The 144179-nt window shown below is 47.0% G+C and overlaps 1 protein-coding gene across 1 annotated transcript; it reads left to right on the forward strand.

The window, feature by feature from the left end:
• Positions 1 to 6928: 6928 nt before the first annotated feature.
• On the forward strand, positions 6929 to 108644 carry EHD1 (EH domain containing 1). Its single transcript, XM_063944842.1, has 5 exons — positions 6929 to 7751; positions 36715 to 36812; positions 77627 to 78039; positions 80100 to 80264; positions 106625 to 108644. Exons 1-5 carry the CDS (start codon positions 7348 to 7350, stop codon positions 107147 to 107149), a joined length of 1605 nt encoding a protein of 534 aa, XP_063800912.1. The 5' UTR covers positions 6929 to 7347; the 3' UTR covers positions 107150 to 108644.
• Positions 108645 to 144179: the final 35535 nt, after the last annotated feature.

The following is a 144179-nucleotide window of genomic DNA, read 5'->3' on the forward strand; positions in this document are numbered from 1 at the left end:
AAGACAGTAGGACAAATTTTCATTTTTATATATTAGATAAGTGAGAAGGGAAGCACTCGTGCAGGGAGACACAACTAGTGCTGAACTCATACACCCTGTACAGTGCAATATGGGCACTATAATATTGCCCCGCAGCTGCAACCCCCATAGAATCCTATGGGGGTTGTGGCTGCCAGAGCAGTAACTAGACTTTTTGGTGCCCTATGACAGAAAAAGAATTGGTGCCCCACCCCCCTCTATCTTTCCAATAGGGACATAAGGCGGATGCCCTTGTGGGGAAGGGGCAAGACAAAATTGATCCCAGAGAAAGCCCCTTCCCATGTTATATATAGTATACATGAATTTATAGAACACTGCAAGAAAATGTATTGAACACAAGTCCTCTTTATACTACATTCATGCACTTAACTTGAGAGCTCGTTGTTAATTAGTTACAATACCCTTTATTAAATAACACATTTCAATATACTTCCATACCCAGGATTCAAACCTATAACCTGTTGCATTCCAGTAAAACACCCTACTCATTGAGCTACTTGATCCTGCATAAAAACTATAAGATTTCTAACTACATGAAGCTACTTGTACTTTGCAAAAAATAATCAGAATTGCAATTGAGCAGATCAATGTACTGTGCCGCCAAACATCCAGTCCCTTACAGGCACACACTAAATACACTGCTCAAAAAAAATAAAGGGAACACGAAAATAGCACTTCCTAGATCTGAATGAATGAAATATTCTTATTAAAGACTTTGTTCTTTATATAGTTGAATGTGCTGACAACAAAATCACACAAAAATGATCAATGGAAATCAAATTTATTAACCCTTGGAGGTCTGGATTTGGAGTCACAGTCAAAATTAAAGTGGAAAAACACACTACAGGCTGATCCAACTTTGATGTAATGTCCTTAAAACAAGTCAAATGAGGCTCAGTAGTGTGTGTGTCCTCCATGTGCCTGTATGACCTCCCTACAACGCCTGGGCATGCTCCTGATGAGGTGGTGGATGGTCTCCTGAGGGATCTCCTCCCAGACCTGGACTAAAGCATCCGCCAACTCCTGGACAGTCTGTGGTGCAACGTGGCGTTGGTGGATGGAGCGAGACATGATGTCCCAGATGTGCTCAATTGGATTCAGGTCTGGGGAACGGGCGGGCCAGTCCATAGCATCAATGCCTTCGTCTTGCAGGAACTGCTGACACACTCCAGCCACATGAGGTCTAGCATTGTCTTGCATTGGGAGGAACCCAGGGCCAACCGCACCAGCATATGGTCTGAGGATCTCATCACAGTACCTAATGGCAGTCAGGCAACCTCTGGCAAGCACATGGAGGGTTGTGCGGCCCCCAAAGAAATGCCACCCCACACCATTACTGACCCACTGGCAAACCGGTCATGATGGAGGATGTTGCAGGAAGCAGAACGTTCTCCTTGGCGTCTCCAGACTCTGTCACGTCTGTCACATGTGCTCAGTGAGAACCTGCTTTCAGCTGTGAAGAGCACAGTGCGCCAGTGGCGAATTTGCCAATCTTGGTGTTCTCTGGGAAATGCCAAACGTCCTGCACGGTGTTGGGCTTTAAGCACAACCCCCACCTGTGGACGTCGGGCCCTCATACCACCCTCACGGAGTCTGTTTCTGATCGTTTGAGTAGACACATGCACATTTGTGGCTTGCTGGAGGTCATTTTGCAGGGCTTTGGCAGTGCTTCTCCTGTTTCTCCTTGCACAAAGGCGGAGCTAGCTGTCCTGCTGCTGGGTTGTTGCCCTCCTATGGCCTCCTCCAAGTCTCCTGATGTACTGGCCTGTCTCCTGGTAGCGCCTCCATGCTCTGGACACTACGCTGACAGACGCAGCAAACCTTCTTGCCACAACTCGCATTGATGTGCCATCCTGGATGAGCTGCACTACCTGAGCCACTTGTGTGGGTTTTAGAATCCGTCTCATGCTACCACTAGAGTGAAAGCACCGCCAGCTTTCAAAAGTGACCAAAACATCAGCCAGAAAGCATAGGAGCTGAGAAGTGGTCTGTGGTCACCACCTGCAGAACAACTCCTTTATTGGGGGTGTCTTGCTAATTGCCTTTAATTTCCACCTGTTGTCTATTCCATTTGCACAACAGCATGTGAAATTGATTGTCAATCAGTGTTGCTTCCTAAGTGGACAGTTTGATTTCACAGAAGTGTGATTGACTTGGAGTTACATTGTGTTGTTTAAGTGTTCCCTTTATTTTTTTGAGCAGTGTGTATGTATATATATATATATATATATATACACACCTTCCATACACACCGGCACTCAGCTGTGTCCCCACAAATGTGCCCAGGTGCCCTCCAAACAAGACCCAGCACGGGTCTAAACAGTCACAATGGGAAAAAAGGCGGCACTCTCAGGACTTGTAGTAATGATATACCAAAGAAGAGACAGACAACTACTCCATAGCTCTGTAGATTAACGTTTCGATTTATCCAAAAACCGTCATCAGAATCATATAACATGCAATACATACAAGACATACTTACATAACCTTCTCCCCCCGTCAGGAAGCCGCTGGCGCCGCGCCGTCTCCCCGGGTCAATGACGTCACACGAGCGACGCGCGCCCTCCGGCGCGCCCAGGTGACCGCCCGGCGTCATGGCAACCCGGCCCTAACAAACCACTGTGAATGATAAAAAAACATCAAATGCAAAATACACATGTGGCTGCAGATAAAACAAACAGACTTTTACTTTAATCACTCAACCGATGCTGAGCAATAGGTACATAAGCTATTACTAATCCAAAAATAGAACATACTAACTGTTAAACCTAAAAAAAGGGAATGGTTATGTTACAAAAAACAACTCAACGGTAGCGTCTCATTTAAACCGCGAGGAGAGACCGTATCCAAGCGGTGAATCCAACGCGATTCTTTTTGCAGCAATACCTTGTGTCTATCACCCCCCCCCCCCGTGTCCTCTTGGGTGCTTGATCTATAATTTTGTACCGTAAGGTACTAAGCCCATGATTGAATGCTTTGAAGTGCCGGGCAACCGGCTGGCTGTGTGTCCCAGTGTGTTCTAATGCCTGTCTGATCGTGGACCTATGTAAGGCCATCCGTTCCTTAAATTGCCTTGTGGTCTTCCCCACATAGAGGAGACCACAAGGACAACGTATGATGTAAACAACAAATGTGCTTGAGCACGTTAACACCTGTCGAATGGCACACCTCACTCCCGTCTGTGGGTGCGGAAAGGAGCTCCCCGTCTCCATATAGCTACATGTGGTGCATCCAGTGCACCTGTAGCAACCTGTTTTTTTGTCCAAAAGATTGTGGCCCATAGTGACTACAGATAAGGACTTGCCGTGTCTCCGGAATGCCACGATGATGCCCAGTTTTGCTAGGGACCGCAACCTTAAAGATTGGTTGGTGAAGAATGATATTTCTTCCTTCCAGAACATAGTCCCTACCAATTTTTTGTCCAAAAAACCAGGTTGCTACAGGTGCACTGGATGCACCACATGTAGCTATATGGAGACGGGGAGTTCCTTTCCGCACCCACAGACGGGAGTGAGGTGTGCCATTCGACAGGTGTTAACGTGCTCAAGCACATTTGTTGTTTACATCATACGTTGTCCTTGTGGTCTCCTCTATGTGGGGAAGACCACAAGGCAATTTAAGGAACGGATGGCCTTACATAGGTCCACGATCAGACAGGCATTAGAACACACTGGGACACACAGCCAGCCGGTTGCCCGGCACTTCAAAGCATTCAATCATGGGCTTAGTACCTTACGGTACAAAATTATAGATCAAGCACCCAAGAGGACACGGGGGGGGGGGGTGATAGACACAAGGTATTGCTGCAAAAAGAATCGCGTTGGATTCACCGCTTGGATACGGTCTCTCCTCGCGGTTTAAATGAGACGCTACCGTTGAGTTGTTTTTTGTAACATAACCATTCCCTTTTTTTAGGTTTAACAGTTAGTATGTTCTATTTTTGGATTAGTAATAGCTTATGTACCTATTGCTCAGCATCGGTTGAGTGATTAAAGTAAAAGTCTGTTTGTTTTATCTGCAGCCACATGTGTATTTTGCATTTGATGTTTTTTTATCATTCACAGTGGTTTGTTAGGGCCGGGTTGCCATGACGCCGGGCGGTCACCTGGGCGCGCCGGAGGGCGCGCGTCGCTCGTGTGACGTCATTGACCCGGGGAGACGGCGCGGCGCCAGCGGCTTCCTGACGGGGGGAGAAGGTTATGTAAGTATGTCTTGTATGTATTGCATGTTATATGATTCTGATGACGGTTTTTGGATAAATCGAAACGTTAATCTACAGAGCTATGGAGTAGTTGTCTGTCTCTTCTTTGGTATATCATTACTACAAGTCCTGAGAGTGCCGCCTTTTTTCCCATTGTGACTATATATATATATATATATATATATATATGGGTGTGGTTCATCAAATCGACAGTGTCTAGGTTGACAATGTTTAGGTCAACCACTATAGGTTGACAGTCACTAGGTCGACATGGATGGAAGGTCGACAGGGTTTCTAGGTCGACATGTGCTAGGTTGACAGGTCTAAAGGTCGACATGAGGATTTTTTTTTTTGGGTGTCGTTTTCTTCATAGAGTGACCGGGATCCCAAATTAGTGCACCGCTTCGCTCGCCATGCTTCGGGCATGGTGCCTTCGCTCCGCTACCGCTTCGCTCGGCACACTTTACCGTTCCAATCGTAGTCCATGTGGATCGTTAAGTATGAAAAAATTCAAAAGAAAAAAAATGTGAAAAACTCATGTCGACCTTTAGACCTGTCGACCTAGCACATGTCGACCTAGAAACCCTGTCGACCTTCCATCCATGTCGACCTAGTGACTGTCGACCTATAGTGGTCGACCTAGACACTGTCGATCTTCAGACCGGATCCCATATATATATATATATATATATATATATATATATATATATATATATATATATATATATACACACACACACACATTATATGCATGCATTTAGTTTTGTATTGTTTGTTTTTAACTTGTTTATGTAATATTTATGTGTTCTAGTAATGGTAGCTAAAACTGTAATTTTCCTGCTGAGTCCTCATGCATACTGGTCCTGTGTATTTTGTATTTTTCATGGAGTACAGGCAGGGCCGGTGCAAGAACTGTCTGCACCCTAGGCAAATCTTCAGCCTAGCGCCCCCTAACCTGCAACCCCACCACCTCCACCTCCCGGAGGGGTGATGCATGTGGCCACTAGGTGGGCTGAGGTGAATTGCATCATTATACATATACAGAGAAAGGGGACAACACTCAGCAACTTTTAAAGTGATAAAGTATATTGTAAACAAGGAATAAGATAAAATAACAGCGCTATGTGTATATAATTTTAAAACAATCTAATCCATATTTATTATACAATTATAGAATAAAAACCATTACTGATGTTAAACACACACAGGTATCAGACTCAATTATAAGGCTTATCCACCATTAATATGCAATTAATGGTGGATAAGCCTTATAATTGATTCTGATACCTGTGTGTGTTTAACATCAGTAATGGTTTTTATTCTATAATCGTATAAATATGGATTAGATTGTTTTAAAATTATATACACATAGCGCTGTTATTTTATCTTATTCTTTTTATTCGTTCAGGGAGATTGACTACCTCCCATTACAGCTGCTAGGAGAAACCACTCATACGTGCGCCTGTTCATATCTATCTTGATATATACTCCAACCTATATTGTAAACAAGTCACAACATTTAGTGATTTTGTTCACAATATACTTTCATTTTAAAAGTCCTTGAGTGCCGTCTATTCTTTATATACTGTATAATATTGTATATGGGGTCTGGTGTGGGTATTTAATTAGGGCTGGGTACGGGATGGCGCCGGTCAGAATACTGACAGCAGTATCTCGACCACCATAATATTGATATTTTCAATGAAATTAATTAACCTTACCCTGACCCTCCCTGTCATACTAACATTCAGGATGCCGGCTGTCCCTTTAATTGTATGTGCGTATACATAAATATATACGCACAGACATATATTTGTATGCTGCAAATTGTGTTCCAAACCCCCATCCGTAAGTTCATTACTAACTGACATACAGACACATCCTTCAGTTTTTTGGTAGATGAATTCAGTGGTGCCCTCCAGTGACTGGCGCCCCTAGGCAGCCGCCTAAAGCTGCCTAATGGTAGAGCCGGCCCTGCCTACTCCATTGTAGGCACACAGCTCTACATCACCAATACTTGCATGCATATACTTGTTTCTTGACCATGCATGCGCAGCGTGAAAACATACTAGAGACATACAGTATGTTCCACTCTATGTTACTGTTAACCCCCTATGTGTATATCTTACTTATAAACTTTTCATTTAGAAAGTAAATGTTACATAATACACACTGTATTGTTCTCTACATATACCAATTTGGGAATAAAATGAATCTGCTTTATAATTTGCTCACCTGGAGACAAATTTTCATTTTAGATGGACTCAGCCTGTAAATAGTGTCCTGGCTTTTAAACTACTAGTTTAGAATGTAGATTGTTGAGAGAGTAGCTCTAGTATTGAGTGACATATTATTGAACTAATTTGGAACAAAGCTCAAAAAATTAAAAGCTCTTACTTTAAACCCCCATGTATGATGATGCTGCATCTACTCATATGTGAAATGTATTACTGCAGCAATTATTTGATCTATGTCTGTTTTGTGCAGCCAGTGTCAGGGAAAGCCAGCAGCAGCAGTAATGTGTCTGTGTGAATATAGGTCTGTGTGAGGAATGTATTATGTGTAGTTCTCCATTCCTATTACCAGACGGTCAGTACTGTTCCTCTGGCACGGAGGCAGGGCTCATATTCTGTAACATTTCAGATGCAATAGTTCTACACTCCAGTGAGTGAGGCAGCTTGCAGGAATGCCCGGTGGGATGTCATCGCTGTGCATGACGTAACGGGGTGGTCCGGGATTCCGCTCCCTGTGGCTCCCAGTCACACAGACAGGCGGCACTCCGTCCTGACTCCTGAGCAATGAATGAATGAACCTGAGCTGGAGGGACCGCGCTGTCAAATCTCTCTGTGGTTATTACCGGGAGCTGCCCTCACTGAGGAGAACGTACCAAACCGATCTCCTCACTGAAAACACCGGCAGCAGCACCATCACCGCTGTGTGCGAGCCCCGCACCAGGACCACGTGACCGCGCGCTCCCCCCTCTCACCTTCCCTCTCTCTCTGTCTCTCTCTCCCCCCGCACGCCACGCCTAGACACACAGTCAGGCTCGGGAGCCCGCGTCGGTTCCGTTAGAAGCTGAGCGCCCCGTCACCCGGTTACCCGCCGCCATGTTCAGCTGGGTCAGTAAAGACGCCCGCAGGAAGAAGGAGCCCGAGCTCTTCCAGACGGTGGCTGACGGTCTCCGCCAACTGTACACCCAGAAGCTGCTGCCCCTGGAGGAGACCTACCGCTTCCATGAGTTCCACTCCCCGGCCCTGGAGGACGCCGACTTCCACAACAAGCCCATGGTGCTGCTGGTGGGCCAGTACAGCACGGGGAAGACCACCTTCATCCGGCACCTCATGGAGCAGGACTTCCCCGGCATGAGGATCGGTCCGGAGCCCACCACCGACTCGTTCATCGCCGTCATGCACGGCCCGGTGGAGGGAGTGCTGCCCGGGAACGCGCTGGTGGTGGACCCCAAGAAACCCTTCAGAAAGCTCAGCGCCTTCGGGAACGCCTTCCTGAACAGGTCAGTGCCGGTCACACAGCACCTACACACAGGCCGCCTGGTGTAGAACTACAAGTCCCAACAACAGCTGCCCGCTGCTATGGCTTGCTGGGGCTGCTAGTTCCACAGCCTGCTGACCCCTGCTTTATGCATCAGGACCTCGGGAGGTACCGGAGCATGTATGGGTAGTATACTGCAGAGTGTGTATGAGGGATGCTGGTCACATGTAACATTAGTCTTGCTATGCTGCACTATCCCTTTACACCTGGACACTAATGAATTACACAGGTTAGCAGAACTAAACTGCTTCCGAACATCATAAAACTTGTTTAGAACATTAACAGGTGTACAGGCTTGCCTCAGGTGCGGGGAGGCTTGCTCCACTGCAGCTGCCCTCGCCGCAGGTTACTATTTCCAATAGATGTCCATGTGAATAGTGTTCTGAGGCGGTTTAGCCCAGGGGTCCCATGTTATGAACTTGAGCCATAATTGTTACTGAACTACAGCTCCCATGTCATTAGTCAGTCATTGACTATAACAGTTAATGTATTGTATAATGGGTATACAATATAACTAACCTACAGGTGTGTCCTCATACATCTAGCCTCAATACGCCATGCACCGTAAGATGGTTGGCGTGAGACGGCAATTCCTGTGCCAGACGTCTTTTTGTGCATTTTCCCTGAATATGCGTCTTATTTGTATCACTATGCAAATAAGTCGCACAAGCGGACACTGCTAATCAAAATGATTCTGTATGTGACTGCAAAGCACAAATGTAGCATTTCATATGCAGATAGAGCTGCGGTTGCACGTAGGATATAGGCATGTCGCATATTTTAATCAGCAGAGTCTGTTTGTGCATAGCTATGCGAATAAAACTAATTTTTGAGGAAAAATGCGGGTGCCATTAAAAGGGCTGTGTAACGTGACTGTAGCGAGAGAGGACACATCTGTAGGTCGAGAACACATTGGCTGCAGGGAAGCGGTTGTAGGGGTGAAAATCCCCAAATCCGCTCCTGCATCTGTATGCTAATTCTGTGGCCGATGTGCTTCTTACTGAGACACCGTCCAGCTACAGCGCTAATCCATTACTGTGCGATCAGAGATAGCAACAAGCGCAGATTCTCAGTCTGAACATTGGCATCTGTGTCAGTGCAACTGCATCTTTAAACATAGCCGCTGACCTTAACACGCCCCTGTTACAGCCCAGACACACACATCGAAACCGCATCTCTTTGAGCGCAGTTTCGTTCTGTGTCTTTGAGAGGCAACTGCCGTGGTGTATAATACCCCTTTCAGACCACCAGCTTTTAACTCGGGTTATTGCGCATGAGCGCGCATAACCCGTGTTGCTGTGCGGTCTGAAAGGGTCTAGTTGAAATAATCCAGGTATTTCCCTGGTATTTCACTTCAGGAAGCGAGCAGGGTTGAAAGCGTGTTCAGCCTGGCTCGCTGTGCTGTGTGAACAGGAAAGCCGGGTCAGTGCGACTCGTTTCGCGTTCACACTATAGGAACAGGTGGCGCTTGGAGATCATGTGATCTCCAAGCCCCACCCACATCACCGCTGACTTCACCAACCCGGCAATATGCTGGGTTGGGGATAGTGGCAAATAGGAAGCACTTGTGTACGGCTCCCGGTTGCGACCCGCCCTATGCGGCCTGAAAGGGTATTAGACAGCTCAGATTGTGTAATGGTTAGTATTACTGCCTCACAGCACAGGTCTTAAGGGCTCTACACACTGGCCGGTCCGCCGCCGAGCTGCCCGACGGCGGATACGGCCGACGAGCGACCCGGCGGCGGGGGAGCAGTGACGGGGGGAGTGAAGTTTCTTCACTCCCCCCGTCACGCGGCTCCATTGAAGTGCAGGCCAATGTGGACGAGATTGTCCATATTGGCCTGCATGCACAGCCGACGGGGGACCAGCGAAGAACGAGCGTGGGGCCGCGCATCGTTCATCACTGGAGCCTCCACACTGAAAGATATGAACGAGTTCTCGTTCATTTATGAACGAGATCGTTCATATCTTTCAAACAAATCGGCCAGTGTGTAGGGCCTATTAGGTTTGCTTCCCACCACGGTCCTAACTGTGTGGAGTTTGTATATTCTTGAGCGGGTATCCTCCAGGTAGCCAGTTTTCCTCCCAAAATTCAAAAATATTATGGTAGGTTAATTGGCTCCCCTCAGGAAAAAAATCAACCTTAGTGTGTGTACATGTGGTAGGGAATATAGGGCCTGATTCGGGTATGTACACAAACTTAATGGTTTACATACATATCCGTGTCCCTGGTCTGAGCATGTGCAGAGTGGGTTCTGCAATATCGCTTGCAGCCCCCCTTAGATGCTAGCTGCAGCATGATTTGCAGATCCCTCCTGATGCATTTGTATGGTATTGCAGAGCCACTGCCTTAGGCTGTGTAAGAAAGTACAAATCTTAATCAGGCCCATAGATTGTAAGCTCCATTGGGGCAGGGACTGGCTGATTATTATCTGTACAGCGCTGTGGAATGTATGTGCACTATATAAATACCACCGCCACTCAGACACTTGCATCTGACATCACTTCTGAGTCTACCTCTGAATAGGCATGGCCATCAGTGGGCTGCCATCGATGGCACCATCGGTGATAACCATAGATGGCACTTGAACCATCTGTGGCGAACCATTGATGGTTTGCACCACTCAATGGCCATCACTGAAAAGTGCTGGCCCGGCCACGGGCCATTAAAAAAAATGGGCGTGGGGCTTAACTGGTGTCAGGGGCGGAGCTATGCTCTGTGTCCCAGCACCTTGCAAAAAATTTTTACAAACTATATTAATTTAGGCTGTGCCATCGATGGAGAGAAACCATCTGGGTCTCTCTCATCGATGGTAAAAACATTTGACATCGGCCATAAACCATTGATGATTTGGAATCATCGATGGTCGATGGCCATCCCTACCTCTGAACCATGCCATTTGGCCCTGTAGTTACAGAACTAATGCTGGGTACACACTTGCACGATATTGTACCGATTTGTCCGATCCAGGTAAATCGGAATGACAAAACTGCGGCATCGTGCAGTGTCTACGGCCAATTGCACGCTCCGGCAAGTCACATGTGAGATTGTATGATTTGCCGTGCTGCATGGCCAATCACACGACCTTGCATGAGATACAGTGAATATTAATGAGAGTTAGAACAGTGATTGTTCGGACGCTCATTAATTCTGCCTAATGTGTACTGGTAATATTCCAATGTGCAGGGCAAAGGGTAATCACCCTACACATCGGAACGATTGAAGCCAGCAAAGTCCTAATATAGTTCCACAATAGCATGAAAATCACACTTGCCTACCCTCAGTCTAAAATAGACCGATCTCTCTGCTTATGACAGTCCACAACATTACTGAATGCATTAGTACAACCAACAAATCCGTGCTCCTGATTACCTTAAATTAATCATAAGTCCATTTTGGAGTATAGTAAATAAATGGCATGCTGTGATTTTGGAGGGCATCTTTGTGACATTTTGAGCCTGAATCAGAGATGGAGGCAGCTGCGTTCACTAATGCGTCTGTTGCAGGATTGACTGCTGTGGGTATATGCAAATGCTGTATCAGCTCTTCCCCTGGTGTACATGCATGCGTCTAAATGTGCAGTGACTGAGATGCCCACTTTCAGCATCTCGGCCCACTGTAATACTGCCAGTGGATCTTTAGATGCCACCATCAACACTTACACTAGCCCTATGGCTGCTGCAGTTTCTTTGTCTTACTCTGGCCTTCTGGGGCCATGTTTCTGTTAACGCAGCTGCTTTCACTGACTTGCCCGCTTTACTTACTTTAAACGTCCGTGAGAGACCATTTTTGTGTGCACTTCTAGCCACCGCCCAGATACGCCCATCACTTTTCCAACCATTTTTGATACCACGTTTGCCAGATCGCAACAGCATCTTTGTGTGCACACGCTGTGTAATGCAGATGCTGTAGAAGTTTTTGCTTGTGCATAGTTGCAGAAAAAAACCCCACTACTACATGAACAGCAGAAGTGCATGCAACTCAGAATCAGGCCCATTGGGTGCTTGTATTAAACATAGAAGCATAGAATTTGCCGGCAGAAAAGAACCACTTGGCCCATCTAGTCTGCCCCCTTTTTACCATCTGAGGTCAACAAATTTGATGCAGCTTAAGGTTTTAAATTGTCTCTACATGAGACATGTTAGCAGAAATTAGTAATACTACTCCCAAGTGCTGAATCCCTTCAAGAAAGCCTAAAAGTCTGTTACACCTGTTTGTACGCACTGCCAGTATATACTGATAATATCTATAAAGTCATCATTTCAGGGCTTTTTCCAGGCCACAGGGAGGGGAATAGAAAAACAGTCACAGGACAATTGCTAAAAATGGTGCAAATGTAAAAGAAAGTTTACATAGGATCCACACTTAATCTTAATACACACTTAGAAATGTATCTAAGGCTGGGTACACACCAGACAGACATGTTCGTTGCACAGACAGAGCGGTTGATTCAGGTAAGTATTCGCACTTTCTGATCGCCCATCTCAATGTGTCGGTCCTCTCATCCACCTTGGCAGGCATTTGAATTTGTCCGACCAGCTGTAATCAGCCCTCGCAGTAAGTGTACAGGCGGTCACCAGACCACCCATACACACAGCCAGAAGTGCCAATATAAAATCGTTCACAGACATATTGGGGGTACACACCTGCCTACAAGCTTGTGATATATCAGCTGTTTGATTAAATGGCTGATATCGCCTAGTGCACAGGTTCTCAAACTCTGTCCTCAGGACCCCACACAGTGCATGTTTTGTAGGTAACCCAGCAGGTGCACAGGTGTATTAATTACTCACTGACACATTTTAAAAGGTTAACAGGTAGAGCTAATTATTTTGTTTGTGATTCTGTGAGGTGACCTGCAAAACATGCACTGTGTGGGGTCCCGAGGACCGAGTTTGAGAACCTGTGGCCTAGTGTGTACCCAGTGTATATAGCAATGACCTTTTTCTTTACATTATTGCTTAGCCAGCTGACGGATGTTATTGCCTTTCTGAATCCTGTTCACAGGATATCCTTTCAAGAGGAAACTAGGAACTTGACTGACATACTGACATTAATTTTTTTTTTTGGTGTTGGGGGGGTTGTGTTTTTTTGTTCAGTCATCTGCTTGTCTTATTAAAAGGTGAAGCAACGGTGACGTTGATGTCCTTACTTCTCGTAATACTGTGTACTGTATTTCCCCCTTGGAAGTGAAAGTGACATGCAATGTAAGATCACATGTTCTTGTGCTATGTGTAGGGGGCAGATATCCCGTACATACGGTAGGCTAACATTGTGCATTTTCTTGCACACTCCTTTGGGCGTGCAAGCAGTTTCTGGTGTTTACACTCCGTTCCAGTGGTACATCGCCCTTACATCGGATTTCAATAAATCTCCCCCAAAGGAAATGTCAGAAAGCAGTCTTAAGGTGCATACACACTGTGAGATTTTGACTATGCGATATGGACTATGCAATATTGGCTATGTGCGATTTTGACTAAGTGCCAATTTTGACTATACTTTGTACTAGGTAATCAAAATTTACTTGCCTGCACAGTCTATCTAACCTTGCGATACTGACCCCACAGGAGTGTTCATCGGGATCGTAAGGTGGCTAACACCTTGTGATTTCACTAACTTTCTTTGTGATTTTGACTATATAGTCAAAATCGAAAGGCAATATCTCACCATCTGGCAGATGTATTAACCTGGAGACAGCATAAGGAAGTGATAAACCAGTGATAAGTGCAAGGTGGTAAACGCACCAGCCAATCGGCTCCAATATGTAAATTGATAGTTAGGAGCTGATTGGCTGATGTGTTTATCACTTCCTTATGCCGTCTCCAGGCTTAATATATCTGCCCCCGTGTGTACACACCTGTAGAAGTGTGAGCACCTGCAGTGAGGGTAGAGGCTGCAGGTGAGCCCCAATCTTCAGTGCGATTACATCAATTGTTGAATAGGGTTCAGTATGGTATGCCGGCGGTCGGGCTCCCAGCGACCAGCATACCGGCGCCGGGAGCCCGACCGCTGGCTTACCGACAGTGTGGCGAGCGCAAATGAGCCCCTTGCGGGCTCGCTGCACTCGCAACGCTACGGGCAAGGTGGCGCTCTACGCGCGCCACACTATTTTATTCTCCCTCCAGGGGGGTCGTGGACCCCCACAAGGGAGAATAAGTGTCGGTATGCCGGCTGTCGGGATTCCGGCGCCGGTATACTGTGCGCCGGGATCCCGTCAGTCGGCATACTGAAGACCACCCATTGAATAAACTTTTCTCAATGCACTGCAGAGGCCTGGAAAGCACCTGTCTGTCATCAGTGGGCTTGCAGAGATTTTAAAGGGAGATTCCCAAATGCTGCATGACAAGGCTGTAACAGGGTTAACATGGTCATGGCACCCGTTAACCTCCTAGTTATCAGGAAATAAAAAAATAGTCCAGATAAGTACTGCTAGTACTTTGGGGCTAGTTGAATATCCCCAGGGGATCAATTAGCTTGTGGTAAATTACCGTGGCTAATTGAATTTCCACCTAAATATTGTAAGATGTTTCAGAAGTTTGAAATTGGAGAAAGTGTTGAAAGCAGAATGGAAGTGGAGTGCGCAGGAATCTGGTGATCCATCAAGGCTGGTTACAGGTACTTTTTTTCCCTTCTATGCTCTTCAGTTATCTGGAGCTGATGTGTAGCCTTGTTAGATGTGTTTTCAATTCACTTGCTATTTCTGAATGACAGCAATCCACGGATCTTTTACATACATTTGTAAGCCACGTGGCAGGCATCTTTTTCGCATTCAGAGGTATATTCAATTATTATTCAATTTGTGGGAGTTTTCGACTACTTATGTCCCATTTTCGACATTCCAATCCGACTTTTTTTTTAAAGTTGAATTGGTATGGCCAAAAACGGGACAAAAAACTGTCAAACACTCGCAAATTCGCCAAAACAGGTGGATCGGCAGCGAATTCGAAAAAGTCTAAAAACGGCACATACATTGAATAGGGCGAATTGAAATTTGCACTAAAAACGGTGGAAAGTGCTGTTTTTTTCGACCTGTTGGGTATATTCAATTCCTGTCGGAATTTCCATCAGTGTGGTATTGATTTTATGTAAACAGTTAATTTGATGGAGGTGTCACTCTAGTGACCAGTCGTATTCATGGAAAACTTTTTGCCAGGCTCCATCCGCAGACTTGATGCTGCTTGGAGAATGATGTTATTGGCCAAGCTTCTAGTAAGTGGCAGCTGAATATTTAAAGGTCCTTCAGTATCCTCCTTCCTCAACTAGTGTTATGTGCGGCTTATTTTCTGTACGGGCAGAACACATTTTTGTAAAGGAAGCATACAGAATATTTCAAGCAATTAAAGACAACCTTTGCCACTCAAGATTTTGCTAGGTAATTATTTGCAAGTTAGACCAACCATGGCAAAATAAGGGCTAAATGTATAAAGACTAATGGCTAAGTATATTTTCAGTGCATGCTTTATGATCTATGGCTTTGCTACTGTAATCTTTTGTAATCCTGGATTTGTTTTTTATTGGTTTCTGCACTACTGTTTGAAACAAGGTATTCAGGCATATATTCTAGCAATAATTAAAAGATACAAGTAACTTGCTAATTTTGATAGATTTGTCATATTCCCTTCCTTCCCATAGACTGTATGAACAGTTCAAAGTTTGAGATCAACAAAAAACTGGGATATTAGCGCCCAATAAATTCTTTTAGGATCTCTTTTATAAATGTGTCTTGAATATATGCGTAATGATAATCTAGAGCAGGCATGTCCAAACTGCGGCCCACCAGCTGTTGTGAAACTACACATACCAGCATGCCCTGACACCGTTTTAGCATTCTCTGACAGCAAAATTGTGTCGGGGCATGCTGGGATATGTAGTTTCACAACAGCTGGAGGGCCACAGTTTGGACATGCCTGAACTAGAGGAATCATAGGGGTCGATTCTATTCGGCAACTAATGAATAGCGCCGGGAATTAGCTCCCGACGCTATTCAATTCAGCAACTAATTACCTGCAATTGTCGGGAATTCTTCTCTCATCCCCGGGGGATGAGAGAAGAAAGCCGACAAAAGTGCTGCCTCGCGGCCGGCGCGAGGCTGATTCTGTCGGGAATCAGCCTCGCGCCGGGGAGTTAAGTCGGAGAATGCCCGTTCTCCCGACAATTCAACCTGTTTTGTCGGCGAGAACGGGCCACCGCCGACGTAACTAGTTGCTGAATTGAATAGCGTCGGGAGCTAATTCCCGGCGCTATTCATTAGTTGCCGAATAGAATCGACCCCATTGACTGGGGTTTGAGACATTGAGGTTGTTTTATCCTTTGCGCGTGGTTTTTCAGTGGTCAGTCTTCATGAATGCTACATATATTTTTTTCAGACAGAAAAATACAGCTTTCAGTAGAGATGAGCGGGTTCGGTTGTAAGAGAACCGACCCCCCCCCCGAACTTCACGGTCCAAGCCAGAGTCCGGCTCGGGACTTCACGCCAGACTCTGATCCCAGAAAGAGGCAAAACGTCATCATCCCGCCGTCGGATTCTCGCGGGTTTTGGATTCCATACAAACAGCCGCGCGCCACCGCCTTTTTCACTCCAGACTTGGAGAGTGAGGGAGACAGAGCTCTCTCTCTCTCTCTCTCTCTCTCTCTCTCTCTCTCTCTCTCTCTCTCTCTCTCTCTCTCTCTGTGTGGGTGATGGCGTCGGGTGGGGTCAGTGTGCTCTGTAGGGGTGCAGTTCCTGTCACTGGTGTTTCCTGTGCTGTTAGGGGTGCTGCAGCTGTACATAGGTGTTGCTGTCCTGGCTGTCACTGTGTTGTACAGGGGGCAGGGGCACTGTCTTGTATACTGTAAAACTTCAGGGGTGCTGTTGTCAAAAAAAAATAAATGTACACTGGCCCTGTCTTGTATGCTGTAAAAATTCAGGAGTGCAGTGAAAATAAATGTACATTGGCCCTGTATGCTGTTAAAATACAGGGGTGCTGGCACTGTCCGCGGTTGCGATGTCTAGGCCTGACCTTCACAGCACTGTATGGAAAGAGGAGGCTCCTACCACCATTTGCACGCCCTCTGCAAGTGCTGGGAGGAGCACCGCCAGCCCAGCTGCTGAGATTGAGATTGAGGATGTCACTGTAGAAGGATACCAGGATGAGGAGGATATTGGTGTAGGTGGCGCTGAGGAGGAAGTTGCCGATGAGGATTCTGATGGTGATGTGGCTTGTTTGCATAAGGCACTAGTGGAGACAGTTGTTGTCCATGGGATGAAAGAGACCATTGTCATGCCTGGGCAAAATGCCAAAAAAGCCACCTCTTCGTGTGGAATTATTCATCCACAAATCCAGACAACAGGTGTCAAGCCATGTGTTGCCTTTGTCAATCCATAATAAGTATGGGTAAGGACGTTAACTACCTAGGAACATCCTCCGTTATACGTCACCTGCAGCGCATTCATCATAAGTCATTGTCAATTTCTCTTACGTCCTAGAGGATGCTGGGGTACACATTAGTACCCTGGGGTATAGATGGGTCCACCAGGAGCCATTGGCACTTTAAGAGTTTGAGAGTGTGGGCTGGCTCCTCCCTCTATGCCCCTCCTACCAGACTCAGTTTAGAAAATGTGCCCGGAGGAGCCTGTCACAGCTAGGGGAGCTCTCCTGAGCTTTCCTGGAAAAGTTTTTTAATTTAGAGTTTATTTTTTTTACGGGAGGCTGTTGGCAACAGCCTGCCTGCAGCGTGGGACAAAGGGGGGGAGCAGTATCCGCCCTGCGGGTCTGAGCCGCTGACTGGACACTGAGCTCCAGAGGGGTCTGATCGGTCTCCACCACAGGGGAACCACTCGCCCCAGCAGCATGCCGCCGACCCCTTACAGAGCTGAAGTGAGTGGTGAGTTAGTCATCGACCCCCCCTAGCAAGCGGTGGGCCGGTGTGAAGATGGCGGCAATGGGGACGGAGCGAGTTATTAACTGCGCTCCGGGACCATACCAGAGGCACATAGTGTGGCGCTGTGAGGGGCGCCCTGGGCCAGCGCTTACCCCCCACACTGGTCAGCAAGCCTGTCGGGGTCCAGGGATCTCAGCCAGCAAAACTCCTCAGGCCAGTTTAAACTTCTGAAGAGCTGGAAGACCGCGCCATTAAGGGGGCAGAGCTTCTCAGAGCGGACCCTGCAGCGTTCCAGCACCATTTTCCTGCATGCAAAGCTGAAAGGAAGATACTGGTCCCTCCACAGCAACTCCTGCTTACTGTATACGGTACCAAGGGGTTGTAGAAGGGAGGGGAGGCTGTTATTTGATTGTGTGTCCTATTAAGGAGCACAAGTCAGCGCTGATAAGGGGTTTTCTCCTTACTAAAAGTGCTGGTGTGGGTTGGCTCCAATCTGTCTCTCTCTTGCTATTCTTCGGGGGGTAAACTCTGTCTACCCCCACGTGTGTGTGTGTGTGTGTGTGTGTGTGTGTGTGTGTGTGTGTGTGTGTGGAGTGTTTGGTGGTCACCTGTAGCAATGTCCAGAGACACAGTGTCATATGCTGCAGAGGATTTAGCCTCCCAGGATGATCCCATTCCATGTAATCAGGTTAGCACTGGTTTAGCACAGATTCCAGCAAGGGAACCAGATTGGTTTTCCTCTATCAAGACTTGGATTTCTCAGATTTCTGACAAGGTTGCCAGTACTGAATCTGCAACCCAGGCATTGCAGACCTGTATAGCTGTATGGCCCTTGTCTTGTACCTTGGGACACCCCGCTATATACCCCCACAAACGTGCGCTTGTGCAAGTAACACAAGACGACACGGATACCGACTCTTACACTACAGATGGTGATGGGGATGTGTTGCGGGGGTCCGCATCTCTTGCAAGGGGGGTGCAATTGTTGATAGAGGCTATCAGGGATGTGTTAAATGTTAATGATACCACACCTGAGCAGGTTGAGGAGGCCTTTTTTCACTGAAAATAAGAAAGCCTCGCTAACCTTCCCTGCGTCAAAAGAGCTGAATGCTATATTTGAAAAAGCATGGGTAAACCCTGAAAAGAAGTTTCAGATCCCTAAGAGGATTCTGGTGGCTTTTCCTTTCCCTGGGGAGGATAGGAAAAAATAGAAAAACCTGCTGATTGTTGACGCATCTGTGTCCAGAATCTCAAAGAAGGTGGTTTTACCTGTTCCAGGATCTACCGCCTTAAAGGAGCCGGCAGATAGGAAAATTGATAATACACTTAAATCAATGTACACTGCTTCGGGGGCCATATTACGTCCCACTATTGCTAGTGCATGGATAGGGAAGTACTGGAAAGGAAAGTCTCTTTGTTGGCGCACTTACAAGAAAAGAGTGTATATGTTTAAAATGTAACTGGTTCGGTCAGGCCCATTCTGAACCTAAAATCATTGAACCCCTTTCTAAAGGAGTTCAAGTTCAAGATGGAGTCTCTCAGGGCGGTGATATCAGGTCTGGAAAAGGGGGAATTCCTGGTATCACTGGATATCAAGGATGCGTACCTTCACATTCCGATTTGGCTGCCGCATCAGGCTTATCTCCGCTTCGCATTGCTGGACTTTCAGTTTCAGGCCCTGCCATTCGGCCTCTCCACAGCACCGAAGGTGTTTACCAAGGTGATGGCGGAAATGATGATGCTACTCCGCAAGCAGGGTGTGAACATCATTCCTTATCTGGACGATCTCCTGATAAAGGCAGCGTCCAGGGAGAAGCTGCTGCAGTCCATTGTTCTCACAACGCGACTGCTCCAGTGTCACGGGTGGATTCTGAATTTTCCAAAGTCACATTTGGAACCAACCCAGATATTGTCATTTCTGGGAATGATCCTGGATACAGAAGTATAGCGGGTGTTTCTTCCGTGGGACAAGGTGTTGGTGATCCAATCCATGGTCCGGGATGTCTTGAAACCACCCCGGGTGTCGGTTCATCAATGCATTTGCCTATTTGGAAAGATGGTGGCCTCCTTCGAGGCTCTCCAGTATTGGAGGTTCCATGCCCGGCCCTTCCAACTGGATCTCCTGGAGTAGTTGTCGGGATCTCACCTCCACATGCATCAGAGAATTTGTCTGTCACCAAGGGCAAGGATTTCTCTCCTCTGGTGGCTCCAGTTGCCTCACCTCCTAGAAGGCCACAGGTTCGGGATTCAGGACTGGGTCCTGGTAACAACGGATGTGAGCCTCCGGGGCTGGGGAGTAGTCACTCAAGGAGTAACCTTCCAAGGACGGTGGTCAAGCCTGGAAGCCGGCCTGTCCATCAACATCCTGGAACGAAGAGCCGTCTACAACGGTCTTCAGGCGGCCCCTCTTCTAAGAAATCGGGCCATTCAAGTGCAGTCTGACAACGTAACAACAGTGGCTTACATAAACCGACAGGGCGGAATGAAGAGCAGAGCGGCAATGTCAGAGGTGACAAGAATACTCCTCTGGACAGAAAAACACGCGTTGGCGCTGTCAGCCATCTTCATTCCGGGAGTAGACAACTGGGAAGCAGACTTCCTCAGCAGACACAATCTCTATCCAGGAGAGTGGGGACTCCATCCGGAGGTTTTCAAGGAAATAACAGATCTTTGGGGATTCCCCCAAGTAGACATGATGTCTTCTCGTCTCAACAAGAAGCTTTGGCGGTACGGTTCCAGGTTGAGGGACCCACAGGCAGTGGACTCCCTGGTGTCTCCATGGGTGTTCCAGTCAGTGTACGTGTTTCCTCCACTCCCACTCATCCCAAGAATCCTAAAGCTCTTAAGGAGAACAAGGGTTCAAGCGATCCTCATTGCCCCAGATTGGCCATGAAGGGCTTGATACACGGACCTTCTGAATCTACTGCAAGAAGAGCCGAGGCCTCTTCCTCTTCGGGAGGACCTACTGCAGCAGGGGCCGTTCGCCTATCAAGACTTACCGCGGCTACGTTTGATGGCATGGAAGTTGAGCGCCTGATTCTTGCTCGTAAAGGTATTCTGAAGAAAGTTATTCCTACCCTCACACAGGCTAGGAAAGGGGTAACGTCAAAACATTACCATCATATTTGGAAGAAATGTGTATCTTGGTGTGAGTCCAAGAAGTTTCCTGCGGTGGAATTTCAACTGGGACGTTTCCTCCTTCCTGCAAGCAGGAGTGGATATGGGTCTGAGGTTGGGATCTGTGAAGGTCCAGATTTCAGCCCTATCCATTTTCTTTCAGAAACAATTGGCTGCCCTCCCTGAGGTTCAGACCTTTTTGAAGGGAGTTCTGCATATCCAACCTCCCTTTGTACCGCCTACGGCGCCATGGGACCTTAACATGGTGTTGCAGTTCCTCCAGTCGGATTGGTTTGAGCTTCTACAGGAGGTAGAGCTCAAATTTCTTACATGGAAGGCGGTCACTTTGTTGGCCTTAGCTTCTGCTAGACGTGACTCCGAGCTAGGGGCTTTATCCTGTAAAAGCCCTTACTTGATCTTCCACGAAGATAGAGCTGAGCTCCGGACTCGTCAGCAGTTTCTTCCGAAGGTTGTGTCGGCATTTCATATTAACCAACCTGTTGTGGTGCCAGTGGCTACTGACTCCTCAATTACTTCAAAGTCTTTGGATGTCGTGAGGGCTCTGAAGATATATGTGACGAGAACTTCTCGTCACAGGAAGTCGGACTCTGTTTGTCCTGTATGATCCCAAGAAAATTGGGCGTACTGCTTCTAAGCAGACTATTTCTCGCTGGATTAGGTTCACTATCCAGCACGCTTATTCTACGGCAGGACTGCGTGTCCAAAATCTGTTAAGGCCCACTCTACTCGTAAGGTGGGGTCTTCCTGGGCGGCTGCCCGGGGTGTCTCGGCAGTGCAACTTTGCCGAGCTGCAACTTGGTCTAGGTCGAACACGTTTGCATAGTTTTCTTTGACTGAACTTCAGATCATAAGAGGCCAATCAGTTCTGCAGGAGCGTTCGTGCTCTCCCTCCCGTTCTGGGAGCTTTGGTACATCCCCCATGGTACTAATGTGGACCCCAGCATCCTCCAGGACTTGAGAGAAAATAGGATTTTGGTACATACCAGTAAATCCTTTTCTCGTAGTCCGTAGAGGATGCTGGGCGCCCGCCCAGCGCTTCGTTTTCTTGCAATTGTTATTTGGTTCAGTACAACTTTGTTTTAGTTGAATACTGCATTGTTACTTGGTAAGTAATGTTTCAGCTGTTGCTGAGTAGTTCAAGCTAGTTGTCTTGACGTGCCTTGTATGTGTGAGCTGATATGAATCTCGCCACTATCTGTGTTAAGTCCTTCTCTCGAAGTATGTCGTCTCCTCGGGCACAGTTTCTAGACTGAGTCTGGTAGGAGGGGCATAGAGGGAGGAGCCAGCCCACACTCTCAAACTCTTAAAGTGCTAATAGCTCCTGGTGGACCAGTCTATAGCCCATGGTACTAATGTGGACCCCAGCATCCTCTACGGACTACGAGAAAAGGATTTACCGGTAGGTAATTAAAATCCTATTTTTTTCAAATAACATTCATATCCAAAACCAAAACCGAAAGGGTGGTTTTGGAAAAACCAATCCAGATCCAAAACACGAACGGCGATCCAAAACACAAAACCCGAAAAGTGTCCGCCACACATCTCTAGCTTTCAGTCACTGTCGGGTATAGTCAGCTGGCTGCAATGTTTTTGTGGCAAAAAAGACTGCGGACCTTACAGACATATTTTTCTTTACGACTGGTATGTTCGCTCCCGATAACCGCTGTATGCAATTGAAAAAAAAATGGTTGCAGGGCTTTTACCACAAAAAAACCCGCCCTAGAGTGGTGCAGGGTGAGTGGGTGTGTAGGAAGCAGTGTGTGCAGGGTGAGCGGTAGTGTAGGAGATCAGAGTGTGCAGGGAGAAGGTGCGTGGGCGTGTAGGAGAGCAGTGTGTGGGGATGGAGCATGCAGGGTGAGCAGGAATGTAGGACAGCAGTGTGTGTAGGGTAAGGGGCTGTGAAAGAGAACAGTGTGTGCACTGAGGGGTTGCAGGGTAAGTGGTAGTGTAGGAGAGTAGTGTGGGGAGAGCGCATACAGAGTGAGGGGGACTGTAGAAAAGCTGTGGGGATGGGGCATGCAGGATGAGTGGGAGTGTAGGAGAGCAGTGTGTGCAGGGTGAAGGTGCGTGGGAGTGTAGGAGAGCAGTGTGTGTGGGGATGGGGCATGCAGGGTGAGCAGGAATGTAGGACAGCAGTGTGTGTAGGGTAAGGGGCAGTGAAAGAGAACACTGTGTGCTGAGGGGTTGCAGGGTAAGTGGTAGTGTAGGAGAGCAGTGTGGGGAGGAGGCATACAGGATGAGTGGGACTGTATAAAAGCAGTGTGTGTGGGGATGGGGCATGCAGGATGAGTGGGCGTGTAGGAGAGCAGTGTGTGTGTGTGGGGAGGGGGCATGCAAAGTGAGGGGGAGTGTTGGAGAACAGTGTGTGTGGGGAGGGGGCATGCAGGCTGATACCACTTTCAGACAGAAATGTCTGAAAGTCCCGGCAATTACCCGGCATTTCAATGCCGGGTCGTTTTGCCGGGAGCTGCCTGACCTTCCCCTCCCCCCTTTCACACAGACATGCAAATTACTGGGTCGAGAATTTCAACCCGGTAATTTGCAGATCAACACTGGTATTTTGTCTGTGTGAAAGGGTCAACCCGTGTCATAATTCCCGTGTCTCTGGTAGATTCCAGGGTCGAAGTCCCGAGAATTACAACTCGGTTCGACCCTTTCACACAGAAAAAGGACACGTGTTTCATGAAATTACCAGGTGGGACTGCTTCACCCGGTCATTTCATTTTCTGTCTGAAAGGGGTATGAGTGAGAGAGTGTAGGAGATCAGGGTGTGGGGAGAGGGGGCATGCAGGGTGAGTGGGAGTGAAGGAGTGCAGTGTGGGAAGGGGGCATGCAGTGTGGGGAGGGGGCATGCAGGGTGAGTGGGAGTATAGGAGTAGTGTGTGTGGGGAGGGGGCATGCAGGGTGAGTGGGAGTGTAGGGGAGCAGTGTGTGTGTGGGGAGGGGGCATGCAGGGTGAGTGATCATTTGGATCCCTCTCTGATAAAAAAAGTGTTTTTTGTACCCTTACTCTTATGGGCCCTACACACTGGCCGATTACACTGAAAGACATGAACGATCTCGTTCATTAATGAAGAAGATATCGTTTATATCTTTCAGTGTGTATGCACCAACGATGCGCGGCCACATGCTCATTCATCGTTTGTGCTGGCTCGTCTATGCCTGCAAGCAAATATGGGCAATATCGTCCATATTCGCATGCAGAGCTATGGGGCTGGGCGACAGGGATAGTGAAGAAACTTCACTCAACCCTCACCCTGCCGCCGCGTTGTTTATCGGGAACCTCGGCGGCCAATCACGCAGTGTGTAGGGCCCATAACAATGACTTGTGCATTAGATAATAGTGATGAACTTTGTAAATCGGGCACTATTGCAGGGCACCATGGACAGCTGTTGGGACTGCAGCAGATAGCAGCAATACCCATTTTTGGACCCTCTTCTTATTTACCATGACATTCTAAAATGCTTCAATCCTGTTTTCAGAGTATTGACTGACATTTTTAGTTTGACAAATGTCCCTCATAATGTCACTCCAGCAGTCCATTTACTTAAGTTTCTCCCTGTTTTTCACAAAATGGTCTCCTTAATGCCTGGTTCCCAACTTTTCTGTATTTACCAAAAAATATTTTATTTTTTTCTTCGTCATTTACAATTCATTATAGAAATTTAAATAGTTTTATCCCGTTGCCTCTGAATTCTTGTGACACATCCATTCTGGCAATGTGTCCATTATCACTGCGCACACTGGTTGGAAACATTGCATTAGGGTTTGGGGATTTCCAACATTACTTTATCCTATACCTATAGGGATTAGGTCTCTGTTAGTCAGGGTATTGTACTTGTTTTGTTTTTCTGGAAATGCCATCAAATTATTTATACAATGTTTCTGCTCACCCCCCCCCCACCTTTTGTGTAAGCTTATTTTTGTGATAATACAAACTTGTGATTAAGAGGGGGTTATAATGGGATCTGGTCGTTAGGTCATGTTCTAGTAAGTAGGTCGACCACTGTTGGTCGACAGTAAGTAGGTTGACATGGATTCTAGGTCGACATGTTCTAGGTTGACATGTTCTAGGTTGACATGACAAAAAGTCGACATGAGTTTTTCAGGGTTTTTTTTTTTTTTACATTTTTTAAACTTATTCATACTTTACGATCCACGTGGACTACAATTGGGAACGGTAACCTTGCCCGAAGCATAACAGGCGGACACGGGGGTCAATTCTATTCGTCAACTAAAGAATAGCGCCGGGAATTAGCTCCCGACGCTATTCAATTCTGCTACTAGTTGCCCGCAATTGTCGGGAATTCTTCTCTCATCCCCGGGGGATGAGAGAATAAACCCGACAAAAGTGCTGCCTCGCGGCCGGCGCGAGGCTGATTCTGTCGGGAATCAGCCTCGCGCCGGGTAGTTAAATCGGAGTATGCCCGTTCTCCCGACAAAACTACCTGTTAAGTCGGCGAGAACGGGACATCGCCGACTTAACTTTAGCTGAATTGAATAGCGTCGGGAGCTAATTCCCGGCGCTATTCTTTAGTTGCCGAATAGAATTGACCCCACGGTGTACCAATTGGGGTTCCCACTCACTGTACAGAGAAAACGACACCATAAAAACTCATGTCGACCTAGAAACCATCTTGACCTACTTACTGTTGACCAATAGTGGTCGCCCTAGACACTGTCGACCTAAGTCTAATCAACCTAACATACCACACCCGTTATAATTATGTGGTGATTATCAGTAATGCTGGCCATAAAGTTACCACATTTAGCAGACCATACCCGTAACATCTCTTCCGTTACACCACCTTCAATCCACATCATTACTTCTCTTTATCTTCGTCTCCTCTCCCTTCATCCTTTAATTTTCTACCTCTATCCTTAGTTCCATTCACTTTGCGCCCTCGTCCTCCACAAAACCAATCACCCCATCCTCAGCCTCTTTGTTGCTTTTTCAAACATCTAATCCAGTGGTTCCCAGACTCTGTCCTCAAGGAGCACTAACAATCCAGGTTTTAAAGATATCCATGGCTCAGCACAGATTTTTAAATCATATAGGGGTCAATTCAACTTGTTGTATATTCTCCCCGTACTTGCGTAGGTTTCCTCCGGGTGCTCCGGTTTCCTTCCACAATCCAAAAATATACTGGTAGATTAATTGGCTCCCAACAACAAAATAACCCGTGTGTGTGTGTGTGTGTGTGTGTGTGTGTGTGTGTGTGTGTGTGTGTGTGTGTGTGTGTGTGTGTGTGTGTGTGTGTGTGTGTATATGTATATGTGGTAGGGAATATAGATTTTAAGCTCCACTGGGACAGGGACTGATGTGAATGGACAATTATTCTCTGTAAAGCGCTTCAGAATATGTGTGTGCTATATAAATAACTGGTAATAAATATTAAAAATAATGTGGCAGATGTTTTAACCTGGAGAAGGCATAAGGAAGTGATAAACCAGTGATAAATGCAAGGCGATAAACACACAAGCCAATCAGCTCCTAACTGTTAATTTACATATTGGAGCTGATTGGCTAGTGCATTTATCACCTTACATTTATCACTTCCTTATGCCGTCTCCAGGTTAATACATCTGCCCCAATGGGGTCGATTCTATTCGGCAACTAATGAATAGCGCTGGGAATTAGCTCCCGACGCTATTCAATTCAGCAACTAGTTACGTCGGCGATGGCCCGTTCTCGCCGACAAAACAGGTTGAATTGTCGGGAGAACGGGCATTCTCCGACTTAACTCCCCGGCGCGAGGCTGATTCCCGACAGAATCAGCCTCGCGCCGGCCGCGAGGCAGCACTTTTGTCGGGTTTCTCTTCTCATCCCCCGGGGATGAGAGAAGAATTCCCGACAATTGCAGGTAATTAGTTGCTGAATTGAATAGCGTCGGGAGCTAATTCCCGGCGCTATTCATTAGTTGCCGAATAGAATCGACCCCAATGTGTGCTAATGAGGGAGGCATGGGTTTATGATAAATGCATGTCCATTTAAGTGAGTGCTCCTTCCATTCCTTCATATGTGTGAATTCTTATGTTTACATATGGGGGAGGGGGGGGTGTTTGTCTTACCTTAACTAGATTTCTATTGTATTGTTGCCCTTGAGAACTATTATGACCATTGCTGAAAGATGTGGACTGCATATCATTTGCAAAGCGTAAAACCATGGGTTCCATTAACTAGTATTAATCAGTATCTAACATCTAAAATATGTGGAATTATAATGCAGGAGGAAATCTTGGGCTTTCATTCAGTTGTGATTTGTTTTTGTTTTTGGGTAGGTCTTGTAAAGCTTGCTGATTGTAATGGAATACACATCCCTGGGGGATACAGTATTCTACTGGCAGTGGTATCCATTTCTTACTGCATGTAGACTGCGCTTCCCTCACCCCTGGATGGTTGTTTTATCTTCCCACCCTGGAGAAGTATGTATGAATCACCAGTGGGGATTGGGGCCAATAGTATGTTACAGCACCGCCTCTGTGAGCTATAGTATTACAATATCACTAAAGGAACAATTTATTGTATTCCTGTAAATGGAATTACAAGTGTTTTTCATATCTTCTTTGGTGGGTAAAATGCTTTTTCTTTTATTTCTACTTGTGTGATAATTTTAGATACAGATACTAGAATGTTATTCTCTGCCATAAACAGGTGAAAACTAATGTCCGCGTGTCTGGGTTCAGCTGTCTGCATGTGCAGTTGGTATGAACAGTTGCCAGTTTGTTGTGCTTTAAATATAGAATTCAACTGTATACTCTACTGAAATCTATGGGTAGCGCTGCTGTTGTACACGTTACATTGTACTCTTGTTCCATGAACAAAGACTGTGAAATCGTAGAACTGGGTGTATATATAATATACACATATTTGACGAAAATGCATGTCTGCTGTTTTTCCGTTCAAATGTACCTAAATAAGATGTTCTATACACACACCATGGACAAGACCTAGATAATGAATACAAGCAGCGTCAGCCTTGCTCAGCCGCGGCCCCTTGCGGTCTATCATGGGATGCAGAATGAGCATCAGCTGACGAGGGATAATTATGTGACTGACTAGCAGCTTCCCTTGTCTGGTTCTCTGTCAATAAAAAATATGAATTCTTTCAATGTATAATTCCTGCGGTTTAAAATAAAAGCAATTTTAACTAAGGGTACTAAAATGTAATAGTGCTAATGAATACTAACATGTTTTAATGTGTCATACACTGACTCCTGTATTTTAAAAAGTAATACTCCTGCTACTGTGGAATATAAGATTAATTAGTCATCTCAGGGTTTAGTGCAGTGACCTGTATAACACTGCTGCCACCGCATGCTTTTGTATGCTCTGTCTTTCCTGACAAGTGATGTCATATTTGTTATACTAGCACACAGCCATACGTCTGGACTGATCACCCTGATAGATATAGTTAGTGGCTAGTAAATGGTGGTAAATGTAGGGGTACAATGAAGTGACCACCAGCAAACCTGCCGTAAGACGGAAAGTTTCCCAAACGGGATAAAACAGATCTTCAGACTTATTCGGAGACTGCATTTATTTTTGAAAATAATTGTTAGGGGGCGTGGCCTGGAGGCTGAAGGAGAAGGCAGCACTTCACAAGAGCTCTCAGGGATCTGAGAGTTTAAAGATAAAAAAAAAAGCCTTCCCGTTTAATATTTCCACCCTGGACCCTCTGGCTGCTGCACCGGACTAGCAAGAGAGCGGGGAAGTAGTGCTGCGGAGTCGGGGAGCCGGTATCCTGGCTCCCGCGGATTGCGGCCTACTCCTTGCTCAGAAGCCGGGGCCTCAATTTAAACATCTACCCGCGACCCGTACGGTTACCCTCCCGGGACGTTCGAGAGGCCCGCCTGGACCCTGCTCCAGCCGGGACCCCCACTGCAGCTTGCCCAGTGCCCCTTACCAAGCTGCGGGGGGTGCTCCGGGCCTGGATCGGAGACAAGCCGCGCGCTCCGTCACACGAGCGGCGGCCATCTTGGGTGCCGCACACGGAGGAAAGTACAGCCGCAGCGAGGACAGGCGGCCCCCGGGTGAGTGAGACTTCAGGGCAAGGCTCGGACGAGCCAACAGCACTCCTCTCCCCCCTCCCCGTGGAACCCTACTGAGCGCCCGTCTCGTGCAGCGGGAGTCTGACCGCTGGCGCAGCCGCCCCCCCTCCCCCCTCCCTCTGCCTGTCTGGAACTCAGTTCAGCGGCTCTTGGCGGCTCCTACCACAGATACCCTACAGATACCCCCCCCCCCGTGAATTCTGGACACACCAGCGCCGCTTATATATATTTCAAAGAGAAAGCCGCCCCCTAGAGGCGACGAAGACCTCCGCCTCCTTCTGGTCCTCCCGTAGACGCTTGAGGGCCCGGTGGCGGCCCTGTCCCTCTGGGTGGCCGCATACGGCTGTGGGTGACTTGCCGGGTGGTGCTGGGGGTTGGCACAGCCTCCTGCGGCCTCCAGTTATCTGCAGATCAAACGGTGGGGCCCCGACATACCACGATCGTGAGGGCGAACAGGAGAGAATCGGTCCCAGACCCTGCCGTCTCATCCCCCCTCTAGCCAGAATTATTCCTGGTGGGCGGGATTCGCCCCGGTGTATGTACCCGGAGTTGCCGGGCATTCTTTATCGACGAGAGGATGGCTAGCCTCATAGCCCTGTCAACCCTGCTCATGTCAATGTAAATCAAGAGATTTCTCCTGCCCCTGCCATAATCTACGTGATGTCTTGATAGTCTTTGAGAAAGTGGAGCCTTCAGATCTTTCCATCTTCCGTGTTTGGAACCGCTGAGCTATCTTCTTCTGGGCCCTATCATGCCCACTAGGCGCAGCAAACCGTCAAAGCCTGCACAGCAGCTTTCATTTTTCAAGTCCTCTCCGAAAAATGTCTGGCTCTAATGTCGCTGGGCCCTCTACAAAAGGAGCGGCCCTCCAGACCCCTCCCTTGCTGGAGAAACCTCCGCCTGCTACGACCTTGGATAGAGTTGGTGACGGTGAGGCCCTCACTGTGGGCACCATGAAACTACTTTTGTCCCGCTTTAAGGAGGAGGTGGCGGCGGAGTTCCGTACAAAGTTGACGGCATGCCAACAATCAATAGATGACCTGGGTGGCCGCACGGACCACTTGGAAACCAAAATGGAAGAAGTCGTGGGGTCCCATAATGGCCTGCTGGACTCTCATGATGCATTAGAAGCAGAGGTGAAGCTTTTACGGGACAAAGTCACAGATCTGGAGGACAGATCGCGTCGCAGTAACCTTAAATTACGCGGAGTCCCAGAGTCGGTGTCACACAGCAGTCTACACGATTACGCGGTGGCCCTCTTTAAAGCTTTATTGCCTAAGTCTCCATCTACAGACTTCCTCATCGACCGTATACACAGGTTACCAAAGGCCAGAGCGGCCCCAGGCGATGCACCTAGAGACGTCCTAATGAAGATGCACTACTTTCACGTTAAAGAGGCATTACTTAAAGCATCTAGACCGGAGTCTAATACATCTTCAGCCCTTCAAGGACTTCAACTCTTTGGTGACCTGTCTGCAGCCACTCTCTTCAAACGGCGATCATTCCATCAGATCACTGCGGCCCTCAGGCTGATATCCCATACCGCTGGGGTTTCCCCACCAAGCTGCTGATTCATCGAGATGGCTCCACTGTCTCTATCTCTACTACAGATGAAGGAGAAAAGTTGCTCAAGTCGTGGAATATTGCAGAACCCACTGCGGACTCCTCTCCACGTCGACTTCAGCAGGACTGGTCGTCGGTGAAGTGAGGATGCCTGCTTCGGGTCGGACACCTTAGATAGCGGTTATGTTCTTACTGTTATGACTCCAGTGACTCTCCAGATAAAGGGGTTTGTTAGATCAATGTTGCCTTTACCCCTACGAGGGGCCGTGGTGTGTCGGGGGAGGCGCTGAGTATAGCGGGAGAAGTGCCCATGTTTTGGAAGAATTTCACTGATCACTCCTGTTGCTTTATCAGTTGCCCCCTCTTTTGGGATGCTGTGCCTGGCGCCTCCCCGGACATAACTGCTTATATTAATGTCGGCCTGTTGAGATAGTTTAAGAGCTTGACACGCAGAATGAGTCACTGGACTGGTTCTAATGTTCTAATGTTAGATTTATTTGTTCCGTTCCCATGATGGAAAGTTTTTCCTTTTTGTTCCGCTTTACTTGATCTTAAGGGTCCGTATGCACAGAGGTACATTCATCTGCTCCTATGTTACCAAGACGTCCATATATTCTTTGGTTTATGGTAAAATAGAATGGCGGTGGGTGGGAGTTATGCCACTAACCCCTCCTTTAGCCTACACAGTCACCACAGTATGGCGACTGGCTGCGATCTCATGGGAGATCGATTTAGTTCTATTTTGTTTTGTTTTTTGTCTTGTTTTTTTACTTTTTGTATGTTTCCCCTCATGTCCTCCAATGTATTTCCCCCTTCCCATCAGGTATATCGATTTCAACACAGATACCGGTCATCGGTGTCATCGGTTCTATTTGTAGCTGAATATGGTGAAGATAGTCTCCATTAATGCCAAAGGGCTTAACTCTCCCCAAAAACGAAGAGTAGCCTTGAACTATTTTTATAAGCTTAAAGCACATGTGGTAGCAGTTCAGGAGACCCATTTTCAGAGTCAAAACCCCCCCCTCTTCACTAATTCACGTTACCCCCATTGCTACACTGCAAATGGACCCGCCAAGAAAGCCGGCGTGGCTATCCTTATAGCACAACACTGCCCGTTCGTTCTGTCCTCTAAATATGAAGATCCTGACGGGAGATTCTTAATCTTAGTGGGTCGGCTAGATAATATAGAGACCACTCTGGTCTCCTGTTACGCGCCTAATACCAAACAAATAGCGTTTCTTAGAACCTTATGTAGAATTCTTCAGGAGCATACTAGAGGTGCCCTGTTGATCCTTGGAGACTTCAACATGGTGCTGGACCCCAATAGAGATCGCTCTCGTCCAACCAGAGCTCTTCGCGGCAGCCCGACCCAGGATCCCTCAGGCAAATTTGGTCAATTGTTAGCTGAGTATGCACTGTATGATGTATGGAGAGCCAAACACCCTACAGAACGGGATTACACTTTCTTTTCCCACGTGCATAGCTCGTACTCTAGAATAGATTTAGCATTAGTGGATAAGTGGACGTTAGCAGCTATCAGTAAGGTGGATATATTACCTATGTCTTAGTCAGACCACGCGCCACTTGTTATAGTTTGGGATGCCGATAGGAGGGTGGTCCCCCATGGCCCCTGGAGACTGGGCCCGTATCTTTTAGCTCGCCCTGAGGCACGACAGGCCATCCAACAATCTTTAGACTCATATTTAGCTACTAACTGTCCCACAGAAACATCCGTTTTCACCCATTGGTGTTCTCTGAAAGCCGTGGTTAGAGGTTCTGCAATCCAAATCGCGGCTAGACTCAAACGTGAATATAGAAACAGACACGCCTCAGCCGAAAGGGAGGCTGCCCGACTGGAATCTGCACATAAAAGTAACCCTGATAATAAAGCCCTATTTAAGCGACTTCTTGCGGCCCGAGACAAGGTGAATACATTTGCGTTATCTGAAGTTCATCGTAACTTGTTACGACTTAATCAACAATACTATAGACTTGGTAATAGAGCGGGACGTCTACTGGCGCGTAAACTAAGGGGACGCAGAGCTAAGGAACGTATACATGCTGTCCATACATCTTCAGGGGTTAAAGTAACGGACCCGGTAGAGATAGCTAATGCGTTTGCTGAATATTACTCGCAGCTGTACAACCTCAGAGATGATCCTGATACCTCTCAGCCCTCTTTGGTAGACATCGCTGGGTTTTTGGAAGGGTTGTCACTCCCCACTATTGACTCTCAGACCCGTGAATCCCTTAGGTTGCCATGGGAGCTCAGGGAAGTCGAGGCGGTTATTGATTCCTGCCCAGTAAATAAGGCCCCTGGCCCAGATGGGTATCCCTCTAACTTTTACAAAACCTTTAAACCAACCCTTGCCCCACTTTTGCTGTCAGTTTTCAATGAAGCCTCGGACTCCACATGCTTCCCGAAAGAGATGTTAGAGGCCCGGATAGTTACCATCCCTAAGCCAGGTAAATCCCCTGCAGTGGTCCAGAACTATCGCCCAATAGCACTACTGAACACTGACCTTAAGTTGTTCGCTAAGATGGTTGCAAATAGGATATCCCCACTCTTATCTGGTTTGATAAACCCTGACCAGGTAGGTTTTGTTTTGGGACGGCAAGCATCAGATAACACACGTAGGGTTATCAATTTGATTGAACGCTACCAGACTCGAGGCGAACCTCTCTTGCTCCTTTCTCTCGATGCAGAAAAAGCATTCGATAGGCTCCACTGGGACTATTTACGGGCCACCCTGGGATGCTTTGGATTTGCAGGTAGGATACTTGACTCTATTTTGGCTCTGTATTCCTCGCCCTCGGCTTCGGTTTTCACCAATGGGTGCAATTCATTTACATTCAATATCACTAATGGGACTCGCCAAGGCTGCCCCTTATCACCCCTCATCTTTGTGCTGGCTATAGAGCCCCTGGCGGAGAGAATTAGGGCGCTAGACTCCATTGTTGGTCCAGTGGTGGGAGGGACGCACCATAAAATTTGTCTTTTTGCTGACGATATTTTAGTATGCCTTAGTGAGCCTGAATCGTCTTTACCACATCTACACTCTCTCTTAGACTCATATGCAGCGGTATCTTACTACAAGCTGAATACTACTAAGACTGAGGCCCTCCCTCTGAATGTTTCGGATGGCGCTCTTGGGCGTCTAAAGAAAGATTATAAATACGCATGGCAACTAAGGTCGCTTAAATATTTAGGTGTGCAGATATCCAGAGGGCGGGACTTAATGGGATGTAATTATGACCCCCTCTTCCGAACATTTGAGCTATTTATTAAAGACTGGATGATGCAGGAGGTTTCCTGGGTTGGACGAGTGGCAGCTGCGAAGATGGTTCTCTTACCTAAATTAATGTATCTTTTCCGTACCATCCCCAGGACCTTCCCTAAAGATATCTGTAATAGATTTAACAGATTGCTATCCAATTATGTGTGGGGAGGCTCAAAACCGAGAATAGCGAAATCCACCTTGACTGCTCCGAAGTGTGATGGGGGAGTGGCATACCCGGATTTAGAGAGATATCATAATGCTTGTTTACTCACCCAGGCCAGAGATTGGTTCACCCAAGACACCCCTAAACCATGGGTATCCTTGGAACGAAGTGCCGTATCCCCCTTTATACTGTCGGACTTGTTTTGGTTGCCTACCATTTCTATCCCTCCCAGAGTTGCTGAAAATTCAGCGGTCCAAGCAACGTTGTTAGCATGGAGAACCGTTCTTAGATCCCTCCCTGCCGGGGCTCTGCCCTCCCCCCAACTGTCTCTCCACGCCATAGCCACCTTGATCCCAGACTTACACTTACACCATTGGCGTGACAAGGGCCTCTCCACCTTGCAGGATGTCCTTCGAGACGGTGTTTTAGTCCCTTTTTCCCTACTCCAAGAACAATTTCAGATACCTAAGCAAGACTTTCATAAGTATCTGCAGATGAGGCACTGGCTCCAAAGTTGTTCTCCCAACCGAGTCCCCCATGTCGGCCTCCCTAAATTGCTGATGTCCCTTCTGTTGCCTAGCGGTAATAGGGGAGGCATCTCCAGATGGTACCAATATCTTGTGACTGAGTCCCGACATGGGGTATTTCCCTCTCAGACTAAATGGGAAAAAGACCTCCCTGCGGTCTTCACTGAAGATATTTGGAAGGCTATCTTTCAATCTTGTTTTAAAATTTCTAAATGTGTAAATCACTGTGAAATGTATTACAAATTGGTCCATAGGGTATACTTCACACCGGCACGCCTGCATAAGATTTGGCCCGATGTCTCCCCTAGTTGTTGGAGGAACTGTGGGATGGTGGGAGATATCCTTCATATTTTTTGGCTATGCCCGGCAATCCGGATGTTATGGAGGGAGGTATTCCTTTTCATTTCCCAGGTCCTGGGAGTAGTCCTCTTACCTGACCCCCTATTGGCACTATTTCACTACTACCGTGGCGAAATGTCCAACTGTGACAGATATCTTTTGGGCCACATTCTCATAGCCTCTAAGGCCGCCATTGCCTCCAAATGGAAATCGGCGGTCGTCCCCACCTTATCGATGATAGAACAAAAGGTTCACCAACACTATGTGTTTGAGACCGCAGGAGATGATTCTTCCCCAGGGGCACCCACTATGAGAAAGAAATGGTCTAAGTGGTTCCTATATAAGGAGAGATCGGGCCAAATGGGTATATCCGGTGCCCTAACGGACTTACCTGACCTTTCTGTGCTTAATTCTCCGATTCAAGATGGCCCCTAACTTATTACAGGTTTCAGACCTCTTCCCCTTCTTCATACTCTGATTCTATTGTTGTATTAAGATGTCCCTGATATCTACCCTTCCTCCCCCCTGTCTTATTAGTTCTGTTGTGTACATGTCTTCTCCCCTTTTTTTTTCTTTTTTGTTTTTGTTTTATTTCTCATTTACCAATTTGATTGTAACTGCAATTATACATTTGTATGAAAACTCAATAAAAATTTAATATTAAAAAAAAAGAAAATAATTGTTAGGACTAACACTGTTTTATTATATTATTCTACACTAAGTAGAGAAGTGATTGGTGTGCTCCTGTAGCAGAAACGTGTTTGTGAAGGTATAAAACGGGTAGAGGGCCACTAATTAGATAATTTGCTAACTAATTGACTTGCCGAAAGGAGCTAACAGAGTTTGAAAAGGGGATCATCACAGGCTGCACGATCTCATGTTTCCAGGGTGATGCGGGACTTGTATACAGGAAATTTGGCAACCTGAATTTACTGGCCAGTTTAGAGACCAGATCTTAACCCCACTGAGAACCTCTGGGACGAATTTGAATGCCTGTGCATTCTAGACCGACTCAACGTTCAGTGTCACAGTTGATCACTGTACTTAAGGCGGGATGGCAAAACATACCACCTGCTGTTGTCCAGGAAACTTGTGGATAGTTTTCCAAGAAACGTGTCTGCAGTAAGCACATGGTGGACCTACAAAGTACTGACGTCCATAAAATCTTGTCGAGCTATTTGCTGTCAGTGTCCAATCAGTTTTGTCTACATGGTGTATATAGAGGGTAATTCAGACCTGATCGTAGCTGCAAATTTGTTAGCAGTTGGGTAAAACCATGTGCACTGCAGGGGGGGCAGATATAACATTTGCAGAGAGAGTTATAGGCCCTACACACTGGCCGATTTGTTAGAAAGATATGAACGATCTCGTTCATAAATGATTGAGAACTCGTTCATATCTTTCAGTGTGGAGGCTCCAGCGATGAACGATGTGCGGCCCCGCGCTCGTTCATTGCTGGTCCCCCGTCGGCTGTGCATGCATGCCAATATGGACGATCTCGTCCATATTTGCCTGCAGTTCTATGGAGCCAGGTGACGGGGAGAGTGAAGAAACTTCACTCCCCCGTCACTGCCGCCCCCCCCCCCCCCCGCCGCCGAGTCGCTCGTCGGCCGTATCCGCCGTCGGGCAGCTCGGCGGCGGGTCGGCCAGTGTGTAGGGCCCATTAGATTTGGGAGGGTTATATTGTTTCTGTGCAGGGTAAATACTTGTTGCTTTATTTTTTCACTGCAATTTAGATTTCAGTTTGAACACACCCCACCCAAATCTAACTCTCTCTGCACATGTTATATCTGCCCCCCCTGCAGTGCACATGGTTTTGCCCAACTGCTAACAAATTTGCTGTTACGATCAAGTATGAATTACCCCCATAGTTTTAAATCATGTCTTGTTTTTTTCTGGCCTGGTTTGCCTTTTGTCAATGGACATCACTATAATTGTGTAGTGTTTGAGTGGAAAATAATCGGTGTTTACAAGTAACAGATATTTATGTTGATTCTAGGTTTATGTGTGCACAGCTGCCTAATCCTGTCCTGGAGAGCATCAGTATTATAGATACACCTGGCATTTTATCTGGGGAGAAGCAGCGAATTAGTAGAGGTAAGTGGTTCATCCTCTTGATCCATAACGTGGTTGAGCACTTTTTATTTTATTCAATTCTTTTTCTTTTTTCTTACTTCAAAATTATACTAGGGCACATAAATATGTTGCGATGTTCCTAGGAAGAGTGAATTGCATGCTCTTCCCTTTGCCCAAAAGGTGACACTGTTCTGTTTATAATTCTGCTTAAGACCTGCATATTTGCCAGCCCCTGTCCCACCTCTAGATTCGGAATAAATTTCCCTATTAAAATGAGATATTAAAATAAAGCTTATTTCGGGCACTCACCACTAGTTGGGTTTAGCTGCTTTACGCGGCTAGACCCGACACTTATGGGCACGATCAACGCGATAGGGGGCATCAAATGAATAACATTTTAATCCCCCCCCCCCCCCCCCCCCCTCTTCCCCTGAGGCCAATTCAATTGTTTTGGGTGTCTAAAAATCCTGTCTAAACTGAACTGTTTAGATGCCCAAACAATTGTCACAATTGATTAAGCGCCCAAATAGACTAAACCCATCTGAAGTCCTGCTTTGGGCACCCAGACTCCTGTTCAGATGCCCAAAGTGCCTACTTAGCGCACATTTCTTCTTCTCACCTCAGGAGGTTGTGAGAAAAAATGTTAGCCCCGTGGCTACTGGTCGTCTAAAAGTAACAACAATGTAATCGCTCCATTTTGCACCCCCTAGTCCTAGCCGCGGGGTAAAACAATTGAATCGCCCCCTAAGCACGCTCCCACAGCATCGTCCGTTGCATCTTCAGGTTGACCCTACATGCTGCTCAATCTGAAGATGTGACTGACGACCTCATGCTTTCGGATGCAAGGGAAGACCACGACGATTTATCGTGCTGCCGTTAACGAGATCAAGCAGTGTGTACGGACCACACGATATATTGTTCCGTCGCATCTCCCGTCGGCTGACTACACAGGTCGTCTAATGTGTACCCAGCTTAACACTCAAAAAAACTCAGCATTGTTTTATACCAGTGGTTCTCAAACTCGGTCCTCAGGACCCCACACAGTGCATGTTTTGCAGGTAACCCAGCAGGTGCACAGGTGTATTCATTAATCACTGACACGTTTTAAAAGGTCCACAGGTGGAGTTAATTATGTCACTTGCGATTCTGTGAGGAGACCTGCAAAACATGCACCGTGTGGGGTCCTGAGGACCGATTTTGAGAACCTGTGTTTTATACACATATAACTAATGTTGGCTTGCAGAACAAAGTATTACTTGTGCTGCAAAATGTGGAAACTGTTTTATGGGAATTTTGCAGTTGATATACAGGCTGGAATGTGTTTGCTTCCAGGCTGGGGACACCTCGCATTAGAGTTCAGATAATAAAATTATTAACAATTTAGGAAGCATTATTCTTTCTCTAACGTCCTAGTGGATGCTGGGGACTCCGAAAGGACCATGGGGAATAGCGGCTCCGCAAGAGACTGGGCACAAAGTAAAAGCTTTAGGACTAGCTGGTGTGCACTGGCTCCTCCCCCTATGACCCTCCTCCAAGCCTCAGTTAAGATTTTGTGCCCGGCCGAGAAGGGTGCAATCTAGGTGGCTCTCCTGAGCTGCTTAGAAGTAAAAGTATACTTAGGTTTTTTATTTTCAGTGAGTCCTGCTGGCAACAGGCTCACTGCAGCGAGGGACTAAGGGGAGAAGAAGCGAACTCACCTGCGTGCAGAGTGGATTGGGCTTCTTGGCTACTGGACATTAGCTCCAGAGGGACGATCACAGGCCCAGCCATGGATGGGTCCCGGAGCCGCGCCGCCGGCCCCCTTACAGATGCTGAAGCAAGAAGAGGTCCATAAATCGGCGGCAGAAGACTTTCCTGTCTTCATAAGGTAGCGCACAGCACTGCAGCTGTGCGCCATTGCTCTCAGCACACTTCACACTTCGGTCACTGAGGGTGCAGGGCGCTGGGGGGGGGGCGCCCTGGGAAGCAATGAATTTACCTTATTTGGCAAAAAATACATCACATATAGCTCCTGGGCTATATGGATGTATTTAACCCCTGCCAGTTTTCCAGAAAAAAGCGGGAGAAGAGCCCGCCGTGAAGGGGGCGGGGCCTATCTCCTCAGCACACAGCGCCATTTTTCCCACACAGCTCCGCTGGTAGGAAGGCTCCCAGAATCTCCCCTGCATCCTGCACTACAGAAACAGGGTAAAAAAGAGAGGGGGACACTTATTTGGCAAAATAACAGATATAAGCAGCTATAAGGGATAGACACTTATTGTAAGGTTGTCCCTATACATATATAGCGCTCTGGTGTGTGCTGGCAAACTCTCCCTCTGTCTCCCCAAGGGGCTAAGTGGGGTCCTGTCCTCTATCAGAGCATTCCCTGTGTGTGTGCTGGGTGTCGGTACGTGTGTGTCGACATGTATGAGGAGGAAAATGATGTGGAGGCGGAGCAATTGCCTATAATGGTGATGTCACCCCCTAGGGAGTCGACACCTGAATGGATGGCCGTAATTAAGGAATTACGTGACAGTGTCGGCACGTTACAGAAAACTGTTGACGACATGAGACAGCCGGCAGCTCAGTTAGTGCCTGTCCAGGCGTCTCAAACACCGTCAGGGGCTATAAAACGCCCGTTACCTCAGTGGGTCGACACGGACCCAGACACAGACACTGACTCCAGTGTCGAAGGTGAAGAAACAAACGTATTTTCCAGTAGGGCCACACGTTACATGATCACGGCAATGAAGGAGGTTTTGCACATCTGATACTGCAAGTACCACGAAAAGGGGTATTATGTGGGGTGTGAAAAAACTACCCGTAGTTTTTCCTGAATCAGATGAATTGAATGAAGTGTGTGATGAAGCGTGGGTTACCCCCGACAAAAAACTGCTAATTTCTAAAAAATTATTGGCACTATACCCCTTCCCACCAGAGGTTAGGGCTCGTTGGGAAACACCCCCTAGGGTAGATAAGGCGCTCACACGCTTATCAAAACAAGTGGCGTTACCGTCTCCAGAAACGGCCGCCCTTAAGGAGCCAGCAGATAGGAGGCTGGAAAATATCCTTAAAAGTATATACACACATACTGGTGTTATACTGCGACCAGCAATCGCCTCAGCCTGGATGTGCAGTGCTGGGGGTGGCTTGGTCGGATTCCCTGACTGAAAATATTGATACCCTGGACAGGGACAATATATTATTGACTATAGAGCATTTAAAGGATGCATTCCTATATATGCGAGATGCACAGAGAGACATTTGCACTCTGGCATCAAGAGTAAGTGCGATGTCCATTTCTGCCAGAAGAGGATTATGGACGCGACAGTGGTCAGGGGATGCGGATTCCAAACGGCATATGGAAGTATTGCCGTATAAAGGGGAGGAGTTATTTGGGGGGCGGTCTATCGGACCTGGTGGCCACGGCAACGGCTGGGAAATCCACCTTTTTACCCCAAGTCACCTCGCAGCAGAAAAAGATACCGTCTTTTCAGGCTCAGTCCTTTCGTCCCCATAAGGGCAAGCGGGCAAAAGGCCACTCATATCTGCCCCGGGGCAGAGGAAGGGGAAAAAGACTGCAACAGACAGCTTCTTCCCACGAACAGAAGCCCTCCCCCGCTTCTGCCAAGTCCTCAGCATGACGCTGGGGCCTTACAAGCGAACTCAGGCACGGTGGGGGCCCGTCTCAAGATTTTCAGCGCGCAGTGGGCTCACTCGCAAGTGGACCCCTGGATCCTGCAGGTAGTATCTCAGGGGTACAAATTAGAATTCGAGACGTCTCCCCCTCGCCGGTTCCTGAAGTCTGCTTTACCAACGTCTACCCCCGACAGGGAGGCGGTATTGGAAGCCATTCACAAGCTGTATTCCCAGCAAGTGATAATCAAGGTACCCCTCCTACAACAGGGAAAGGGGTATTACTCCACGCTGTTTGTGGTACCGAAGCCGGACGGCTCGGTGAGACCCATTTTAAATCTGAAAGCCTTGAACACTTACATAAAAAGGTTCAAGTTCAAGATGGAGTCACTCAGAGCAGTGATAGCGAACCTGGAAGAAGGGGACTACATGGTGTCTCTGGACATCAAGGATGCTTACCTCCATGTCCCAATTTGCCCTTCTCACCAAGGGTACCTCAGGTTTGTGGTACAGAACTGTCACTATCAGTTTCAGACGCTGCCGTTTGGATTGTCCACGGCACCCCGGGTCTTTACCAAGGTAATGGCCGAAATGATGATTCTTCTTCGAAGAAAAGGCGTCTTAATTATCCCTTACTTGGACGATCTCCTGATAAGGGCACGGTCCAGAGAACAGTTAGAGGTCGGAGTAGCACTATCTCAAATAGTACTACGACAGCACGGATGGATTCTAAATATTCCAAAATCGCAGCTGATTCCGACGACACATCTGCTGTTCCTAGGGATGATTCTGGACACAGTACAGAAAAAGGTGTTTCTCCCGGAAGAGAAAGCCAGGGAGTTATCCGACCTAGTCAGGAAGCTCCTAAGACCAGGCCAGGTGTCAGTGCATCAGTGCACAAGGGTCCTGGGAAAGATGGTGGCTTCTTACGAAGCGATTCCATTCGGCAGATTCCACGCAAGAACTTTTCAGTTGGATCTGCTAGACAAATGGTCCGGATCGCATCTTCAAATGCATCAGCGGATAACCCTGTCTCCAAGGACAAGGGTGTCTCTCCTGGGGTGGTTACAGAGTGCTCATCTCCTAGAGGGCCGCAGATTCGGCATTCAGGATTGGGTCCTGGTGACCACGGATGCCAGCCTGAGAGGCTGGGGAGCAGTCACACAGGGAAAAAATTTCCAGGGCTTGTGGTCAAGCATGGAAACGTCACTTCACATAAATATCCTGGAACTAAGGGCCATTTACAATGCCCTAAGTCAGGCAAGGCCTCTGCTTCAGGTTCAGCCAGTATTGATCCAGTCGGACAACATCACGGCAGTCGCCCACGTAAACAGACAGGGCGGCACAAGAAGCAGGAGGGCAATGACGGAAGTGGCAAGGATTCTTCGCTGGGCGGAAAATCATGTGATAGCACTGTCAGCAGTGTTCATTCCGGGAGTGGACAAAAAACTGGACAGATATTGCTCCAGGTCAAGGGACCCTCAGGCAATAGCTGTGGACGCTCTGGTAACACCGTGGGTGTACCGGTCAGTGTATGTGTTCCCTCCTCTTCCTCTCATACCAAAAGTACTGAGAATCATAAGAAGGAGAGGAGTAAAGACTATACTCGTGGCTCCGGATTGGCCAAGAAGGACTTGGTACCCGGAAATTCAAGAGATGCTCACGGAAGACCCGTGGCCTCTACCTCTAAGACAGGACCTGCTCCAGCAGGGACCATGTCTGTTTCAAGACTTACCGCGGCTGCGTTTGACGGCATGGCGGTTGAACGCCGGATCCTGAAGGAAAAAGGCATTCCGGATGAAGTCATCCCTACCCTGATCAAAGCCAGGAAGGATGTAACCGTACAACATTATCACCGTATTTGGCGTAAATATGTTGCGTGGTGCGAGGCCAGGAAGGCCCCTACGGAGGAATTTCAACTGGGTCGATTCCTGCATTTCCTGCAAACAGGACTGTCTATGGGCCTCAAATTAGGGTCCATTAAGGTTCAAATTTCGGCCCTGTCGATATTCTTCCAAAAAGAACTAGCTTCTGTTCCTGAAGTTCAGACGTTTGTCAAGGGAGTACTGCATATACAGCCTCCTTTTGTGCCTCCAGTGGCACCTTGGGATCTCAATGTAGTGTTGGGATTCCTAAAATCACATTGGTTTGAACCACTCACCACTGTGGACTTGAAATATCTCACATGGAAAGTGGTAATGCTGTTAGCCCTGGCTTCAGCCAGGCGTGTATCAGAATTGGCGGCTTTATCCTATAAAAGCCCTTACCTAATTTTTCATACGGACAGGGCAGAATTGAGGACTCGTCCTCAATTTCTCCCTAAGGTGGTTTCAGCATTTCACTTAAACCAACCTATTGTGGTGCCTGCGGCTACTAGGGACTTGGAGGATTCCAAGTTGCTGGACGTAGTCAGGGCCCTGAAAATATGTTTCCAGGACGGCTGGAGTCAGAAAATCTGACTCGCTGTTTATCCTGTATGCACCCAACAAGCTGGGTGCTCCTGCTTCTAAGCAGACGATTGCTCGTTGGATTTGTAGTACAATTCAGCTTGCACATTCTGTGGCAGGGCTGCCACAGCCAAAATCTGTAAAAGCCCATTCCACACGGAAAGTGGGCTCATCTTGGGCGGCTGCCCGAGGGGTCTCGGCTTTACAACTTTGCCGAGCAGCTACTTGGTCAGGGGCAAACACGTTTGCTAAATTCTACAAATTTGATACCCTGGCTGAGGAGGACCTGGAGTTCTCTCATTCGGTGCTGCAGAGTCATCCGCACTCTCCCGCCAGTTTGGGAGCTTTGGTATAATCCCCATGGTCCTTTCGGAGTCCCCAGCATCCACTAGGACGTTAGAGAAAATAAGAATTTACTTACCGATAATTCTATTTCTCATAGTCCGTAGTGGATGCTGGGCGCCCATCCCAAGTGCGGATTGTCTGCATTACTTGTACATAGTTATTGTTACAAAAATCGGGTTATTGTTGTTGTGAGCCATCTTTTCAGAGGCTCCTTCTGTTATCATGCTGTTAACTGGGTTCAGATCACAAGTTGTACGGTGTGATTGGTGTGGCTGGTATGAGTCTTACCCGGGATTCAAAATCCTTCCTTATTGTGTACGCTCGTCCGGGCACAGTATCCTAACTGAGGCTTGGAGGAGGGTCATAGGGGGAGGAGCCAGTGCACACCAGCTAGTCCTAAAGCTTTTACTTTGTGCCCAGTCTCCTGCGGAGCCGCTATTCCCCATGGTCCTTTCGGAGTCCCCAGCATCCACTACGGACTATGAGAAATAGAATTATCGGTAAGTAAATTCTTATTTTTAGATAGCCTTTCTAATACTGTGCCTTTCTCTATAGTCAAACAATTATTTTTGCATAATCAAAAGGTTACTTTGAGTTAGTGCAATCTGTGGGGCCAGTCCTGTTGGGTGTGAGTTTTCAGAGCATGCATGCATAAATCACGTAAATACACATACTTGAGAAGTGCAAGAGCCAATTCGCGGGACTCGCGGCGAGACTGCACTTTTTTTTTTTTTTGCAAAAAGAAACTGGGGAGATGTGCATGAAAAAGTGGTAAATATTCTTGGACCCCAAAAAAGTGGCAGCTGAAATAGCACGGCCACATAAAAGACTGTTAGTGGCCATAAGCAGAGTGTTGGAGGTTCTTAAACGGTGTCAAATGGATGGGGTTTTTCTTCCATTTTTATTAATGGTGGCAAAATGATAGCCAACAAGTGTGTGTCTGCAAATTAAGTCTTTCCATTATTTTGGGCTACTGAAAAATGTCTGCCAAATGATTTTTTTTTTTTTTTAGTTTTTATACAAGTTTATAAAAAGTTAGGGGAAAAAACACTTTTTAGCGCCCATCTACACAAGCTCAAAAAACCCTCTTCCATCAATGCAACACCTCCACATACCTGTCCCACATAATTTAACCCTTTATTGAGCTATTTAACTGACATGGCTTTATTGGTCAAGTGCATTATTCATTATGAGGAATGTACCAGAGGTCCTGTATTGTGTCCTGACATTTTTATCTTTAAAAAAAAAAAAAAAAAGCACAAATTTTTCTCCAAAAATGCAAGTCAAGTTTGAAGATGGATTCCGAATTAAATTACGGAGCAAGTTTGCCATGAGAACAGCTTGCAGGACCGAATAGTATTGGCCCCCATATCTGTGATAATGAACAGTTTCTAATATAAATGAGAGACTTCTGCAAAATACTAGCTTAATATGATTAAACTAGCATTTTATCTGTGCCTGTCGCTAAAACTCTGCAACACTTAACAGCATGAGAGGGAGATAAGGCATACCACCAACTGCAGGACTTGTTCCAAGTTATAAAGACAGCTATTCAATCATGAGAGATTTCTTGCCTGGAAAGAATTCCCCACCCTTGCATGCCTGGGATAACTGTAGTGTACCAGGCGCTACCATATGAAAAACCTCCTAAATGTGTGTTTGGAAGCTATACACACATTACATTGTCACTTCATTATTTACATTGTCTGATGTCATCGTTTAGAGTGAATATCTTTGTATGTGTATAGCACACAGCAGATTTATTGTGTTTGGTTCTCATTTTACTTTGCTTATATAATATTTGTGTGGTTTATATAGATGGAATGTAAATTATCCTCTGAGGTAGTGCCCACAGGCTTCTTAGCCTGCTGCAATATATTTTAGTCCTTAACGTCGGTCCTTGTCCCAGTGGAACTTACAAGCCATATTCCCTAACACATGGATACGCTCACACACTCTAAGGTTAATATTTGTCAGATGCCAGTTAACCTACCAGTATGTTTTTGTAGTATGGGAGGAAACCAGAGCACCCGGAGGAAACCCACACAAACACCGGAGAACAAACAAACTCCACACCAATTGGCAAATATGTGGTGGTGTATTTGCAATACATTGTGTTGGGGGTTACAGTCACAGAGGGGTGACTTCTGTGTGATGTGTCGCTGGGTATTGCCATAATGCCACCCTGTGCACATATCAGTTATGATAGTGACAGAATTGCAGGGATGGTACAAAGTAGATCCTGAGATACCGAGAAATAGAATTCCTCCTAAAGTGTTCATTATCAGTGTGTAGTGTACTGTAGGTGTGATTGTGCTGTAGAACAATGTTTCGGGAACATAGACCTATTTGTAATCTGAACACATCCATAACTAGCTAAAAGTCGTTTCTGACATATTCACTTTAACAAACTAATCCTTCCAAACATGCAAACTGTGACAGACAACAGAGTATTAGTGGAGTGGCGGGACGTCTGCATACTGACACAGATTTCATCCCCCTGTTCGTATGTACAGAGTTTCGCAGGCTTATTTTAGTACTTTATAGTTTGTAAGAAAGCTAATTCTGTGTCCGGTTTGGTTGTACACTGCAGTTCTGATTGTGCAGACCTGCTCTGACTGGCAGTGGGATGCAGACTATAGATCTACAAATATCCAGGTCAACATGCATTAGGTCAACGTGGACAAAATGTTGACATGGCAATTGTCGACACACACACACACACACACACACACATGGTCAACACATTTGGTGGGGGGGTGGGGGGTCATGTTTTGGACTTTTTTTTTTTTTTATCCTTGACTATCCATGTCTCATGACTTTCCATTTCACAAATCATAACTTTTCAGTAACCTTGTCTGAGGTATGGCGAGCAGATGCATTTCTACAAATGGTGGTCCCAAATGGAAAAACTATACACACCAGCCCCAAAATTGCAAAAAAAAAAAAAAAAAAAAGTTTGTCGACCACTGCCCTGTCGAACTTTTGTCCATGTCTACCTAATACATGTCAACCATATGGTATTGACTGTCGACTGCCCACTGGCAGCATGGGGGCCCTGCTGACCGGTTTAGTGCATTGTGGTGATGTGTGGAGGTCACAAGACAACATTTGATGCTAAGCTGTCTGTCCTACAAATGGTAAAACCAAGTGGAATCCCCCCTCCATCCCACCACATGCACATAGGTTCGATAATGAATTTGGCTGCTGGCTATTGACTACTATCTGTAATTCATGTCCAATTGACTAACCAGTACTCAGCCAGTTGTTCCTGTATTTGTTTCACTCTTCCCTTCCCTGCCAGAGATTTGTCCATGCCCATGGCAGCAGGAAGCATTGTACTGGGGAAGATAAGGCCACAGTAACTAGTCCAATGTATTAAAGCTAGGAAGTTTCTGCAAACAATGCTGTAATCTCTTAGGAGTAAAGGGTGGATGTTTGTTCTGTTCGGGATTCCTTTCATCTGTACATTTTAAGTTTCAAAAATGTGAAAATATACAGTTCCACCTACATTGTTACATGTCCACAAACCATAGTACGTTGGCTCACTGCTGCAGTTCCTTGCTAATGATGCAGTGATCTGAGCTACAACAGAGTTCTTTAGTGTTGTCCCTCCTTTGCTTCTTATTGATTCTGATGTTCTGAGTTAGAACAATAGTTTCATAGAGGGGTATTCAATTGAAGCCGGAAATTGGCGTCTTGTCGGAAAGACGTCAGTTTCCGACTGTTTTAGGTCGGAAGGGGTTCCGACCTATTCAATGGGTCTTGTTTTTTCCCGACAAGTCGGGAATCACGTGTATTGTCGGAATCCACGTGTATTGTCGGGAACACGGCTAAACTCGACATGTTTTAGCCCCGTTTCCGACAATGTCAATCCAACGCTTTTGGCAACGTGCCAAACCTGACAAGTTTGGCCGAGTCATTGAATACTCACATGTCTGATCCTTTCCGTCAGAAAGGATAAGACATGAACTGAATATGCCCCATAGTCTGCATGCAGTCGATAACAAAAGGGGTATTAAAGCTACTTTGAGTGCAAAATGTCTACATTTTCTGGTATCCTAGCTAGTTAACATACACATTATATAACCACTAATATGCAGCATCTCTTTATCAATTAGCAACGTCTTGTCATATGACCAAAGCATATTGTGAAGTACACACTTTTGCAGGCCAATTTATCTATTGTGCGGTTTAACTAGGACTGCACCATTTTACAAAGATGTTGGTGATACGGTTACATATATGTACATATGTGTATGCATTCATTTTTCCGTCTCTATATATCTATCTATATATCTATATATAGATATATATATATAGATATATATAGATATATATATAGATAATCACAAGTTAATGTGCAACGTTTCGGCTTTAATGGCCGTTTTCAAGCAGCATGGTCATAAACATCATTGTGAACAACATACAGATTAAATACCCTTACCTGTCTCCCAGACTTCACGGGCTCCCTCCAGCCACGCTAATCCGACTTCCGGGTGTGACGCGATACCACATCCGCTTCCGCCCTTCGGGAGTTGCCATAGCCACCCGTGGTTACTAACAGTCCCGGACGTTGCCTGGCTACCCTTCCGGACAGCGCGTCACTGTGTTCTCGCCTCAGTCCGGATCCTCAGTAGCGTTTACCTGATAGGTCGGGTACGGAGACTTTAGTGCGTCTATGGACACAGAAAAAACATATCTAAAAGAGTGATAATAAACGATCTATATACTAAAACAACTAAACAGTGATATCCCAATTAAAAACAATGTGAAAGCTCCACATATATACATATAAGTACAGGATCAGTGTGAATAGATCAAATTTTAGCCTAAACATTAATTTATCAAAAGAATCATTATTTTAATATTACAAAAACACGCTTAGGTTCAGTTGATCATTGAGGCCCCTCGGTTTCACAGTGTCTAGCATATGAATCCATTTAGCCTCGCACTGCAGTAACCTCTTGTGTCGGTCCCCCTGCCTCCCATCATCCGGGATGTGATCTATGATCATATGTCGCAGACTGGCCATATTATGTCTCGCCTCTTTAAAGTGCCTGGCAATCGGCTGATCTGAACCTTTGCCATTGATCGCTGCTCTTATTGCTGATCTATGTAACGCCATGCGCTCTCTACAGGAGCGTATGGTTTTGCCAATATAGCATAAGCCACAAGGGCACTTGATGAGATAAATAATATACGTGCTGGTACAAGTTAAGGCATGGCGGATCTCATATCTACGACCAGTGTGGGGATGGCAAAAATATTTGCCCGATGTCATATGACTACAGGTGGTGCACCCTGTACATTTAAAGCAACCATTGCTTCTACTCTTGTTCCCATTTTTTATTTTTAGTTGTCTGGTAATATCAGAGTGCACCGTCCAGTCTCGAATGTTTTTCCCTCTGCGGTAACAATGTCTAATATTTGTGTATTTTAAACTTTTAATTTCATTTTGTATTACTGGCCATAAATTGGTACTTGTCTCCCTAATTTTATCATGGGCTACTGTATATTTATGTGCCCAATTAAGGGTGTCCCCAGTCTTCCTCTTTGTCGATTTTTTGAGAGTCTCAGCCCTTGGAATGCATCTGGCTTTATTTTTCGCGGCTGTTAGTACATCATCCCTATATCCCCTATTTCTGAATTTAGCAGTCATAACTTCTAGACTCTGATCCAATAGATTCTCATCACTGGTAATTCTTCTCGTCCTTAAGAATTGGGAATAGGGGAGACTATTAATAGTTGATTGTGGATGGTAACTATCTGCCCTTAAAAGGGTATTCCTATCAGTGGCTTTCATATAGACACTGGTATGTATCATATTCTCCCCATCAACTTTGATTTTAACATCTAGATAGGAGATCTCTTCCCGACTGATGGTATACGTAAATTTTATAGGACAATCCAAATTGTTAATACGTTCTACTAAATCCTCAAATTCTATACGAGTACCAGCCCAAAAAAGAATTAAATCGTCGATATAAAGTTTATAGAATATTATTCGTTCTCTATTCTCACGATTGAAGAACAATGTTTTCTCCAATATCGACATATATGCATTGGCATACATGGGTGCCACGTGAGATCCCATGGCACACCCGGAACACTGAATAATAAGAATTTACTTACCGATAATTCTATTTCTCGTAGTCCGTAGTGGATGCTGGGGACTCCGTCAGGACCATGGGGTTTAGCGGCTCCGCAGGAGACAGGGCACAATAAAAGCTTTAGGATCAGGTGGTGTGCACTGGCTCCTCCCCCTATGACCCTCCTCCAAGCCTCAGTTAGGATACTGTGCCCGGACGAGCGTGCATAATAAGGAAGGATATTGAATCCCGGGTAAGACTCATACCAGCCACACCAATCACACCGTACAACCTGTGATCTGAACCCAGTTAACAGTATGATAACAACGAAGGAGCCTCTGAAAAGATGGCTCACAACAAGAATAACCCGATTTTTGTAACAATAACTATGTACAAGTATTGCAGACAATCCGCACTTGGGATGGGCGCCCAGCATCCACTACGGACTACGAGAAATAGAATTATCGGTAAGTAAATTCTTATTTTCTCTAACGTCCTAAGTGGATGCTGGGGACTCCGTCAGGACCATGGGGATTATACCAAAGCTCCCAAACGGGCGGGAGAGTGCGGATGACTCTGCAGCACCGAATGAGAGAACTCCAGGTCCTCCTCAGTCAGGGTGTGCCCCTGACCAAGTAGCAGCTCGGCAAAGTTGTAAAGCCGAGACCCCTCGGGCAGCCGCCCAAGATGAGCCCACTTCCTTGTGGAATGGGCTTTTACTGATTTTGGCTGTGGCAAGCCTGCCACAGAATGTGCAAGCTGAATTGTACTACAAATCCAGCGAGCAATCGTCTGCTTAGAAGCAGGAACACCCATCTTGTAGGGTGCATACAGGCTAAACAGCGAGTCAGATTTTCTGACTCCAGTCGTCCTGGAAACATATATTTTCAGGGCCCTGACAACGTCAAGTAACTTGGAGTCCTCCAAGTCCCTAGTAGCCGCAGGTACCACAATAGGTTGGTTCATGTGAAAAACAGAAAACACCTTAAGGAGAAATTGAGGACGAGTCCTCAATTCTGCCCTGTCAGAATGAAAAATTAAGTAAGGGCTTTTATATGATAAAGCCGCCCATTCTGACACACGCCTGGCTGAAGCCAGGGCTAATAGAATCTTCACCTTCCATGTGAAATATTTTAATTCCACAGTGGTGAGTGGATCACCAATGTGACTTTAGGAAACTCAAAACAACATTGAGATCCCAAGGTGCCACTGGGGGCACAAAAGGAGGCTGTATATGCAGTACCCCTTTTACAAACGTCTGAACTTCAGGCACTGGAGCCAGTTCTTTCTGGAAGAAATTTGACAGGGTCGAAATTTGAACCTTAATGGACCCTAATTTTAGGCCCATAGACAGTCCTGTTTTCAGGAAATGTAGGAAACGACCCAGTTGGAATTCCTCTGTAGGGACCTTCTTGGCCTCACACCACGCAACATATTTTCGCCAAATGCGGTGAAAATGTTTTGCGGTTACATCCTTCCTGGCTTCGACCAGGGTAGGGATGACTTCATCTGGAATGCCCTTTCAGGATCCGGCGTTCAACTGCCATGCCGTCAAACGCAGCCGCAGTAAGTCTTGGAACAGACAAGGCCCCTGCTGGAGCAGGTCCTTTCTTAAAGGTAGAGGCCACGGTTCTTCCGTGAGCATCTCTTGAAGTTCCGGGTACCAAGTCCTTCTTGACCCATCCGGAACCACGAGTATCGTTCTTACTCATCTCCTTCTTATGATTCTCAGTACTTTTGGTATGAGATGCATAGGAGGGAACACATACCCTGACTGGTACACCCACAGTGTTACCAGAGCGTCCACCGCTATTGCCTGAGGGTCCCTTGACCTGGCGCAATATTTGTCTAGTTTTTTGTTCAGGCGGGACGCCATCATGTCCACCTTTTGGTTTTTCCCAACGGTTTACAATCATGTGGAAGACTTCCCGCTGAAGTCCCCACTCTCCCGGGTGGAGGTTATGCCTGCTGAGGAAGTTTGCTTCCCAGTTTTCCACTCCCGGAATTAACACTGCTGAGAGTGTTATCACATGATTTTTCGCCCAGCGAAGAATCCTTGCAGTTTCTGCCATTTCCCTCCTGCTTCATGTGCCGCCCTGTCTGTTTACGTGGGCGACTGCCGTGATGTTGTCCCACTGGATCAATACCGGCTGACCTTGAAGCAGAGGTCTTGCTAAGCTTAGAGCCTTGTAAATTGCCCTTAGCTCCAGTATATTTATGTGGAGAGAAGTCTCCAGACTTGATCACACTCCCTGGAAATTTTTTCCTTGTGTGACTGCTCCCCAGCCACTCAGGCTGGCATCCGTGGTCACCAGGACCCAGTCCTGAATGTCGAATCTGCGGCCCTTTCATAGATGAGCACTCTGCAGCCACCGCAGAAGAAAACACCCTTGTCCTTGGAGACAGGGTTGTCCGCTGATGCATCTGAAGATGCGATCCGGACCATTTTCCCAGCAGATTCCACTGAAAGGTTCTTGCGTGAAATCTACCGAATGGGATCGCTTTGTAAGAAACCACCATTTTTCACAGGACCCTTGTGCAATGATGCACTGATACTTTTCCTGGTTTTAGGAGGTTCCTGACTAGCTCGGATAACTCCCTGGTCTTCTTCTCCGGGAGAAAACATCCTTTTCTGGACTGTGTCCAGAATCATTCCTAGGAACATTAGACGTGTCGTCGGAAAAAGCTGCGATTTTGGAATATTTAGAATCCACTCGTGCTGTCGTAGAACTACTTGAGATAGTGCTACTCCGACCGCCAACTGTTCTCTGGACCTTGCCCTTATCAGGAAAGCGTCCATATTTCTTTTAGGAAGAATCATCATTTCGGCCATTACCATGGTAAAGACCCGGGGTGCCGTGGACAATCCAAACGGCAGCGTCTGAACTGATAGTGACAGTTCTGTACCACGAACCTGAGATACCCTTGGTGAGAAGGGCAAAATTTGGACATGTAGGTAAGCGTCCCTGATATCCAGTGACACCATATCGTCCTGGTTCGCTATCACTGCTCTGAGTGACTCCATCTTGATTTGAACCCTTGTATGTAATTGTTCAAATCTTTTAGATCTCACCGAGCCGTTTGGCTTCAGTACCACAATATAGTGTGGAATAATACCCCTTCCCTTGCTGTAGGAGGGGTACTTTGATTATCACCTGCTGGGAATACAGCCTGTTAATTTTTTTCCAATACTGCCTCCCTGTCGGAGGGAGACGTTGGTAAAGCAGACTTCAGGAACTTGTTAGGGGAAGACGTCTCGAATTTCCAATGTACACCTGGGATACTACGTGTAGGATCCAGGAGTCCACTTGCGAGTGAGCCCACTGCGTGCTGAAACTCTTGAGATGACCCCCCACCGCACCTGAGTCCGCTTGTATGGCCCCAGCGTCATGCTGCGGACTTGGCAGAAGCTGTGGAGGACTTCTGTTCCTGGGAATGGGCTGCCTGCTGCAGTCTTCTTCCCTTTCCTCTAACCCTGGGCAGATATGACTGGCCTTTTGCCCGCCTGCCTTTATGGGTACGAAAGGACTGAGACTGAAAAGACTGTGTCCTTTTCTGCTGAGATGTGACTTGGGGTAACAGAAGTGGATTTTCCAGCTGTTGCCATGGCCACCAGGTCCGATGGACCGCCCCTTTATACGGCAATACTTCCATGTGCCGTCTGGAATCTGCATCACCTGACCACTGTCGTGTCTATAAACATCGTCTGGCAGATATGGACATCACATCTACTCTTGATGCCAGAATGCAAATATCCCTCTGCGCATCTCGCATATATAGAAATGCATCCTTAAAATGCTCTATAGTCAATAAAATATTGTTCCTGTCAAGGGTATCAATATTTTCAGTCAGGAAATCCGACCAAGCCCCCCCAGCGCTGCACATCCAGGCTGAGGCGATTGCTGGTCGTAGTATAACACCAGTATGTGTGTATATACTTTATAGGATATTTTTCAGCTTCCTATCAGCTGGCTCTTTGAGGGCGGCCGTATCTGGAGACGGTAACGCCACTTGTTTTTATAAGCGTGTGAGCGCCTTATCCACCCTAAGGTGTGTTTCCCAACTCGCCCTCACTTCTGGCGGGAAAGGGTATACCTCCAATAATTTTCTATCGGAGGAAACCCACGTATCATCACACACTTTAATTTATCTGATTCAGGAAAAACTACAAGTAGATTATTCCCACCCTACATAATACCCTTATTTGTGGTACTTGTAGTATCAGAAATATGTAACACCTCCTTCATTGCCCTTAACATGTAACGTGTGGCCCTAAAGGAAAATACGTTTGTTTCTTCACCGTCGACACTGAAGTCAGTGTCTGTGTCTGTGTCGACCAACTGAGGTAAATGGGCGTTTTTACAAGCCCCTGACGGTGTCTGAGACGCCTGGACAGGTACTAATTTGTTTGCCGGCCGTCTCATGTCGTCAACCGACCTTGCATCGTGTTGACATTATCACGTAATTCCTAAATAAGCCATCCATTCCGGTGTCGACTCCCTAGAGAGTGACATCACCAATACAGGCAATTTGCTCCGCCTCCTCACCAACATCGTCCTCCTACATGTCGACACACACGTACCGACACACAGCACACACACAGGGAATGCTCTGATAGAGGACAGGACCCCACTAGCCCTTTGGGGAGACAGAGGGAGAGTTTGCCAGCACACACCAAAAACGCTATAATTATACAGGGACAACCCCTTATACAAGTGTTTTCCCTTATAGCATTTTCACATATGTAATCATATCGCCAAATAAGTGCCCCCCCTCTCTGTTTTAACCCTGTTTCTGTAGTGCAGTGCAGGGGAGAGCCTGGGAGCCTTCCTCACAGCAGAGCTGAGCAGGAAAATGGCGCCGTGTGCTGAGGAGAATAGGCCCCGCCCCCTAAAACGGCGGGCTCTTCTCCCGGAGTTTGTGAGATCTGGCAGGGGTTAAATACATCCATATAGCCTCAAGGGCTATATGTGATGTATTTTAGCCATAAAAAAGGTATAATACATTGCTGCCCAGGGTGCCCCCCCCCCAGCGCCCTGCACCCTCAGTGACCGTTGGTATGAAGTGTGCTGACAACAATGGCGCACAGCTGCAGTGCTGTGCGCTACCTTATGAAGACTGAAAGTCTTCTGCCGCCTGTTTCTGGACCTCTGGACCTCTTCAACTTCGGCATCTGCAAGGGGGGTCGGCGGCACGGCTCCGGGACGAACCCCAGGGTAAGACCTGTGTTCCGACTCCCTCTGGAGCTAATGGTGTCCAGTAGCCTAAGAAGCAAATCCATCCTGCACGCAGGTGAGTTTACTTCTCTCCCCTAAGTCCCTCGTAGCAGTGAGCCTGTTGCCAGCAGGACTCACTGAAAATAGAAAACCTAACTTAAACTTTTATTCTAAGCAGCTCAGGAGAGCCACCTAGATTGCACCCTTCTCGGCCGGGCACAAAGATCTAACTGAGGCTTGGAGGAGGGTCATAGGGGGAGGAGCCAGTGCACACCACCTGATCCTAAAGCTTTTATTATTGTGCCCTGTCTCCTGCGGAGCCGCTAAACCCCATGGTCCTGACGGAGTCCCCAGCATCCACTTAGGACGTTAGAGAAATAGTATTGACCATTAAAGTAAAAATAATTCCGTTTCAATACTAATTCTAACAATACAAGAAAGAACTGAACATTAGGACCAGTGTATAGTACGTTGTCTGTAATCAGACATTTGACCGCTTCAAGTCCCCCCTCATGGGGGATACTGGTGTAGAGACTACTGATGTCTAACGTGCATAGCCATGTGTTGGGAGGCAACTCACCCAATTCTTGTAATTCACATAAAAGATCCGTGGTATCCCTCAAGTTTGTGTAGGATCATTAGGTAATAATTGATAAACATTCTCAATTGCCAATTGTGAATATATTTCATCACAGTATTTCTCAATGTCCATTAGAACTACCCCTCCCCCCTTATCTGCAGCCCTTATTACAATATTACTGTTGTTACTCAGATCTTTTAATGCTGCCCATTCCTCCTTGGTCAAATTATTCTTGTGAGGTTTGGGTTCCTTCTGGTCATTGAGAACCTGGACGTCTAGAGCCTTCATGAAGCCCTGTATAGCGATATTGTTGGACATAGGATCAAAGTTTGATTTCCTTTTAAAGGTGATATTTTCTTTAGTGCCTATGGCATCGTCCCGATCTCCAAAAAAGTCTCTCAATTTCAACTGTCTGTTTAATCTGTATTGGTCGACTTTCCATTCAAAAGCATCAAATGGAGTAGTGGGTACAAATCCAAGTCCTTTTCCAAGTACTGATCTTTTAGCTTCAGTGAGACTGTGGCTGGACAAGTTAAAGACTACATTTACCGTACTTCTTCGTTTTGTTGGTCTTTTTTCCTTTTGCGCCTGCACTGGCCTCCCCTCCTTGTATGTTTCCTTTTGCTCCGCGCACCGCGCGGGTTTTCACCCCTAAAGGGGGCTTATTTCCCGATGTTGAAGGGCCACTTGTGTCCGCAGAATCATCACCCGATAGCTGGGACTACGGACTACGAGAAATAGATTTACCGGTAAGTAAAATCTTATTTTCTCTAACGTCCTAAGTGGATGCTGGGGACTCCGTAAGGACCATGGGGGATAGCGGCTCCGCAGGAGACTGGGCACATCTAAAGAAAGCTTTAGGACTATCTGGTGTGCACCGGCTCCTCCCCTTATGACCCTCCTCCAAGCCTCAGTTAGATCTCTGTGCCCGAACGAGAAGGGTGCACACTAGGGGCTCTCCTGAGCTTCTTAGTGAAAGTTTTAGTTTAGGTATTTTATTTTCAGTGAGACCTGCTGGCAACAGGCTCACTGCATCGAGGGACTAAGGGGAGAAGAAGCGAACTCACCTGCGTGCAGAGTGGATTGGGCTTCTTAGGCTACTGGACATTAGCTCCAGAGGGACGATCACAGGCCCAGCTTGGATGGGTCCCAGAGCCGCGCCGCCGGCCCCCTTACAGAGCCAGAAGGCAGAAGAGGTCCGGAAAATCGGCGGCAGAAGACGTCCTGTCTTCAACAAGGTAGCGCACAGCACTGCAGCTGTGCGCCATTGCTCTCAGCACACTTTACACTCCGGTCACTGAGGGTGCAGGGCGCTGGGGGGGGGGGGGCGCCCTGAGACGCAATAAAAACACCTTGGATGGCAAAAAAATGCATCACATATAGCTCCTGGGCTATATGGATGCATTTAACCCCTGCCAGAATACATAGAAAAACGGGAGATAGGCTCCGCCCCCTTATCGGCGGCCTTATCTCCTCAGCACACTGGCGCCATTTTCCCTCACAGCTCCGTTGGAGGGAAGCTCCCTGGCTCTCCCCTGCAGTCACTACACTACAGAAAGGGTTAAAAAAGAGAGGGGGGCACAAATTAGGCGCAGTATTAACTATACAGCAGCTATAAGGGGAAAACACTTATATAAGGTTATCCCTGTATATATATAGCGCTCTGGTGTGTGCTGGCAAACTCTCCCTCTGTCTCCCCAAAGGGCTAGTGGGGTCCTGTCCTCTATCAGAGCATTCCCTGTGTGTGTGCTGTATGTCGGTACTTTTGTGTCGACATGTATGAGGAGAAAAATGATGTGGAGACGGAGCAGATTGCCTGTAATAGTGATGTCACCCCTAGGGGGTCGACACCTGAGTGGATGAACTGTTGGAAGAAATTACGTGACAGTGTCAGCTCTGTATAAAAGACAGTGGTTTACATGAGACAGCCGGCTACTCAGCTTGTGCCTGTCCAGACGTCTCATAGGCCGTCAGGGGCTCTAAAGCGCCCGTTACCTCAGATGGCAGATATAGACGCCGACACGGATACTGACTCCAGTGTCGACGGTGAAGAGACAAATGTGACTTCCAGCAGGGCCACACGTTACATGATTGAGGCAATGAAAAATGTTTTACACATTTCTGATAATACGAGTACCACCAAAAAGGGGTATTATGTTCGGTGAGGAAAAACTACCTGTAGTTTTCCTGAATCTGAGAAATTAAATGAGGTGTGTGATGATGCGTGGGTTTCCCCCGATAACAACTGATAATTTCTAAAATGTTATTGGCATTATATCCTTTCCCGCCAGAGGTTAGGGTGCGTTGGGAAACACCCCCTAGGGTGGATAAAGCGCTCACACGCTTGTAAGGGCTCTATCCTCTCCTGAGATGGCCGCCCTTAAGGATCCTGCTGATAGAAAGCAGGAGGGTATCCTAAAATGTATTTACACACATACTGGTGTTATACTACGACCAGCAATCGCCTCAGCCTGGATGTGCAGTGCTGGGTTGGCGTGGTCGGATTCCCTGACTGAAAATATTGATACCCTAGATAGGGACAGTATATTATTGACTATAGAGCATTTAAAAGATGCATTTCTATATATGCGTGATGCACAGCGGAATATTTGCCGACTGGCATCAAGTCTAAGTGCGTTGTCCATTTCTACCAGTAGAGGGTCATGGACACGTCAGTGGTCAGGTGATGCGTATTCCAAACGGCATTTGGAAGTATTGCCTTATTAAGAGGAGTTATTTGGGGTCGGTCTTTCAGACCTGGTGGCCACGGCAACAGCTGGGAAATCCACGTTTGTACCCCAGGTCGCCTCTCAACATGAGAAGATGCCGTATTATCAGGCGCAGTCTTTTCGTGAATAAGCGGGCAAAAGGTTCCTCATTTCTGCCCCGTGACAGAGGGAGAGGAAAAAGGCTGCAGAAATCAGCCAGTTCCCAGGAACAGAAACCCTCTCCCGCCTCTGCCAAGCCCTCAGTATACGCTGGGGCTTTACAAGCAGAATCAGGCACGGTGGGGGGCCCGTCTCAATGAATTTCAGCGCGCAGTGGGCTCACTCGCAAGTAGACCCCTGGATCCTTCAGGTGATATCTCAGGGGTACAAATTAGAATTCGAGACGTCTCCACCTCGCCGTTTCCTAAAGTCGGCTTTACCGATGTCTCCTTCTGACAGGGAGACAGTTTTGGAAGCCATTCACAAGCTGTATTCCCAGCAGGTGATAGTCAAGATACCCCTCCTGCAACAGGGAACGGGGTATTATTCCACACTGTTGTGGTACCGAAGCCGGACGGCTCGGTGAGACCGATTCTAAATCTAAAATCTTTGAACACTTACATACAGAGGTTCAAATTCAAGATTGAGTCACTCAGAGCAGTGATTGCGAACCTGGAAGAAGGGGACTACATGATGTCTCGGGACATCAAGGATGCTTATCTTCATGTCAAAATTTACCCTTCTCACCAAGGGTACCTCAGGTTTATGGTACAGAACTGTCACTATCCGTTCAGACGCTGCCGTATGGATGGTCCACGGCACCCCGGGTCTTTACCAAGGTAATTGCCGAAATGATGATATTCCTTCGAAGGAAGGGAATTTTAGTTATCCCTTACTTGGACAATTCCCTGATAAGGGTAAGATCCAGGGAACAGTTGGAGGTCGGTGTAGCACTATCTCAGGTAGTGTTGCTGCAGCACTGTTGGATTCTCAATATTCCAAAATCGCAGCTGGTTCCGACGACTTGTCTTCTGTTCCTAGGGATGATCCTGGACACAGTCCAGAAAAAGGGGTTTCTCCCGGAGGAGAAAGCCAGGGAGTTATCCGAGCTAGTCAGGAACCTCCTAAAACCGAGCCAAGTCTCAGTGCATCAATGCACAAGGGTTCTGGGTAAAATGGTGGCTTCCTACGTAGCAATCCCATTCGGCAGATTCCACGCAAGAACTTTCCAGTGGGACCTGCTGGACAAATGGTCCGGGTCGCATCTTCAGATGCATCAGCGGATAACCCTGTCACCAAGGACAAGGGTGTCCCTCCTGTGGTGGTTGCAGAGTGCTCATCTTCTAGAGGGCCGCAGATTCGGCATTCAGGACTGGGTCCTGGTAACCACGGATGCCAGCCTGCGAGGCTGGGGAGCAGTCACACAGGGAAGGAATATCCAGGACTTATGGTCAAGCCTGGAGACATCACTTCACATAAATATCCTGAAGCTAAGGGACATTTACAATGCTCTAAGCTTAGCAAGACCTCTGCTTCAAGGTCAGCCGGTGTTGATCCAGTCGGACAACATCACGGCAGTCACCCACGTAAACAGACAGGGTGGCACAAGAAGCAGGAGGGCAATGGCAGAAGCTGCAAGGATTCTTCGCTGGGCGGAAAATCATGTGATAGCACTGTCAGCAAAACTGGGAAGCAGACTTCCTCAGCAGACACGACCTCCACCCGGGAGAGTGGGGACTTCACCCAGAAGTCTTCCACATGATTATAAACCGTTGGGAAAAACTCGACAGGTATTGCGCCAGGTCCAGGGACCCTCAGGCAATAGCTGTAGACGCTCTGGTAACACCGTGGGTGTACCAGTCAGGGTATGTGTTCCCTCCTCTGCCTCTCATACCCAAGGTACTGAGATTGATAAGATGGAGAGGAGTAAGCACTAAATTCGTGGCTCCGGATTGGCCAAGAAGGACTTGGTAACCGGAACTTCAAGAGATGCTCACGGAGGATCCGTGGCCTCTACCTCTAAGAAGGGACCTGCTCCAGCAAGGACCCTGTCTGTTCCAAGACTTACCGCGGCTGCGTTTGACGGCATGGCGGTTGAACGCCGGATCCTGAAGGAAAAAAGGCATTCCGGATTAAGTCATCCCTATCCTGATCAAAGCCAGGAAGGATGTAACCGCAAAAACATTATCACCGCAATTGGCGAAAATATGTTGCGTGGTGCGAGGCCAGTAAGGCCCGACGGAGGAAATTCAACTGGGTCGATTCCTACATTTCCTGCAAACAGGAGTGTCTATGGGCCTGAAATTGGGGTCCATTAAGGTTCAAATTCCGGCCCTGTCAATTTTCTTCCAAAAAGAACTAGCTTCAGTCCCTGAAGTTCAGACGTTTGTAAAAGGGGTACTGCATATACAGCCTCCTTTTGTGCCTCCAGTGGCACTTTGGGATCTCAATGTAGTTTTGGGTTCCAAAAGTCACATTGGTTTGAACCACTTAAATCTGTGGAGTTAAAATATCTCACATGGAAAGTGGTCATGCTGTTGGCCCTGGCCTGGGCCAGGCCCGTGTCAGAATTGGCGGCTTTATCCTGAAAAAGCCCTTATCTGATGTTCCATTCGGACAGGGCGGAATTGAGGACTCGTCCTCAGTTTCTCCCTAAGGTGGTTTCAGCGTTTCACCTGAACCAACCTATTTGTGGTGCCTGCGGCTACTAGGGACTTGGAGGACTCCAAGTTGCTAGACGTTGTCAGGGCCCTGAAAATATAGGTTTCCAGGAGGGCTGGAGTCAGGAAATCTGACTCGCTGTTTATCCTGTATGCACCCAACAAGCTGGGTGCTCCTGCTTCTAAGCAGACTATTGCTCGTTGGATTTGTAGTACAATTCAGCTTGCACATTCTGTGGCAGGCCTGCCACAGCCAAAAATCTGTAAATGCCCACTCCACAAGGAAGGTGGGCTCATCTTGGGCGGCTGCCCGAGGGGTCTCGGCTTTACAACTTTTCCGAGCAGCTACTTGGTCAGGGGCAAATACGTTTGTAAAATTCTACAAAATTGATATCCTGGCTGAGGAGGACCTGGAGTTCTCTCATTTGGTGCTGCAGAGTCATCCGCACTCTCCCGCCCGTTTGGGAGCTTTGGTATAATCCCCATGGTCCTTACGGAGTCCCCAGGATCCACTTAGGACGTTAGAGAAAATAAGAATTTACTTACCGATAATTCTATTTCTCGTAGTCCGTAGTGGATGCTGGGCGCCCATCCCAAGTGCGGATTGTCTGCAATACTGGTACATAGTTATTGTTACCAAAAAATCGGGTTATTGCTGTAGTGAGCCATCTTTTCTAGAGGCTCCTCTGTTATCATGCTGTTAACTGGGTTCAGATCACAAGTTGTACGGTGTGATTGGTGTGGCTGGTATGAGTCTTACCCGGGATTCAAAATCCTTCCTTATTGTGTACGCTCGTCCGGGCACAGTATCCTAACTGAGGCTTGGAGGAGGGTCATAGGGGGAGGAGCCAGTGCACACCAGATAGTCCTAAAGCTTTCTTTAGATGTGCCCAGTCTCCTGCGGAGCCGCTATCCCCCATGGTCCTTACGGAGTTCCCAGCATCCATTACGGACTATGAGAAATAGATTTACCGGTGAGTAAAATCTTATTTATTTATTTTTTAATTGCGCCCTCCAGGGCCAGGTTTAGCTGCGTAAAAGGCTAAATCCGACTAAAGTTCTGGGCGCGATGTGAAAAGTGCTGTTTGGGTGCCCAAACAGCCGAATTTTTGCACATTTCAGCTCGCCACCTTCGGGGGTGTCGAGCTACAATGCTGGCACTGCCAGCTGTTTGCGCCTTAATGGAGCAACAATTGAATTACTCCGTTGGGCGCCTGTCACTGACAGCTGCCAGCAAAAAAACAATTGAATTCCCCCCTATGAATGAGTATGTGGCTAAACAGTGTTGGGGACTGGAGTCCTGGTCCAATAGATATAGAACTTCTGCTCCCCCATAGATTCTCAAACCAGAGGAATTCCTCCGTTTTTACCACTCAAGGAACTATGTATCTATGACTAGGCACCCAGCTATGCTACTGCTGGCTGAAAGCACCACTCTGGAAACAAATTGCAGTTATTAGTAGTCCGTTACCAGTTGCCGTAGTGCTGTTCTTTCTGCAATACCTAACATTGGCAAAGTTGAGTCCTAGTTTATCTAAAGGCATGAGTAACCTTACAAATATGTATTTATTAAGGATATGCCACTCCCCAGTCCATGTCTTTCTGAGCATTGTAAGGGTTTGTGTACACAGGTATTGAGTAATTGCATTTCCCCTCCATTAAAGTTTTTAATACCGGAACGAGGAATGATGTAAGCCAGTGATCTCTGTAGACAGTGCCAGTGTTTTCCACATAGCTATCTTTAGGCGGGTTCACTACGGCTGGCCGGCGGTCGGGCTCCCGGCGACCAGCATCCCGGCACCGGGAGCCCGACCGCCGGCTTACCGACAGCGTGGCGAGCGCAAATGAGCCCCTTGTGGGCTCACTGCGCTCGCCACGCTACGGGCACGGTGGCGCGCTACGCGCGCCACACTATTTTATTCTCCCTCTATGGGGGTCGTGGACCCCCACGAGGGAAAATAAGTGTCGGTATGCCGGCTGTCGGGCTCCCGGCGCCTGTATACTGAGCGCCGGGAGCCCGACCGCCGGCATACAGAAGACCACCCCTTTAGGCAGATGACAGAACAGAGATAGGTGTAGATGGTACATGTTCTTTTTTCCTCATTCCTGTTCCATCCAAAACAGAGTAGAGATAGAATAATGTGTACATACATCACAAGTTGGGACGACTTGTTTCAGAGTGATGCATGACTTTTACATATGATAATAGTACAAATCTGTAGAACCCAAAGTGTATCTTATCCAGATACAATGAAATGCGACTGGATGAATGTCATGTTGGACACCACCATTTGAGACCGCATCAGTATGGTTGAGGAAAAAACAACCCATTCATATGGTGTTAACCCAAAGCCAAGCTAATCCTGCAGGATGTACGTATTGTACTAACTGGAAAATGGGCCCCAAACCAATTTTAGGCAGAAGGTCTCAATATTGTGGTAACTCTGTGAGTAACTAAACACAGGTTAAGCACAAACACTTTTAGATAATGTGATCATTATGTTAAAAGGAAACTTTATACAGTTCACTATGTAATAAATGCATCAACAAGGTGTCCAGATGTGGCTGAGATGTTCGATAACGGTTTTATTACCATTCTCCATAGCATTGTTATTTGTACAGGAAACTGGAGTCAGCAGGGGACAGGCAAGCTGTTGTATGTGTGCACCCCCTGGGACACCTCTGCTTGTATTACAAACTTGTTCCACTTCACTCAGCAGAAGAATACATTGCAGGGAGGAGGTTTTAATAGGCACTACAATATAAACTGCATTGCCTATCTGTCACTCACAGCTCTACTATGATACGATCAGCAGCAAGCTGACACACAAACTCCTATTTAATCCAAAGATTTCTTGTGCCAAAACTAAATATAAGTTTGTCACAGTAGTTATATTCATTTATATATGTGACCAGTCATGCCCTGTTGTTGCTTACAGTCTGCTTTCCTAACCTTGCACACACTGAAGCCTGGTAATCTACTAGTCTGCTTTGAGTGAGCAAGGAATCTGGAGCAGTTAGTGGAAACTTTTGCAGAGACCATGAGCACATACAAACTCTACACTGTGCCAGTAAATACTGTTATTCCTGGTCATGCTGTCTTTAGTCAGAATTCTTACTGCAGTGACTTGCATGATTTTGATAAGCTAGTTTGTAATCATTTGTGACCCTTTTGATTATGCTTGCTAAAATTTCAGGCTTCAGTTCTAAACTCTCAATCTCTCATTGCAAACAGCACAATGAACTGCTGATGTTGATATTTGTTTTTATGGTTTTTTTTTTGGTATTTTTTTTATTCTTTTCGTTGTAGTTGTTCTGGGAGAGTATATAGCACATAAAAAGCGCTGTCTTGGGCAAGCTGTGTCAATGGGAAATGTTGACGTTTTTTTAGGTGTTTTTCTTTGGCCAGACACATGCAGGAACATCTATGTAGTACAGCTATAAAATGATGTCAGTGGAGACGGTGACAGATCCTCTTTTACTTGGGTTGCAGCAACACTCCATTTCCTAATTTCCCCTCTAGTTTGTGAGATGTGTGTTGGTACTACAGGACTAACTGTGAAATGCTTTATCTGTTTAATTAAACGTTCATCAGCCTCCACTTCTAATATGCTGTCTACATCCTGCGTCACTTGATGATGCCAGTGTGGCCTTGCACACTTTATTTTCCCCAGTCTAGTGATAGTCACTGGCTGCAAAAATGTGTGTTTCAAGATTACTCATGTCTTATTTCTGTTCAAAGAATATTGCTTAATGAAGCTAGTCATTCTACCACGCTCCACAGTTTACATAATACGACATTATACCTTATTTTATAGAAGCATGACTAAGCAACAGCTCATTGGATACCATATAATATATGTATGATGCAGGATGTATGATGTGCAGGTTTCAGTAACTTTTACATTTATTACAAAATATTGCAGAACATAGTGCATTATATTTACATTTAAATTTCCCGATTCCCGGTACCCAATCACTACATTTTTATTTAGTAAGTTAGTCATTGAAAGTTGAATCGTTGAAAACCAGAAATTCATATAACCCATTTGAAATGAATGGCACTACAGTGTATTTGTTTATTGTTAGCCTTAGAATGCTGTAACCAATAGCTATGAAATATTTCAGCGTTTACATGTAATATGATGATGGTGCGGTCTTTAAGTAATTCTGCCCAGGACTGGGGAGAGAAATGACAAGGCAATTGGTAGAGATATGTTCCCCTTGACTCTTTGATTATCAGCTCTGCTGTGTTGTTGACTGCACTCTTTGCATTACGTATATTGTGGTCCTAGTAGACACTGACTCAAAAAGAAAATGTGTCTTCTGTATTTAGTCCTAGCAGCAGTTTCCTTGTATAAATAGAAACCGTTTTGCTCCTTGCCATATAAGGCAATCCAAATTTGACTCTTGAACTCTGACTTGATTTCATATCCCACAAGGGTATAGAATAAAACTGCAGAATGGTGTGTAATGGGAAGGAATGCTACTCAAATGTGACAACTCTGCTAGATTATTAAGGGGAATATTCACAAATCCCACAAGCACATACACTCCCGAGTATTGTATAGTATAGTATAGTATTGTATATTGTATAGTTATATTATACCACGTTCACATTGACAATTAGCGGGTTGCACCCGGGACTCGTGCACGAGTCCTTCCCGGGTGCAACCCGCTTGAGACCCCGTTCAGAGTGATGGCCCGACACGGCATATTGTCGCGTCGTTGACGTCACCAGGTCACATGCGGGGTCGGCGCTTGGAGATCAGATGATCTACAAGCGCCGCCCGCTCCTATAGTGTGAATGGGTCCCGAACCTTTTCATACTTAACGATTCACGTGGACTACGCTTGGAACGGTAATCTGTGCCGAGCGAAGCGAAGGCACCATGCCCGAAGCATGGCGAGCGAAGCGGTGCACTAATTGGGGTTCCCGGTCACTCTACGAAGAAAACGACACCAAAAAAACATAAAAACTCATGTCGACCTTTTTCCATGTCGACCTTGTTCCTGTCGACCTTTTTTGTTGTTGACCTGGAGTCCCAGACCCGTATGTTTGAGGTATTGCAGATCTGGTGTCTTTTTAGCTGTCCCGGTAAACATTTGTACAGTTGTCACCCCAACCTTTATAGCATCCTCTTCCCCTTTTATAGCCGCCTTGCAGCACAGGAACTGGAGTGTGAACGTTACTTTCTGCCATCAGTCATTGCTGTATCCACACACCTTCATGTATCACAACCACCTTATTATTATTATTATTATCCTTTATTTGTATGGCGCCACAAGGGTTCCCGCAGCGCCCAATTACAGAGTACACGTGCACATAATCAAAACAGGAAAACAGTGACTTACAGTTGAAGACAATATAGGACAAGTACAGGGTAACTAAGCATAACTACACAAGTAATCGACATAGAGATAAATTCCAAGGTGGCCAAAAAACGTCGGGATTTGGGCAGTTGAGGATTATTAAAGTAAGAAAAGGATAAGCACATGAGGGAAGAGGGCCCTACTCGTGTGAGCTTACATTTAAGGGGAGGGGTAGACAGACAGGGGTGACACAGATGGGGTACATAGAGAGCGTGGATCTTTCTTTTTCATCCACTAGGGGTCACTGGAGTACTCTTGGGATATGGACGGCTTCCACCGGAAGAAGGCACTGAATAAATTAATTTTGAGACTACTCCTCCCCTCCATATCCTGCAGCACTTCAGTGTTTTTTCTGTGCTCGACACAGTTAGAAGGCATAGTGGAGCTCGTCCACAAAGTATTGGATTTTTTTTCTAAGTTTTTTTTTCGTCAATTTCCACGTCCTTTCCCCCCTTCTAACAGGCGTGGGTCAGGGACAGTGGAAGCGGCTGAGTAGCCGTGAGTGTCGGACCTCTCTGTAAAGAGCTCCCTCACTCCACTTGCAGGCTGCCTGCAGGAAAGCTGGACGGAGCTTGGATGAAAGCCCCGTCATAGACTTCTGTCACGGTCCAGGTATGTTGGGTTGGGGCGGTCAGCGCTTGCTGCCGCTCCACTGTGGGGGATTATTTGGTACTCACCGCTGCCCGGGGCGCGCTCTCACTCTCCGGCCCCCAGCATCCTAGGAGACCGCTGCTCCCTGCGCAGCAGCAGCGCTGCTTGGCTACACAAACACGCCGCCATGCTGTGTGTGGCGGGCGGGAGCACGTGTGCATAGGCCGCTCCACGGCTCTATGCAGCACGCTCTCTGCTTCCGCCATCCGCCCGCAGCAGCCGAGGAGTTCCGTTGTCCGGGGCCTACAGGACAGGCCGCTCACACGGCCCTTTGCAAAAACTTCCACAGGCCCAGACCCGGTGCTGTACACGGAGGTCGTGGGAGTGGGGGGGGAGACTTTAACAGTATTGGGCAGTGTTAAGTTTTAAGAAAAAAAAAAAAACTTGGTGCTTAGTATGTTTAATGTTCTCCTGTCTGTTCCAGGTTTCCTATTTTACATCTCAGCTAAGAGTGGTACTAGGGGAATTTTTGGGTCAGTTTTCGTATTAGCAGGCACTGCACTTGCCTAAGATATATACCAGGAACTTTGGTGTTATTACTGAGTCGTGCAGTCTGTCTGTGTGGAGTTTGTATTGTCTGTCATAATGAGTAAGACACCAGCAAAATCTAAGAAACATTTGTCATGTCATGTCTGTAAGAGTGTGTTGCCTGATGGATCCACCACATGTACAGCATGTGTTGTTAATACAGCCATAAATACGATTTCCATTCCAGAAGTAAAGCCAGCATCTCAGGACCCTCCGTGGGCTTTACTTGCAGATGTATTAGTTGGTTTACAATCAGAGCTGGCCGCCTCTCGTGAAGAAAGAGAGGCGGCAAGATCTGAGTTTAAAATGAGACCATTTGAGTTACCTGGAGAATCTCAAGCTGGTCATAAGTCCACCTTGAGTGGAAAAGATAAGTTTCCTTTTCCTACTAATTTTCCTGTCTCTGGGATACTAGATCTCACTGAACAGGAGTATGAGGAGGGCGAAATAGAACAACAGTCAGAAGGTGACGACTTTGACAGCCCAGGTATTGACAATCTCATCAGAGCAGTTCGTCAGTCGCTGGAGTTTACAGAAACTGAGGAGCCACTGACGAATGATGAAGTAGTCTTTACTAAACGACAGAGATCTCCGATGTGTTTCCCTATCTCGGAATCTCTTAATAAAATGTTACTGGAGTCACGGAAAAATCCGGACAAACGGTTTTCTATTCCTCGTAGATTTAAATCGAGTTACCCGTTTCCAGAGGCCATGACAGCTACATGGGAGAACCCACCATTGGTGGATTCATCCGTATCTAAACTTACGAGGAAGTTAACCATACCAGTACCAACTGCTACTACACTTAAAGACCCTGCAGATCGTAAAATAGAGGCTATGCTAAGGTCCATGTATACAGCAACTGGAGTGCTGTTAAGACCTGGGTTGGTTGGCATTTGGGTTACTAAAGCTTTAATGGTATGGATAAAAGAGCTCAAGTCGGCTCTGCAAGATGATCATCTTATACTTCTCGCAGATCAAATCTGGGAAGCTGCTGAATATTTATGTACAGCTTCTACTGACGTCTGTCAGCTTACTTCTCGCCTGTCCTCATCGCTAGTCATAGTACGACGAGCACTTTGGCTGCGTTCGTGGCAGGCGGAGACGGAGGTTAAAAAAGGTATAGAGGCATTGCCTTATGATGGCGAGAAACTTTTTGGTCCTGAATTGGACAAATGGATTTCTGAGGCTACTGGAGGGAAGTCTGTTTTTCTTCCTTCGCCTACAACTATACCTAAACGGAAATATTCTGGTCCGGCGTTCAAATCCTTTAGAACTCAGCCCTTTCGTGGGCAGGGCACAGGAGCAGTCACGCCGGGCAGAAGAGGTCGGGGACGTAGTGCCCGACAATCCAATGCACGTCGTCAAGACACCAAGACCACTAACAAACCAGTGGCATGACGGGCTCCCAGCCCATCTCGGATCCCCAATTGTGGGAGCACGCCTTCAGAGCTTTCAGGGGGCGTGGCTGCAGACGTCCACAGATGGGTGGATCCGCAATTTAGTATTAGAGGGTTACAAAATAGAGTTCGATTATCTTCCGACAGGAAGATTTTTCACGACAGGACTGCCTGTGTCGGACGACAAGAAAGCAGTTCTGCAGGTTGCCATTCAGTCTCTGCTGAATGCTGCAGTGATAATTCCAGTCCCTGTGCAGGAACAGGGGCAGGGTTATTATTCCAGTCTGTTTTCTGGTACCAAAACCAGATGGCTCAGTCAGGCCAATATTGAACCTAAAAGGTCTCAATCATTACGTCACTTACCACAGATTCAAGATGGAATCTCTCAGGTCAGTAATTGCAGGGTTAGAGCCACAGGAATTCATGATTGCACTAGATCTCAAGGATGCGTATTTGCACATTCCGATTTGGCCACCTCACCAAAGTTTTTTAAGGTTTGCGATAAGGCGAGACCATTACCAATTTCAGGCTCTACCGTTTGGCCTCTCATCAGCGCCTCGGGTATTCACCAAGGTAATGTCCGTGATGACAGCTCATCTCAGGTCCCTAGGGGTAATAATTGTTCCGTATTTAGACGATCTACTCATAAAGGCTCCGTCTCAACAATTGCTTCTCCAACATGCCTTGCTAACGTACAATGTACTAGTTCAGCACGGTTGGATAGTCAGTTTAAAGAAATCACATCTAATTCCGTGTCAACGACTTCAATTCCTAGGGATGATTCTCGATACAGTAAAACAAAGGGTTTACTTGCCACAACAGAAAGTACAGGGCATTCGTCATCTGGTGCAATTAGTGCTCAAGCCACGCACAGTCTCAGTACATTTGTGCATTCGCCTTTTAGGCACAATGGTGGCGGCTTTCGAAGCACTTCAGTTCGGAAGATTTCACTCACGTCCGTTTCAACTGGAGGTGTTAGCACAGTGGTCGGGATCACATCTGCAGCTGCACCACAGGGTGAGGTTGTCACCACAAGTCAGGGTGTCTCTTCTCTGGTGGTTAAAAATACACAATCTATCTGCAGGGAGACGATTCGGAGTCGCGAATTGGATAATTCTGACAACGGACGCAAGTCTCAGAGGTTGGGGAGCTGTAGTTCAGAGTTATCGGCTCCAGGGCCTCTGGGCGGATCACGAAAGATCGCTATCCATAAATGTTCTGGAACTCAGGGCGATTTACAATGCTCTAAGACAAGCGGTGTACATGTTTCGTTTTCAGACTGTGCAGGTGCAGTCAGACAATGCGACGGCAGTCGCATACATAAACAAACAAGGAGGAACGAGAAGCCGCATGGCTATGCGGGAAGTAGCTCGGATCCTCAGATGGGCCGAATATCACCAGGTGATATTATCGGCAGTGTTCATTCCTGGATGGACAACTGGGAGGCAGATTTTCTCAGTCGTCGGGATTTTCATCCAGGAGAGTGGGCATTAAATCCAGAAGTTTTTCAGATGTTGATCCAGAAGTGGGGTTACCCTCAGGTGGATCTAATGGCATCCCGCCACAATCATCAGGTGTCAAGATATGTGTCCAGAACAAGAGATCCAGGGGCAGTGGCGGTGGATGCTCTCACAGCCACGTGGCCATACAGCCTTGTGTATCTGTTTCCACCGTTTCCGCTGCTCCCGCTGGTGCTAAAACGGATCAAGAGAGGGTTCGTCACAGTCATTCTAATAGCGCCTCATTGGCCTCGGAGGGCTTGGTTCTCGGATCTTCTCGGGTTACTCGCAGACGATCCATGGCCACTCCCACTACGTCCGGACCTGTTACAACAGGGTCCGTTCCTCTACCCCGATTTAGCGCGGCTGCGTTTGACGGGGTGGCTGTTGAAAAGGCCATCTTAAGGAAAGAGGGCATTCCTGAGTCTGTTATACCAACCATGGTACGAGCTAGGAAGCCGGTTACGGCAGCTCATTATTATAGAATTTGGCGTACTTATATAGGTTGGTGTGAAGCTCGGAAATTTCCGACATCGTCTTTTAAATTATCCCGTCTTTTGTTATTTTTACAAATGGGGTTAGATGGAGGACTACGTCTTTCCACACTAAAGGTGCAGGTATCTGCGTTGTCAATTTATTTTCAAAGGAAATTGGCCTCGTTGCAGTCAATACATACGTTTCTACAGGGTGTAAAGAGGATACAGCCTCCTTTCATTCCACCTACAGCACCATGGGACTTGAATCTGGTTTTAGATTTCTTACAGTCCGATTACTTTGAACCCTTACAACAAGTGGATATTAAATTTCTCACTTGGAAAACGATTTTTCTTTTAGCCTTAGCCTCGGCTAAGCGTGTTTCAGATTTGGGTGCCTTGTCATGCAAGTCACCGTATTTAATTTTTCATGATGACAGAGCGGAACTTCGGACGAATCCCGTTTTTCTACCAAAAGTAGTGTCGTCTTTTCACATCAATCAACCAATAGTAGTTCCTGTGTTAACAGGAGATTCTGGAATGTTGGATGTAGTTCGCGCATTGCGCATCTATGTTTCCCGAACGTCTACTGTGCGTAAGACAGATACGTTGTTTGTTCTCTATGACGCAGCTAAGAGGGGTTGGCCAGCCTCTAAGCAGACCTTATCCAGATGGATCAAACTGACTATACGTCAGGCTTACCTTTATGCTAAGTTACAGCCACCTACTTCAGTAACAGCTCATTCCACACGTTCTGTGGGGACGTCATGGGCAGCGAGTCGTGGGGCTTCTACGACACAGCTTTGCCGTGCGGCTACTTGGTCGTCAGTGCACACGTTTGTGCGCTTTTACAAGTTTGATACGTTCGCGGCATCAGCATCTAGCTTTGGCCGTTTAGTGTTACAAGGGCCAAACAGCTCTCCCGCCACGGAGGAGACTTTGGTACATCCCAAGAGTACTCCAGTGACCCCTAGTGGATGAAAAAGAAAATAGGATTTTGGTACTTACCAGGTAAATCCTTTTCTTTGAATCCATAGGGGGCACTGGACGCCCACCCAGAGCAGTTTACCTGTTTTAGGAGTTCAGTGGTTCTTATGGTAACACACTTTCACGACTGGTTTAAATTTAACAAGGGTTAATCAGTTATGGTGTCAACTGTTTAGTTGTCTGTTACGTTGTGTCAACTTTATTGTTGTCTGTGAGACTATATGTAATTCTCCTTTTGTCAATCTCTCTATCGATCCTGTTCGGCTCAGTAAAAAACACTGAAGTGCTGCAGGATATGGAGGGGAGGAGTAGTCTCAAAATTAATTTATTCAGTGCCTTCTTCCGGTGGAAGCCGTCCATATCCCAAGAGTACTCCAGTGCCCCCTATGGATTCAAAGAAAAGGATTTACCTGGTAAGTACCAAAATCCTATTTTCTCGTTGCCTGCATCTCAAAGCTTTACTTACAGTTGAGCTGGTATCTTAAGATACCTGTTCAGCTCTATACATATTCTTAGCTAATTTCTTCATAAATATTTAGCATTCACTGCTATAACTTGACATACATTAAAAGCCGCAATCTGTATAAAGACTCTTATTGTTGAAATAATGCATGTAAACTGTTTCGTTACAGCAATGACAGGGAAAAGTACTGCAGACTAAAACATAAGTCTGGCCTTTGCAATAATGCTTCTTTCTACAGTTACAAAAATATGAGAGATATACAGAACTTTTCTTTATCTTGTGAACAACATGTCAACCTGTATTTCTCTGACGTCCTAGTGGATGCTGGGAACTCCGTAAGGACCATGGGAAATAGCGGCTCCGCAGGAGACTGGGCACAAAAAGAAAGCTTTAGGACTACCTGGTGTGCACTGGCTCCTCCCCTTATGACCCTCCTCCAAGCCTCAGTTAGATTTTTGTGCCTGACCGAGCAGGGTGCAATCTAGGGGGCTCTCCTGAGCTTCTTAGATAAAAGTTAGTTTTAGGTTTTTTATTTTCAGTGAGACCTGCTGGCAACAGGCTCACTGCATCGAGGGACTAAGGGGAGAAGAAGCGAACCTGCCTGCTTGCAGCCAGCTTGGGCTTCTTAGGCTACTGGACACCATTAGCTCCAGAGGGATCGAACACAGGCCCAGCCTCGGAGTCCGGTCCCAGAGCCGCGCCGCCGGCCCCCTTACAGAGCCAGAAGCAAGAAGAGGTCCGGAAAATCGGCGGCAGAAGACATTGCTCCTCATGCACACCTCACACTGCGGTCACTGATGGGTGCAGGGCGCTGGGGGGGGGGCGCCCTGAGCAGCAATATTAACACCTTGGCTGGCAAAAATACATCACATATAACCCCCAGGGCTATATGGATGTACATTAACCCCTGCCAGAATCCATAAAAATGCGGGAGAAAAGTCAGCGAAAAAGGGGCGGAGCTATCTCCTCAGCACACTGGCGCCATTTTTCCCTCACAGCTCCGTTGGAGGGAAGCTCCCTGGCTCTCCCCTGCAGTTAATACACTACAATTTAGGCGCAGTATACATATATATATGCAGCTATAAGGGAAAACACTTTTTATAGGTGCTATCCCTGTGATATATAGCGCCCTGGTGTGTGCTGGCATACTCTCCCTCTGTCTCCCCAAAGGGCTTTGTGGGGTCCTGTCCTCTATCAGAGCATTCCCTGTGTGTGTGCTGTGTGTCGGTACGGCTGTGTCGACAGGTATGTGGAGGATAATGAGGTGGAGGCGGAGCGAATGCCTGTAAATATGTTGTCACCCCCTGCGGGGTCGACACCGGTGTGGTTGAACTTATGGAAAGATTACGTGAAAGTGTCAACTCCTTACATAAAAGGTCGACGACACAGAACAGCCGGCTACTCAGCTTGTGCCTGTTCCAGCGTCTCAAATGTCATGGGGGGCTCTAAAATCGCCCGCTACCTCAGATAACAGACACAGATGTCGACACGGATACTGACTCCAGTGTCGACGTCGATGAGACTGGTGTACCCTCCAAATAGGTCCACCCGTTACAGGATTGAGGCAATGAAAAATGTATTACACATTTATGATTATACCCCAGGTACCACATAAAAGGGTATTGTGTTTGGTGAGAGAAAACTATTAGTAGTTTTTCCTGCATCTGAGAAATTAAATGAGGTGTGTGAGGAAGAGTGGTCTTCCCCCGGTAAGAAATTGATAATTTCTAAAACGGTTATTGGCAGCGTACCCTTTCCCGCCAGAGGATAGGTCACGAGGGGAAACACCCCATAGGGTAGATACAGCGCTTACACGCTTATCAGAAAAGGTGGCACTACCGTCTCCGGATACGGCCGCCCTGAAGGGACCTGCTGATAGAAAGCAGGAGGTTACCCTATAAGATATAGTCACACACTAGGGCATTATATTGCGACCAGCCGTTGCTTCGGCATGGATGTGCAGTGCTCCCGCTGCGTGGTCAGATTCCCTGTCGGAAAATAACTATGGATAGGGACAATATTTTGCTGAAAATAGAGCATATAAAAGACGTGGTCTTATACATACGTGATGCACAGAGGGATATTTGCCGGCTGGCATCAAAAATAAGCGCTAGGTCCATTGCCGCCAGACGGGGGTTATGGACTTGGCAATGGTCAGGCGATGCCGACTCGAATCGGCACATGGAAGTTGCCCTATAAGGGGGTAAAACTGTTTGGGGATGGGTTTTCAGACCTCGTTTCCACAGCTACTGTTGGGAAATCGATTTTTTTGCCACAGGCTACCCCACAACAAAAGAAAGCACCGTATCATCAAGTACAGTCCTTTCGGCCCCAGAAAAGCAAGAGGGCTAGAGGCTCATCCTTTCTGCCGAGAGGCAAAGGTAGAGGAAAAAGCTGCAACACACAGCTAGTTCCCAAGAGCAGAAATCCTCCCTGCGTCCGGTAGGTCCACAGCATGGTGCGGGGGCTGCTCAGGCGGACCCGGGTACGGTGGGGGCCCGTCTCAGAAATTTCAGCGGACAGTGGGCTCTCTCACATGGATCCCTGGGTCCTTCAAGTAGTATCTCAGGGGTACAGGCTGGAGTTCGAGACGTTCTTCCCCCCGCCGTTTTCCTAAAATCTGCCTTACCGGCACCTCCCTCTGCCAGGGAGACGGTGTTGGTGGATATTCAACACTATAATCACAACAAGTGATTGTCAAGGTGCCCCTCCTTCAGCAAGGAAGGGGTTACTATTCCACAGTGGTTGTGGTACCAAAACGTTTCGGTGAGACCCATCTTGAAATTAAAATACTTGAACTTTTATATCAGAAGATTCAAGTTCAAGATGGAATCGCTCAGGGCGGATATTACGAGCCTGGACGAGGGGGATTACAGGGTCTCCCTGGACATCAAGGATGCGTACCTGCATGTCCCCATTTACCCTCCTCACCAGGAGTACCTCAGATATGTGGTACAGGACTGTCACTATCAGTGCCAGACGCGGCCGGTGGAGTTGTCCACGGCACCGAAGGTCTTTACCTAGGTAATGGCAGAAGTGATGATACTCCTTCGCAAGAAGGAAGTTTTTATTATCCCGTACTTGGACGATCTCCTGATAAAGGCGAGGTCCAAAGAACAGTTGGTAGTGGGGGTAGCACTCTCTCGGGAAGTGCTACAACAGCACGACTGGATTCTCAATATTCCAAAGTCACAGCTGGTCCCGACGACACGTCTTCTGTTCCTGGAAATGTTTCTGAACGCAGACCAGAAAAGAGTGTTTCTTCCAGTGGAAAAAGCCGAGGAGTTGTCATCTCTAGTCAGAGACATCCTATAACCAGGACAGGTGTCGGTACATCAATGCACACGAGTCCTGGGAAAAATGGTAGCTTCGTACGAAGCATAATTCCATTCGGAAGACTCCACGCAAGGACGTTCCAGTGGGACCTGTGGGACTAATGGTCCGGGTCCCATCTTTAGATACAACAGCGGATAACCCTGTCAGCAAGAAACAGGGTGTCGCTGCTGTGGTGGCTGCAGAGGGCTCATCTACTAGAGGGCCGCAGATTCGGAATACAGGACTGGGTCCTGGTGACCACGGATGCCAGCCTTCAGGGCTGGGGTGCAGTCACACAGGGAAGAAATTTCCAAGGAGATTTCGCTTCACATAAATATTCTGCAGCGAAGAGCCATTTACAATGCCCTAAGCCAAGCAAGGCCCCTGCTTCAGAACCAGCCGGTACTGATCCAATCAGACGACATCACGGCGGTCGCCCATGTAAACAGACAGGGCGGCACAAGAAGCAGGATGGCGATGGCAGAAGCCACAAGGATTCTCCGATGGGCGACCTACACCCAGGAGAATGGGGACTTCATTCAGAAGTTTTCCAAATGCGGGTAAACCGTTGGGAATGACCACGGGTGGACATGATGGCGTCCCGCCTCAACAAGAAGTTGAAAAGATATTGCGCCAGGTCAAGGGACCCTCAGGCGATCGCTGGGGACGCTCTAGTGACACCGTGGGTGTACCAGTCGGTTTATGTGTCTCCTCCTCTACCTCTCATACCCAAGGTACTGAGAATAATAAGAAGGCGAGGAGTGAAAACAATACTCGGGGTTCCGGATTGGCCATGAAGAGCTTGGTACCCGGAACTTCAAGAGATGCTGGCAGAGGACCCTTGGCCTCTGCCGCTTAGACAAGACCTGCTGCAGCAGGGACCCTGTCTGTTCCAAGACTTACCGCGGCTGCGTTTGACGGCATGGCGGTAGAACACCGGATCCTAAAGGAAAAGGGTATTCCGAAGGAAGTCATCCCTACCCTGATCATAGCCAGGAAGGATGTCACCGCAAGACATTATCGCCGCGTTTGGCGAAAATGTATTGCTTGGTGGGAGGCCATGAAGGCCCCGACGGAGGAATTTCAACTATGTCGATTCCTGCACTTCCTGCAAGCAGGGGTGACGTTTGGGCCTCAAATTGGGGTCCATCAAGGTCCAGATTTCGGCTCTGTCGATTTTCTTCCAGAAAGAACTGGCTTCACTGCCTGAAGTTCAGACTTTGGTTAAAGGAGTACTACATATTCAGCCTGCTTTTGTGCCTCCTGTGGCACTTTTTGGATCTCAACGTGGTGTTGGATTTCCTAAAGTCGCATTGGTTGAGCCACTTAAAACCATGGAGCTAAAGTATCTCGCGTGGAAAGTGGTCATGCTGTTGGCCTTGGCCAGGCGTGTGTCAGAATTGGCGGCTTTGTCATGTAAAAGCCTTATCTGATTTTCTATATGGATAGGGCAGAGTTGAGGACTCGTCCTCAGTTTCTCCCAAAGGTGGTCTCAGGTTTTCACTTGAACCAACCTATTGTGGTGCCTGCGGCTACTAGGGACTTGGAGGATTCCAAGTTGCTGGAAGTAGTCAGGGCCCTGAAAATTTTATTTTTCCAGGACGGCTGGAGTCAGGAAAACTGACTCGCTGTTTATCCTGATGGCACCCAACAAGCTGGGTGCTCCTGCTTCTAAGCAGTCTATTGCGCGCTGGATTTGTAGCACTATTCAGCTGGCGCATTCTGCGGTAGGATGACCGCAGCCTAAATCAATAAAAGCCCATTCCACAAGGAAGGTGGGCTCATCTTGGGCGGCTGCCCGAGGGGTCTCGGCTTTACAACTTTGCCGAGCAGCTACTTGGTCAGGGGCAAACACGTTTGCAAAATTCTATGAATTTGATACCCTGGCTGAGGAGGACCTGGAGTTCTCTCATTCGGTGCTGCAGAGTCATCCGCACTCTCCCGCCCGTTTGGGAGCTTTGGTATAATCCCCATGGTCCTTACGGAGTTCCCAGCATCCACTAGGACGTCAGAGAAAATAAGAATTTACTTACCGATAATTCTATTTCTCGTAGTCCGTAGTGGATGCTGGGCGCCCATCCCAAGTGCGGATTGTCTGCAATACTTGTACATAGTTATTGTTAACTAATCGGGTTCTTGTTGTGAGCCATCTATTCAGAGGCTCCTCTGTTATCATGCTGTTAACTGGGTTTCATATCACAAGTTGTACGGTGTGATTTGGTGTGGCTGGTATGAGTCTTACCCGGGATTCAAAATCCTTCCTTATTGTGTACGCTCGTCCGGGCACAGTATCCTAACTGAGGCTTGGAGGAGGGTCATAGGGGGAGGAGCCAGTGCACACCAGGTAGTCCTAAAGCTTTCTTTTTGTGCCCAGTCTCCTGCGGAGCCGCTATTCCCCATGGTCCTTATGGAGTTCCCAGCATCCACTACGGACTACGAGAAATAGAATTATCGGTAAGTAAATTCTTATTATTGTCCCCACAGGGTATGACTTTGCAGCAGTGTTGGAGTGGTTTGCTGAACGTGTGGATCGCATCATTCTGCTCTTTGATGCTCACAAACTGGACATATCTGATGAGTTTTCAGAGGTCATCAAAGCTCTCAAAAACCATGAAGATAAAATTCGCGTTGTGTTGAACAAGGCGGATCAAATTGAAACCCAGCAGCTTATGAGAGTTTATGGGGCTCTCATGTGGTCATTGGGCAAGATCATTAACACTCCAGAGGTGGTTCGTGTTTACATTGGTTCATTCTGGTCCCATCCTCTGCTCATCCCAGACAACCGCAAGTTATTTGAAGCAGAAGAACAGGACTTGTTTAAGGACATTCAATCCCTACCCCGCAATGCTGCCCTTCGCAAGCTTAATGACCTCATTAAAAGAGCCAGACTGGCCAAGGTGAGCTGAAAGGACATGATAATTAGCAGTGACTATGTTATGGCGCTTAAATTCAATACAAAAATAGATATTTTTACATTTATTTGGTCTAAGGGAGTGAATTGATACTAACTTTAATAACCACATAATTGCATCATACAGGTTACTCACACAGTATACAGATACTGGAATCCTTAACTGATAATGAGGATATCTAATAAGGTTTTTTCATACCGATGTCAAACTATCTTCCAGCCAGAAACTGTGACCCAACAGTAACTGGGAAAATGTTTCCAGTCATAAAAAAAAAAAACACTTAATCTGTTGAATTGTGAATAAAAAGTCTGTTCCGATTTCACCCCTTGGGTATTTATTCATTTTTCAAAGACCTTGGTAAGAGAGAATCATGTATGTTTATATGCACTCGCCCTCTGTTTCAAAGTTCAAGTCAAATACTTTAATCTCTATTAACTAATTAAACTACATAATGACTAGTGAGATATTGTAGTGTAACACCGGGCATGTACCCAGACATTTTTCAGTGTAGTTTGGGATAGGGCCGGAAGAGGGTCAGGTGACATGAAGAATGCGTGACATACTGTAGCTGTAGGGGGGGGGGAGCGGAAGCTGGACTGTATGAAATCAGCTCTCCCTAGTCTTCTCCAGACTCTGGGAAGTCCCAGGTGATGTTGCAGTGGTGTCATGGCAGTAATAAATGAATTAAGTAAATTCCGTTGCGCTTCACAATTGGCAATTACAGTGATATAACTGATAGTCTGGTTCCATTGCAAGCAGGGAAATGCACCATCTTCACATGCTATTTATAAATTGCAAGTCAGACTTCGCTAAAGTTTGAGCTCTAGTTTATATATGTTCAACACAGGAATGTGTTAAGAGTGCCAGTCACCTTCATGAAATAAAACTGCATCATAACCAGTATAGTGGACCCTACCCATATTGTTTGTGCTGCAAAAGAAACACAAAATAAGTAAAAAAACAAATACAAGTAAATTAATACATGCATAATGAAATCTATTGAAAGAAGACCATCTGAAACAAATATTTTTCCATTTTAATAATTTAAAATTCAGTTTAACTTCAGAACAGGTGACCCTCTGGGTTAGCATAACTAAACTGCTTCAGAACTTCATTAAACTTGTTCAGAGCACTAAAACATATCTCCTCATGAGCTCACTTCCCTCCTCAGGCTTCAGGCACGGTGGCTCACTTTGCTCTCCATAGTTTACTATTCCCAATAGATGCCATGTGGATGATGTTCTGCGGCAGTTTAGTTATACTAACCCAGGGGGGGTCTCATGTTCTGAACTTGAGCCTAAAAATTCTTCTATCTTCACATAGCCCATTTGACACACTTCTTACTTGATAAACCACGAGGAATTAAAAAGATAAAAACAAATAAAGCCCTAATGATGCCATAAGAATTGAGCAGGAGGGTCAGTAGCCATTTAACCAATACCAAGTAGCAAGTGTAGTAAAAACCTTGACATTTGACGAGTAGCAGTTTAATACTGGTACCACTGTGGAGGCACCTTCCAGGTTAATTGGTTTTATTTTTTACCATTATTTCCTCGGTACCTGTAGCTAATGAGTGCTGGGAAAGAGCCCCAATGCTTTTCAGTGCAAAGTTAATAATGTCTTGGAGCGACGTACCACACTTTTTAATGCAGGTACTGCCTAAGGATTTGGGGGTGGTGTGCTCGTGTTGTGGGGGAGGAGGGGCTTGTTTTGTTTTTTTGTTTTCCCGTCATGTATCTTTTTTTGCAGCACAAAACATATTGCAGTCCTCATGAACTTCTATCCCAGGCTATTCAGGTAGCTTGAATGGAGGAAGAAGTAGGATGATGATGCCACTCAAAATATAGTTGCTGAACATAAGTGCCAATGCATTTTTGTGCGTATGTTCTTGGCATATTTCTGTGTTCACTCGTAACTGGGGCTTCCAATTATTTAACCTGGTTATGTTCCTTGTAGTGATACCAAGGTCTGTTCTCGCTGTAGAAAATGGATGATATATTAACACCAGCCTCTGTCCTAATCTGCCTTCAATGTCTCCCTTACAGGTTCATGCGTATGTTATTAGCGCATTAAAAAGAGATATGCCTAATGTCTTTGGGAAGGAGAACAAGAAGAAAGAGCTGATAAACAACCTGGCTGAGATATATATGAAAATAGAAAAGGAATATCAAATCTCTCCTGGAGACTTCCCCAACCTTAAGAAAATGCAGGTAAGCTGTGATTTCCCTTTTCTCTATCGTCCTAGTGGATGCTGGGGTTCCTGAAAGGACCATGGGGAATAGCGGCTCCGCAGGAGACAGGGCACAAAAGTAAAGCTTTCCGATCAGGTGGTGTGCACTGGCTCCTCCCCCTATGACCCTCCTCCAAGCCAGTTAGATTTTTGTGCCCGGCCGAGAAGGGTGCAATTCTAGGTGGCTCTCCTAAAGAGCTGCTTAGAGAAAGTTTAGCTTAGGTTTTTTACTTTACAGTGAGTCCTGCTGGCAACAGGATCACTGCAACGAGGGACAGAGGGGAGAAGAAGTGAACTCACCTGCGTGCAGGATGGATTGGCTTCTTGGCTACTGGACATCAGCTCCAGAGGGACGATCACAGGTACAGCCTGGATGGTCACCGGAGCCTTGCCGCCGGCCCCCTTGCAGATGCTGAAGTAAGAAGAGGTCCAGAATCGGCGGCAGAAGACTCCTCAGTCTTCTAAAGGTAGCGCACAGCACTGCAGCTGTGCGCCATTTTCCTCTCAGCACACTTCACACGGCAGTCACTGAGGGTGCAGGGCGCTGGGAGGGGGGCGCCCTGGGAGGCAAATGAATACCTATTTTGGCTAAAAATACCTCACATATAGCCTCCGGAGGCTATATGGAGATATTTAACCCCTGCCAGAATCCGTTAAGAGCGGGAGACGAGGCCGCCGAAAAAGGGGCGGGGCCTATCTCCTCAGCACACAGCGCCATTTTCCCTCACAGAAAGGCTGGAGGGAAGGCTCCCAGGCTCTCCCCTGCACTGCACTACAGAAACAGGGTTAAAACAGAGAGGGGGGGCACTAATTTGGCGATATGCTTATATATTAAGATGCTATAAGGGAAAACACTTATATAAGGTTGTCCCTATATAATTATAGCGTTTTTGGTGTGTGCTGGCAAACTCTCCCTCTGTCTCTCCAAAGGGCTAGTGGGTCCTGTCCTCTATCAGAGCATTCCCTGTGTGTGTGCTGTGTGTCGGTACGTGTGTGTCGACATGTAGGAGGACGATGTTGGTGAGGAGGCGGAGCAATTGCCTGTAATGGTGATGTCACTCTCTAGGGAGTCGACACCGGAATGGATGGCTTATTTAGGAAATTACGTGATAATGTCAACACGCTGCAAGGTCGGTTGACGACATGAGACGGCCGACAAACAATTAGTACCGGTCCAGACGTCTCAAAAACACCGTCAGGGGTTTTAAAACGCCCGTTTACTTTAGTCGGTCGACACAGACAGGGACACTGAATCCAGTGTCGACGGTGAATAAACAAACGTATTCCTTATTAGGGCCACACGTTAAAGGCAATGAAGGAGGTGTTACATATTTCTGATACTACAAGTACCACAAAAGAGGGTATTATGTGGGATGTGAAAAAACTACCATAGTTTTTCCTGAATCAGATAAATTAAATAAAGTGTGTGATGATGCGTGGGTTCCCCCCGATAGAAAATTATGGGCGGTATACCCTTTCCCGCCAGAAGTTAGGGCGCGTTGGGAAACACCCCTTAAGGTGGATAAGGCGCTCACACGCTTATCAAAACAAGTGGCGGTACCGTCTATAGATAGGGCCGTCCTCAAGGACCAGCTGACAGTAGGCTGGAAAAATATCATAAAAAGTATATACACACATACTGGTGTTATACTGCGACCAGCGATCGCCTCAGCCTGGATGTGCAGAGCTGGGGTGGCTTGGTCGGATTCCCTGACTAAAAATATTGATACCCTTGACAGGGACAGTATTTTATTGACTATAGAGCATTTAAAGGATGCATTTTCTATATATGCGAGATGCACAGAGGGATATTTGCACTCTGGCATCATGAGTAAATGCGATGTCCATAACTGCCAAAAGATGTTATGGACACGACAGTGGTCAGGTGATGCAGATTCCAAACGGCACAAAGGTGTATTGCCGTATAAAGGAAGAGGAGTTATTTGGGGTCGGTCCATCGGACCTGGTGGCCACGGCAACTGCTGGAAAATCCACCGTTTTTTACCCTAAGTCACATCTCTGCAGAAAAAGACACCGTCTTTTCAGCCTCAGTCCTCTCGTCCCTATAAGATCATATCTGCCCAGGGATAGAGGAAAGGGAAGAAGACTGCAGCAGGCAGCCCATTCCCAGGAACAGAAGCGTTCCACCGCTTCTGACAAGTTCTCAGCATGGCGCTGAGACCGTACAGGACCCCTGGATCCTACAAGTAGTATCCCAGGGGTACAGATTGGAAGGTCGAGACGTTTCCCTTTCGCAGGCTCCTGAAGTCTGCTTTACCAAGGTCTCCCTCCGACAAGGAGGCAGTATGGGAAAAAATTCACAAGCTGTATTCCCAGCAGGTGATAACTAAATTACCCCTCCCACTACAAGAAAAGGGGTATTATTCCACACTATATTGTGGTACTGAAGCCAGAAGGCTAGGTGAGACTTATTCTAAAAATTTTTTTGAACACTTACAAAGGTTCAAATCAAGATGGAGTCACTCAGAGCAGTGATAACGAACCAGGAAGAAGAGGACTATATAGTGTCCCGGGACATCAGGGATGCTTACCTCTATGTCCCAAATTTGCCCTTCTCACTAAGGGTACCTCAGGTTCGTGGTGCAGAACTGTCACTATCAGTTTCAGACGCTGCCGTTTGGATTGTCCACGGCACCCCGGGTCTTTACCAAGGTAATGGCCGAAATGATGATTCTTCTTCGAAGAAAAGGCGTCTTAAGTATCCCTTACTTGGATGATCTCCTGATAAGGGCATAGTCCAGGGAACAGTTGGAGGTCGGAGTAGCACTATCTCGGATACTGCTACAACAGCACGGGTGGATTCTAAATATTCCAAAATCGCAGCTGATCCGACGACACGTCTGCTGTGCCTAGGGATGATTCTGGACACAGTCCAGAAGAAGGTGTTTCTCCCGGAAGAGAAAGCCAGGGAGTTATCCGAGCTAGTCAGGAACCTCCTAAAAACAGTGCATCATTGCACAAGGGTCCTGGTAAAAATGGTGGCTTCCTACGAAGCAATTCCATTCGGCAGATTTCACGCAAGAACTTTTCAGTGGGATCTGCTGGACAAATGGCCCGGATCGCATCTTCAGATGCATCAGCGGATAACCCTATATCCAAGGACAAGGGTGTCTCTCCTGTGGTGGTTATAGAGTGCTCATCTTCTAGAGGGCCGCAGATTCGGCATTCAGGATTGGATGCTGGTGACCACGGAGCCCAGCCCGAGAGGCTGGGGAGCAGTCACACAAGGAAAAAATTTCCAGGGAGTGTGATCAAGTCTGGAGACTTTTCTCCACATAAATATACTGGAGCTAAGGGTAAATTTATAATGCTCTAAGCTTAGCAAGACCTCTGCTTCAAGGTCAGCCGGTATTGATCCAGTGGGAAAAACATCACGGCAGTCGCCCACGTAAACAGACAGGGCGACACAAGAAGCAGGAGGGCAATGGCAAAAACTGCAAGGACTTTTCGCTGGGCGGAAAATCATGTGATAGCACTGTCAGCAGTGTTTCATCCCGGGAATGGAAACTGGGAAGCAGACTTTCTCAGCAGGCACGACCTCCACCCGGGAGAGTGGAAACTTCATCGGGAAGTTTTTTCCACATGATTGTAAACCGTTGGGAAATACCAAAGGTGGACATGATGGCGTCCCGTCTGAACAAAAAACGGGACAGGTATTGCGCCAGGTCAAGAGACCCTCAGGCAATAGCTGTGGACGTTCTGGTAACACCGTGGGTGTACCAGTCGGTGTATGTGTTCCCTCCTCTGCTTCTCATACCTAAGGTGCTGAGAATTATAAGACGTAGAGGAGTAAGAACTATACTCATGGCTCCGGATTGGCCAAGAAGGACTTGGTACCCGGAACTTCAAGAGATGCTTACAGAGGTCTTATGGCCTCTGCCGCTAAGAAGGGACTTGCTTCAGCAAGTACCATGTCTGTTCCAAGACTTACCGCAGCTGCGTTTGTCGGCATGGCGGTGGAAAGCCGGATCCTAAGGGAAAAAGGCATTCCGGAAGAGGTCATTCCTACCCTGGTCAAAGCCAGAAAGGAGGTGACCGCACAACATTATCACCACATGTGGCGAAAATATGTTGCGTGGTGTGAGGCCAGGAAGGCCCCACAAAGAAATTTCAACTCGGTCGTTTCCTGCATTTCCTGCAAACAGGAGTGTCTATGGGCCTCAAATTGGGGTCCATTAAGGTTCAAATTTCGGCCCTGTCGATTTTCTTCCAGAAAGAATTGGCTTCAGTTCCTGAAGTCCAGAAGTTTGTCAAGGGAGTATTGCATATACAACCCCCTTTTGTGCCTCCAGTGGCACTGTGGGATCTCAACGTAGTTCTGGGATTCCTCAAATCACATTGGTTTAAAACCAGTCAAATCTGTGGATTTGAAGCATCTCACATGAACAGTGACCATGCTCTTGGCCCTGGCCTGGACCAGGCGAGTGTCAAATTGGTGGTTTTTTCTCAAAAAAGCCCATATCTGTTTGTCCATTCGGACAGGGCAGAGCTGCGGACTCGTCCCCAGTTCTCTCCCTAAGGTGGTGTCAGTGTTTCACCTGAACCAGCTTATTGTGGTGCCTTGCACCTACTAGGGACTTGGAGGACTCCAAGTTGCTAGATGTTGTCAGGGCCCTGAAAATATGTTCCAGGACGGCTGGAGTCAGGAAAACTGACTTGCTGTTATCCTGTATGCACCCAACAAACTGGGTGCTCTTGCTTCTAAGCAGACTATTGCTAGTTGGATGTGTAATACAATTCAGCTTGCACATTCTGTGGCAGGCCTGCCACAGCCAAAATATGTAAATGCCCATTCCACAAGGAAGGTGGGCTCATCTTGGGCGGCTGCCCGAGGGGTCTCGGCTTTACAACTTTGCCGAGCAGCTACTTGGTCAGGGGCAAACACGTTTGCTAAATTCTACAAATTTGATACCCTGGCTAAGGAGGACCTGGAGTTCTCTCATTCGGTGCTGCAGACTCATCCGCACTCTCCCGCCCGTTTGGGAGCTTTGGTATAATCCCCATGGTCCTTTCAGGAACCCCAGCATCCACTAGGACGATAGAGAAAATAAGAATTTACTTACCGATAATTCTATTTCTCGGAGTCCGTAGTGGATGCTGGGCGCCCATCCCAAGTGCGGATTATCTGCAATACTTGTACATAGTTACAAAAATTGGGTTATTATTGTTGTGAGCCATCTTTTCAGAGGCTCTGCTGTTATCATACTGTTAACTGGGTTTAGATCACAAGTTGTACGGTGTGATTGGTGTGGCTGGTATGAGTCTTACCCGGGATTCAAAATTCCTCCCTTATTGTGTACGCTCGTCCGGGCACAGTACCTAACTGGCTTGGAGGAGGGTCATAGGGGGAGGAGCCAGTGCACACCACCTGATCGGAAAGCTTTACTTTTGTGCCCTGTCTCCTGCGGAGCCGCTATTCCCCATGGTCCTTTCAGGAACCCCAGCATCCACTACGGACTCCGAGAAATAGAATTATCGGTAAGTAAATTCTTATTATAAGCCCTATAATACCCCTTTTTATAAAAAAAAAAAAAATCAAATCAAAGAGTCATCTGAAGAAAAACATGAAAGATTGATAGTGTCCGTATTTCCTGGTTTATAACCAAATTTCAGCTTCCATCCTTGCCCACCTACATCTACAATTGACTCCATGCATCAGGACATCTCATCCCACCAGACCCTCCGCACACTGCCCCCTCCTCTCTCAGCCTACAACGCCCCATCCATCTTCCCAACGCTGGCTTTTTCTGCAGCGGGGTACCCTGTGTTCCACAGGGAATACATCTGGGTGTAGAGATGGATCTTGATCCAGAGGCATCAACAGGCTAAAGCTTTAGACTGTCCCAGAATGCATTGCGGGGTCTCCTCTATATAACCCCGCCTCCAGGCACTGGAGCTCAGTTTTAGAGTTGGTGCCTGCATGAAGCAGGTCACTTAACAGGGGGACTGCGCTAGACAGCCCTGAAAAAACTTTAGAAGACTTCAAGGGCAGCAGCACCTCATATGTCAGTGTGACATGCTGTGCTGCGGCTCCATCACCTCCCCAGCGGCAACGCATTCTCCCGCTGGCTCTGTTCCTGGATACTTGCGGCGGAGGCGCTCCAGTTCCTAGGCACACCACCGCAGACGCTCTCCTGGATCACGTGGCTGCTGCTAAGGGACGAGGTAAGCGGGACCCGCCATTAAATCGTGTTCCAGTCGCGGTCTAAGGAGATGAACCGCGATTCTGGCGTGGACACTGCGACTGTGCAGGGACCACACTATATCCACCAGGGCATGGGAGCACAGGTTGTATACGTAAAATATCCATTTTAATAAGGCTCCATAGTACCCAGTGGTGAGGACCAGCATAAGGGATAAGTCACTTGACCCGTAGCCCCTCCCCCAGCTCCGGGTGCCATCTACTGCTGGTGTTCCCGCCCTGGAGCTGCCTCACACTCTCCCTCACAACCTGACTGAGACGCTGGGTGCCATTTTATAAGAATAGCTGCGACTAGTCTCTGGGACTGCAGGCAAGGTCTCCTTTGTAAACCCGCCTGTACATCAGCGCCGTGATTTTACAAACACTAAAGTATTCTACATGTCGATATTAAGACAGCGTTAGTTAAGAACAAGTGTACCTGTGACAGAATATATAGTACGAGTATTCTGATGTATACATCCGGTCTCAGACCGTGCATTGTTTATATATAATAGATGTGTGTGTTCATATGATCCAATGCAATTTTATTGTCATGAAAATAATTATTTGCATTGCAAACATGACTATGTGTGCCTGTATCTGTTATGTGATTTCACTGCGGTGTATCACGGATCTCTGTCTCACTGTATACTGTACTAGGTGGGTGTGGGACAATATATAGTGCGTCACAGTATTTACCTATTTGTATTCTACTGTGCACTCAGTCACATAATACCGGATTTATTCGCAGGTGTTGTTTACTTGGGTACTCGGTCACATGCTAAAAGATTTATTCGCAGGTATTGTACTCTGGCTTCATCGTACTAAGCCGCTCTCTGTTGCATCTGTGTATAATGTTTAACATGTAGGGCAGTAAATCTGGGGACGCTCCTGCATCTTGCAGAGCATGTGCAACGGATTTACCTGAGGGGGAAGTTTTGTGTGATGGTCTGTTACTATGCCTCATACATCTCCCAGTCAGTCCTCAGCTCCTGTAATTAATCGGGAGCCAACCTGGACTGCGTTCTCAAACCTACTAGGTACTCTAATTGAACGCTTTATGCCCCCTATGAGACTACCTGTAACATTACAGTAAATGGTGGATATGGTGTTTTAGCGCACCCCTAGCTTAAGTACGTAGATTTCAGGTTCTATACCTACAAAGAATGTCCACAATGAGACTAGGTATTGAATAAAATTAACAATTTATTTGCATAAATAGATTTAAAATCAAATTGAATAATTAATGAGTGCAAAAGTGGGTATGAATATCTTATCAACTTCCTCCCTAGTACCGGTACACAAAACACACATATAACACATAGACAAACATATAAATGTATATGATGCCTGTGGGCACACTGTAAAAGCGTTTTACCCCACTGGTAATGGATGGCGTCAAATAGCTTATTATTCCGAAAGTCTTTAGTCAAAGGAAATAAAGTTTTTGTTTCGTGTCATTCCTTATTATACCAGATTACATATCCGGTGGTTCACACTGAAAAATACAGTCTCTGTAATGTAAAGACTTGTCCTGTCGCTGCAAATGTCCCTACATGCAGGGCAATGCTGATGCTGCAGTCCTGTATTTAAATGTCCCCGTATGTCTCTGACAAATGAAGAGCGCATCCTGAGGAAGCCTTTGACAGGCGAAATGTATTGATTGCGGAGGAATCGATCCGGCTCCAGTGTTTGCAGAGACGACTATACGGAGCCACGAAAGTCTGCCGGCAGATTACAGATCCATCCACTATACCACCAACAAGGACTCCCCACACAGCTGCAACTGTGTTGAGGTAGGCTAAGGGTAAATCCCGAACCTAGCGCTCTTCATTTGTCAGAGACATACGGGGACATTTAAATACAGGACTGCAGCATCAGCATTGCCCTGCATGTAGGGACATTTGCAGCGACAGGACAAGTCTTTACATTACAGAGACTGTATTTTTCAGTGTGAACCACCGGATATGTAATCTGGTATAATAAGGAATGACACAAAACAAAAACTTTATTTCTCTTACGTCCTAGAGGATGCTGGGGACTCCGTAAGAACCATGGGGTATAGACGGGCTCCGCAGGAGATAGGGCACCTAAAAGAACTTTGACTATGGGTGTGCACTGGCTCCTCCCTCTATGCCCCTCCTCCAGACCTCCGTTAGATTCTGTGCCCAGAGGAGAAAGGGTACAAAGCAGTGAGCTCTCAAGAGTTTGCTGTTTTAAAGAATTTTGTTAGGTTTTTTATTTTCATGGAGTCCTGTTGGCAACAGGCTCCCTGCATCGTGGGACTGAGGAGAGAGAAGCAGAGCTGGCTTGAAAGGTTGGGCACTGCTTCTAGGCTACTGGACACCATTAGCTCCAGAGGGAGTCGGAACACAGGTCTCACCTGGGGTTCGTCCCGGAGCCGCGCCACCGTCCTCCTCACAGATGCCGAAGATAGAAGCCGGGTGAGTATTGAGGAAAAGACTTCAGGCGGCAGAAGACATCAGAACTTCATGAGGTAAGCGCGCAGCGGTAAGCTGCGCGCCATTGCTCCCAGTCACACACACACAAGAGGCACTGCAGGGCACAGGGGGGGCGCCCCCTGGGCAGCAATAAACCTCAATTTGGGCATAAATATGTTGGATTAGGCTGTGGGACAGTAAATCCACGGACCCCCGCCATTTTCCTACAATATCATGAGGGGACTGAAGCCCGCCGTCGGTGGGCGGGGCTTGATCCTCGGCACTAACCAGCGCCTTTTTCTCCACAGAGGCTGCATGAGAAAACGCTGGCTCCCTGTTCTCTCCCCTGCTGAGCTTCACAGGCTGGAAAAAAGAGGAGGGTGGCACATTGGCGACGCAGTGAGTGGAGATTAACATTATAAATATATAAAAGCGCTATCTGGTCATATATTCCAGTGTTTGGGTGCTGGGTGTGTGCTGGCATTCTCTCTCTCTGTCTCCCCTAAGGGCCTGGTTGGGGTTTTGTCCCCTTATAGGTAACCCCCTGTGTGTGTGAGGTGTCGGTAAGTGTGTGTCGACATGTCTGAAGCGGAAGTATTCTCCAAGGAGGAGGTGGAGCAAATGAGTGGTGTGTCCCCGTCGCTGGTGTTGACTCGGGATTGGATGAGCATGTGGCATAGGTTAAATGCAAGTGTGACATCTTTATATGAAAGGCTTGATAAGGCTGAATTAAGGGGAACATCAGGGGGTCAATCCTCGGATTGGACCGATTCACAGGGCCCGTCGGAGTCTCAAAAACGTCCCTTAACACAAGACACTACTACCAACACGGACTCTGATTCCAGTGTCGACTGTGACGAAATAAAATTGCACCCTAGGGTGACTAAAACCATTCAGTGTATGATTGTGGCTATTAGGGATGTCTTGCATATTGAGGATGAACCCTCGGTCCCCGACACAAGGGTACACATGTTTAAGGAAAAGAAACAGATTATTAATTTTCCCACATCTCATGAATTCTTTATAAAAGTTTGGGAGACTCCGGAGAAGAGGCCGCAGATCCCCAAAAGAATTTATATGGCATACCCCTTCCCTAAACAGGACAGGGAGATTTGGGAATCACCTCCCACTGTGGACAAGGCCCTGACCCGCTTGTCCAAGAAGGTGGCGCTACCGTCTCCAGACACAACTGCCCTTAAGGACCCTGCAGATCGCAGGCAAGAAACTACCTTAAAGTGTATTTATTCTCATACGGGTGCTGTACTACGACCGACGATTGCGTCGGCATGGGTGTGTAGCGCAGTTGCAGCTTGGGCAGATGAGCTGACAGATAATTTTGAAAATATGAATAAGGATACTATATTCTTAACGCTAGCCCATATAAAGGACGCAGTCTTATTTATGAGGGATGCTCAAAGAGACATTGGATTGCTGGCTTCTAGGGCCAATGCCATGTCGATCTCAGCGAGACGATCCTTATGGACTCACCAATGGACGGGTGATGCGGATTCCAAAAAGCATATGGAAGTACTACCCTGTAAGGGTGATGTATTGTTTGGGGATGGGCTGACGGACCTGGTTTCCACAGCTACAGCAGGTAAATCAAATTTTTTACCATATATTCCCCAACAGCAAAAGAAAATGCCACCCTATCAGATGCAGTCCTTTCGGTTGCACAAGTCCAGAAGAGGTTGGGGATCCTCCTTCCTTGGCAGAGGCAAAAGAGCACCTGCTTCGGCAGGCGCCCAGGAACAAAAGTTCTCCCCAGCTACTCCAAAACCCACAGCATGACGCCGGGACTCCCCTGAGGGAGACCGCACCGGTGGGCGCACGTCTTCGACTTTTCAGCCAGGTCTGGGTCAGCTCAGACCTGAATCCCTGGGTGTTAGAAATAGTTTCCCAGGGTTACAAACTGGAATTCGAAGAGGTGCCCCGCGCCGATTTTTCAAGTCGGCCCTACCAGTTTCCACGTCGGAACGGGATGTAGTGTTAGCTGCAATTCAAACGCTGTGTATACAGCAAGTGATAATCAGGGTTCCCATGAACCAGCAGGGAAGAGGTTACTACTCAACCCTCTTTGTGGTCCCGAAACCTGACGGTTCGGTCAGACCTATCTTGAATCTGAAATCCCTAAACCTGTACATAAAAAGATTCAAATTCAAAATGGAATCGCTCAGATCGATAATAGCCAATATGGAGGAGGGGGAGTTTATGGTGTCTCTGGACATAAAGGATGCGTACCTTCATGTCCCCATATATCCCCCCATCAAGAATTCCTGAGATTCGCTGTACAGGATTGTCATTACCAATTTCAGACGTTGCCGTTTGGACTTTCCACGGCCCCGAGGATTTTCACCAAGATAATGGCGGAAATGATGGTGGTCCTGCGCAAGCATGGAGTCACAATAATCCCATACTTGGACGATCTCCTGATAAAAGCGAGATCAAGGGAGAAATTGCTGAGCAGTGTGGCGCTCTCTCTGAGAGTGCTCCTGCAACACGGTTGGATTCTAAATCTACCGAAGTCACAGTTGATTCCGACAACTCGACTACCGTTCCTAGGTATGATACTAGATACGGAACAAATGAAGGTCTTCCTTCCAATGGAGAAAGCCCAGGACATCCAGAACATGGTCAGAGACCTGCTGAAACCGAAAAGGGTGTCTGTTCACCAGTGCACTCGAGTTCTGGCAAAGATGGTGGCGGCCTACGAGGCCATTCCATTCGGAAGGTTCCATGCAAGGACTTTTCAATGGGACCTTCTGGACAAGTGGTCCGGGTCCCATCTACACTTACATCGAAAAATGACTCTGTCCCCAGGGGCCAGGGGGTGTCTCCTGTGGTGGTTGCAAAGTGCTCACCTACTGGAGGGTCGCAGATTCGGAATTCAGGATTGGATCCTGGTTACCACGGACGCGAGCCTCCGAGGATGGGGAGCAGTCACACAAGGAAGAAATTTTCAGGGACTTTGGTCAGACCAGGAGTCATGTCTACACATCAATGTGTTGGAACTCAGGGCCATATACAACGGCCTTCGACAAGCGGAGAGTCTTCTTCGAAACCTACCGGTTCTGATTCAGTCAGACAATGTCACAGCAGTGGCTTATGTGAACTGCCAAGGCGGGACAAGAAGCAGAGTCGCGATGGCGGAAGCCACCAGGATTCTTCGCTTGGCGGAAAATCACGTGAGCGCTCTGTCGGCTGTCTTCATTCCGGGAGTGGACAACTGGGAAGCAGACTTCCTCAGCAGAAACGATCTCCATCCAGGAGAGTGGGGACTTCATCAAGAAGTCTTTGCAGACATCATACGTCTTTGGGGAACTCCTCAAATAGACATGATGGCGTCACGCCTCAACAAAAAACTTCGGAGGTATTGTGCCAGGTCTCTGGACCCTCAGGCAGTAGCAGTAGACTCTCTGATAACACCGTGGGTGTTCAAATTGGTCTACGTGTTTCCTCCTCTTCCTCTCATCACAAAAGTGTTGAGGATCATAAGACGAAGAAGAGTACAGACGATACTCGTTGTTCCAGACTGGCCTCGAAGGGCCTGGTACTCAGATCTACAAGAGATGCTCACAGGAGATCCCTGGCCTCTTCCGCTGAGGGAAGACCTGTTGCAACAGGGGCCCTGTGTATTTCAAGACTTACCGCGGTTACGTTTGACGGCATGGCGGTTGAACGCCGAATCCTAGCAAAAAAGGGGATTCCGGAAGAGGTCATCCCTACTTTAATAAAGGCTAGGAAGGAGGCGACGGTTAAGCATGATCACCGTATCTGGCGAAAGTATGTGTCTTGGTGTGAGACCAAGAATGCACCTACGGAAGATTTTCATCTGGGTCGTTTTCTCCACTTCCTACAAACAGGAGTGGATATGGGCCTGAAATTAGGCTGTTAAGGTTCAGATTTCGGCCCTCTCGATTTTCTTTCAGAAGGAATTGGCTTCTCTTCCAGAAGTCCAGACGTTTGTGAAGGGAGTGCTGCACATCCAGACCCCTTTTGTGCCTCCAGTGGCACCATGGGACCTCAACGTTATGTTGCAGTTCCTAAAATCACACTGGTTTGAACCGCTTAACAAGGTTGAGTTGAGATTTCTTACTTGGAAGGTGGTCATGTTGTTGGCCTTGTCATCGGCAGGCGAGTATCAGAATTGGCAGCTTTGTCACACTTGATTTTTCATGTGGATCGAGCTGAATTGAGGACACGTCCGCAATTTTTGCCTAAGGTGGTTTCTTCATTCCATGTGAATCAACCTATTGTGGTGCCTGTGGCTACAAGTGACCTGGAGGATTCCAGATCCCTGGACGTAGTCAGGGCCTTAAAGATTTATGTAGCCAGGACGGCTAGAATTAGGAAAACAGAGGCCCTGTTTGTCCTGTATGCGGCCAATAAGATTGGCGCACCTGCTTCGAAGCAGACTATTGATCGCTGGATCTGTAATACAATTCAGCAGGCTCACTCTACGGCTGGATTGCCGGTACCAAATTCGGTTAAGGCCCATTCCACTAGGAAGGTGGGCTCTTCTTGGGCGGCTGCCCGAGGCGTCTCGGCATTACAACTTTGCCGAGCGGCGACTTGGTCGGGGTCAAACACTTTTGCTAAATTCTACAAGTTTGATACCCTGGCTGATGAAGACCTAGCGTTTGCTCAGTCGGTGCTGCAGAGTCATACGCACTCACCCGCCCGATTGGATGCTTTGGTATAAACCCCATGGTCCTTACGGAGTCCCCAGCATCCTCTAGGACGTAAGAGAAAATAAGATTTTAAACCTACCGGTAAATCTATTTCTCCTAGTCCGTAGAGGATGCTGGGCGCCCGTCCCAGTGCGGAAACTCTGCAAGACTTGTATATAGTTGTTGATTACATAAGGGTTATGTTACAGTTGGAATCGGTCTTGGACCGTTGCTGTTTTTTGTTCATACGGTTAACTGGTTATGTATGATCCAGGTTACATGGTATGATTGGTGTGGGCTGGTATGAATCTTGCCCTTGGATTTCTAAATCCTGCCTTGTAGTTTCCATCTCCTCTGGGCACAGTTCTCTAACTGAGGTCTGGAGGAGGGGCATAGAGGGAGGAGCCAGTGCACACCCATAGTCAAAGTTCTTTTAGGTGCCCTATCTCCTGCGGAGCACGTCTATATCCCATGGTCCTTACGGAGTCCCCAGCATCCTCTACGGACTAGGAGAAATAGATTTACCGGTAGGTTTAAAATCTTATTTTCCTTTGACTAAAGACTGTCGGAATAATAAGCCTTTGGACGCCATCCATTACCAGTGGGGTAAAACGCTTTTACAGTGTGCCCACAGGCATCATATACATTTATATGTTTGTCTATGTGTTATATGTGTGTTTTGTGTACCGGTACTAGGGAGGAAGTTGATAAGATATTCATACCCACTTTTGCACTCATTAATTATTCAATTTGATTTTAAATCTATTTATGCAAATAAATTATTAATTTTATTCAATACCTAGTCTCATTGTGGACATTCTTTGTAGGTATAGAACCTGAAATCTACGTACTTAAGCTAGGGGTGCGCTAAAACACCATATCCACCATTTACCATATATTTAGTGGGATTCTATAGTATACCCACACGGTGTTATATAGCAGCAACCGGCTAGAGGGATCAGTGTGCAGGAATAGCGCAGTTTCTCATCCCCCCTTTTTGTAACATTACAGTCACTGATGTCCCTATGGTTTCTCCGCTTTGGGCGGGAAAATTTTGCCTCACGGGTTGTAGTGTATGACTCATTCCTTGGTCAGGCAAAACCCTATTCCAAGTCACTCTCGTGACTCTGGATCATCTAAGTAGGCCGCTTACTCCTCCCTATCCAATAATCTCTTGGATATTTTATCTGAAGAGGGGGGAACATGCTGTCCTGTCAGTCCCTATATTAGGTGTTTCTGACATGATTTTCCATTGCTAAATGATGCCACTGCCCTTGTGGTTACTGGTAAGCAAATCCTATAAATCACTGATAAGAGGATCCTCCTCCTGTGGTTAAGCAAACTGATATGTTCACATGTCAAAGGGTAATTAACTCTGTTACCACAATCTGACCGTTAAGTGTACATCAGACAAGACCCCTGGTCTAATCCAGGGAAGACATTCCCCCTGTCTACAACGGGCATTAGCTCGATATCCTCTCCCTGCAGAGTTATATAACAAGTAGCTAATTCACTGCTAGTGAACTCGTGTCACCCATCTCTGGTATCGTCCACTCTGCCTGTCACCACTGTCCCCTCACTGTAGGAACCGACAGATAAGCGTGTGGAGGGATGCCTGACGTCTATTACTCCCTTTTAGGTGTTATACATAGACCATGATTGCGTCCTCTTGGGACTACACAATAAATTGATGACTGGATCAGACATTAGAGGAAGAGCTGCCCAAGGATATATCTGACAATGCCAGGCATTCCCTGTCTCACAGTACCACTGCCTCCTTTTTTTTACACCAGGAGGCGTCCCCTGAGGCGGATGTGTTGGCTGCTAAGGCATCGAATACGTCTGTCCTGGCTTTCCGTATTCTGTGGTTGAGGTCATGGAAGGTGGAACTGAATTCCAAAAGTCCTTGGAGGTATTCCCCTTTCCTGGGGACATCTTATTTGGGGAAGACGTAATTAAAAAAAAATTGGGTCTGAACCGGCGGCTACTATGACTGCCTTCCTCCCAAATGCTATTCCTTCAGCACAGAAGGCAAAAGGTACCGCTTTCCCCTGCTTTCGGCCTTAAGGGAAAGCGAAGGACAGGCATACCCAAGATTATCTTGTGCTCCTAAAAACAGCTAAGCCCAAGGCCTAACAATCCTGGGCTGCTCGTCAGCCTGCTTCTCATGACAAGCCTGTTGCATGTCAGGACAGGCCTTCCCCTGGGGGTCCCCAGGGTGGGAGGCCGACTTATACGATTCACCCAGGTCTGGTTAATGACCACTTCAGATGCATGGGTGCGAGAAGTTGTTTCTCACGGGTACGCAGTCTCTTTCAAGAGACGTCGCCCTTGCAAGTTCTGCACAACGTTTATTCCTTTGGATCCGTTAAAGGCGCAAGCTCTACAAATGGTTGTGCGTTCCCTCCTGGATACTGGAGTGGTAGTGCCGGTACCTCTGTCCCAGAGAGGCAAACGATACTACTCGAACCTGTTTCTGGTCCCGAAACCCAATGGGTCTTTCCGGCCTATACCCATACTCAAATCACTGACCAAGTTAGTGAGTGTGTCCAAGTTCCGTATGGAAACACTGCGCTCAATTGTACTGGACATGGAACCCAGAGACTATATGGTATCCCTGGATATACGAGATGCTTACCTGCATATACCTATTGCCATATCGCATCAGCAGTATCTGCGGTTTTCTTTTGGCAACCTTCACCAAGGTTATGGCCATGCTGACGGCTCATCTCCTTTGCCAGTGAGTCAGGATCCTGCTGTATCTGTACGACTTGATGATCCTGGCGAACTCCCATGATGTCCTCAGTCATCTGCAACTGACGGTAAACTTCCTACTAGCCCACGGGTGGCTCATCAACTGGAAGAAGTCCTCGCTGGTCCCTGCTTGGAGCATTGTGCACCTGGAGGCACTGCTGGACGCACACACAGCCAAAGACTGGTTCTGTCTCCAGGGAAGGTCCTGAAACTTCAGGACAGGATCAGATACTCCCTCTCTCACCCATGTGTCGGCTTTCGACATGGTAGAGTATGCTCACTTTTATTCCCGCCCTCTACAGAGGTTAATCCTTTCCAAGTGGGAAGGCCTGCCTCATCGGATCAGGTCTCACATGATCTCCTTGATTCTGGAGGTTTGTCTGTCACTGAGCTGGTGGCTACAGGACCAGCAGTTGAACAGGGGCCGTCCCTTCTGGATCCCCAAGTGGGTCCTACTGACTACGGACGCCAGTCTGAGGGTTTGGGGCGCGGTGCTGGAGCAACACACTCTCCAGGGTCGGTGGACCAAGGAGGAATCTCTCCTCCTGATAAACATTCTGCAACTGCGGGTAGTGTTCAATGCTTTGACTCTTGCACTGCCTCTGGTACAGAACAGGCCTGTTAAGTACAATCAGACGCCACCACGGTAGCATACATAAACCATCAAGGCGGCAATGATGGAAGTGTCAAAAATCCTTCGTTGGGCGGAATACCATCTGCCAGCAATATCGGCAGTGTTCATTCCGGGAGTCCTCAACTGGGAAGCGGATTTCCTCAGTCGTCAGGACGTGCACACCGGAGAGTGAAGTATTAATCAGGAAGTCTTTCAACTCCTAGTGGACAAGTGGGGCCTACCAGATGTAGACCTGATGGCGTCTCGACACAATCACAAAGTTCCGGTCTTCGCATCAAGAACAAGGGATCCTCAAGCAGCATCAGCATTCGTGGATGCACTGGCAATTCTATGGAATTTTCAGCTGCCCTACGTGTTCCCTCCAGTGTCACTCCTGCCCAGGGTACTACGGAAGTTCAAGCAAGAAGGAGAAATACTACTTCTAGTCGCTCCAGCGTGGCCCAGACAGCATTGGTTCTCAGACCTGCAGGGTCTATCGATAGAGCATCCTCTTCTACTTCCGCAACGCCCAGACCTCCTCGTTCAGGGTCCTTGTGTCTACCTGGACCTGGCCAGGCTTGCTTTGACGGTGCGGCTTTTTAAGCTTAACGCTTGAGGGCCAAAGGATTTTCCAAGGCAGTTATCCAAACTATGCTAAAGGCCCGCAAACCTGCTTCTGCACGGATTTATTATAGGGTCTGGAATTCTTACTTCACCTGGTGTGCTGCTAAGAATTACCATGCTTACAAGTTTAGTACTTCCAGACTTCTGGCTTTTTTTGCAACAAGGCCTGGATTTAGGACTTCATTTGGCCTCCCTCAAGGTTCACATATCTGCTTGTCGGTGTGGTTTCAGAGGAATATTACGTCTATACCTGATGTTCATACATTCACTCAGGGAGCACTGCGGATTCAGCCTCCCTATGTCCCTCCTGTGGCTCCATGGAATCTGTCTGTTGTCCTGAATGCTCTGCAAGAGTTTCCATTTGAACCTCTTGAGACAGTGGACCTTAAATGGCTCACGGCCAAGGTCCTGTTTTTACTGGCTATTGCCTCTGCTAGAAGGGTATCGGACTTGGGCGCATTGTCCTGTCGTCCACCCTTTCTGATATTTCATCGTGACCAAGCAGTTCTTAGAACTCGCCCAGGTTATTTGTATAAGGTGGTGTCATTTTTTCACCTTAACCAAGAGATTGTGGTTCCGGCCTTCATCTCTTCTGATTTGTCCTCTAAAGAACGTTCTTTGGTTGTGGTGAGGGCTCTCCGTATATATGTGGAGAGGACTGCCTCTTTTAGGAGGTCAGATGCCAGTTTTGTACTATTTGGTTTCCACAAATGTGGCTGGCCTGCAAATAAGCAAACCTTGGCCAGATGGATTAGAATGGTGATTGCACAAGCGCAGGCTGGGCTCCCAGCTCCTGCTTCTATTAAGGCCCATTCTACTCGGTCTGTTGGACCTTCTGGGGCGGACCGCCGTGGCGTGTCCACAGAGCAGTTCTGCAAGGCACCTACGTAGTCCTCAGTGAACATGTTCATTAGGTTCTATGCCTTTGATACTTCCTCCTCCCAGGATGCTTCCTTTGGACGCCGGGTTCTCATACCTGCTAAGGTGCGTCCCCGCCCTTGAGGAACTGCTTTAGGGCATCCCCGATGTATTCCCTGTGGAACACAGTGTACCCCGCTGCAGAAAAGGAGATTTATGGTAGACTTACCATGGTTAAAACTCTTTCTGCGAGGTACACTGGGTTCCACAGGGCGCCCACCCTGACGCACTTAGCTTCTTTGGGTTTGTATGGCATTAGTCGTTGGTCCTTTCTCCTGTCATGAGAACGTGGTTCTATGTGACTATAATCTGCCTTCTCTCTTACCTGCTTCTGCATTGGACTGGTTAACAAAACTGAGCTCCAGTGCCTGGAGGCGGGGTTATATAGAGGAGGCCTCGCAATGCATTCTGGGACAATATAAAGCTTTAGCCTGTTGGTGCCCCTGGATCAAGATCCATCTCTACACCCCGCTGTATTCCCTGTGGAACCCAGTGTACCTTGCAGAAAGAGATTTAACCATGTTAAGTCTACCATAATTTTTTTTTTTATTATTTATTATTTCCACTTGTATCTGGTGATGTCATGTCCCTCATCTGCTGCTTTTCACGCTGTCGACCACCTTCTCCTCCTGCAAATACTTTACTTCCTTGGTCTACGTGATACTGCCTTCATCCCCAACCCCCCCCCCCCCCCCCCCCCCAATCCCCCCCTCCACACACACACTTACACTAACGGTTGATTAGGTTTCTGTTCTTGGTCCTCTCCTCCTTTTTCTCTCTTTTTATATCCTCTTTAGGGAAGCTCATCTGCTCTTCCACCGAAATCATCTTCAGATCTACCTCTCATCCCCTGACCTCTCCCCTTCTCTCCTCACTTGTATCTCCAACTGTTTCTCTGCTACCTCTTCCTGTATGTCCCAGCATTTTTTTAAAACTTTAGATGTCTAAGACTGAGCTGATCATTTTTCCGCCCTCCCGCATAACCTCACATCCCACAATTTAATTTTCTCTGACGTCCTAGTGGATGCTGGGAACTCCGTAAGGACCATGGGAATAGCGGCTCCGCAGGAGACTGGGCACAACTAAAGAAAGCTTTAGGACTACCTGGTGTGCACTGGCTCCTCCCACTATGACCCTCCTCCAGACCTCAGTTAGATTTCTGTGCCCGGCCGAGCTGGATGCACACTAGGAGGCTCTCCTGAGCTCCTAGAAAGAAAGTATATATTAGGTTTTTTATTTTACAGTGAGACCTGCTGGCAACAGGCTCACTGCAACGAGGGACTAATGGGAGAAGAAGCGAACCTACCTAACTGGTGGTAGCTTGGGCTTCTTAGGCTACTGGACACCATTAGCTCCAGAGGGATCGCACACAGGACCCGACCTCGTCGTCCGGTCCCGGAGCCGCGCCGCCGTCCCCCTTACAGAGCCAGAAGCAAGAAGTGTCCGGAAAATCGGCGGCTGAAGACTTCTGTCTTCTCCAAGGTAGCGCACAGCACTGCAGATGTGCGCTATTGCTCCTCATGCACACCACACACTCCGGTCACTGATGGGTGCTGGGTAGGGGGGGGGGCGCCCTGAGCAGCAATATTAACACCTTGGCTGGCAAAACTGACACCATATATAGCCCTAGAGGTTATATAGGTGTAAATTACCCCTGCCAGATTTACACAAACAGCGGGAGAAAGCCCGCCGAAAAAGGGGCGGAGCCATCTTCCTCAGCACACTGGCGCCATTTTCCCTCACAGCTCCGCTGGAAGGATCGCTCCCTGGCTCTCCCCTGCAGTCCTGCACTACAGAAAGGGTAAAAAAGAGAGGGGGGGGGCAATAAATTTAGGCGCAGTATATATAATACAAGCAGCTATAGGGGAAAACACTCTGTATAGTGATATCCCTGTGTTATATAGCGCTCTGGTGTGTGCTGGCATACTCTCCCTCTGTCTCCCCAAAGGGCTTTGTGGGGTCCTGTCCTCTGTCAGAGCATTCCCTGTGTGTGTGCTGTGTGTCGGTACTGCTGTGTCGACATGTATGATGAGGATAATGATGTGGAGGCAAAGCAAATGCCTGTGAATGTGATGTCACCCCCTGCGGGGTCAACACTTGTGTGGATGGACTTATGGAAGGAATTACGTGACAGTGTCAGCTCCTTACATAAAAGGTTTGACGACATAGGACAGCCGGCTACTCAGCTTGTGCCTGTCCAAGCGTCTCAAATGTCGTAAGGGGCTTTAAAACGCCCGCTACCTCAGATGGCAGACACAGATGTTGACACGGATACCGACTCCAGTGTCGGCGACGATGAGACTAGTGTACCTTCCAATAGGGCCACCCGTTACAAGATTGAGGCAATGAAAAATGTATCACACATTTCTGATAGTACCCCAGGTACTACAAAAAACTACCAGTAGTTTTTCCTGCATCTGAGGAATTAAATGAGGTGTGTGAGGAAGCGTGGACTTCCCCCGATAAGAAATTGATAATTTCTAAACGGTTATTGGCAGCGTACCCTTTCCCGCCAGAGGATAGGTCACGTTGGGAAACACCCCCTAGGGTAGATAAAGCGCTTACACGTTTATCAAAAAAGGTGGCACTACCGTCTCCGGATACGGCCGCCCCAAAAGGAACCTGCTGAGAGAAAGCAGGAGGCTACCCTAAAAGCTATATATACACACACGGGCATTATATTGCGACCAGCGATTGCATCGGCATGGATGTGCAGTGCTGCTGCTGTGTGGTCAGATTCTCTGTCGGATAATATTGATACTCTGGATAGGGACAATATTTTGCTGACAATAGAGCATATAAAAGACGCTGTCTTATACATGCGTGATGCACAGAGGGATATTTGCCGGCTGGCATCAAAAATAAGCGCAATGTCCATTGCCCCCAGAAGGGGGTTATGGACTCGGCAGTGGTCAGGTGATGCCGATTCAAAAAGGCACAGCGTCCGGTAAGTCCACAGCATGACGCTGGGGCTTCACAGGCGGACCCGGGTACGGTGGGGGCCCGTCTCAGAAATTTCAGCGCACAGTGGGCTCTCTCACAGGTGGATCCCTGGATCCTTCAAGTAGTATCTCAGGGGTACAGGCTGGAATTCGAGGCGTCTCCCCCCCCCCCCCCCCCCCCCCCCGCCGTTTCCTAAAATCTGCCTTACCAGCAACTATCCAAAAACTGTATTCACAGCAAGTGATTGTCAAGGTACCCCTCCTTCACAATGTTTGTGGTACCGAAACCGGACGGTTCGGTGAGACCCATCTTAAATTTAAAATCCTTGAACACATATATCAAAAGATTCGAGTTCAAGATGGAATCGCTCAGGGCGGTTATTGCGAGCCTGGACGAGGGGGATTACATGGTATCCCTGGACATCAAGGATGCTTACCTGCATGTCCCCATTTACCATCCTCACCAGGAGTACCTCAGATTTGTGGTACAGGATTGCCATTACCAATTCCAGACACTGCCGTTTGGGCTGTCTACAGCACCGAGGGTGTTTACCAAGGTAATGGCAGAAATTATGATACTCCTTCGAAAAAAGGGAGTTTTTAATTATCCCGTAATTGGACGATCTCCTTATAAAGGCGAGGTCCAGGGAGCAGTTGTTGGTCGGGGTAGCACTATCTCGGGAAGTGCTACAACAGCACGGATGGATTCTAAACATTCCAAAGTCACAGCTGGTTCCTACCACACGCCTACTGTTCCTGGGGATGGTTCTGGACACAGTACAGAAAAAAGTGTTTCTCCCGCTGGAGAAAGCCAAGGAGCTGTCATCTCTAGTCAGAGACCTCCTGAAACCAAAACAGGTATCGGTGCATCACTGCACACGAGTCCTGGGAAAAATGGTAGCTTCCTACGAAGCAATTCCATTCGGCAGGTTCCATGCAAGAACCTTTCAGTGGGACCTCTTGGACAAGTGGTCAGGATCGCATCTTCAGATGCATCGGCTGATAACCCTGTCTCCAAGGACCAGGGTATCTCTACTGTGGTGGCTGCAGAGTGCTCATCTTCAAGAGGGCCGCAGATTTGGCATACAGAACTGGGTCCTGGTGACAACGGATGCCAGTCTTCGAGGCTGGGGAGCAGTCACACAGGGAAGAAACATCCAAGGACTTTGGTCAAGTCAGGAGTCGTCCCTACACATAAATATTCTGGAACTAAGGGCCATTTACAATGCCCTAAGTCAGGCAAGGCCCCTGCTTCAAAACCAGCCGGTACTGATCCAATCAGACAACATCACGGCAGTCGCCCATGTAAACCGACAGGGCGGCACGAGAAGCAGGATGGCGATGGCAGAAGCCACAAGGATTCTCCGATGGGCGGAAAATCACGTCTTAGCACTGTCAGCAGTGTTCATTCCGGGAGTGGACAACTGGGAAGCAGACTTCCTCAGCAGACACGACCTACACCCGGGAGAGTGGGGACTTCATCCAGAAGTCTTCCAACTGATGGTAAACCGTTGGGAAAGGCCACAGGTGGACATGATGGCGTCCCGCCTAAACAAAAAACTAGAGAGTTATTGCGCCAGGTCAAGGGACCCTCAGGGGACGCTCTAGTGACACCGTGGGTGTACAAATCGGTTTATGTGTTCCCTCCTCTGCCTCTCATACCAAAGGTACTGAGAATAATAAGAAAACGAGGAGTAAGAACGATAATCGTGGTTCCGGATTGGCCAAGAAGAGCTTGGTACCCAGAACTGCAAGAAATGATATCAGAGGACCCATGGCCTCTACCGCTCAGACAGGATCTGCTACAGCAGGGACCCTGTCTGTTCCAAGACTTACCGCGGCTGCGTTTGACGGCATGGCGGTTGAATACCGGATCCTAAAGGAAAAGGGCATTCCGGAGGAAGTCGTTCCTACGCTGATAAAAGCCAGGAAAGAAGTAACCGCAAACCATTATCACCGTATTTGGCGAAAATATGTTGCGGGGTGTGAGGCCAGGAAGGCCCCAACAGAAGAATTTCAGCTGGGTCGATTTCTGCACTTCCTACAGTCAGGAGTGACTATGGGCCTAAAATTGGGTTCCATGAAGGTCCAGATTTCGGCTCTGTCCATTTTCTTCCAGAAAGAACTGGTTTCACTACCGGAAGTTCAGACATTTGTAAAGGGAGTGCTGCATATTCAGCCCCCTTTTGTGCCTCCAGTGGCACCTTGGGATCTCAACGTGGTGTTGAGTTTCCTAAAATCACATTGGTTTGAGCCACTAAAAACCGTGGATCTGAAATATCTCACGTGGAAAGTGGTCATGTTATTGGCCTTGGCCTCGGCCAGGCGTGTATCAGAATTGGCGGCTTTGTCACATAAAAGCCCTTATCTGATTTTCCATATGGATAGGGCAGAATTGAGGACTCGTCCTCAGTTTCTTCCTAAGGTGGTATCCGCTTTTCACTTGAACCAACCTATTGTAGTGCCTGCGGCTACTAGGGACTTGGAGGATTCCAAGTTACTGGACGTAGTCCGGGCCCTGAAAATATGTTTCCAGGACGGCTGGAGTCAGGAAAACTGACTCGCTATTTATCCTGTATGCACCCAACAAACTGGGTGCTCCTGCTTCTAAGCAGACTATTGCTCGCTGGATTTGTAGCACAATTCAGCTGGCGCATTCTGCGGCTGGACTGCCGCATCCTAAATCAGTAAAAGCCCACTCCACGAGGAAGGTGGGCTCATCTTGGGCGGCTGCCCGAGGGGTCTCGGCTTTACAACTTTGCCGAGCTGCTACTTGGTCAGGGGCAAACACGTTTGCTAAATTCTACAAATTTGATACCCTGGCTGAGGAGGACCTTGAGTTCTCTAATTCGGTGCTGCAGAGTCATCCGCACTCTCCCGCCCGTTTGGGAGCTTTGGTATAATCCCCATGGTCCTTACGGAGTTCCCAGCATCCACTAGGACGTCAGAGAAAATAAGATTTTAGTCACCGGTAAATCTATTTCTCGTAGTCCGTAGTGGATGCTGGGCGCCCATCCTAAGTGCGGATTGTCTGCAATACTTGTATATAGTTATTGCCTAACTAACGGGTTATTGTTATGAGCCATCTGTTGAGAGGCTCAGTTATGTTTCATACTGTTAACTGGGTATAGTATCACGAGTTATACGGTGTGATTGGTGTGGCTGGTATGAGTCTTACCCGGGATTCAAAATCCTTCCTTATTGTGTCGGCTCTTCCGGGCACAGTATCCTAACTGAGGTCTGGAGGAGGGTCATAGTGGGAGGAGCCAGTGCACACCAGGTAGTCCTAAAGCTTTCTTTAGTTGTGCCCAGTCTCCTGCGGAGCCGCTATTCCCATGGTCCTTACGGAGTTCCCAGCATCCACTACGGACTACGAGAAATAGATTTACCGGTGAGTAAAATCTTATTATCTGTTGACGGCACAACTATCTCCTCTAGCCTCCAAGTATGCTGTCTTGGAATTATCTTTGGCTCCACACTACTTCAATCCACACATTCTGCACCTTTTACAGGACCTGATTCAGACCTGTTCGCTGTTGTGAGAAATCGCACAGCAGTCGATTATCGAACGACTGCGTATGCACCACATTGCGCAGGCACGACGCCAAAAAGCAACAGAAGGGTGCGAAAATTTCGATCGCTAGGCATACTCAAGGTAATTTACAGGAAGCGGACGTTTGAGGGTGGTGACTGCCCGTTTTATGGGAGTGTCAGGAAAAACACAGGCGTTTCCAAGCGGTTTCAGGGAGGGTGTGTGACGTCAGCTCCAGCCCCGAACAGTTTTTTTCTATCGCACTGTAGGACTAAGTCCTGGCCTACACACAGACTGGAAAAATCATTTGATAGTAAGTGAGTTGCTAATGGATTTGCAGCTGTCCGCTGTCTGGCGAAGTTTTTGCATGGTGTACGCATGCATTTGCACACTTGCACAGGGTGTGTTATCACTCTCTCTATGTGCGGTGGCTATCTGATAGCAGACCTCTGCAAAAACACAATGGAGCAATCAGGTCAGAATTAGGCCCACAGTCCTGTCGTTTCCATCTCAAAAATATTTCCAGGAACAGACCCTTTCGCACCCTGTATGCTACGAAGACCCTCATCCACTCATTGGTCATATCCATACTGGACTACTGTAACCTCCTCCTATCTGGCCTCCCTACTTCCGCATTTCTCCACTACAGTCTATCATCAATGCTGCTGCCCAGCTCATCTACCTGTCCAAACATACTATGTACTCTTCTCCTGCAGGCCCCTCCCCTTCAGAATCCAATTTAAGCTTCTAACTCGCTTGCAAAGCCCCCACCCATTCCTCTTCTCTTTACATCTCTGACCTCATCTGCCTTCACATTCCCGCCCACCCACTTTGCTCCACAAATGAACGCTGTCTCTCCTGCCAATGGATTACTTCCTCCCTCTCCCGCCTCCAAGATTTTATAAGTCACTTTTTTTTCTTGTATTGCTCATTTGTTTATGTACTTTGTGAGGTGCTGCAGAATCCTTGTGGCACCATATAAATATAGAATATTAATAATAATAACTTAATCACTACTATGTAAAAGATCACTTTGTAGCAACTAAAAAAGCCTTTTATATCTGGAGACCTTTTGTGGTGGCATTGTTGCTGCCCATAAGGAGATTTGTAAGAACTATATCTTCTCCAATTTGTAGAGTACACACTACTTCTACCAGGGCTATTCAAGTTGCTGCTCACCAGTTGCTGTGGAACTGAACAACTCAGCATGCTCTGCCACAGTTTTGCTATTAGGGCATGCTAAATCTGTGGCAGCACATACTGGGTTGTGTAGTTCCACAATAGCTGGAGGCACGCATCTCGACTACCCCTGACTTCGACTATGAAATGGTAATTCCAGGGCAAAGACTTTCATCATTTTCAATTTTGCGACAAAGTGGTGTGGCTGGGTTTGCCATCTTTCACACTAGTCTGGCTGGATGCACATTTTAAACACTTTGGATAAATTTGTTTGCCGAGATCATCTACAGATAGTGTTCTGTATAATCAGTTGTATTGTGTTTGCCATCTGTGTACATTGCACAGTGCAACCCACATTCAGAGATCACTATTCCAGTGTTTACCATTCAGAAACAGCTGAAAATGTACAGGGAAACCTGTATGTTACCTAAGTTGAAATTGTACCTTGTGTCTAATCTTTTTCAGGAAGTCCTAATGACACAAGACTTTACCAAGTTCCAGGCCCTGAAGCCAAAGTTGCTGGACGCAGTAGATGACATGTTGGCCAATGACATTGCTCGTCTTATGGTTATGGTCCGGCAGGAAGAGTCCCAGATGACAAACCAAGTGGTGAAAGGGGGTGCATTTGAGGGAACCATGAATGGTCCGTTTGGCCACGGATATGGCGAGGGGGCTGGAGAAGGCATTGATGACGTTGAATGGGTAGTAGGCAAGGACAAACCAACATATGATGAAATCTTCTACACTCTGTCACCCGTCAATGGAAAGATCACTGGTGCCAGTGCCAAAAAGGAAATGGTGAAGTCTAAACTCCCCAACACTGTTTTGGGCAAGATATGGAAGTTAGCAGATGTGGACCGAGATGGGCTTCTTGACGACGAAGAGTTTGCCTTAGCTAATCACTTAATAAAAGTAAAGCTAGAAGGGCATGAGTTACCAACCGATCTGCCACCTCACCTAATCCCACCATCAAAACGGAGAGTAGAGTGACCAAAGCAAGCTCGGACCTTTCTTCTCCTTCAGAGTCTTCCACTTTATTTTCCTTCTTAAATGCCTCCCTTGAAAGAACTCCAACATCAGGGATGAGACTTTTACAACATGTAACTTTATAAATGTATACAAAGTCTTATAGCACAGCTTTAAATAAAATAAACAATACTGCTTTATTGAAGGAGCAACAGTAATGTGTCAATATAGTATTGATGACTTTAGGTTTATTGTGCAGCCTAGAAGTGGTAATTTGTTCTATTGCCAAAGACCACATCTGGCTAAAGGTAACGTGATGAAATTGTTGGAACATCATCTGCTGTTTGAGCCGTCCTGCACGCTTCTGTTTTGCTATCATGGAACTTGCATAAACTCTTAACTTGAGTATCAAAGCGGTAACCTCACAATTGGCTCTCTTTAATTGCTGTACTGCATTCTGCTATTGTTCAATGGACCCTTCATGGTATAACTGAGTTGGTGTTTATTGAATGGTGAAAATGACGGACTCCTAATACACTGTGTGCTTGGGGGCACCTGACAAACACCACATTACTGCCTTATTTTCCCAGTTGTGGCAATCAAATGAATAACAGGATAATTTGAAGATTACGTGATGGAGCACAATTCTTCTTTGACATTCATTCAGCTTGTTTTGAGTATCTGTAACAAGTCCATCTAATTTCTGTACCCTGATTGTACTGCCATGCTAGACACTGAAGCAGCTAATAAGGTTAATAGTCTGTTTAATGCCAAGAAATATTTTTACTGTAACATTGTTATCTACCTGGTATTGTTCCTCTTGCATTATTTCCACTAGTTTTATACTTAATAGCATCTCTGATGATGAACATGAGCTCCCTTGTTTGTCTGAATTAGAATCACATAAATGACCCTGTCAGTATTAGATAAATGAATGCTGTGTTCACTTTTTTTTTCTGAATCGTCCTCAACATTACTGAAGTTTATATTTTGCTCTCAGCTACAAGGGTATTGAAGAGAAATATTTTAAAAATACAAATATATATACAGTGTGTGTATATATTTTTATAGAGTGGTTGATCTGAGGCTGTTGCAAAAATCCTCAATGTGACTGGTTTGTGTGTGTGTATATATGTTTGTGTGTGTATATGTATGTATATATATATATATATATATATATATATATATATATATATACACACTCTCACTCTCTCTCTCTCTCTCTCTCTCTCTCTCTTTCTCTTTCTCTTTGACTATTTTTGGAATATAAGACCAGATAGCTATTACTGCACATTCTCATTATAGTGTTGCCAGCTCATCTATCCGTACAGGGGAACATATAATTTGCATAGGTACTTGGGGGTCGGTGTTTAGGCTGCAGGAGGATGATGAAATGCAGATTTCCAGCAGTCATATCACCTGGTCCCAATTACCCTGTCACAGAACCTGTGTAATTACTGAACACCTTAACTTGTCCTCACCCCCATTATTCCTAAAATATATAATTACACACAAATTAGTATTGTGTTTTTTGTGATCATTTCTTGGTGATTTCAAGTTCCATGTAATCTGACCACGTGTGCCAACTTGGTGTTTTTGCATGGCTGCTCTTCCTGCCTTTCAATCAACAACACCTTGGTTGTGATGGATCTATCTATTTATCTCCCCAACTAAATGTGTCTATGGCATGTACTGAAAGTGTTGCTGCCTTCAAATATTCCACACACCTCCCTGGAGGGGTGGGGGGAGGGGGCTTTATAGTTGAAGTTTCATACAGGAATCCTGCTTTTTACTAATTTGAAAATTTGGCCTATTGGCAAAACAAGAAACACAAAATAAATCACATTTGCTTTTTGTTTCTCTTTCTTGAAATTCTATTTGAAAATATACATTATGGTAAGAACTTACCGTTAATAACGGTATTTCTCCTAAGTCCACAGGATAACAATTGGATATGATGAAGCGACTGTGGATTTGCGCCAATTGGTCAAAGTTTTTCGGGCCTCCCAGCATGCAACGGGCCAGTTCATATAACCCCGCCTTTTTGCTCAGGCAAATAAGTTGTATTCCAAAGCTCAAGGCAGGAGCATCATAGATAGCCCTACTCAGGCGATAAGAACACACATGCACACCCTTCCGCACAAGAAGGAAGAGGTTAGTGCAGGCCTGGCCAACCTGTGGCTCTCCAGCTGTTGTAAAACTACAAGTACCATCATGCCTTACCATACTTTTGCTATTAGGGAATGCTAAAACTGTGGCAGGGCATGCTGGGATGTGTAGTTTCGCAACATCTGGAGAGCCACAGGTTGGCCAGGCCTGGGTTAGTGAGTAGGATCCGCAAATCAGGTGCGTCAGGGTGGGATCCCTGTGGACTTAGGTGAAATACCGTTATCAACGATAAGTTCATACCATAACGTATATTTCTCCGGCAAGGTCCACACGTTATCCACAGGATAACAATGGGATTTCCCAAAGCAATTTAGTGGTGGGGACGCTCCTGATTGGATAGGAGAATCCTTCGCCCAAATTCAGCGTCATGAGGCAAAGGTATCCAAGGCATAATGTCTAATGAATGTGTCAATGGCAGACCATGTGCCTGCCTTACATATCTGTTCTGTTGAAGCACCACGTTGTGCTGCTCATGATGGACCTACCTTAAGAGTAGAGTGAGCAAAGACATTAGCCGAAACCGGGAGATCAGCCTGAGAATATGCTTCTGAAATTGTCATCCGAAGCCATCTTGCCAGCGTCTGCTTATCAGCAGGCCATCCTCTCGTGAAATCTGTAGAGAATGCAGAGAAAATCTGTCTTTCTGATGGCACTGACACGATCCGCGTAGATCCTTAATGCACGGACCACGTCCAGCGATGCATCTCCCGCAGAAAGGCCCGGGACCTGGAAAGCCGGGACTACAATTTCTTCATTAAGGTGGAATTTAGAAACCACCTTCGGAAGATACCCAGATCTAGTTCTGAGAACTGCTTTATCTGGTTAAAAAAAATCAGAAACGGGGAATGCTAATGCCCCTAAATCTGATACTCTTCTAGCTGACGCCATAGCCAGTACAATGAGAACTTTAGCTGTCAACCATTTAATATCTACTTTTATTAAGTGGTTCAAATGGGGCAACTTGAAGGGCTTTCAGGACTAGACTTAAGTCCCAAGGCACTGTAGGAGGAACAAAAGGAGGTTGAATGCGCAGCATTCCCTGGAAAAAAGTACGCACATCCTGTAAATTGGCAATTTTCTTTTGGAACCATAGTCAATGCTGATACTTGCACTCTCAAGTAAGCCACCTTCAAACCTTTATCCATTCCTGCCTGAAAGAATGCTAAGACCCTGGAAACTCTGAAAGATTTAGGGTCCATTTTCCGTTCACTGCACTAATGAATATAGGTTTGCCATATTCGGTGATAAATGCGAGCTGAGGAAGGTTTCCTTGCTCTGAGCATAGTTTGAATTACCTGTTGTGAGAATCCTCTTGACTTCAGGATAGAGGTTTCAAGAGCCACGCCGTCAAAGACAGTCGATCCAAATGTCTGTGATAACAAGGACCCTTCATCGGTAGATCTGGACGTTGAGGGAGCAGAAGTGGAACATCCATCGGCATCCTCTACAGATCTGTGTACCAATGTCTTCTGGTCCAAGCCGGAGCTATTAGTATCACGGCACCTTTTCCTTGCTTTATCTTTCTCACCACCCTGGATAATGGGATGATTGGAGGAAACACATAAGCCAGATGAAAATCCCATCTCGCTGACAGGGCATCCACAAAGATCGCTCTGGGATCCTTTGTTCTTGACCCGTATGCAAGCACTTGTTGTTCAGACGGGACGCCATGAGATCTATATCTGGCAACCCCCACTTGTCTTCTAGAGTCTGGAAGAGTTCCGGGTGTAGAGCCCATTTCCTTGCCTGAATGGCGTGTCGACTGAGAGAGTCTGCTTCCCAGTTTAGGACTCCCGGAACGAACACTGCGGACAAGGCTGGATGATGTTCTGCCCACTTTAGTATGTGACTTACCTCCTTAATAGCTTTTCGGCTGCGAGTTCCTCCTTGATGATTGAGGTATGCTACTGCGGTTGCATTGTCCCAGCGAATCTGGACTGGTTTTCCCCCCGAAGAATGTCCTTTGCCTGAATCAGTGCCATGTATATGGCCCGAAGTTCCAATATATTGGCAGGCAACTTTCTTCCTTGGTCCATTGCCCCTGAAAACACAACCTTCCTGACACAGCTCACCAGCCCTGGAGACAGGGAAATTCTGACGACAGACGCCAATCTGATATCCAAAAGGGTCTCCCCTTGTCCAGATGGGATGTCTGTAGTCACGAGGCTAATGACCTTCTTACTACTTTTTTTTTATTTTTTTATATTTATTGAAATTTTAATAAATGACAATATAGAAAAAAGGTGGGGGGAGGGAAGACAAAACAGAAAGGGGAAAAAAGGGAACATGGGGAAGTGCGGCAATACATAACAAAGAAATATCGTGAATACACAATCAATTGGCGATGACATCAGACCATCAGAAATTAAACAAACAGCTGGAACCAGTGTACGAGAAAACTAAATACAAGAAGCAAAAAACAATTATGAAAGAAAAACACATTTACAGGATAACAATCCGTTTCAATGGCCAAATGTCAGAGGAGGAGGGGCTCTATGATAAGATAACCAGGGAGCCCAAGATTCAGTGAAGAGTAAGGCTTTACACTCCACTATACTGGACAGGAACTCCATATGGTAAGTGTCCCATATAGCCGTGGAAATGGCCGCCATAGAGGGTACAGTGCAGGATTTCCAATGGCGAGCGATCTTACATTTGGCAGCATTAGTGATATGCCAAATAAGCTTCTGAGAGGGTTTTGCTATCCCAGGAATATTCCGGGGGAAATAGGAAGTAAGAGGGGGAGAAAGGTAAATCGATCCCAGTAACTTGCAATATCAGTCTGCGGATGGCTTTCCAAATAGGAACTAATTTGGGACAGTCCCAGAATGTATGGAGCAGAGTGCCTCTCAACCCGCACCCTCTCCAGCAGCGGTCTGAAGTGGTTGGGAATGCACGGTGTAAACGGGTTGGGACTAAGTACCAACGTACATAGATTTTAAATTAGTTTTCTCTATGTCTAATTGAAGTTGTGGAGCAGACCAAATTCTGCCTTATCTGATTCCAGGTGTCGGGTCCCATCTGTTCCTGTAAGTCAGTTTCCCAAGATATTTTGTGTGAGGCCAACGAGGGGAGGTTATGACGAAAGATAAGGCGATAAATTGTAGAGAGGAGACCCTTAGAGGAGGAGCGAAGGTAACAGTGATTCTATGGTAGTCTTTACCGTGGGGCTCCGTGACTGGAGTGATGTTAAGTGAAAGCTACGGAGCTGAAGGTATTGATAAAAGCACTGAGAGGGTAAACCATATCTAATCTGCAAAAGACGTGAATGTGCGTAGAGGAGCGAGGTCAGTTAGGAAAAGCAAATCTTTACAAGGCCAATGTTTGAATGTTTGTCTCTATCTTCGGGGAAGACTGGGTTATCCCAGAGGGGCAAGAGAGGGGGGGGGGGACACATATGTCCTAGATCAGAGGTCCTCAAACTCGGTCCTCGGGGGCCCACACAGTGCATGTTTTGCAGGTCTCACAGAATCGCAAGTGAAATAATTAGCTCCACCTGTGGACCTTTTAAAATGTGTCAGTGAGTAATTAATACACCTGTGCACCTGCTGGGTTACCTGCAAAACATGCACTGTGTGGGCCCCCGAGGACCGAGTTTGAGGACCTCTGTCCTAGATGACCTATCCCATAATGACCAAGTGAAAGCGATGGGCGGGAAGGAAGACCAACCAATAGGTCTTCGGTTACGGGATATCCACAGAAGAGAGGAAATGGAAAGCATGTGGATCACTTCCGTCTCTAACTGAACCCAGTGGTGTGCGGATGTATTTGAGTGCCAGAGGACCGCTTGGGAGAGATGAGCCGCACAAAAATACAGTTTAATATTTGGGACGCCCCAATCCCCCTTCCTTGGATCTACTACATAGAGTCTTAAGTCGAACCCGCGGTTGTTTACCGGACCATTAAAAACCGCGAGAATGTTCTCTGCAAGTTTAGAAAAACATGTGAGGGAATCATTACAGGGAGAGCTTGGAACAGGTACAGTAAATGTGGTCAGATATTCATTTTTAGGGCATTGGCCCGACCCATGCAAGAGATGAATTGATCAGACCATTTATGGATATCTGAAGAAATGGTAGCAATTAAACCAGGATAATTAGCTGCATATAGTTGAGACTATTGTCTGGTAAGATAAATACCTTTCTCTGACGTCCTAGTGGATGCTGGGGACTCCGTCAGGACCATGGGGATATAGCGGCTCCGCAGGAGACAGGGCACAATAATAAAAGCTTTAGGATCAGGTGGTGTGCACTGGCTCCTCCCCCTATGACCCTCCTCCAAGCCTCAGTTAGATTTTTGTGCCCGACGAGAAGGGTGCAATCTAGGTGGCTCTCCTGAGCTGCTTAGAATAAAAGTTTAAGTTAGGTTTTTTATTTTCAGTGAGTCCTGCTGGCAACAGGCTCACTGCTACGAGGGACTTAGGGGAGAGAAGAAAACTCACCTGCGTGCAGGATGGATTTGCTTCTTAGGCTACTGGACACCATTAGCTCCAGAGGGAGTCGGAACACAGGTCTCACCCTGGGGTTCGTCCCGGAGCCGTGCCGCCGACCCCCCTTACAGATGCCGAAGTTGAAGAGGTCCAGAAACAGGCGGCAGAAGACTTTCAGTCTTCATAAGGTAGCGCACAGCACTGCAGCTGTGCGCCATTGTTGTCAGCACACTTCACCAACAGTCACCAACTGTCACTGAGGGTGCAGGGCGCTGGGGGGGGGCGCCCTGGGCAGCAATGTATAATACCTTTTTATGGCTAAAATACATCACATATAGCCCTTGAGGCTATATGGATGTATTTAACCCCTGCCAGATCTCACAAACTCCGGGAGAAGAGCCCGCCGAAAAGGGGGCGGGGCCTATTCTCCTCAGCACACGGCGCCATTTTCCTGCTCAGCTCTGCTGTGAGGAAGGCTCCCAGGCTCTCCCCTGCACTGCACTACAGAAACAGGGTTAAAACAGAGAGGGGGGGCACTTATTTGGCGATATGATTACATATATAAAAATGCTATAAGGGAAAACACTTGTATAAGGGGTTGTCCCTGTATAATTATAACGTTTTTGGTGTGTGCTGGCAAACTCTCCCTCTGTCTCCCCAAAGGGCTAGTGGGGTCCTGTCCTCTGTCAGAGCATTCCCTGTGTGTGTGCTGTGTGTCGGTACGTGTGTGTCGACATGTAGGAGGACGATGTTGGTGAGGAGGCGGAGCAAATTGCCTGTATTGGTGATGTCACTCTCTAGGGAGTCGACACTGGAATGGATGGCTTATTTAGGAATTACGTGATAATGTCAACACGCTGCAAGGTCGGTTGACGACATGAGACGGCCGGCAAACAAATTAGTACCTGTCCAGGCGTCTCAGACACCGTCAGGGGCTTGTAAAAACGCCCATTTACCTCAGTCGGTCGACACAGACACGGACACTGACTCCAGTGTCGACGGTGAAGAAACAAACGTATTTTCCTTTAGGGCCACACGTTTCATGTTAAGGGCAATGAAGGAGGTGTTACATATTTCTGATACTACAAGTACCACAAATAAGGGTATTATGTAGGGTGTGAATAAACTACTTGTAGTTTTTCCTGAATCAGATAAATTAAATGAAGTGTGTGATGATACGTGGGTTTCCTCCGATAGAAAATTATTGGCGGTATACCCTTTCCCGCCAGAAGTTAGGGCGAGTTGGGAAACACACCTTAGGGTGAATAAGGCGCTCACACGCTTATAAAAACAAGTGGCGTTACCGTCTCCAGATACGGCAGCCCTCAAGGAGCCAGCTGATAGGAAGCTGAAAAATATCCTAAAAGTATATACACATATACTGGTGTTATACTACGACCAGCAATCGCCTCAGCCTGGATGTGCAGCGCTGAGGGGGCTTGGTCGGATTTCCTGACTGAAAATATTGATACCCTTGACAGGGACAAGATTTTATTGACTATAGAGCATTTTAAGGATGCATTTCTATATATGCGAGATGCGCAGAGGGATATTTGCATTCTGGCATCAAGAGTAAATGTGATGTCCATATCTGCCAGACGACAGTGGTCAGGTGATGCAGATTCCAGACGGCACATGGAAGTATTGCCGTATAAAGGGGCGGTCCATCGGACCTGGTGGCCATGGCAACAGCTGAAAAATCCACCTTTTGTTACCCCAAGTCACATCTCAGCAGAAAAGGACACAGTCTTTTCAGTCTCAGTCCTTTCGTCCCCATAAGGGCAGGCGGGCAAAAGGGCCAGTCATATCTGCCCAGGGGTAGAGGAAAGGGAAGAAGACTGCAGCAGGCAGCCCATTCCCAGGAACAGAAGCCCTCCACAGCTTCTGCCAAGTCCGCAGCATGACGCTGGGGCCGTACAAGCGGACTCAGGTGCGGTAGGGGGTCATCTCAAGAGTTTCAGCACGCAGTGGGCTCACTCACAAGTGGACTCCTGGATCCTACACGTAGTATCCCAGGTGTACATTGGAAATTCGAGACGTCTCCCCCTCACAAGTTCCTGAAGTCTGCTTTACCAACGTCTCCCTCCGACAGGGAGGCAGTATTGGGAACAATTCACAGGCTGTATTCCCAGCAGGTGACAATCAAAGTACCCCTTCTACAACAAGGGAAGGGGTATTATTCCACACTATATTGTGGTACTGAAGCCAGACGGCTAGGTGAGATCTGAAATATTTGAACACTTACATACAAGCGTTCAAATCAAGATGGAGTCACTCAGAGCAGTGATAGCGAACCAGGAAGAAGGGGACGATATGGTGTCACTGGATATCAGGGACGCTTACCTACATGTCCAAATTTGCCCTTCTCACCAAGGGTACCTCAGGTTCGTGGTACAGAACTGTCACTATCAGTTCAGACGCTGCCGTTTGGATTGTCCACGGCACCCCGGGTCTTTACCAAGGTAATGGCCGAAATGATGATTCTTCTTAAAAGAAATATGGACGCTTTCCTGATAAGGGCAAGGTCCAGAGAACAGTTGGAGGTCGGAGTAGCACTATCTTAAGTAGTTCTACGACAGCACGAGTGGATTCTAAATATTCCAAAATCGCATTTTTTTCCGACGACACGTCTACTGTTCCTAGGGATGATTCTGGACACAGTCCAGAAAAGGATGTTTTCTCCCGGAGAAGAAAGCCAGGGAGTTATCCGAGCTAGTCAGGAACCTCCTAAAACCAGGAAAAGTATCAGTGCATCATTGCACAAGGATCCTGTGAAAAATGGTGGTTTCTTACAAAGCGATCCCATTCGGTAGATTTCACGCAAGAACCTTTACGTGGGATCTGCTGGAAAAATGGTCCGGATCGCATCTTCAGATGCATCAGCGGATAACCCTGTCTCCAAGGACAAGGGTGTTTCTTCTGCGGTGGCTGCAGAGTGCTCATCTATGAAAGGGCCGCAGATTCGGCATTCAGGACTGGGTCCTGGTGACCACGGATGCCAGCCTGAGTGGCTGGGGAGCAGTCACACAAGGAAAAAATTTCCAGAGAGTGTGATCGAGTCTGGAGACTTCTCTCCACATAAATATACTGGAGCTAAGGGCAATTTACAATGCTCTAAGCTTAGCAAGACCTCTGCTTCAAGGTAAGCCGGTATTGATCCAGTGGGACAACATCACGGCAGTCGCCCACGTAAACAGACAGGGCGGCACAAGAAGCAGGAGGGAAATGGCAGAAACTGCAAGGATTCTTCGCTGGGCGAAAAATCATGTGATAACACTCTCAGCAGTGTTCATTCCGGGAGTGGAAAACTGGGAAGCAGACTTCCTCAGCAGGCATGACCTCCACCCGGGAGAGTGGGGACTTCATCGGGAAGTCTTCCACATGATTGTAAACCGTTGTGAAAAACCAAAGGTGGACATGATGGCGTCCCGCCTGAACAAAAAACTAGATATTGCGCCAGGTCAAGGGACCCTCAGGCAATAGCGGTGGACGCTCTGGTAACACTGTGGATGTACCAGTCAGAGTATGTGTTCCCTCCTATGCCTCTCATACAAAAAGTACTGAGAATCATAAGAGGGAGATGAGTAAGAATGATACTCGTGGTTCCGGATTGGCCAAGAAGGACTTGGTACCCGAAACTTCAAGAGATGTTCACGGAAGACCCGTGGCCTCTACCTTTAAGAAAGGACCTGCTCCAGCAGGGGCCTTGTCTGTTCCAAGACTTACCGCGGCCGCGTTTGACGGCATGGCGGTTGAACGCCGGATCCTGAAAGGGCATTCCAGATGAAGTCATCCCTACCCTGGTCGAAGACAGGAAGGATGTAACCGCAAAACATTTTCACCGCATTTGGCGAAGATATGTTGCGTGGTGTGAGGCCAAGAAGGCCCCTACAGAGGAATTCCAACTGGGTCGTTTCCTACATTTCCTGAAAACAGGACTGTCTATGGGCCTAAAATTAGGGTCCATTAAGGTTCAAATTTCGGCCCTGTCGAATTTCTTCCAGAAAGAACTGGCTTTAGTGCCTGACGTTCAGATGTTTGTAAAAGGGGTACTGCATATAGAGCCTCCTTTTGTGCCCCAGTGGCACCTTGGGATCTCAATGTTGTTTTGAGTTTCCTAAAGTCACATTGGTTTGAACCACTCACCACTGTGGACTTAAAATATCTCACATGGAAGGTGACGATGCTATTAGCCCTGGCTTCAGCCAGGCGTGTGTCAGAATTGGCGGCTTTATCATATATAAAGCCCTTACTTAATTTTTCATTCTGACAGGGCAGAATTGAGGACTCGTCCTCAATTTCTCCTTAAGGTGTTTTCTGTTTTTCACATGAACCAACCTATTGTGGTACCTGCGGGTACTAGGGACTTGGAGGACTCCAAGTTACTTGACGTTGTCAGGGCCCTGAAAAATATGTTTCCAGGAAGGCTGGAGTCAGAAAATCTGACTCGCTGTTTAGCCTGTATGCACCCAACAAGATGGGTGCTCCTGCTTCTAAGCAGACGATTGCTCGCTGGATTTGTAATACAATTCAGTTTACACATTCTGTGGCAGGCCTGCCACAGCCAAAATCGGTAAAAGCCCATTCCAAAAGGAAGGGGGCTCATCTTGGGCGACTGCCCGAGGGGTCTCGGCTTTACAACTTTGCCGAGCAGTTACTTGGTCAGGGGAAAACACGTTTGCTAAATTCTACAAATTTGATACCCTGGCTGAGGAGGACATGGAGTTCTCTCATTCGGTGCTGCAGGGTCATCCGCACTCTCCCGCCCGTTTGGGAGCTTTGGTATAATCCCCATGGTCCTGACGGAGTCCCCAGCATCCACTAGGACGTCAGAGAAAATAAGATTTTACTTACCGATAAATCTATTTCTCGTAGTCCGTAGTGGATGCTGGGCGCCCATCCCAAGTGCGGATTGTCTGCAATACTTGTACATAGTTATTGTTACAAAAATCGGGTTATTCTTGTTGTGAGCCATCTTTTCAGAGGCTCCTTCGTTGTTATCATACTGTTAACTGGGTTCAGATCACAGGTTGTACGGTGTGATTGGTGTGGCTGGTATGAGTCTTACCCGGGATTCAATATCCTTCCTTATTATGCACGCTCGTCCGGGCACAGTATCCTAACTGAGGCTTGGAGGAGGGTCATAGGGGGAGGAGCCAGTGCACACCACCTGATCCTAAAGCTTTTATTATTGTGCCCTGTCTCCTGCGGAGCCGCTATATCCCCATGGTCCTGACGGAGTCCCCAGCATCCACTACGGACTACGAGAAATAGATTTATCGGTAAGTAAAATCTTATTAAATATTTCAAACGGGATTTTTTCCAATCAAATTTAAAGCTATTTGCCTGGGAGGTTTTTAAAGAGGGATTAAGGTGAATGTCTAAAACCTCCGTTTCAGAAGTATTAATTTTGAAGTTTGAAAGAGTCCAGAAGTCTCGTAAAATCCTAAAAAGGTTGGGAAAGGAGATGAGGGGATTCGAGAGAGTAAGTAATATGCCGTCTGCATAGAGAGAAATTTAGAATTCTACAGAGCCTATTACAATACCAGTAATATCAGAACATTCCTGGATCTTGGAAGCCAGAGGCTCAACCATCAGGGCAAAAATTAAAGGCGATAATGGACAACCCTGCCTCGTACCGTTCCGTATTGGGAAAGGTTGTGATGTTAACCCATTTACCAAGACACATGCAGTTGGAGAAACAGAAAGGGACCTAACGCCTGTGAGGAAGCGATCCGCAAGACCAAAGCGTTGTAGAGTTCAATCCATATATAGCCATGATATGCGATCAAATGCTTTTTCAGCATCTAAACCCATAACTAAAGAGGGGATTTTGAATGAATCAGAAAAGTGAATGGTATCCACCGCCCGTCTAAATATTTTAAAAGGCTTGTCGTCCCGGGATGAATCCGACCTGATCCGGGTAAACCAGGGAGGAGATCACTCCAGCAAGTCTGTTAGCCAAAATCTTAGCGAACAGTTTCAAATCAATTCAATGAAGAGATTGGGCGGTAGCTACCACACTCCGTAGGATCGCGACCAGGCTTTGGAATGACAACAATTTCTGCTCTCGTAGTGGCGCTGTCGAAATGCATTCCCGATAAGATAGTGTTAAAGAAAGTTTTCAGAACTGGGCCCAATATTCTACTAAACTTCTTGTAGTAAATGGCGGGGAGGCCATCAGGGCCGGGTGCCGACGTAGTTTTAAGTGAATTAATCGTAAGGTCGATCTCTTCTTCAGTAATGTCTGTGTTAAGAGACTGAGCTTGCGACTCCGAAAGGACTGGGAGGGAGCAACTAGAAAGAAATTCATCTATACGTTCTTGTAATTTTATATTTCCGTCCGACGCAGGTTATATAGGGAGTGATAAAACTCCTTAAAACATTGAGCTATTTTATGGGGATCATAGCTTAGTTTGTGGTGCGAGTCTTTTAGTAAAAGAATCCTATTCCTCTGTTTACGGGCTCGGAGCCGAGTAGCTAGGAGGGAATCTGCCTTGTCACCCTTAATAGAATTTATGTTGCAGCCATCTCATGGTCTTGGCCGCTTTAGCTGAAATAATTTGATATAATTGACCCTTCATAGCTAAAAGCTTACTATAAATGGATCTTTTGGGGGGACTGCTGATGTTTAATCATCAGTTCAGCTATCTGCTGTTCCAGGTCGTCTATCGCCTGCTTATCTTTCAATTTTTGGGCCTAAGCTAAGGATATAAAGTGACCCCGAATGGAGGCTTTATGTGCTTCCCAAATAATAGCTAACGATCAGAGCAAAAAATTCATCTAACAACTTATCAGTTTGAGCAATATATTCTTTTTTTAGCAAGAGGGAAGAATTCAGCCTCCAACGGAAGGTACTGCATTGAAGTCACCTCCAATGATCACTCGACCCTTAACCAGTTTGTCAAGTTGAGGAAAAAAATCTGCTCCATGTTGGGGGCGTAAACCGAAGCTATAGTTAAGTAAGAATGTCCCAAATGCAACACAATTTTCTGCTGCGGGGTACACTGGGCTCCACAAGGAAAGACATAGGGGTGTAGAGTAGGATCTTGATCCAGGGCACCAACAGGCTGAAAAGCTTTGACTGTTCCCAGAATGCATAGCGCCGCCTCCTCTATAACCCCGCCTCCCTGCACAGGAGCTCAGTTTTGCAGTTGGTGCCGCAGATAGCAGGCACATAACAGAGGGGCTGCGCTGGGCAGCCCTGAGAAGAGCTTTTTAGAAGATAAGTGAAGACTTCAAGGGCAGCAGCAGTGTGTATGTCTTTTGACATTTACTGCTGCAGCTCCATCTCTCCCCAGCGGCGCTGTACACTCCCGAGCCCTGGTTGCCGGGTAACTACAGCAGGAGGCTCCGGTTTTCTTCCATGGTTAGGCACACACGACGAAGGCTCTCCGGGATCGCGTGGCCGCGCTTCGGGAGGTGGAGAGTGGGTCCCGCTTACGGGACCCGTACTTTATTGCGATCCGGCGTGGTCAGTGGGAGGTGGGCCGCGGCGCTGGCGGTGGACACTGTGGCAGTGCAGGCGATACCACTAGATCACCAGGGCATGGGTGCAGGTCAGGTTTTCTCATAAAGCCATTTTAATAGTAGCCCACAGTAACTGGTGGTTTTGCCAGCAGGGGGATAAGGCTTAGACCTGGGGCCCCAGACACAGGGCGCAATTTCCCGCAAATATTCCCCCCCTGGAGCTGCATATCTGTCTTTTCCTCACTCCCTGTCAGTGTCTTGGCGCCATTTCTCTCAGCTACACTGTTCCTGGGACTGCTTGGGCAAATCCTCCTGTGTAAAGCCGCCTGGTTGTCAGCGCTGTGACTTTACATGACACTTAAGTATTCTACCTGCCTATTAGATAGTGTTAGTTAAGAAAGAGTGCATTTAGTCAGGGTTTTCTAGTACAATTACCCTGTGATGTACATCCAGTTCTTACTGTACAGTGTTATATCTATTGACTACATAGCTATATCAGCTGGTCCAGTGCAGTATTATTGTTGGTAATAACCTCTGCATTGTATAATTGTGACTATATGTGTGTGCATTAGCTTGCTGAGTGGTTTCCATTTCGTGTCTCTCACTCAACTTGCTATCCCTATATTCTATAACCTGAGGGGGCTTGGTGCGTCAGGTCTTATAATAATATAGGATATTCACAAGATATACTCTAATACGTATTTTTCTCTGTGATTTTAGTCACCGTATCTCTCCTGTGTCCCTGCTTGTGCTGACTACACTGCGCAGGGGTTTGGGTAAGAGGTATTGTGCTGCTGCCAATTGTACTGTCTTACCTGATACTGCAAGTTATATCATGTCTGCTTCTGACGGTAACGGTTCTGGGGCGGAACACACTGCTGGTGTTGCTGAAGCCACAGATCCATATGAGGAGAATATAGCAGCTGTGGGTTCTGGTTCTGGGGGCTCCTTCCCCCCCAGTGGAACTGTGGCAACGGAGGTCCATAATGACCCACCATGGGCTGCTTTTCCACGCTTCTGCATACGCTAGTTAATAAATTAACACCCCCTATGGGACCCCCAATGCCGGTACAACCGTTTGTGGTCCCTGCAACTAATCCGCCGTGGGCGGACAATTTATCTGCTCAGTTGAAGAAGTTGAACCAGTCCCTGACAACTAAAAAGTCTGACCCTCGCTCGCCTAAGCCCAAGGGGTCCTCTAAGCGAGCTCTTATCTCCTCACAATCCACTGCTGTCACTGACACCTTGTCTGATGAAGATGGCACTTACACTGACCCCACAGATTCTGACTCAGATACTGCTGATGGGGAGGGTGGTTCACATGTGGATGTTCCTAATCTTTTGGAGGCTATTAAGTTGATTTTACAGATTACGGATGATCCCGAGCCATCCGTCCCTCCTAAGAAACCAGATAGGTTCAAGCGTCAGAAGGTGGTTAAACAAGTTTTACCTCACTCTGACCACCTAGTGGATATACATCAGGAACCCTGGGAAAACCAGGGTAAGAAGTTTGTACCTCAAAAGAAGATGCTGGCTCGCTATCCCCTCGCGCCAGAGCTGTCTAAAAATTGGGAAACACCTCCAGTAGACTCACATGTGGCTAGGATGGTGGATTCCTCAGCTCTACCTGTCACTACCATCACGTCTCTAAAAGAGCCTACGGATAAACGTGTGGAGGGTTGTCTAAAAGCGATTTACATCCTCACGGGTGCTGCACAAAGGCCCACTATTGCAGCAACATGGGCTGCAGAGGCTATTGAAGCATGGGCCCTAGAGTTAGAAGCTGAATTCTCTTCTGACCATGCTAGACAATGCTTGTCATATATTGTCACAGCTTCTCACTATATTAAAGAGGCGACTTCTGATGCCGGTATCCTAGCAGCCAAGGCCTCTACTACATCAGTCCTGGCTCGCCGGATTTTGTGGCTGAGATCCTGGTCTGTGGATCTGGACTCTAGAAAAACCCTGGAGGTACTCCCTTTCAAGGTAGATATTCTGTTTGGGGAGGACTTAAATAAGATTGTTGCTGACTTGGCTACGGCCAAAACTGCCTGTCTGCCAAGTACCGGTCCTACTGTGTCGAAGGCTAAAGGTACTTCCTTTCGCCCCTTTCATCCTTCAGGTAAAGTAAAAGGTCAGGCGTACAACAAGCAGGCCCGCACTTCCAAACCTAGTAAGCCAAAGCCCAAAAGAGCCTGGGCGGTCCATCAACCAGCTGCCAAGACCGATAAGCCTGCCGCATGATGGGGCGGGCCTCCCCCTGGGGGATCCCAGGGTGTGGGGCGGGCTTCTAGGGTATACCCAGGAATGGTTGAAGACCACTTCAGATGCCTGGGTACGGGAAGTCGTCACTCAAGGTTACGCCATAGCCTTCAAAAACCAACCCCCTCATCGATTTTGCCAGACAGACGTCCCGTTGGACCAGACAAAGGCAAACACTCTACATTCGGTGGTACAGGCCCTCCTGGATACAGGAGTCGTAGTACAGGTGCCTCTTGAGCAGAGGGGCCGGGGTTACTATTCTCCGCTGTTTCTAGTCCCGAAATCGAATGGGTCCTCCGGCCCATTCTCAACCTCAAGGCATTGAACAGGTTTGTAAAGGTTTCCAAGTTCCGTATGGAAACCCTTCGCTCTATAGTTCTGGCCTTGGAACCTGGGGACTACATGGTCTCCCTGGACATACAGGATGCTTACCTGCATATTCATATAGCAGCGTCACATCAGCAATACCTGAGGTTTGCGATTGGCAACCTCCATTACCAGTTTCGGAGGTTACCTTTTGGTTTAACTACGGCTCCGCGAGTCTTCACCAATGTTATGGTGGTAATGACGGTGGTACTCCGCCGTCAAGGAGTCAGAATACTGCCGTATCTGGACGACTTGTTAATCCTGGCAAATTCCCCACAACTTCTCCTACGTCATCTGGATATGACTGTCCAGTTTCTACAAGCCCACGGGTGGCTCATCAACTGGAAGAAATCCTCCCTGGTCCCTGCTCAGAGCATGGTGCACCTGGGAGCACTGTTGGACACTCACAACCAGAGGTTGTTCTTGTCTCAGGAGAAAGTCCTGAAACTTCAGGACAGGATTAGTTGCTTCCTTTCTCGTCCGCAAGTGTCGATACATTCAGCGATGCAGGTGCTGGGCCTCATGGTGTCAGCATTCGACATGGTGGAGTATGATCAATTCCATTCTCGCCCCCTCCAGAAGCTGTTTCTAGCCAAGTGGGACAGCCTGCCTCACCTGATCAGGTCTCACATGATCTCATTGAGTCCGGAGGTCCATCTGTCGCTGCTATGGTGGCTCCAGGACCGACAATTGTGCAGGGGCCGTCCATTCTGGATATCCAACTGGGTCCCGTTGACGACAGATGCCAGTCTAAGAGGTTGGGGCGCGGTGCTGGAGCAACACTCCCTTCATGGTCGGTGGACCAAGGAGGAATCTCTCCTCTTGATCAACATTCTGGAATTGCGGGCGGTCTTCAATGCGTTGATCCTGGCCCAGCATTTAATTCAGAACCGTCCTGTTCAGGTACAGTCGGACAACGCCACCACAGTGGCTTACATAAATCATCAAGGCGGCACTCAAAGTCGCTTGGCAATGAAAGAAGTCTCACGGATTCTACATTGGGCGGAACGCCATCTACTGCCCATATCGGCAATATTCATTCCGGGAGTCCTGAATTGGGAAGCGGACTTTCTCAGTCGTCAGGACGTACATGCCGGCGAGTGGGGCCTCCATCCAGAAGTGTTTCAACTACTAGTGGAAAAGTGGGGCCTACCAGACGTGGATCTGATGGCGTCTCGACACAATCACAAGGTTCCGGTCTTCGGAGCAAGGACAAGGGATCCTCAAGCAGCATTCGTGGATGAGTTTGCGGTGCCGTGGAGGTTTCGGCTGCCGTACGTGTTCCCTCCGGTGTCACTCCTGCCCAGGGTAATTCGGAAGTTCAAGCAAGAAAAAGGAAATCTGCTTCTCATAGCTCCAGCGTGGCCCAGACGGCACTGGTTCTCAGACCTGCAGGGCCTATCGTCAGAGCATCCAATTCTACTTCCACAACGCCCAGACCTCGTTCAGGGCCCCTGTGTCTACCAGGACCTAGCCCGGCTGTCTCTGACGGCGTGGCTCTTGAAGCTTCCGTCTTAAGGGCTAAAGAGTTTTCTGAGGCGGTCATTCAAACTATGTTGCGGGCCCGGAAACCGGCTTTGGCTCGGATTTACTATAGGGTCTGGCATTCTTACTTTGGTGTGCATCTAACGATTATGACGCTTCCAAGTTTAGTATAGCCAAGTTGTTAGCTTTTCTTCAGCAGGGCCTGGACTTAGGCCTGCGTCTGGCCTTCCTCAAGGTTCAAATATCTGCCTTGTTGGTGTGGTTTCAGAGAAAAATTGCGACCTTACCCGATGTTCATACCTTTACTCAGGGTGTGTTGCGTATCCAACCTCCCTATGTCCCGCCTGTGGCTCCTTGGGATTTGTCGGTGGTTTTGGAGGCACTACAAGAGTCTCCGTTTGAACCTTTTGGTTCAGCTGATCTTAAGTGGCTTTCCCTTAAGGTGGTGTTTCTGCTGGCTATTGCCTCAGCTAGAAGAGTGTTGGATTTGGGTGCCTTGTCCTGTAGTTCCCCATATCTGATATTTCACCATGACCGCGGTTCTTAGGACTGGTCCCGGATATTTACCTAAGGTGGTTTCTTCGTTCCACCTTAACCAGGAGATTGTGGTTTTGGCACTTGTTTATCCTGATCTGTTTCCCAAAGAGCAGTCTTTTGGATGTGGTACGGGCTCTCCGGATCTATGGGAAGAGAACTGCTTCTATTAGGAAATCTGAGTCTCTCTTTGTGCTGTTTGGATTTCACAAACGGGGCTGGCCTGCTCACAAGCAGACTTTGGCCAGATAGATTGGAATGGTGATTGCACTTGCTTATGTGAGGGCTGGTCTGTCAGCTCCTGCTCACATTACGGCCCATTCTGTTGGACCTTCTTGGGTGGCCCGACGTGGTGCGACCCTTGAACAATTATGCAAGGCGGCTATGTGGTCCTCTGTGAACATGTTCATAAGGTTCTATGCCTTCGATACTGTCGCTTCCCAGGATGCTTCCTTTGGACGCTGAGTTCTTGTGCCTGCTACAGTGCGTCCCCTCCCCTGAGGAACTGCTTTAGGACATCCCCTATGTCTTTCCTTGTGGAGCCCAGTGTACCCCGCAGCAGAAAACGAGTTTTATGGTAAGAACTTACCTTTGTTAAAACTCTTTCTGCGAGGTACACTGGGCTCCACAGGGCGCCCACCCTGACGCACTTAGCTTCTTTGGGTTGGTATGGCATTAGCTGCTGACACTTCTCCTGTCGTGAGAGTGTGGTGTATGTGGCTACTAAACGTTGTCGTCTCTTTTCCTGCTACTGCATTGGGCTGGTTAACTAAAAACTGAGCTGTGCAGGGAGGTGGGGTTATAGAGGAGGCGGCGCTATGCATTCTGGGAACAGTCAAAGCTTTTTAGCCTGTTGGTGCCTCGGATCAAGATCCTACTCTACACCCCTATGTCTTTCTTTGTGGAGCCCAGTGTACCTCGCAGAAAGAGTTTTAACAAAGGTAAGTTCTTACCATAAAACTTGTTATGTTAAACCGGCCTTTGGGGTCAGAAAAGGAACTTTCTATATTACAGGTGAGCGTATTGCTAAGGAGAATGGCCGTACCTTTCTTTTTCTTGGGTGTTTTAGAATAAAAAGCTTGGAGATAGGCTCTGGAAGCTAACAAAGGGTGAGTAGTTTGAAAGTGTGTTTCCTGCAAAAGGATTATATCAGCTTCTTTTTAAAAAACTGAATGGCCATGGTTCGCTTGCGCGGTGAGTTCAAGCCATTCACATTTAACGTAAGGATGTTCAGAGTCATGGGGGATGCCAACAACCTACATGGATAAAAAGAGATCTGATGAACAGTAGTATCATGTCATGCTGCACTAAAAAAAGAATAGGGGAATGGAGAATAAGGGTGGGACAAAAAAGGGAAGGTGGCTCAGTGCCCAACCCGGAAAGAAAGAAAAAGTTGCAGTCTCATGGACACGACAAACAACACCGGATAAAACCCGTGCCCATCTTGGGAGGGTTTAAAGTGTTGGGGTGGGGTGGGGGGGGGGGGGCTGATAGGGTAGGGAAGGCAAATCCTCCCCAGGTGAACCATAACAGCGTCCATATCGGGATTTCTAACATATACTAGAGGATGAGAGCAGGGCTGGGCTACCCTAACAATATGATCAGAAAGTACAGTGTAGACTAATTCAACAAAAGTCCCCAGGTTAATAACATATCTTATGATGTTTTACCAAGGTGATAGGTTATGTTGAATAACAAACAACATCATCACAATAAAACAACTGAATACAAACAAGAAAAGCGGTCAGCAGCAGCAAACAAAAACAATTATCAGTGGTAAATGAGTGAACAGATCAATGCACTGCCGGGAGGAGGCACGAGGAAGTCCCGCCGGCAGGGGCATGCCTGAATTGCTAACCAGCAAGAAGGACATAGTCCACAGTAGTGTGGACAGCAGACTTCAGTCCAGGAGGCAGAGACAATGCAGACAAGATCAAACTGGGTTAATAAGTTCTCAGAAAAGTTGCAGGGTAACTATAGACTCTACATCAACAACCTGGAAAGGGGAAAAAATAACTGAAGTCACTGTAATAAACCTGACGGACAGGATTGATTCAAGAAGCTGACCATTCAGCCCGCGGAGGGGACCTTGACTTGGAGCTTCCAGGAGAATCAGGGGAAAACGTTGAGGGAGGAACCGCAAAAAGATCCAATCTTCTAAGGGTATCTAGACCATCGTCGGGATTCTTCACAGTGTGGTTCCGGCCGTTGAAGGAGAACTGCAGAGATAACGGAAAGCCCCATCTATATAGAATTTTACGATTACGAAGAACTTTGGTGACGGTCAACATATCTCTTCTTTTTTTTCAGAGTAGAAGGAGCTAAAACATGAAACATGAGGAGGTGAGAACCTTTATAGAGAATAGCCGGAACTCCCCGACATGCTGCTAGAATTCTCGTTTTAACATGGAAGAAATGCATCCTAAGGATAATATCTCTCGAAGAGCTCTATGAGCTCTGGCCAGCAAAAACTGTTCGTCTTTGAAATCTGGAAGAAGTTGATGAAACAGGCCATTCAGATAGACCGGAAGAGCCGCATTGTCAACAGACTCAGGGACATTTCTTAAACGTAAGTTGTTCCGTTTCGAGTGATTTTCAAGATCCTCCACATGTTCATGAAGAAGATCAACTTCCGTACGCATGTCGGATACTTCGTGAGTGAGGACGTCTTGGTAGTTGCATATTTTGTCAGTTTTTTTGTTCCAAAGTATCGGTGCGAGAACCTAAGGAGGAAATCTCAGTTTTAAGATCTTGTATGGCCGCACGTAATTCCACTCTGAAGGTAGTCACTATCCTCTGTACCAGAGAGTCATAAGGATCTGGGTCAGATAATGAAACAGAAGCAAAACTAGGCGAAGATGTATTAGGTTCCTGAGAAGACCTTGGAGAGACAGGTTGTTGATTCACATTTTTGCCACGTTTAGGGCCAAAAAAGGAAGTTGGGTCCCCTTGGGGGGTTTAGCGATTTCTATTGGCCATAACTAAACCCCCTCCGGACAGCAACTGTCAGAAATAAAAGGACTTTGAGCTGGTGTGTCTTCTCCTGCGAGATATCCCTCCAATTCCGTCTCCGAATGTTCCCTCCGCGGACAGGAATGGTGATTCGGCCGGTGATAAGGGGCGGAAATTAGGGCATGCCCAAGTGCCTCACAGTGAGCAGGAAAATGGCCACATGAACCTACATCATATTGAGAGTCTGTAGAAAAGTTCAGAGTTCAGTGGAGAATATAATGGTGAGCAATTGTTACCCCGGGAGTATCTGGGCAATATACAATATAAAGCTGAGCTGGCACTAGCAAATATTGACCTCAGAGAGAGAGAGTATGGCAGAGAAGTAGTGAGACCTGTCCAGCAGCGTCCTACACTTCACTCTGAATAATACTAGGGCAGCTAAATATACAGGTCTAGGAGACCAGGCCAGTGTACTTCAGTATTGAATAGTATGAGTGAGCTGCACTTAATGAAATCTGCTATGGGTCGTCCTGCGAGCGTAGGACAGCCTGTCCCTATGGACCAGGGAGGATTGAGCTGTCCGCCGTGTTAGCGGGTGCCCGATGTCTATTCAGTACAGCAGGGTCAGAGAGACCTGGTGGCAGTGGGGCGGGAGGCAACGCTGGCGTCTGGAGAGCCGCACAGGGAGAGGAGCAGGGACCGAGGACCCCACAAACTACTGGACAGCCACCCATCTTTCAGATGACGGGGAGAGAGCGAGAGCCCCGCCGACGATATTAGCAGTACTTAGCCGCGAGGCATGGGGGTGCGGGTGCCCGATGCACAGACAGCGCTGTGAGGGAGTTACCTTGATGGAGCTGCAAGCTCCCGCGCCGACTCCTCCGCAGGGTGCCTTGTCACTGCAGAGCACGCAGGTCCAAGGCAGCAGCAGCTCTGGCAGATGACACAGGGAGCCGGGTGAACGCCACCGGGACAGCGCAGGGGAGATAGATGGCTGCACCGGTCCGCAGGGTCCCGCAGTCGCACTTCCGGACGGTCTGAGCCGCAGGAGCAGTCCAAGTCCCGGTCTCCGATGAAGGAGGTAGGCTACAACCTGCAGAGCAGCCTAATGCCACTCCCAGCTCCGAGAGCGCTACTCTCCACAGCTAGGATGCGTCCGTAGTGAGGCGGGGGAGTAAGAAAAGGGTGACGGGTCGTGGCCAGCAATATATGAGAGGTTGTTTGGGGTCCGTTGAACAGAGCCCTGGTGCTGCACGTCTTCACCTAATGGCTGCCAGGCCACGCCCCCGACCTTCTTACTTCTATCGTAAGAAACATAGTCTGTGTTTGTATTGTCTGATGTGACCCATTTCATTTGGCAAGAATCAGACGCTGTAGAGGTCTCGAGTGCAATTCTGCATACTCCACCATGCTGAATGTTGACATCATCAAACCCATCACGCACATTGCTGCGTCAATGGATAACTTTTGACTGTGTAACAAGTCCTGAATCCTTGACTGGACCTGTGATATCATGTTCAGAGGTAAAATTACTCTCTGAAGACTTGAATCCAGTACAGCCCCCAAGTGAGTCATCTGTTGTGATGGAATCAGATACTTTTTTGCCCAATTTATGAGCCACCTGTGGTTCTGCAGACACGTTATTGTCTGTTGCAGATGACATAAGAGCAATTCCTGCGTCTGTGCCAGGATTAAAAGATTGTCGAGGTATGGAAATATTCTTATCCCCTGCTGGCGGAGATAAGCTGCCATTACCACCATAATCTTGGTAAATACTCTGAGAGCTGTGGCTAACCCAAAAGGTAGGGCCTGGAACTGAAAATGCTGGCTGTTGGAGGATAGTGAACCTGAGATAGCACTGATGGGACAGTGCTATAGGAACATGTAGGTAAGCATCCTGTATATCATGAGATACCATATAATCCCCTGGCTCCATGACCAAAATGATGGAACGTAACGTCTCCATGTGAAACCGAGGTACCCAAATGTATTTGTATTTGTTCAGTACTTTGAGATTGAGAATGGTCCGAAATGACCCAAACAGGTTGGAGTAAAAACCCTGTCCTCGTTGTGCAGGAGGAGCTGGAATGACTACTGACTGAAGCAATTTCTGAACTGCCTCTAACAAAGCCCTGGCCTTGGTCTCTACCCAAGACAGGCTGGTACAAAAAGAACCTTCGAGGAGGGTGCTTCTTGAAGGCAAAAGCATAACCTAGAGATACCGCTTCCTGCACTCAGGCATCCGTTGTAGACTGCTGCCAGATCTGTGCAAACTGAAGAAGTCGGTCCCCCAGGTGGAGGCCCGCACCATCAGGCTGATGACTTATTATCTGTTTTCCCAACCGGTCCTCTGGTAGCCCAATGCTTTTTAGTCTTACCAGACTTGTTGTATTGGGGCTGTTTGCCATCGCTTTTTCCTTGAGACCGAAAGGGCTGTAAAGCCGAAACTTTAGGTTTGAAATTGTATGTGGAAGGAAACTTGACCTCCTTGGAGTCTGCTTCTGACTCCAGAATATCTGTCAATTCTTTACCAAAAAGAATATCTCCAGAAAAAGGCAAAGATTCCAAAACCTTCTTAGATTCTGAATCAGCTTTCCACGTACGTAGCCAAACTGCTCTGCGAGCAGCAATTGTTGAAGCTGATGCCCCAGAGACAATAGTATTCATATCCAATGCTGCTTCTTCCAAGAACATTGCAGCCTGTTTTATATGAGCTATATGGGATTTTTTGCTCTCTAGAAGCTATATAAAAATCCCCCTACAATGAATCAGCCCAGGCAGCCACTGCCTTTGCCATCCAAGCTGAAGCCATGGCTGTCCTTATGACTGGCCCAGACAGGGAAAAAAATGTTTTTTAGAAAACCATCCACTCTCCTATCCGTGACATCATTTAATGATGTTGAAAGCAAAGGTAATGTAGCTTTTCGCACTAATCGAATTATATGCGTATCTACTTTAGGAGCCACCTCCATTTTTAAACAATCCCCAGCTAGAAGAGGATATTGGAATTCCATTTCTTAGGAATTCTAAACTTCTTATTGAGCGTAGCCCAAGCCTCTTCCATAATTTCCGTCAGCTGATCTAACCCTGGAAACTCAGTTTTAACTGTTTAGGTACGTTTAAACACAGGTGCCTTGGTTTTTAACACCGGCTCTGCTGAATCCTCTAAGGATAGAATGGCTTTCTTTCATTGCTTCAATTAACTCAGCTATATCCACTGAGCTGAGACCTTCCGCCATAGCCATATTAAGGGGGGGATGCAGGGCATACTCTGTCAGGGTGCCCCCAGGCCCGAGCACACTGACATCACTAGCTTTCCCTCTTATGCAGCAGCAGAACCAGACAGCCAGAATGTGAGCAGGACAGAATGCAGTGCATTCAGAGAGACAGGAGTATCAGATTTCAGGAACTATCGACGGAGCTTCCCAACCAGTGGAGAGATAGGAGGGTGGAGAGAGTTGTAAGTGACAGAGGGTGGGATCCCTGTGTCATTTTCAGCTCTCTCCACATCTGGGTGTCTGAGTCCTGTGTAACTTGATATCTAATGACGGTCTAGAGAAAGACACACAGTCCTCCTGACTCCTGTCCCACTGTGTAAGAAGTACAGAGGCTGCTGCTTTCTTGCATTTGACAAGATAAATTATAGATTTTATTTTTCTATGTGTATTTTAAGGTTGCTTAAGTTGTCTTTGTTCCACTACAAGAACATTTTATAAAATAGTTGTCTTTTTTTAGATGGAGCTATAAACAGTACTCAGTCATTATTACACTATTAGCTTAAGTGTAATATACACCATTGGACTAAAGGTAATATACACAATCCATACCTCCCAACATACCCTTTCCAGGAGGGACAAAATGCTCTCTACCTGGACTTCCTTCTTAAGTTATGATTGCAGTCACCTGTATAGAAATATCTTTCTTATCAATTAAATAGTTGAGCACAGATGACTACAATCATATATTAAGAGGGAAGTCCATGTAAAGAGCATTTTGTCCCTCCTGGAATAGGTCATGTTAGGAGGTATGCACAATCTGATATACAGCCCCCCCCCCCTTCCATCGGGGCCCCCCCTGTCTAAAGTGCCCCGGGCACCCTCAAGGCTTAATCCGGCCCTGCCTTCCTCCTCCTCTTCGTATGCCGAAGTAGAATTAATTGAGCTTTCATCTTCTGATGAATCCTCATCTGAATCATGTGTAGCCTGTGAGGGTGAAGATTTACTTACCACCGGCTTATCAGCTTGTTTCTTTTGAGAAGGTAGGGAGCTGCATGCAAGGGTTAATAGTGTAACCTATCCCCGGTACAGGAGTTGGAGGAATTTTCCATTCAGCTATACTGGATAAAGTCTGTGCAAACTTAGCCCAAGGTGGATCCATCTGCACCTGAATCTGCCTTGTATTTTTCAATAACCCCTGGTGAAAGCTAAAACAATTTGCACACAAACCACCCTGAACCAGATCCTGAGAGGATAACACAGCTTTGCAAGACAAACATGATATGAGTGTTGGTGTTGCTGTGTGTGTACCTTCCTCACCTTTGCCGCTTTTAGACATGATAAATAATCAACACTGCCACAGTGTACTACACAATTTGTGACTGTAATCACTTTAAATTTCTTAAAGTGACATACAATCCGACCCTACCCATGCACCAGCATTGAGGATCGGTATGAAACAAACTAACAGAAATATAGTAAAGTCAGCAATCACACTAGCAGTCAGTCACATGTTCTACATTAGTATAATAAGCAATATGAGCACATCATCAACTACATTTTAAGTATGTAGGAGAACATATTACTGCATCATGTTTAAACAGGTCTAACGTATTCAGACTTAATGTGAAAGAAACAACAGTAAATGTATACAGACTCATATGCAATAGGCACTTATCTAACTATTCCTACTCAAAGGGTGGATAGAGACTTAGTGCTATATAACCCATACTTAGTAGAGTGGGATACAGGGAGACTTGCCTCGCTTCCAGGACCGATCAATAAGTTAGCGAACGCTGAGTGGATCCAGACACTACTAGTGTACACTGCCGCTCCATGAACCTATAGTGAACACAGACGCTCAGTCACACAGCGACTGGGTCCCCTTCGTATACAGGGTCTGAGACAGAGGCTGGAAACCGTTCATGGCGGGAGACTTGGAGGAAACTGGTCATGAACTGTGGGGAGGGGCGACCAAGAGAGCGTCTGACTCCACACTGCTGACATCAACCCTAGGGATCACGGCCTCATACTATTCCTGGAGCCTCTCATCCCTAAGGCCTAGCGCTGTTGCAGCCGCGTCAGTGACTGTTTGGTAGTCTCCTCCCAACAGTGCGGTTGTGTCCGTATTCCCCTTCTAAGCGGAACTGATGCCTTACCTTCTCCCCATGCTCCGGCCACAGCCTGGTAACGTCTGCTGGACCTGCTAAGACGCTTTTTAGAAACTTGCTCAAAAAACATAAGACTATAAAAATAAAATAAATAACAAGCTTATGGCTCCCAAAATCAGCAGCCCTCTGACCATGGTCAGGCTCTTGCCGCACCAAATATATGGATATTCCTGAGCTAATTAGTGCTGTGAAAGCCATTCTATCCTTAGAGGAGGCAGCAGAGCCTTTGTTAAATTTCAAGGCACCTGTGTTTAAGCTTCCCAAAACAGTCAGGACTGAATTTCCTGGGTCAGAACAGCTGACGGGGATTATGCAAGAGGCTTGGGTAACACCCAGTAAGAAGTTTAGAATTCCAAAGAAATGGAATTCCCATTATCCTCCTCCAGCTGGGGACTGTTTAAAAAGGGAGGTGGCTCCCAAAGTAGATATGCATGTCATTCGATTAGTGCGAAATTCTACATTACCTCTGCCTTCAACATCATTAAATAATGTTACGTATAGGAAAATAGATGTTTTTTTAAAAGCCATTTTCTCCTTGTCTGGGGCAATTGTTAGACCAGCCATGGCTTCAGCCTAGATGGTGAAAGCTGTGGCTGCCTGGGCTGATGCATTGCATGATGATTTTTCATTGGCATCTAGAGAGCAGAAATCCCATATTGCACATATTAAACAGGCGGCTATTTTTATGGAAGAAGCATCCTTGGATATGGGTACTATTCCCTCTCAAGCTTCAGCAATAGCAGCTCGCAAGGCTGACTCAGAGACCAAGAAAGTTCTAGAGTCTTTGCCTTTCACTGGAGATATTCTGTTTGGTAAAGAATTAAACAGTATTTTCGGAGTCAGAAGCAGACTCCAAGAAAGTGAAGTTTCTTTCAACACACAAATCCAAACCTATGTTTCTAGATTTTCGTCCTTTTCAGACCCAAGGAAAAGCAAAAGGAAAGGGTTATGGCAAACAGTCTCAATCTGACAAGTCTGGTAAGACTAAAAATCATTGGGCTACCAGAGGGCCTGCTTCCAAGCCAGAAAATAAGCCATCAGTCCGAGGGTGCAGGCCTCCACCTGAGGGATCCCTGGGTGGAAGGCTCACTTCTTCATTTTGCAGAGATCTGGCAACAGTCCACAGAATCCTGAGTGCAAGAAGCGGTATCTCACGGTTATGCGTTTGCCTGCATGAAACACCCTCCACAAAGGTTCTTTTGTACCAGCCCATCTTCAGTGGAAATGTAGGTCAGGGCCTTGCAAGAGGGCGTTCCGAAGTTGCTTCAATCAGGAGTGATAATTCCAGTTCCTCCTGCGCAACGAGGACAAGGTTTTTATTCCAACTGGTTTCTAGTCCAAAAGCCAAATGACTCGTTCCGTCCCATACGAAATCTCAAAGTGCTGAACAAGTACATTTGGGTGCCTCGGTTTCATATGGAGATTTTACGTTCCATTATTTTGGCCATGGAGCAGGAGGATTTTATGGTATCCCTGGATATCCAGGATGCTTACCTGCATGTTCCTATAGCCCAGTCCCATCAGTGCTACCTCAGGTTTGCTATCCTCCAGCAACACTTTCAGTTTCAGGCCCTACCATTTGGACTGGCCACAGCTCCAAGAGTGTTAACCAAAATTATGGTGGTAATGGCGGCTTATCTCCGTCAACAGGGGATAAGGATTTTTCCATACCTCAACGATTTATTAATCCTGGCACAATCTCAGGAATTGCTTCAGTATCATCTGCAACAGACAGTAGCTTGTTTGCAGAGACATGATTGGCTCATAAATTGGGTAAAGCAGTCCCTGGTTTCATCACAACGGATGATGCACTTGGGGGCTGTATTGGATTCGAGTCTTCAGAGAGTAATTTTACCTCTGAACAAGATATCCACAATACAGTTGAGGATTCAGGAGCTGCTACACATTCAAAGGGTATCCATTCACGCAGTGATGCGTGTGATGGGATCTATGGTGTCGACATTCGACATGGTGGAGTATATTCAGTTCCACTCGAGGCTTCTACAACGTCTGATCCTTTCCAAATCGAATGGATAACATCAGACAAGAAAAACTCAGACTATGGACCTTCATCTGGAAGTGAGGTCATAAGCCTGGTGGCTACAGACATCCCATCTGGAAAAAGGGAGACCCTTTTGGATCTCCGATCGAAAGGTCTGACAACGGATGCCAGTCTGCAAGGCTGGGGAGCAGTGTCAGAAAGAAGTTGCTTCCAAGTGCAGTGGACCAAGGAAGAAAGTTGCCTGCCAATAAATATATTGGAACTCCGGGCCATATATATGGCACTAATTCAGGCAAAGGACATTCTACAGGGGAAACCAGTACAAATTGGCTTGGACAATGCAACGGCAGTAGCGTACCACAATCATCAGGGAGAAACTCGCAGCGAAAAAGCAATGAAGGAGGTAAGCTGAATGTTTAGATGGGCAGAACTTCATCATCTAGCCTTGTCCGCAGTGTTCATTCCGGGAGTCCAAAATTGGGAAGCGGATTTTCTCAGTCGACACGCCACTCATGCAAACGAATGGGCTTTACACCCCGAGCTCTTCCAGACTCTGGTAAACAAGTGGGTGTTACCGGAGATAAATCTCATGGCTTCCCATCAGAACAACAAAGTTCCTGCACACGGGACAAGGACAAAGGATCCCAAAGCGACCTTTGTGGATGCCCTGTCAGTAAGATGGGACTTTCGTCTGGCTTATGTGTTTCAACTGATTGCCTTGTTACACAGGGTGATGCGAAAGGTAAAACAGGGAAAGGGCGCCTTGATACTAATAGCTCCAGCTTGGGCCAGAAGACATTGGTACATAGATCTGCAGAGGCTGTCGATGGATGCTTCATTTCTACTCCCTCAACGTCCAGATCTACTGTCTCAGGGTCCTTGCTATTACGAGCACCTGGACGGCTGTCTTTGATGGCGTGGCTCTTGAGACTTCCATCCTGAAAGCAAGAAGATTTTCACAACAGGTAATCCAAACAATGCTCAGAGCAAGGAAACCATCCTCAGATCGCATTTCTTACCAAATATGGCAAGCCTATATTCAGTGGTATAGTGACAGGAAATTTGACCCTAGGTCTTTCAGAGTTTCCAGAGTCCTAGCATTCCGTCAGGCAGGATTGGACAAAGGTCTACGGGTGGCTTCCTTGAGAGTTCAAGTGTCAGCATTGACTGTATGGTTTCAAAAGAAAATTGTTAACCTACAGGATGTTCACACTTTTTCACATCCAACGTGGATCTCGTGGACAAGTGGTCGGGATCTCAGCTACACATGCATCAGAGAATTCGTCTGTTGCCAAGGGCGAGGATTTCTCTCCTCTGGTGGCTCCAATTACCTCACCTCCTAGAAGGCCACAGGTTCGGGATTCAGGACTGGGCCCTGCTAACGACGGATGCGAGCCTCCGGGGCTGGGGAGCAGTCACTCAAGGGGTGACCTTCCAGGGAAGGTGGTCAAGCCTAGAAGCCAGCCTGCCCATTAACATTCTGGACTAAGAGCCGTCTACAACGGTCTTCTTCAGGCAGCCCCTCTTCTAAGAAACAGGGCCATTCAAGTAGTCGGACAACGTAACAACGGTGGCTTACATAAACCGACAGGGCAGAACTAAGAGCAGGGCGGTGATGTCAGAGGTGACAAGAATACTCCTCTGGACAGAAAAGCACGCATTAGCGCTGTCAGCCATCTTCATTCCGGGAGTAGACAACTGAAAAGCAGACTTCTTCAGCAGACACAATCTCCATCCAGGAGAGTGGGGACTCTATCCGGAGGTTTTCAAGGAAATAACAGATCTTTGAGGATTACCCCAAATAGACATGATGGCCTCTCGTCTCAACAAGAAGCTTCAGCGTTATTGTTCCAGGTCGAGGGACCCACAGGCAGTGGCAGTGGATGCCCTGGTGTCTCCGTAGGTGTTCCAGTTAGTGTACATGTTTCCACCACTCCCACTCATCCCAAGAATCCTAAAGCTCATAAGAAGGACAAGAGTTCAAGCGATCCGATCCTCATTGTCCCAGACTGGCCAGGAAGGGCTTTGTACACGGACCTTCTGAATCTACTGCTAGAAAAGCCGAGGCCTCTTCCTCTTCGGGAGGACCTGCTGCAGCAGGGGCCGTTTGCCTATCAAGACTTACCACAGCTACGTTTGACGGCATGGAAGTTGAGCGCCTGATTCTTGCTCGGAAGGGCATTCCGAAGAAAGTTATTCCTGTTAAAGCAGATTATTTATCTTATATAATACCCTTTATGAGGTCTAAGAACACTGTACGCTAACTACGTATGAAGTACCGTAAGGGTACGCACGTTGCGTAACAATCGCTTAGCCGTGGTCGAGACGCTCAAGCGTTACGTTCGCTCACGGCCAAGAGATCACTGGCAGGCACGCTATTGGCTGCCGACTACCGTAATGATTCGCTATAGCGATGCGACCGCTCGAAACCACGAGGAGATCACCAGCGGCGCATACGCTCACAATGTAAAACCTTTATATCTAAACCATAAACAGTGTATTATGCAGTAAACCCTTTGTGTAGTGATATGGTGTAAATGCAACACAGTATAACCTTACTAGCTTAAAAGCAGTTTGAGCGTCACCGACGCTCTGAGAATACTTAACTCTATAAGAAATACACAGATACCTGGGCTTAGGGTCCAACGCCTAATATGTATATATTTTGAATGATATACTTGCAAAAGAATTAATACAAATACAAATCATACACTACAATATAACATAGACTAACTAACCAGGTAACTACACAGTAAATACAATACAATTAAGTTTAAGAGAAAAATGAGAGAAAGAGAAGAGAGAGAAAGATATGGCCCATAATAACAAGAGAGAAACAGTATGATTACGGAGAAAAACTTACGCACAAAGGAAACGATCGCATGCGCCTCTGGACATCCAGCTCCCGATTTTCAGCAATGATAACCGTTGAAGAGTGAGAGCTGGATGTGATCGGCCTTTCTATTTATGCCCCACACACAATGCAATTCAATGGTCCCTACAATCTCATTGTTCATTGGACACAGGAATTCCTCCTCGCATTATAACAAAAGGTCATAGGTTGATTCATACAGGTGGGCTGTGACTATTTCCAACAGCTCAGGTGGGAGGGAAACTGGGTTTCCCGCCGCATGGGTAATAAAGTGCAAATAAAGTAAATGTTCATAAACTTCTTATGTCCATAACTATTCGCACGAGCGATTGATCTGCTTCAAACCAACACCGGAATATTTCTAATTAAATATTCTTCCGATGGATACTAAACACCACTGTATTACTCCTGTCTGACCCTTCATATCAAACAAAGAGGGATTTCTCTGTTCATGAACATTCTATATTAACCAAACTTTCAGAATCTATCAAAGGGACCATGATCTACAAAATACATTATATAGTGAAAATATGTAACGATTGAGTCGCACGCTACGATCACATAAACTCTACCGTAAATACGCATACCGTGCGCCTGCGGGTGCCCGCGACTGTGAGTATGCGCACGTACGGGAGAGCGTACGCATGCGCAGCACGGACCTGTGTGAGGTGCAAATATGGTAGTGTGCATAGAGATATTTTTCTGACTTTGACAGTCCACCCTTTGGCAGTCAACAATAACTGCCACCTTCTAAAACATTTCAAAAAGAGAAAAATATATGTCAGGGGTTAATACATTTACATGGTTGGGTAGGGGAGGAGAGGAGAAGGTAGGAAAAGGGTATGACCTAGTGAGATAGCAGAAGCATGTGTGTATGAATCCGTGCTTGGGGGTCATGTATCATCGTGCCGTACGTGTGGTACATCAAGCTTCGAGGTATTGCGAAGTATACATTTGAATTCCTTCTTATCCCGTGGTACGGGTCTGTGGATGGGCTGTCAAACTTTACCGAGCTCTTTTCGGCTTTGGTTGTAACAAAAATGGGGGAGCACATTTTAGTTGATGATACATGAATGGGGGAGATATGTGATTGCTGATATCTGTGCCTGTATTCCCTATCGACTATGTGTGTCATTACCTGAGGGTTGTAGAAATGAAGAAAAGACATAATTACGGTAAATGCGGTGGTATTCTATGTCAGGTAAATGTACATTCGTCGATTGAGGTCTTGTTTGGTGTCTGTTGAATGCAGTCTTCTTTGTGCTTTTGCTCATAAGGTGCGAGCAAAGCTGTCAATGTCCATAGATTTACAAAAGTGTTGGGCTAGCGTAACTTTAAAATTTCTAGGGAAACTGGGGATCCATGGCATAGTTCATCAAAAATCTGTGTATTAGGTTGTCAAAACTTCTTCTTTAATCCATCTGTTGTCTGTATATCGGCTCATCAAATTCCTCGTCCAAGTGGGTCTTTTTACCTTGGAGGAAACGGAAAAACAGGTGAAAGAAACGGACCGTAGAAATCGCATTTTCATCACATCATTGTTTCTACATTTGGGTCATAAATCAAGTCCATTGGAATTACAGTTTCCTCACTCCTTAAACTCATTACCCTAGTACGATGATTGCACCTCATTAAAGCCTGACCGCATCTAAATATCAAACCAATCGTTATGATAACACCTAAGATACATAGGAGAAACTTCCCAACATCCATTATAACTCCTTGTGCCCATTCTCCTAAACCGGAGAACCAATTTCGCGGGTTCAACCATGACACCCAACCAGTCAGCTCATTACTCACAGCAGCAAGGGTGAGATTGTGTCTTCTGCGAAATTCCCACTTTAGTTGGAGAATATCGTCCATCTTTTGGTCTATGACCTCGACCGGGTCCTCGGTGCTATTCGTAATATATGTGCAACATTTCACGCCGTATTGTGTTGCCAGTGTGACACAATATCCGCCTGTTACTGCTGTGAGGTAATTAAGAACCATTCTATGCTGGACTAGTTCTGTTTTGTAAGCCTGAAGTTCCCTTCCAGTATACCTAAACGTGTCATCATACATTTCAGTGATATTATCTAACAAATTGGCGAGCGCAGAAATGTATTTATAATTCAACACTCCTCTAGCGGTGTGAGTGATATCTAACGCGATTAAGAATTGAATCCCGGTGGATTCACTGATCATGTCAGAGGCCGGGTGCTCTGTTCTTTCTATCAGGTGCCGTTTAACGATGTGCTCGTAATGAGTATGAGTATAAGGAGTTTGGGCAACACGGTGTATGTCTTTCATTTTGTCATGTGATACAGTCATTACTTCAGGCAGTACTTTTCCAATATAACACAATCCTTCAGAGTTTGGGGCAAGCCACTTATACGCCTTTCTCCCGCATATGAAATATGCATCATCGGGGAGAACATATGGGACGGAGTAGGACATAACCATATTACACACCTTCCATGTGAAATCTCCTAACCCTAATTCTTCCATCTGCTTAGTACACGTATCAGGTTGTACGATATGTGCACAGTATCCTGGTGATACCTCTCCAACTCTCGTAATCCTATTTCCTAAGGTATACCTATACCGGAAAGATTTTCCTCTACTGGCTATGTGGCGTATAAGCTCTGTATCTGTAGGCATTCTATCTGCTCTATGTGAAAAGGTCATGGTTTGATTACTCCACGACACTTCCCAATTTCCCGGCTTTCGGGGATTGGAGATGTTAAAACATAATAGGGACCTATCCACATGGTATTGGTGGAGCTTCAAACTAGGAGGGTTGGAGATATTAAACCTCCTGTCCACCGGTCTCCCACCACTTAACTCAAGTACCTCCCCTAACGTTAAAGGAAATGGTACTAGCCCTGATTTGCTATGACCTTGAGGTACTTGAGAGCATACCCAACAATCTGTTTTATTTAACACACTACCCACTAAAGAGTGATAGTCACTCAAGGGATGCCGGTCCATATGGATATTAAAACTGGATTGGCATTTCTTTATGCACCCATCCTCAATGACATTGTTACAAAGCCGACAGATACAGTTTTCTTCAGCTAACAATCCTTCACAATTCCTTCTATGGTCAATGCTATCGGGTCGTTTTCTGATACTCGCCTTTACTTGTTGGTTAAGTTGTTCTCGGAAAACTACGCCTCCATCTCTGTCATCAGAACCCATTCCAGAACCTCTCTCGAACTCCATGGTACTCTCGCCGGAACAGACTGCTCTGGTCAACATCATGGTCAACAGGAAAATCCATATCACAGTCTCTTGGGGCAAGTCCATCTTGTAGGAGGAAACGGAGAAGAATGAGAAGGGGGAAAAAAAATAATTTGAGGGAGAGGGGATGGGAAGTTGGAGAAAAACAATAAAAGGGAACAGGGGATCGACAACTGCTTTTGATCTTGTGGTTCTCGATGCTCAGGTGCCGCCTTAGTCCTCCTGGAACAGACACTCTAGTGATACAACCTCTACCGTCTGTTCCTTATCACAGAACTTCTCTGGATCAACGACCTTCTTACAGTGGGACGAATGAACCCAAGTCTCTCTCTCAGCAACCTTCAATGCTGTAGTGCTAGTCAATAAGACCTGATATGGTCCTTCCCATCTGTCAATAAGGCAACCTGAGCGTAGAAAATTCCGTATCATTACATAATCCCCAGGTTCAATGTCATGACAATTACTATCTGGTAAGTCAGGAATCACTAACTTCAGATTATCATTTTGATTCCTTAACTGTTTACTCATGTTAATCAAGTATTTTACAGTCACTTCATTGTTACACTTCAAATCATCCTGAGGGTTAATCATAACATGCGGTTGTCGACCAAACAAGATTTCAAAGGGAGACAGATTAAGAGGGGACCTGGGAGTGGTTCTGATGCTGTACAGTACAATGGGTAAAGCTTCTGGCCATGTCAATCCTGTCTCTGCCATCACTTTACTCAGTTTATTTTTAATAGTGCTGTTCACTCTTTCCACTTTCGCACTCGCCTGTGGACGGTATGGAGTGTGCAGCTTGCTATCAATTCCCATCAATTTACACATTCCTTGAAAGACATCACCTGTAAAATGGGTACCCCTATCACTTTCGATAATTCTAGGGATACCATATCTACATACAAATTCCTGCACAATTTTCTTAGCAGTAAACATAGCGGTATTTGTGGCCGCCGGAAATGCTTCGACCCAATTTGAGAAAACATCTATACAAACAAGTACATATTTCAAATTTCGACAAGGGGGTAATTGAATGAAGTCAATCTGTATTACCTGGAAAGGGCCGCCGGCAGGTGGGATATGGGATGGTTCTGTTGGTATTGTTTTTCCAATGTTCTTTCTCAGACAGGTAAGGCATGACATTGCCCTTTTACTCGCATGAGATGAGAATCCTGGGGCACACCAATATGTTCTTACCAACTTGCACATCCCTTCCCTGCCCAGATGAGTCAGCCCGTGAGCTGCCTCAGCTAAACATGGAAGATATGCTCTGGGGGCCACCGGTTTACCTTGTCCATCCGTCCAGAGTCCTGAGGACTCCTGGCCATATCCCTTTGCCTACCAGACTGCCTTTTCCTGTGTGGAACACAAATTTTGCATCTCACACAACTTCTGTGTGTTGATGGTATTAAATACCATCAGTTGTGTGGTGTCTGTCTGTCTGGGGGTACCAGCTGCTAATTTAGCCGCTTCGTCTGCTCGGCTGTTACCAAGTGATATTGGGTCTTGGCTATATGTGTGTGCTTTACATTTGATAACAGCCACTCTGTCGGGTTCCTGTATCGCTGTTAGAAGCCTTTTTATATGAACTGCATGCGCTACCGGTGTACCAGCTGCCGTCATGAAATTTCTGAGGCGCCATAGGGCTCCGAAATCATGGACTACCCCGAATGCGTATCTAGAATCGGTGTAGATATTGGCTGATTTGCCCTTAGCCAATTCACATGCTCTGGTTAGGGCGACCAGTTCAGCAACCTGGGCTGAGTGAGGTGGGCCTAGCGGTTCCGCTTCTATGGTGCCTTGGTCATCTACGACTGCGTATCCAGTACACAAGTCTCCTGAGTCTGACTGTCTATGACAACTACCGTCCGTGTAGAACGTAAGTTCTGCATCTTCCAGTGG

The sequence above is a fragment of the Pseudophryne corroboree genome, chromosome 11 (assembly GCF_028390025.1).
Source record: "Pseudophryne corroboree isolate aPseCor3 chromosome 11, aPseCor3.hap2, whole genome shotgun sequence".
Taxonomy (NCBI): Eukaryota; Metazoa; Chordata; class Amphibia; order Anura; family Myobatrachidae; genus Pseudophryne; species Pseudophryne corroboree.

What these genes read in the sequence shown, in the direction of transcription:
- EHD1 (XM_063944842.1), top strand. Translation starts at nt 7,348, where the DNA reads ATGTTCAGCTGGGTCAGTAAAGACGCCCGCAGGAAGAAGGAGCCCGAG. An exon ending in AAAGAGCCAGACTGGCCAAG is followed by an intron (nt 78,040 to 80,099) that starts GTGAGCTGAAAG and finishes TCTCCCTTACAG; the next exon opens with GTTCATGCGTATGTTATTAG. An exon ending in CCAACCTTAAGAAAATGCAG is followed by an intron (nt 80,265 to 106,624) that starts GTAAGCTGTGAT and finishes AATCTTTTTCAG; the next exon opens with GAAGTCCTAATGACACAAGA.